The sequence below is a fragment of the Bacillus rossius genome, chromosome 12 (genome assembly GCF_032445375.1).
Source record: "Bacillus rossius redtenbacheri isolate Brsri chromosome 12, Brsri_v3, whole genome shotgun sequence".
Taxonomy (NCBI): domain Eukaryota; kingdom Metazoa; phylum Arthropoda; class Insecta; order Phasmatodea; family Bacillidae; genus Bacillus; species Bacillus rossius.
This window is the reverse complement of record NC_086339.1, coordinates 15,306,962-15,451,140: the sequence shown is the minus strand read 5'-3', so window position 1 is coordinate 15,451,140 and position 144,179 is coordinate 15,306,962. Positions and strand designations below refer to the sequence as shown.

At 40.0% G+C, this 144,179-nt stretch overlaps 1 protein-coding gene and 2 non-coding genes across 3 annotated transcripts; 1 reads left to right on the top strand and 2 right to left on the bottom strand.

Annotated features, from left to right (window-relative positions):
• The first annotated feature begins 17,511 nt into the window (after positions 1-17,511).
• On the top strand, positions 17,512-17,585 carry Trnan-guu (transfer RNA asparagine (anticodon GUU)). Its single transcript has one exon. It is a non-coding gene; the product is annotated as a tRNA-Asn (tRNA).
• A 6,796-nt stretch (positions 17,586-24,381) lies between these two features.
• Trnaw-cca (transfer RNA tryptophan (anticodon CCA)) lies at positions 24,382-24,453 on the bottom strand. Its single transcript has one exon. It is a non-coding gene; the product is annotated as a tRNA-Trp (tRNA).
• Positions 24,454-45,209: 20,756 nt separating this feature from the next.
• On the bottom strand, positions 45,210-116,958 carry LOC134537255 (zinc finger protein Gfi-1-like). Its single transcript, XM_063377525.1, has 4 exons — positions 116,861-116,958; positions 114,530-114,807; positions 110,727-110,908; positions 45,210-45,400 (listed from the first exon to the last, which is right to left on the bottom strand). Exons 1-4 carry the CDS (start codon positions 116,882-116,884, stop codon positions 45,210-45,212), a joined length of 675 nt encoding a protein of 224 aa, XP_063233595.1. The 5' UTR covers positions 116,885-116,958.
• Positions 116,959-144,179: the final 27,221 nt, after the last annotated feature.

Here is a 144,179-nt window from a genome sequence, read left to right as displayed (position 1 = left end):
TTGCAAAGAAACAGAAAACCAACCCATCAACTACAGATATCACAGTTAATTATAAATAAATATTTTTTTTTCTCAGATTGAATAATAATTTAGCCCTTATGACAACTCCCGTGTTTTCATCCCCTTTCCTTCTTAGTGAGAGATTAAATAAGAGCCACTGAAGCTGTTAACTTTTGTGTGCTGAATAATGTTTTCCCTGTTGCTGCCTCGTAGCTTGGTTTTTAGATGGTCCGGTGTGAGGGGGTAGGAAAGGGGGGGGGGAGCATTTGGAAGCACGCGCAGACAGCCGTTGGATAGACGCCCTAGAATATTCCCCACGCCACAACATTCTCAATTCCCAATTGCTACTAAATACGTGAGATGTGGCCGGGATGCGCGTCTTGCGAGAGTCGAACGCCTCGGGAAAAGAATGGCGTATAAGCCAGTTTCTCACGCGTCTCTTTCTCTCTCTTTCTCTGTCTCTCCCCCTCCCAATCACTCGACCATGGAGTTTTTTTTATACAATCGTTATACAATCGAGCACTTTTTTTTAATCAAACTACTAAAAACAACATTGCAAGCCCACAAATGCACATATTTAAGATGTTTACCTTATAGTTTCATGAACTGTATATGAAAAAAAAGCCTTGCTGGCGCAAAAAAAAGAAAGATTTTTCTCACTGTAGATCTCATAAAAATAAAAAGTGGTCGCAGGAAAATAAATTTGTAAATAACGTTTTGGCGGCCAAAACATTTTATATTGTGTGACAATGCTTGACAGTTTAGTTCCTAAACTAATATTATATTACATGTTGCTCCAAATATTCGTATTCTAAAGAAGAATTCGTTTATTTTTAAAGGAAAATTATTATTTTTTGATTACTGCTGAAGATCTTTTTAACTGAACATTTTTCTGATTTACTTAAAAAAAATGGTTAGACTAATTTCCTAAGTACATGTGCCTATTTCGTGAAACTACAAACTACACGTACAAATTAATGTATACCTACTGTTTACGTGTTCAATTTTTTTCAAACTTTTAATAAGAACAGTCATGAAATCACTTTTGTTAGATCGCTAGCAGAGGTAAGAATTGTTAATTTCTTTTCCAGTGAAGAGATTTGAACCATGTTCCTTTGAGGTTAACAAACGCACGCTCTGCCGCTGTGCTCCTATGCCCGTTGGGCAATTTGGAGAACATGTATTGTTACAGCGTGATGCCAGTTTCCATGCATTTTTTAAATTTGGTATTACTTTTTACTATGACTATTTTAGTTTACCAAATATATTCTAGGGTAGTTTCACTATCATAAAGATTCATTTGGCACACCAATACATACGTTTGGTATGTCCCCTTTTGTTTACGAAAGTGACTATGCACGAGTTTATTTGGTACACGTGGGTTCGCCATCTTGACGAATTCGGCACCGTGGTTACACATTTCCGTTCCATGCTACTTCCGTTCCATTCACGAAATTACTCCCACAAAATGCCGTATACCGAGGGCTAAGATGTTTACACATCAAAAACTTTTCTGTGTGATAGTCTGCAATTTACTATATCTTTTTCCTTCTTTTAGGAAAACTTTTCTTTCATGGCGTTGTTATTTCAGAGCCAACCACGTTCGTTCTGCCTGGCAGTACCCCTCATTGGCTGAGTCGAGTGTAGAATGATTTTTCGGGAAACCACGGGAAACCCTCGGAAACTGCGTGAAACCGTAGAAAACCGTGGGAAGCCATTGAAACCCGAGGGAAGTTGTGGTAAGCCGTGGGAAGCCACGGGAAACCGAAATATAAATAAATGGCCGGACTAGGGGTTAAAACCCGGGTGTCCTGGGGCGAGAGTCCAGGGTTTTTACACTGCTTCATCATCTCGCTCCATCAAGAAATTGTAACTGTTTACTTGCCACCAGTTTTCCCGGCGTAATCTTCCTCTTCTAGGTGAACTACATATATGTACCTACATGAAATCTTCCCCTCCTAGGTGAACTACATATATCTACCTACATGAAATATTTCTCTCCTAGGTGAACTACATCTATGAACCTACATGAAATATTCCCCTCCTAGGTGAACTACATATATGCACCTACATGAAATCTTTCTCTCCTAGGTGAACTACAAATATGTACCTAAATGAAATCTTCCTCTCCTATATGTGAACTACATATATGTACTTACATGAAATCTTTTTCTCCTAGGTGAACTACATATTGTACCTACATGAACTACATATATGTACCACACACGCCCAAAGCTAAATGTTTACAGTTTACTGGAGACAGACTGGGGGGTCCAATTTTTTGAAAGTCATGTCAAGGGAAATTTTTTATGAAATATTTTGTTGGAGTCATCATTGTTGGGACCGCGAGCAGGACAGACAGAAGAAACTCGGTCGGCGAGATCATCAGACCTGCGAGTTGGCCCGCTCTACCTCCGAGCTCCGAAGGGGGGAAAGGACATTAAACAACGTGTCGTGAGCCTCGTATCTCTCCCCCTTCCCCCCTACCTTCTCACTCCATCTGTCTCACGGTGGCTGTCGTGGGAGGCCCGAGTCGCATGATGGAGCAGTCCCGCCAACCTCAATATTGCATCCGCCGCGCAGTTAAACCACGCCACAAAACCTTCAGCCCCAATTTCCTATTGGGAATCAAGTTGGCAGCGGTGCGCTCTCTCTTCAAGTTGTGCTCGCACCAACTGTATAATAGAGCGTCGTGCTCACTTCCTTTCATTCTTCCCCTCCTCCCCCCCCCCTCCTCACCCACGACTCCTGATTTATCATTACTTAATGTCAACGAAACAGTTAAAAATTACGTCTTTATTCGATTCAATTAACCTCGTCGACACATTATAGCTTCTGTTTGATGGAATTACAAATGGTGTCTTGTGTAATGTTTCCTACTGTTTTTCCTTTTCCTTTTTTTTCGACGGCGAAGCTGCAAGAGTGAGCGGGCCTAACTTCGGGCTTATTACGTGGAGTCAATGGATAGTATTTTCCCCATTTTTTCTGACTCGGGGTTAGTGAAAAGTAGATTCCCAATTTTATTCGGGGATACAACTCGAGGTCAATGAATAGTGGTTTCACTGATTTTATTCGGGCCTCTGACTCGGGGTCTGTGAATAGTAGTTCCCCCCCCCCTTCCCCCCCTCTTTATACTCGGGCTTCTGACCCGAGGTCAATGAATGGTAGGTTTCTTTTTTTTATTCGGCCTTCTGACTTGGGGGTAAGTGGATAATAGGTTCCCCAATTTTGATTGGCCTCCTGACTCTGGGTCGGTGAGTAGTTGGGTTCTCCATTTCGTTCGGGCGCGGAGTGTATCGGCGGGGCAGTTCTCTGGCGGAGCCGATACAAGCGCCCCGCGGCCGATAAAATGCAGGTAATAAAGTGAAGTTGACGAACGCCGCGGGGGTCCGAGCCTTGGCGAAGTCAGGCGAGGAAAAGGGGGGGGGGGGGGGGCAGGGAAGAAGTTAGCGTGCGGCCGGAGAAGAGAGGCCATTAAAGCCACCCTCTCCCGCGGAAGCTTGCATTATTCGCGACGGCGGGCTTGTTTCCGCGGGGGGGGCGCTCGCCGCCTGCTCTCGTCCCGTTAATCTGTACGTCCGCGGCGCCGATGGGCGCTCGTAAAGGCATGGGGAGCGGCCGAAGCAACGGTCAAACATTCACAGGGGGGGATAAGAGACCGTTGTTTTATTAAGTTGGCAGACCTCACGTAGCCATGACTTTAGATCCGTCAGCATATCCAACACCACCACCACCACCACAACGTTCTGTAAATGATGCATTTTGATTTAATGAAGGTTTTTTTGGACATATACCCCATTGCAGTTTTGCACTGCATGTCTTGGTAAAAAAAATGAAGATAAATATTCACAGAAAACAAGACTGAATCAGCTTATGTCAGCTGATTCATTCTTTTTTCCTGTTAATATTTAACTTCATATTTTTTTTTAATTTTTCTATCTTTTTTCTTTAGAATTTTTCCATGCCAAACAGTGCAAAACTGCAGTTGCTAATGTCCATAAAACTGCATGAAAAAAATAAAACACCACAACTTATATGTTGTTAGATTAAGATGTTTCTAAAAACATATATTTCAAAAATTGGGATTACGTAAGTTTTTTTTTACCCATTTACCAAACGTGGAAAAACAGACAATTGGACGTGTATTGAGTGATAGTGACCCTGTGAATCAGGCTAAATTTTCAATTAATGATATTTACTGGGTGTTTCAAAATTATATCATAAAACACTATTTTAAACGACTTAAAAATGATCAATAATTGTAATATTATGGGCAAAACCCCAATATCATTAGATCAAAATAATTCAAGGTATACTGGTATACTGTTAAGTTATTCCACTAACACCATATTACATGGTCAATTATTATTTTAGTTTGCTTTTGAGAACGTCAGGCCGGTATCCATATTTGAAACTTGTGCAGTGTTCACTTCACCAGAAGTTCATTTCCAGTGACCCCGCAGCTGAGCATTGATTACTGATTTAATATATGTAATTACAGACCGGGAAAATTGGCGGGTTCATTTTGTGATATACTAAAAGTTTGAACAAGTTGTGACCTGTCAGTCGGCTTCCAGAGCCGAAAGAGTGAAGTCATGTTTACCGTGTCTGTCGCGCATAAATGTTTAGAGACCCGGAAATTTCGTAGATTCGTCCCGGCCTCAGGGTAGAATTCAAAGTCGTAGTTGTGTTCAATCCATGTTTGCTTTCCCATTGGTTGATTTATAACGAGAACATTTTTATTCTTGTTAATAGGCACTACCTGAGTCTCTTACTTATCTCTAGGGACCGGAAAAATTCGCGGGTTCAATGACCTGTAGGATGAACTCCGTAGTTATACGTACACTCTGTAAAAAGCCACCCACTCATTGGCTGCTGTCTTGTGAGGCGTCCCAACGTAGCAGCTTGTGATTCGATAAAGCTTTGGTCGGGTGTTTCTCATTGGATCAGAGTCACCCAGGTGAGTTGTGAGCCAATAGCAGAGGCAGCACTGAGGTATAACTATTTGTATTTTAGCCTATCGCGAAATGAATGCGCGAATTTTTCCGGTCTCTACTTATCTCATAGATGGGCATCGTTGGCACACGTTCGTAGAGGGGCGTGTCCAGATAACTGCGGTCCAATCATGAACACAGTGCCGAGAGTGTAAAGGTTTGCATTCTAACTTGCGACTAAATGAATGCTCGAAATTTCCGTATCGCTAATCATTAGAGACCTGCAAAATTCGCGGTTTCGATGGCCTTCAGGATAGACTGCACATACCCCTGTACACTAGAACAAATAACGCAAGTTCATTGGCTGCCGACTTGTAAGTCGTCTCAGCTGGTTTTGTCTGTGATTCGATCCTTCTTTGTTTGAGGGTTTTATAACCGGTTGAGATTCGTCCAGATGAACAGTAAGCCAATAGCAAAATTATCTGAGAGGTATATGTGTTTGAATTCTAGCCTATCTCCGAATGAATCCGCGAATTTTGCAGGTCTCTACTAATCATGAATTTCTAACAATGCGTTGACATGAAGTTTTGTTTGCGGGAACGGAGACCAGAAAAATGTGTCGTGTTGAAAGGAAGACGTTTTGACGCCATTCCCGACACTGGGAGAGCCGCGATGCTGAAGGAGCCTCCAGTCATGGACTCAGCATTGAGATGAGTGTGCATCGCTGGTCAAGGAGAGTATTTCGAAGAAGATAAGTTAAGATTTGATTTAAGCTCATTACTTTGACCATAATACAATTTTTCACCTTATTTTTTTGAACACACCTGGTAAATATTGCGTACAGTGACGTTTGCTTGTCTAATATTTGTGTTCTACCACCTAACGTATCATCCGCGAATTTTTTTAAACACACTGCATATGTATTCTTTTATCTTTCCATACAGAAATCTGTGTGGTTTAATATGTATGACTATGTGTAACTTATTAGAAATGTATTAGTATTTTTAGGATTGTTTATATCTGTGGTTAGTTCTATAAAATGTTTTTTTTACAAATTATGTTTTACTGTAGTTAAATTTATATATTAAGTAAAATTTTAAAACATAATTTTTTATGAATATAGTATATAATGTTTTTAATATATAATTAGCTACGTTAAATATATTTTTTTTAAATTTTATATGTTTTAATTTTTAATGTCTAGTAATTTTATATTTAGTTTGTATTGTATTTGTAAGTATGTTTTCATTTCCTTGGACATTGATTTTATTTAGGTTAACTATGTTATGTAAGTTTTGTTTAGTTGTCAATTAACCTGAACTTTGTAAAACTTCGCCACGTAAATTAAGTCAAAAAATAAAATAATACATCGTGTATTTGAGCACTAAGAAAATCCTGTTAAATATGATTGAATGCTGTGTAGTTGTGTTAAAAGTGGTATATATTTTATTTCTGGACTGATAAACAACACCAGAATTACTATTTTTTTTCTAAAGAAAAGCATGTCAAGTTCATTTGCGTTTTTTTTTTGCAAAGATTATTATGTCAGAGCAAAGTCATACGTAAATGTTAAATGGCGTTGATTCAGCAGGTAAAACAGGGCAGTTTGTTTTCTCAAGCCAAAGCTGTGACCTCATTTTTTTTTTACCTTCCTAACCAAAGTCTTTTTTTTTCTTCTTTTTTTTTCGTGCTTTGCTGTATTTACTCTCTTCATCGTCGACTTCCCTCCATTCTGTTGAACCAAAGCCTAGCCTTCGTTTATTGCGTTTATTTACGCAATCGGAGACGTGACTGCCGCGCGGCACAACGGCCTGGGAAATATATATATATATTGGTTCTTTTTTTTATGTTGCCTCCTTGCCTCTGTTTGAGCCGCGCCGTCAGCTTGTCGGGTTGGCAGGCCTGGAGCTGCGGGCGAACCACAGCCTCCCCTGGGAGACGTCAGCTCGGCCGCCCAGTCGCTGTCGCGAAGGAGAAGCCCAAGATGTACCTCAAGTTCTGTCCCTGCCCCGAACACGCCCGAATATTCACCTTCGGCCAACCTCGGGTCCATTAATATATATTTATATTTCTCTGTTTATTTTAATGTAGCTATACTAACCTAACTAACCGGCCATAGTGTTTTAAAGTGTTTTAATGTAGGTAGCTAACCTAACCGACCACTTTTAATATTTGAATTCATTTTTCCTGCTCAAAAATAAAACAAAAAACCGAGGTTGGCCGAAGGTAAATATTCGGGTGTGTTCGGGCAGGAACAGAACTTGATGTACACGTTAGGCTTCTCGTCGCGAGGGGCTGTCCCTCCCGCAGATCCTCAGATCCTCGGCGGAGAGACGCCATCTTGGACCCAGCAAGTCTCGCCGGCCGCAGGCAGGACCACGGAGGCTCGCTAGACTGCAGTGGCTTGTTGTTTCTTCCGTTGTGAAGCTGGAGACACGATGCCACGACGAGCGCGGCGCGAAAATTGCGACCAGGCGACGAACGGCGTTCCAGCACGACATAAGTTAATAGCTTAGGTTCGCAGCACCACGACAAAAATAAACACGACAAACTCTGATTATGGCCCGTCGGCAAGTCTTCGCAAGCCAAATGCGTCCTTGAAATGCAGTATAGAACGCAAAAAAAAAACAGCGTAGGGCCCATTTGTTTCCAGTTGGAAGTTGGAGTTCCTAACAATTTACCATTTAGTCGCCTACTGCGTAAAGTGTGTTTTAAGTTTATTTTAAATACAACGAAGCAAGCTATAGATATGTTACAAAAGTGACAGAAAATAATTCCGCCGTTAGCCTTGCTAAAAATACAAAAAAAGCAGTTGCAGGCTCGCTAAAAGTGTGAAAGTGTACCCGAACGCAAACAAAATTTCGCGTTTCAGCATAACGATTTACCAGGTGGGTAAATATTTTTGAAGTTTAGTTCTGCAAGGTTCCCGTTTTACTTTCCGTCGTGCGGCACGACACGACCAAATCTTAAATAGAACATGCTTCTTGCATGCCGTCGGAGCACGTATTTTGTCGTGTCGACGTCATGTAATACAGAGTTTTTATAATTCCAAGGTAGTAAAGATAGAGAATACAAATTTCCTAGAATAACGAAAAAGAATCAATGTGAAGTTTCATTTACAATAATACTGATGACATTGCTTTGGCTCATTGTAGAATAGACAAAAACATTAAAAAATATCAATTCTTTAGAAATGATGGTAGTGTGTGGTTTTGTAGGTAATCTGTAAACATTTACTTCAATTTTCTGTCTTGCATCCTCTGAAGTGTGATATAGTAGATTTTTTTTAAATTTTTTATTTACATAAAATCCTGAAATTGTATTTTATTATCCCTTAAAAAAATACATTTTGTGTGGTATAAACATGTGTGCAATTTTTTTAAAAATTTAATTTGAATTTTGATTTAGAAATTATAAAAAAACAAATATTTGTGATTTACATTTCGTATAACAGATTTGGTCAATGCAAAACTTCGTCGTTGCAGAGTGACCACAAATTGATGGTCCCTTCAGGATTGTGTTATTGATAGAGACCTGAAAAATACGCGGGTTCATTTCGTGTTATGCTAAAATTCAAATAATTATACCTTAGTGCTGCTTCTGCCATTGGTTCACTGTTAATCTGGAGGACTGAGGGCCAATTAGAGACCCTCACTCACAGAAGTGTCGAATCACAGACCACCCAGTGGAGACGACTCACAAGTCAGCAGCCAATGAACAGTTTGGCATTTTCCCCGAGTGTGTTAGAGGATGTCGGAGTCCATCCTGGAGGTCGTTGAACCAGCGAATTTTTTCCGGTCTCTAGTTATTAGGGACAGGAAAAATTCGCGGATTCAATGACCTCTAGGATAGCCTCCATTATCCTCTGCATTTCTCAAGTGAACACGCGTGTTCATTGGGTACTGAATTGTGAGGCGTCTCCACCGGGTAGCTTGTGATTCGACGCTTCTTTGGTCGATAGTCTCTCATTATTGGCCCAGAGAGCTCCAGTTAAACTGCGAGCCGATAGCAGAACCAGCAGAACATGTACACATGTTTGAATTTCAGCCAATCACGAAACGAATCCGCGGAATTTTTCCGGTCTCTACTAGTTATTGAGGTTCGACTGTAATGCGAAGTCGGAACCTCCTTGTATTTTTTTTTTTTGCCCGCGACAGTCCGTCGCCGCCTGTTCGATGCCCGGGGCATGGCAACTTCCCGGGGGGGGGCAGGGGGGAGGCATCCTTGACGTCACGACCCACTGGAGTACCCGACCCCGGGCTACCTTCGCCCCCCACCCCCATCTCCACCCAGGAGCGCCCGCCCACGACAGGAACAAACCGACTCGCGACAGCAGGACACGCCTTTATTTGCCCTGCCGGCCCGGCCGCTCCGCGGTGATGAAAAGCAAACACGGAAACCGAACGAAACAAAATAGGCGCGCGGGTGATATCCGTGAAGGCGAAGAGAGGGAGACGAGCACTCGTCGTTGGGAGGAGATAAAGACAAGCCAGCAGTGTGAAGAGGGGGAAGGGGGTAATTGGGCGAGGAAGTAAACCTGGAAGTGTCCGGATACACGACGAGGAAGACGCCGCGGTGAAAGAGAGGTTAGGAATTGTCAGGGGACGATGAACGTCGTTAACGACCCCGCCTACCCGGACACATACGAAGAGAAGAGCTTCAGTGAATAAAAAAAAAAGTGATTTGTAAACTGCTCAAAAAATATCCGAGTACCTACACTGTGTGTGTGTATATATATATACATATATTTTATTTTTTGTTTGTAAATGGAACAGAAATATTCAAGTAAAATTACACATATATGAGTAAATATTTATATACTATAAGGTTCGGATTCTTACCCTTGAATTTATGTATGCTTTGTGTTGTCCCAGTTCCTCCAATAGTTAGTCCGATCCCTAAATAGCTTTCTAGTATTAACTGCGCGCATATTTAAAAGTACAATATTAACTAAATGAAGCCTAAGTATTGAATATTCGATCATCTTTTCCATGGTCAAATAAAAAATAATCACAATATAATTTTTTTTTCAAACTACAGAATGGATTTTGATGCTGTTTCCAACATCGTTTTTACTGTTAGAAATTACAGAAAATTTACGTACCTCGCATAAACGAAGAACTGTTTTGTTAACATACAGGTGATTGAATCTTCGTAAAATTACGCTGAGTACCAAATTCCAAGTTTTGTGTTTTTTTTTTAAGTAAACATGGTAAAAACACACGTGGAAGACACATTTGCTGTATATTTGACAAGTTTTGGAATGTTTAGTTTGTATACCAAGCATATTCTTGTGAATTCATGTTCAAAGTATGTGCACGCATTACTCGTACATTTACGAAGATAGAAGTAAATTAACGAGTATCCTTGATAATTTGTAATCAATAAATTTAATATTTATATTTTTAACAGTTTAGAGAAATCATTCCTGAAGGTTTGTGTCTATATTACATTGATATTAAATTTAAACATAGAGAAATATCGATGTTTTGTTATCAAGTTCAAAATGATGCTTTTAGGGCGCTTGCATGGCTTATGCTGACTTATATATGATTGATACATTTAATTATTGTACAACAGAATTGTAGACCTTAAAAAAGAATATATTTGAGCGCTGAGTGCTTTTCACGTGGACAGCTTTATGTAGACTTGAAAATATGAAAAATGTTTTTAGTGTCAACATAAAAAAAACAAAACAAAGAACCTTATCCGTAACCCCAATGGCCAGCATGGTATCTGGTTTAAAAAAAAATACTTTACTCATTGTAGCAGTCGTAGTATAAGATCGCTTGAAAAATAAAATTGGTATTTCTTCTGCGTGTGCCAAAACTGCCTGAGTGTGGGCCTATGTCGATAAAGTTAAAATATACCTAATATATATAACGAAATAAGCTATCTTAGTTCGGCCTAAGCCAAGACTATTTTATACAACAGACGACTAGGTCCAATGCACATCACATACGAAGAGTTCAAAGACTCCATTACGGTATCTGCAGATACGAATGGATAGCAGCAAAATGAATTAATTTATCACCGTAAACCCAATTTGAGAAGAATTCTCTTGAAATAGTCTATATGTATATTTCCCCCCCCCCCCGGAGCTGGATTTTCTTGTTTTCGCGTGTTTTTTCCCATTCCCTTGCGACTTAGCAGCACTTTTCATTTATCCCGTCAGGAACGGCTTTCACGAACAGACGGTGGAATTGCTTTTTTTTTTTTTTAAATAATTTGAATTTTTTTCCTCCTTTTTGCAATAAGTGTCACGGCGCTACAGATCCAGGCTGCGCCACCGGTCCATTAAACTAACGCCCAGCTCAGCAGATACGTCCTTCGAATGGTGGGGCGGAAAAAAAACTAATAGTAAAAAAAAATAACGAGTCCTCGCTTACCCTCCAAAACGTACACATCACTTTCTCCTCCCCTTTACTGTTTTCCCCTGTGAAGGCTTCTCACTGTTTGTGGTTGAATCTTTTTAAAAGCCTCGTTACATCCTATCCGCTTCTCACACTTTGTGAAAACTCTCAAATATCACCTCATACCCCCTTTCCGCCGGCGTGTCATAGGAATTACCTCGTACCAAGTAAAAGATCAAACGCTTGCTTTCACGGATAGCGCGGAAGGGACAGGGCGGTAAAAATATATATAGGTATAGATGTATGTTCGAGGTAGCTGTTGTTTACCCTCGTCTGAGCTTCCACAGAGACGCCTCTAAAGCAAGCGCAAGTTGAGTCTGAGCTTGCAACGCGAGAGCGGTATTAGCAGTGGAGTGGCTTTGTTTGCAAATTTAAACAGCGCCCCCCCTTCCCATTTTTCCCCTCTCCTTACCCCCCTTCCCTATATTCTGGCTGAAAGCAATATCACTTACATAGCGACCCGCGCGAGTTGGGAATCTGCCCTTTTTTTTTTTTCTCGCTGGGTTAAACTTGCAGACTTAAGCTACGGCCGCGCAGGCCGCTGTGCTCGCTATGTTCGCGATGTTCGCTATGTTCGCGATGTTCGCTACGCGAGTAAAATATATAGCCATCTGCATCTCAGTTGCTGTGTTCGCTATGTTCGCTATGTGGGTGACGTCGCCAGGTGTTTAGTGTCTCGGCTATTTTTTTTTTCTCTAAAACGTACGCTGACTTCGCGCATGCGCAGACAAACAAGAACGTCGATTTTCGCGCGGCTGTACTTCTGCGTTTGCTTTTTATGAAGTTTAATTTCTCTCAGAATTGAGCTTTAAAACAGTAAGTTGACGGAAAAGTAAATTGAAAGATTACGAAAATATCCGTGTGTATGGAATAAATGGATATAAGAATATAGAAGGCAGGATCTGCAGGACATTGTCTGGGGATTTAATTTGAAAGGAATGCCCTCAAAATAAGTTTAATGTATACTGAAATAATCCATGAATTTGGTTTCGTCTTCACAAGCAACAGCTTCATGAAATGATAAAATTCATCAAACTCTTTTGTTTTAATATGAAACTAACGACCCTTAAAACGCTTTTAATTGTGAATGTTCAAAATCTAAAAAAAATCTAATTTTGTATTAATTTGTTTTGATAATATGTTGCCTAAACAACAACAACAACAGCAACAAAAGTTCTGTTAATCCGATCGCTACCAAACTTTACAGGATCACCCGCTGGGTAATCTGAAGATTGCCTGAAAATGTCTTTAAAATCGGTCTAGCCATTTATGAGTTCATAGGGAACATACATTAACACATAGAATTTTCTTATATATATATCTTAATATATATAAAACCAGTGTCCTGATGTTTGTTTCCAGTGAACTCTTCATCAAGTCAACCGATTTAGATGAAAATTGGCATTTATGTGTAATTTTTCCAACTTGAGAGATAGGATAGTTTTTATTTCGATTAATGGTCTTAATAATTTATAATAAATAATAAATAACCGATCGCCATGGGTAAAAAAAAAATCATAGATCATAAACATACAAACCGTGATTGTGTGACATTTCTCTATGTCCAACACACTGTCATATAGCGCTATCCTGTTTACTTTAACTCGCAGACGATAAAGCTCCATGTGTTTAACCCGGGCAACGCCGGGTACTGCAGCTAATATATATATATATAGAGAGAGAGAGAGAAAGAGAGAGATTCACGTACCCATTTATTTTTGCGTTCACATGGGTACTGTGAGAGACAGCAGAATATCATCATGTCGGAATCATCACTCGAATCCCACGGCATTGGTCTCTCCGACATCGCGAACTAGACTATCCTGTCCAGGGCCACCCAGGATCTGCTAACGGCACTGCGGTCCAATCACCAACGCGAAGTCTACTTTGGGATAACCGTGGCTCCGCGCATGCGTCATCGTTTAAACCAGCCGGTTTTTCGACAGACCCGCTGGAACGTCGTGAGCCAATGGCGGCCCGCACTCGTTGGAGATGAGAACCGGTCTGCATCATCGTCTGTCTGGGGTCTTAAGGGGATAGTGCCCTAGCTTAGTTAGCATCTATTATCTCGTGTTTCAGCCCGTTATTGAAATAAATTCATAATATAACCTTATTTAATTGTTTGTATTTTTTTTCTAATTAACAATTAATTATTTAATTGCCTTTATAAAATTAAAATTATTTTTTTCAGACCTAGCATGTACTGAAAGCACGAAATCATGTGGTATACAGTTTTGGAATAACATATAGTATGTAGCTTTTGATTTAAAACCCTTTGAATTTTTTGTATATCATTCATCAGTCAATACAAATTACTTCCCCCCCCCCCCCCGCCGCAAAAAAAAAACCCGTATAAACCTGAGTTTTTCAGTGTTTCGGGAAAGCTTAATATTTATTTATTTTATATGAATTATACATAAAAAAGAAACCGTTTCAAGACATAGCTCACATACAAACGGTTAATCCATAACTGCATATCACATGATCTCCACGCTTTTTAGTACACGTTAGCTCTGACATAAAAAATTGTAATTTTAAATTCATAAAAATCTATTAAGTTAGGACTTGTTTGGTAGAAAACAATTTTTATTTTACAAACATATTACATACGGTTTTAAAAACCGTGCGTAAAAAACAACGGAATGCTAGAAGAAAAGCAATAATTCTCGACGGCACCGCCTTGAGCGCGATCTACGACCACTCCAACAGTCCGGCTGCTGTTGCGAAGGAGGAGATGATAGTGGATGGTTGGGAGGGGGGAGAAAGGGGGGAGTTAACTTTGGCTGATTAGAAGACCCGAGCTGTCATCAGCCAGGGCAAACATTTACAGGGCAATCTTTCTTCCCGCTGTCAATATGGGCGGATGGGTATACCGGGAGTTCTCCTGAACCGGGGGACCCCATAATCCCCGCATTAAATTAGCCATGGAGATTTTTTTAGTTTTTTATTTTTATTTTTTCCACCCCCCCCCCCAATTCACCCCTAGAGGATCTAGGGGCGGGGGTATTTACGAGTATCGCATGTTACCGATATCGGCCGCCGTTCGTTACATGTGTAATGACTCGTGCCGAGAAGGAAACGTATAGGCGCTGTAGGCGCGGCGATGTTGCCAGACTAGGCGTGGCCGCCCCCTCGCTCATAGAGAGAGAGAGAGACAGAGGGTGAGGGAGGGGGGGAAGAAGACTCCTAATGCGACAGTCGTCAACATCATTACCATTACGGGTGGAGGGAGATGGACTTACCCCCCTCCCCGGGCCATCCAACCCAGGAGCAACTGACGTCACCGCAAGGACACGTTATACTTACGAGCACGACGGGAAAAAAAAAATCACGCACGGCAGTACGACACAGACCCTGGGAGAACTCTCGCCGTCGAGTTTTGAAAGAAAAGAAAATCGCAGATATGCCATTTCTAGACTGATGTTAAATTTTAAAAAGACGTCTTCAGATCCAGGATCATGAATTTTAAGGGTTAATGTATGCCCAGCAATGCTAATCTGTTTATCATTAACATTTATTATGTGCAAAAGTTATAAAAAATTTACATTTAGAATGAAACGATTAAAATTTTTTAAGCCACACTTTCGATATTCAAAATGACTTAATGTCGTAGATATTATTTTTATGTACTTTAATATATTTTGAGTATAATCTGTAAAATGTAAACGAATAAATTTGTTATCTGTGAAGTCAACAAAATAATTGAAGTTACCTATTGCAGTTTATTGAATTGTGAAATATAAAAAAAAAAATTAATAAACTTTTCAATAAGTCCAGCTATTATCAACCGTAACATGGATAGCTGTAATTATTATATAATAATTGACACCGTGAAAAGTTACTTAGTAACCGGTGTTCACATTTCCCACGTGAGAAAGAGAAGATCGTGCCCATGAAATGAAACGGGCCAAATTGCCGAACATCGATGCCAAACGTCAATATAACTCTCGTAATTATAATTTTTTTAAACAATAAGTAATAAGTGAAATAAAATCGTTTTTAAAATCCATACAAGGATGAACGGTACGTTTGGGTACATTCCGAATGTATCGAACACACGAAAGCAAGCGAGTACGTACATTCCGAATGTATCAGATGTATGAAACCAAACTTGTAGGTGACAATCCAGAATGTATCGGAGATAGAGGACGAAACGAGCAGGTACATTACGAATGTACAGGAGACACGGAACCAAGCGAGTAGATACATTCCGAATGTTATCAGGGATACTGAACAAAAAGAGTGGTTACGGTCCGGGATGTATCGGAGACACGCGACCAAACGAGTCGGTACATCCCGAAGTCAGCTACACAGCTGTTAGTGTTCCCTGGCAAAAAAGGAGTGGACAGTTGCACGATGGAACAGCACGTCATGGAACGTTCCAGCGGAGAAATACTGAACTGCTTCCCGATATTCAGATCTTCACTTCGCGCGGAGTTCCTCGCGTCACGGGAGCATCGACATCGGAAATCGCTCGCATCGCGGGTCCCGGATTATGCCGGCAGATGCGGCTCGGAGCAATTCCAGGAAACGAACTTAGTGTGAAGAACAAGAGGGTCGCGGCTCTCTCCTTCCTGGGGAGGGTGGATGGGGGGGGATGGGGGGAGTTGCGAACGTCTCGGGGAAAATTGCGTTAAGAAGTGGCGGATGCAGCCGGCACGATCTGCGGGTGGAGGGGGTGGGTGGCTCAGGGGTGGGGGGAGAGGGGATGACGGAAGCCGAGGGATAAAGTATGTAAGATCAATATTCATTGTCTGCACCTGTTTAGGTTAAACTGGGTTGGAAGGGATGCCGCGGGGACTTTCACGAGAAAATGTGGAACCGGGGTGGAGGGGGGTAGACGGTACGTGAGATGCGATTGTCCTCAGAGAAACTTGGCTCGACAGCGACTTGTTACTTCTTCACTCCGCCCGCCCCCCTCCTCTTTTTACCTTGACGACAAAACCCTCCCCCATGTTCTACTCTTCCACCCTCTCGGCCCCCCCCCCCCCCGCCCCTTCTGATTCCACCCTGTGGATCCATGGCAGTCTGAGCGGACTTTTGATACCGTTACGTTAACTTCCCGTCTCGCACCTTCGAGAGATGTCGTGCCTTTTTGCATATTCAGCAGGGGCACGACTTTCCGAAATGTCGCTTCCTTCCCCCCCCCCCCCCATCCTTCCCCTTTTCAAACCCCTAGAACCCTTCTCGGTGCGTTCCTTCTTCGTCGTACACCTCTTCCCTGAAGCGCTGTTCCCTTTGCGAGACATGGAGTCAATCCGAATTCGAAGCTCCTTCTAGATGAAGCGACAAGAATTGCGTCTACATTCGGCATACGCCGTCAAACCGGGTAAAACGAAAGAATTACAGGACAAAAAATAATAGGTTTAATTTTCTCGATGTTTTTTTCCGCGTGATAATTTCCCCCACGCAACGAAAAGCGTTCTTGGTGACAATAATCGTTGAGGCGCCACTCTAGTGTGGCAAGGGCCAAGGATTCGATCACAAAATCCATTATGTTCGATCCAAGCATACTATCATTCGATCCAAAAATTCTGGCGTTTGATTCTAATATCCATGCGTTCAATCACAACATCCTGGTTTTCGATCTAAACATCCTGGTGTTCGATCCCAACATCCATTCTTTCGATCACAAGTCCTGAAATTCGATCCCAACATCCTGGAATCAGTTCCCAACATAATGGTTTTCGAACCCGCCATACTAGCATTCGATCTCAACATCCTGGTGCTTGATCCAAACATCATAGGGTTCCAACATCCGGGTGTTCGATCCCAAATCCTGGCATTCAATCCCAACATCCTTGAATTCGATCCCAACATCCTAGTGTTTGATCCCAATATTCTGATGTTCGATCCCAACATCCTGACATTCGAGCTCATCATCCTGGCGTTGGATCACAACACACATGCGTTCGATCCCAAGAACCTGAGGTTCGATCTCAGCATTTGGCCTTCGATCCCAACACCCTGGCAATGCTCAATTGCAACGGTTTGTCTCAGGAAGACCACTGCGTGCGCCTGTCCCATAATTTTTGCGTTGTCTAGAATATATGTTCGTCTGTGCAATCGTCATTGTGTTGTCCAGACTATCTGTTTAGCGTCATCGCTGGGTTCACATATGCATCGCTATGCTATAATTGTAATAATTGTATCTTAATCCCATAGCCTCCGTGGCGCAATCGGCTAGCGCGTTCGGCTGTTACCCGAGAGGTTGGTGGTTCGAGCCCACCCGGGGGCGTGGTTACTTTTTATTGAGAGTTTAGGACTCGCATTTATCAGAAAAAAGGATGAAATGCAAAAAAAAAAAAAAAATGTACGATTTCCAATATGTGCATAAAATTACAAATTTTGTTGACAAATTAAATTTTTATGTATCATCGTTGTTTTCGTCTGTTTGTCGCCGTGCTGTCCAAGATTGTTGTTTTTCTGTACTTTATGTTCTTGTTACAACTATGTATCTAGTTATTGTCAGCGCGGTGTTATATTTTCTGACTAATTCCTTCCTAGAATTTATGAGGGCTGTCTATGTGTTTAAGATATTACATTAGCTAATTTTGCTTTTATTCCTGTGAGTTTGTTTAATCACTTTTATTGTTAATTTTTGTGGTTTCTCTGCGACATACAGCGAAAACCAGCAATGGCGCTGTACATAATTAAAAAAAAAAAAACATTTACTCAAATTTATGAGCACTTGGATTATGTATTTTTTGGCGAAAAAATTTCGAGACCATTCAGTTGTGTGTTAAGACACTGTAGCATCGTCTTTGTTCGGCCATTAGCTGAGTTTCCTTTCAGGCGCATGGCTGCTGTCAGCACAGCGATCACAGCCATCCAGTGCGGAAGCAAACACGTCCTGAATGGTCCGGCCAAATAAGGCATTGGTTTCTCTAGCAAACGGCTGCCAATTACAATCAAGATATCACTCGCGCGGATCTAATCAGCGATATATAAATACATATATACATTTATTTTTCGGAAAAAATACCTGCTTCTCACGAGCACTGTCAGTACTCGAATAGTTTGGAGACTACCATAAACTTGGAGGTACCATCGTGCCTTAAGTGTCCGTGGACAACTGATCAATTATAAACTAAGACAAATTGTTGTGACAAAAATAAAAGTATGAGAGAGTCTTTGAGTACTTGCCAGTGAAGTGTAACTATCTCTCTAAGCTCGGTAATGAGCAAATTCGTGCGTTCTAATGTTGCAAATTAGAACTTGCGTTACTTGCGTTTTTGCGTTTCGTGGGTAGTTTATGAACCCGGCCTTAGAAAAACTACATGACAATGCGTTGCGCTGTTCAATGCCAAATGTGGTAAATATTCGGCTTTCAATTACGTACCATCTCTACCCGCCTCTAGGAATTGCCGCCTGAATTGTAAACGTTGATTGCCACCATCACGGCGCAGATGGCGGCACGAAAGAGAAATAAAATTTAAATCGTATTAATGAAAAGACTCTGATTAAAACGAAAAATACTTGAAAAAATACTAAACCCAGAGTTGGAATCTGATTTTCGACAAGGTATTTTATAAAATAATCCACATTGTTTTAAAATTCATAAAACAGTTAATGCTATAAAGTATCCGCACACATTAAATGAATATAAATTATATCGAAGTATTAAAGGATAAATGTACTATTATAAAGTTTTATTTTTTAATACCTGAGCGAATTCATTCCTAATAAAAATAAATAAATACATTTTATTTAAGTACAAATAAAGTATATAGGCATGCTTAGTATGAAATAATCCAGCGAAATGAACTATGTATTTAATAATATTATAGCAAATCGATAAACAATTAAAATGTATTTGTGTGTATATATATATACGGAACAAATTACATAATTAAAAATTCTATTATTAATGAAAGTAATTATTTTTCCAGTGAGAGGTTTGAACTACGTCATAAATCATCTCCTGAGATTATCAACTTCGCGTTCTATCACTGCGCTATCTTTTTCTTTTTTTGAAAGCTGGTCTGGTGATATTCATCAAACAGTCAACCATTTACTTATTATATATTATATTTCAACTGTTTAGTGTGACAGTTTTATTGACGTTGACAACTCGATGACAAATTTAAACGTTTACAAATTTACACCCATGCCTTACCCGGGACTCGAATCCAGAACCCCTCGCACCATAAGTCAGTGTGCACCCGACTACGCTACGAAGGTCGGCATATCGGGACAATTGGGATTAGGGAAGGAAGCTATATATTATCAGTAGCGTAATGCCAGTTTTCTTTAGGTATTTTAAAACTTGGGATTACTTTTTGCTATGACTATTTTAGCGCTCTCACAATAAAACTACAGGCATATTCGTGTGAAAACTCCACAAGAGGCCGTATGGTTGCAAAGCACACGTGGATGAAAAGTCCCTGCCGACAAAGTGGCGTAGCTTCTCGCTGGGAATTGTCTGGGTGAGGGACGGGGTTAGGAGAGAAGAGATAGAGATAGAGAGAGATAGAGATAGAGAGAGATAGTGACAGAGGCACAATTCCTCGACGACAGTAACGGTGTAGTTCTTTGTAGGGTCTTGGTGAGGGCCTGGGAGAGAAGGATGGAGGGGGGGGGGCGAGGTAGGGGGAGAAGTCGAAGGGGATGGATGCTCCCTATCCCCCTCCTGGAGAGTCGAAACAATTTCCGACAATTTGCAGTACAATTTACCCTGGATGCTCAACTTGAATAGCGAATAACCTGTGCAGTTTTCCTTCTTGCGGGACGCACGCTCTCTCTCTCTCTCTCTTTTCCCAAACTCCCCCTCCCCCCTACTCTCCCGTGCCACTTTTCTATTCCTCTCCTAATAGACTTACGAGAATACAAAAAAAAAGTAGTGCCCAGAATCGATTTACGCACTATAAAGCGTGGAAAAAAGTTCGAAAAGTCGTCGGGTTTTCTGATCGGTGCCACGACAAAAGAAATGTTTCACAAATTTTTTTTTGGGTACTTCTTTGGCAGAATTATTCTATGACAAACTTTTAGAGAACGTCTGACACTTTTAAGTTATCCTGTGATTAAATTTTAGTTTTTTTTTTAATTTTTTTTATTTTATTTAGGTAAGCGTATGTAACTGATTCGCGTAACTGATCTCGATCTTAGCACATTCGTACGACTTCATAGAAAAATAATTTTACGATATGATTAAATAATTAATTTACTCACGGTTGAATTCAGCTCTTGGTTTTTTTACAATATGAACTTAAAATAACAAAAAAAAAATTGGCCATGAATACAATAACATACCATTCCAATACAATTAAAAAACAAAACAATTATTTTATGAAAATATAATTCAGTACGGAAATTTAACATTTATTAACTATACTGGTTTTTGCTGTAGGAAGTAAATATATATTTTCCCTACATGAGCCCAAGGACATATGAATTAGCTCTCCCGGGTACGTCATTTCATAGTTTACATGCCATGTAGGTGAAAGAGTGTCTGTAATCTGATGTACGAATTTTGGGCTGACAACCTTAAACGAGTTCTTATTTTTGATGTTATGATGAACGGAATTTAAGCTGACAAGCTTCTTTTTTTGATTGATATTGTGGAGTATTTTTGTCTGATACTCCTTCCAACTAAGTCGTAAAATGGAATAGCATTATATTTTTCATGTTCATCCAATGGATTTAACCAACCATTATTGTGGCGCGAATTTAATCAATCTTAAGTTTACAACACTTGTGGCTAACAATACAATCATGATGGACCTAGTTTTTTTTTTCCTTTAAAGTTTTCAAAACTTTCAAATGCAGTCATAAGCAGAAACTAATAAATAATTTTCCCTTGAAACTAAATGGTCAAAAAAAAACTCTTTTTTTGTACACCTTTTTTAATTGGTCAAAGAAACATGAAGCAGATCAAGTTTTTTTTTTTTCCACGCAAATTCAAACTTCGCAGCCTGCGAAACGTCCGACCCAGCGCGCATTTCGTGTTCCGTGGTGTAAATGCAGGCGTCGAAGACGGGAGGCGAGAGACAGCGGCCTTTTTTTTTTTTGGATCCTGTTTGCACGCGGTTTGTTTAAACTGCCGCTTGGAGCGCTGCTCGCCGAGGTGGGCGTGGCATCCTCCTTGTTATCTCCCCCTCCTCTCTTCACCATCACTTGCCCCGATGCAATCCAGTGTTGTGCGGGATGTAGATTGTTCAGGGGCAAGACAGTTGGTTGGATTTGGGTTGGTGAAGGGGGGAAGGGTGGCTGTGTTAAACGCCAAAGGAAAAGATGCGGCGGCACACATGGCCCTGTTATTAACAATTTGTGGACTTATCTCTTTTTCCGGGGAAGAAGAGATAGTGTGCGGGGGCTGGAAAGTTGTGGTAAAAGGGACGCGCAGACAATGGGGAAGGGGTAGGAAATCCACCGCCACAGTTGGCAGCGCCAATTCTTTAAGGTAATGCGGTCGCGGGCTGCCGTGCCGGTTCAAAAGGAAGAGGACAATGTGTTTTAGGAAAAAGGATGGGGTTGTTAGTGCGGGAGAGGGGGAAGGTAGATTTTTTGGTTTCGTCATCCCTTTGAGCACCCGATGACGCAGAGAGGGCGTGCCATGATACCCCCCCCCCTCCCCCATCGGTAAAGGGGGAGATGTGACGGGAAGAAAATTTGCGTGGACGGCCGCGGAACTGCCGCGCGGACGCGTGATTGCGAACGACGCCGCAATTTTCGCGTCCATTACACGTCTCTGACGAGGGGCGATCCCTGCTACGCTACGCTGATTCGTCCAGCTCGCCGGTCTGGCTGGACGCCGTTAGTCACCCGGTTTGTCACAGTTTGTGATGTCTTTCAAGAACCAAGCGAGCTGGCTGCCTATCTCCGAGGCGCCGGCGGGTTGCTGCTTTCGAGTCCCGTGTAGGACAACGGTGCGAGTTTGTGGTTCAAAAATAACTCACAAATCTAAAGAAACAGATGGTGAAATTGTCAATGAAAACATACCTCGTCAAAATTAATCATATGAATGGTACCTATAACACACACACACACACACACACACACATATATATATATATATATATATATATATATATATATATACTAAATCTGGCACAACGGTAAAACGGTGTATTCGCATTATAGAGGATCTGGTTTCAAATCCCGGTCATACATCCCGATTTCGGATTTTCCATGGCTGATTTATTTGGCCATGGTTGATTTCCTAGGCCATGGCTGATTATCTAGGCATCACTGATTATCTATGCATTGCTGACTACCTAGGCCATGGCTGATTTTCTACAGCATGGGTGATTTTCTAGGTCAAGTTTGATTTCCTAGGCATTGCTAGTTTTCTATGCCATTGTTTATTTCCTAAGCCAATGCTGATTTCCTAGTGTATGGATGATTTTCTAGGCCATAGCTTGTTTCCTAGGCTATAGCTTATACGCTAGGCCATGGTTGATTTTCTAGGTCATGGCTGATGATTTTATAGTTAATGGCTGATTTCCTAGGTCATGTCCTATTTCCTAGTAATACATAGTTGACTCCTTTTTCCAAATTCTTTAACTTGTGTTTGTGTGGTAGAGTCCTTTCTTAACACTCTCATTTCAGAAAATCAGCTATGACTCGAATAAATTTTTTTCCTCAAATTTGATGTGATTCAGCATAAAAACACAAAATATTCGTTTTAAGTAAAAAATAATTTTCAAAACATAAAATTTTTAATTTTGAAATTAAATAAAATAAGAGTCAATTTTCTGTACAGAATTTAAACAATTGCCATTTATTTGTCAAAAAATGTTCCCAGAATTGCTATAAAAAAATCACTGTTTCAAAAAATTTTCTCTCAAATGTTTTGATTTGCTCATCCCTGTACATAAAAGAATGAAAGCTGTTGCAAGAATGCATCTGGGCAGGTGATACCCACGGACGCCGTACATCACATGTGCGTCGAAAATGAACTCTCTAACTGCTGCCCCCTTCCCCCCCCCCCTTTTTTTTCCACGGGCTTTAATCCCCGGAGATTCGGGCGAGGAATAACAGGGCGCGAAATGGCACTCGCTGAGACATAACGGATTACCAACCAAACCGGAAAGACTAGCTGCAGGGTCGGGGGTTGCTCGGCCGCACTTGTGATGTAAATGCGGCGAATTGTCGTTGGGGTGGAAGGGTGGGGGTCACAGGGGTGGGGGTGAGGGTAAAGTGCGTGCCCTGAGGGGATGAACTGAGCTTCTGGGGGGGTTTCGAAACAGCGGCAGTTAAAGGGGGTCGCATCCCTACAGGGACGTGACTGTTCTATTTACATGTTTACTAAGCGGGTCACGGTGACCCCGTACAAGGGCGAGGCGTGTGGGGGTGAGTTCTGCCCGGAAATAAAATAAAAGAAAATGGGGGGGGGGGGGGAGGAAGACTGCTAAAGAGAACTCTGGGGAGCACGTTGATGGAAATCGAATGAAAATATTCGGGTACTTTTTTCTCTTTTTTCTAAGGTGGACGTTGGGGGAATGTACGGAATTTTTTTTTCGGTATGAAATAAAACTCTTTCACGATTTCCGACCAGTTGCGTGAATTTTTTTTTTTTAATTTCCGGAGAACCTTGGTCTATCATAAAACACTCTAGCGCCTCAAACTTGCATACATATGTACTGGTGAAAATTGCCAGACTATTTTTTTTTTAATGTTATATATAGTGCATCGTAAGTCTGAAAAATTTATAAATCCATCAGTTATTTAGGTTAATTGTACATACGTTCCTCTATTAACCTTTAAAATAGCTATTTAAAATTCCTAATGGTTTCTGAGAAATTATAATTTATAGGTTACGGAAGGTGGCCTGTGCAGTGACTCTATCGCCACCATTATGCTTCAGCGTAGCCGATACTGTTTCCCACAATAGTTTATTGCCCGGATTGTGGTCGCCACCCTTCTGTTTACATTATACTAAATTCAACTTGATCCTGTGGTTCTACAGTGATAGTATCTGTGATTTAGTTCCATGACTACATATTGATAACTGAAAAATTTATTTTTGTGTCGGTACTAGACTGCATACAAAAAACCCAGTGTTCTTATTTTAAATAAATAAAAATGAACAGTGACCCCGATGTGATTTGAACACGCAACCTTCTGATCTGGAGTCAGACGCGCTACCGTTGCGCCACGGAGTCATATAATCATCGATTTTAGTTACCAAGCTTTTACAATTTGAAATCATCGGATAGATATGTTTGACGGTACTCTATGTGGGTTTAAAAGTACGTTCGTAACTAACCATTTAGCATAGTAGTACCCTGTTTTTTCAAATACATTCTTAAATAACCCTTCAGCCTGAAAGATCGTTTTAAAGTGCATCATAAATTGTATCGGGAATCTTCGTTTACGTTCCGCATAGTTGCAAGTACCCTCACAGGACACGTAGCTCACGTCCTTAGATGCATCCTTGTAGCCTATGACCGGTTGTGGCACTGCCGGTAACTGGATCAGCCACGCCATTAAAAAAAAATCACCCTGAATTTACGAATCACGCTGGTTACAAATTATCCAGGGATCGTCATTACAGTTATCTACGAAAGTTTACGAGTGTTGAGATTTCTTAATTTAGACATGAATCAACAGCAATAATCTTATCATCAGGGCCGGATTTAGAGGTCTAGAGGCCTCGGGGCAACAGAGGGCCGGAGGCCCCTGGCCCCAAATTATTTTCCAAATAAAATGAACAATTTTTTTCAGTCGAGTTTTACAATAAATAATTTATTGTGAAATCAAGTAGATTCTCTTAGTATTTAAAAAAACACACATAAATATAAACGGAAACAAGAATTATATGAAATTAAATTTTAGTGTTAATGAATATTTCTGTTAATATTTTACAAAAGATGTTTACTAGTGTTTACTTGTCGGAATTTGAAAGATATTTTTCCGAAGTCTCTATTGTGGGGGCCCTCCGTTTGTGGAGGCCCCGGGGCTTTCGCCCCTGTTGCCCTCCCCTAAATCCGGCCCTCTTATCATAATAAGAAAACATTAAAAACTTTTCGAGTCTATATCCAAAACTTTATCTCCCCCCCCCCCCCCCCCCCCGCTTCCACGTGAGTGTTTGCCTTGTTAAGCAACGAAACACGTTACTAGGAAGTTGGAGATTGACGTAGTTTCTACGAAGCTCCAGTTATTTGATATTACGAAGAACTTTTCGTTTTTTTTTTAAATCTTTGTTAAAAAGTCTGTAAATTTACTGTAATTTCTAACAGTCGGTTGCTATCCATATTAATTATGTGTATTTATTATTGTCTATTGATGAATTTTGAACGAGTGAAAAACTAAAAATTGTTTTAAAAAGTATCACGAAGAATCTGTAAACACAAACAATTTACCGCCGAAAATATATTACTTTTTTTTTCTTCATACACCAGGTATATTGTAAGCGTTGAAAGAGTACGGATATTCCTTTAACGAATAGCTTATAAAAATTTTCAATCTTCAGTTTGCATAAGTAAACGATACATCCTTACTATTCGGAACAGCCTAAATAACCTTATATTTAGAGTTAATAATTTTTTTTACTTCAATACGTAGCAAGTAAATTACGTCTGTTTAAAAATTATCATCACGTTTTATAAAAGTCATCATAAAATATGTTCTTATCCAATGGGAAAAATCTAATTAAGGCGCCCGCCTACCTAGCAAGTGTACAACATTGCAGAGTGTTTGAAATACACATTTTTACAGAAAGCTATGGAAAATTTTCGAAATTGGTTTCCGTACGAAAAGAACACACACTTCAGGTATAGGCTTAATTTTTATTAGAAATTAATTATTCATATAAAAAACATATTTTAGAATCCCTCAACATGGCCAAAAACGGGGTTTTCAGGCTGCAGTATCTTACAAACTATTCACGGGATCTATGTGGCACTAATATAGAGACATGCAATGGACCTTGATACAAAATATACACCAATAAAATTATAGGGTCACCGCATTGAATTCCGAGAGGCACGTGTGTTACTGCGGCATGTTTTGCACTTGTTGGCAGTCCATCACGTGGCGCGCTCTCAGCCGTAGAACAGCAATCGGCTCGTTTCCGCGGGGGGAGGTGAAAGATGAGTCAGGTTGGCGCGCCTGATCCCCCCTCCACTCTCGACACAGGGCGTGCAGTAAGCAAGCGCAGTTGCGGGGTGGAGTCGCTGGACGTGGCCGGATTGTTTTTATTTTACATCATTATGTTCAGCTGTTTCCTTTGAATATATATGTTATATTTGTTTTAAAATGAAAGCTGTCGACGACGAACGAAGAAAGGGAAAGAAATCAAGGTTGAGATTACACGCCACTCGGAAGAAACGAATCTGGAAAAAAGGAAAAGTTAGATATTTCGACGGCACAAGGTATAATTTTACATTATTACTATTGTGTTTACTAATTTATTTTTAATTTTTATATTATAACTTCATTTTTGTGTTCACAGACGGTCTCTGATAGCGTAGTCGGTTATGGCGCGGGAGCAATAGGCTCTGAGTTCGAATAGAGGCGTGCAAGTAGCAGTAAGTTAAGGTTTAGTAAATAATATAATCCTCTCGCTAGTTTAACCGGCGTAATGTAGGAAGTTAAATAAAACAAAATTACGAGTGATGTTAAATGCGTCACGTTTGATGGATGTATATGTTTCGTTAACTGTGTAAGAGAAGATGCCAGTAGTAAAAATTTTCCTTTTTAAACCTGTACTGTATATATATTAGGTCAATACAACTCACAATGTAGATACAAGAGCGTGAAAGCTAAAAACGAGATAAAATGGTACGAAACCAAATGATCGCGTAGTTGCGACGGTAAATATTCACCACGATACAAACAAACAACTGAAACCAATTTACAGTGCAATTTTTCGTAGCTATTACATGCTATTTACCAGTTAGAAGGTCGATGATAAAAGTTTTTATGCATCAGTAAATAAATGGAACGCATTCTTTAACTCGTACGTGTAAATTCATTATCGTTAGTAAGTTATAACCAGGAAACCTTTGCTCATAAATGGTAACGGCATGAATTGGATATTGAACATTATAGGTATTTAAAATATTTATTACATAAACATAAACAAGGCGTGAATTTTAAACTCCATTTCCTTCAATCTAAAAATAATTTTGATATTTTAAATATATATTATGTACTATTTTAATGCTTCAAGGTAAAAACTGACATGTTTTGCGAACGGACTAACTTTGGCTAAATTTTCTCATGTTCTCAGTACTGCGTGGACAGAATTTAATTTCTGCCACATAGCTTTTATGCTTGGATAATAAAATATCTTAAAATTATTTCTTAGATTAGAGACGTCCACTGTTGGTAATCGATGTAGCTATTTATTTTTTTTCCGTCAGAGCAGAATGTCTGCAGAATTTCGTAAAGAAGGATAGAGATAGAGTTTATTACATAACTTTATGTTGTATTAAGCTGGAGTCACAATACCACGACGAGGCCGACACGACAGGCCCGACAAACCTTCGTTCAGCGTTCCAGCACGACAGATTTAAAAGCGTAGGGTCACAATACCACGACAAAAATAACCCGACGATTTTAAATTTGGCCTTCGGCAAATGGTAATATGTGGATTACAAATAATTTAAAAAGTACAATTTTTTTTTAAATAACCAAGCCAAAAACTCGAAGCAACTGCATTCAGAACTGATAAATATTTAGTTAACTTACCGTCAACTTCTCCCGAAAAACTATATGTTATCTCAGCCCAGCAAGGTTTTTTTTTTTTTGGCTGGTTTCTGTAGTCCTTCACACCAATATCATACAAAATAGCATAAGCTTGGACTTTACTAATTAGAAGTTCTTCGTTGAACTCGTCCATTCTTAAATCCAATCTTCACGATTCTAAAATAACGTCTTTAACCGCAAACAGACGAAGGGAAGCTACCAATTTTTAAATTCATCAACACGTAAAACGAAATTTAACTTTCCAGCAAAAATATTCACCAAGTAGGTAAATATTTTTGAAATTTAGTTCTGTACTGGTTCTTTTCCGTTGGCGTTTTCTTATCTGTCGGGCAGTACGACACGACGGAATTAGAAATATAATCTATTCCTTGCTGGCCCTCGGGGTGCGTATTTTGCCGGGGTGACGTCACGGCGAGCTTGTATTTCATTGACTATTGAACTTTTCGGGCCTGTCGTGTCGGGGCCGTCGGGGCACTGTGATTCCAGCTTTCCATGTTAGCTGAGTTACTAAGCCAGCTGAGCTGATAAATCAAATAAACCTTTATGACATGACATACGTCTAGGGAGTTTTGTTTTTGTCGGCGGAAAAAATCTGTTTCAAAATATCGGGTCTAGTTTCAAGTAGGAATGAAGTTCATTATATGATTTTTTGATGTTAGTCTTGGTAATCAAAATGGCTTTCAGTACTGCGACACTTAACTGTGTTTTGTCAATTGTTCATATTTTGTTCATTAGGTATGTTGAATTATCATTTTGTTTGCGAAAGCGGGGAATTTTTGCCCCCGCTGGGGACAGCGGGACAGACAGCCTGAAAGCGTGACTGTCCCGCCCTAAGTAGGACGTATGGTCACGTTACCTATACTACATATTATAATAAATCTGTCCGAAAGTACAGGAAAACTTACAATTTGAATATTCATTTAAATTTTTGTGGTAAACTTACCTAAACTTTTATTTGGCGCAGAACAAAATTAATAAAGCCAGAAGATCTCAAGAAAATTAAGAACTGTGATGGAGCAAAAACAGCAGTTTTGGCAAATCCGTGTATCCCTTGCACTGACGATCTGCAAGGTGACTCCTGTGGCAACAGTTATGCGAAGACGCGTGATGGGTAAGTAAACAGATTTGTATTTCTTGGAGATGAGAGATCTTGACGCTGAATTTGTTACGATGTGTGAGGGTAAAAATTAGCAGGGGGGTTTTCACGAGTCAAAGTAAGGGGCAGAACAGATGAAGATTTTAAAAAGTCTATGAATTTATTAAAACAATTTGAAGGAAAACAAATGAAACATTTACTTAGAAAACAAAATTGATGATTTTTTTAAATATGATATAACATATTTTAACACAATTAAGTAGATATATAATATTTTAGGTCCACACACGAACGCTTACTTGAGTTTTAAATACTTATGTCGTATACGAGCTGGAATTGTAAGATTGGTAGTGCTTAAACTACAGCTATAATTTGGAATGTACTCAGATGCTGCGGTTTCTTCTCACCTTTTTAATTAATTATTATAATGCCGTCATTTAATTTAAAATGATTATAAAATATTTTGTATGATAAGGAATGATATGTCTGCCTATCACGCAGGTCACGCAGACAACATTAACCTTTCATTATACGCACCTTACACTTTAATTAAACTTCATCTTTCCAAGCTTAATTAATTTGAATTTAATTTATTTTACATTAATTCTCTAAATAGCCCATTGCGTCGTGAAGTCCATTAAAGGAGATCTTTCTGTGCTTCGTACTCAAATAACAATGTAGATTTGACACTGCTGTACAACTGCTGTAATATGTTATCAAACATTTTGTTTCAGATCACCCATCCAACTAACCACACTGACAACATTTTCTTTGGAAAACACTCAACCAGGTTGCTCTCATTGGCCTGATGTGTCATTTGAAGTGACAACCCCTACAAAGAGCAGTAACGTGCACAGTGACCTGTCCACTACAAGTCAAGTAAATCACACTGCCATACCTGACCATTATTGGGATGAATCAGATGTTAGTGTTCTACCGTTATCACCAGCAAGTGAAGTCAATAGCAATGGCCCGTCAGAGTATCCCGCCTCTACAGAAATAAGTGGAAAAAATGCAACTGTATTAGTTCCTGAAACATCTACCACACTAGTACGAGCAATCATTCAGGGGCGTCGTATTTTTTATAAAAATCGCCTGTTTTCAGAAGTAGCAAGAATAAGTAGGCACAGTAAAAATTTTGACTGTAGCTTTGATAATATGGTGTTAAGCAACATGCAGAACAAACAAAGATCTGCAGAAAAAAGGAGAAAGCGGCTCCAAGAAAAACCGAAAAAAATTAAACGTAGGCGATTAGTAATGACTGGGCCAGATTGTCACTTTGGCAATGTGAATGCAGAACCTGAAATGACTAAAGAAGAATTCCAAAGACAAAAGCAAAACTTTTTGGTAAAACTTAGCCTTGATGAATGTGAAAGAAATTCTCTTCAGGCTAACACGACAGCTCAAATTAACTCTCAGCTTTGGTTGGCAGAACGTTATAAACGATTAACAGCATCTTCTTTCGGCCGTATTTGTAAATTGAAATCATCAACACCAAGATCAAAAACTCTTATATCTTTAATTTAAAGCAGATTTCAAGGATCGTTCGCTACAAAATACGGATTGGCCAAAGAACCTATAGCCCTAGAACAGCTAGAAAAAACTCTCGGCAAAACGATTACAGCATCAGGATTGTTTGTTGACCAAGAGATGCCTTGGTTAGCAGCTACCCCGGATGGTCTAATTGGCGAAGATTCAGTTGTCGAGGTGAAGTGCCCTTTTTCAGAATCACGCCTTACTCCAGAAGAGGGTATACAACAAAATAAAATAAAATTCTGTCGTCTTGAAAATGGGGAACTACGCCTGAAAGAAGACGACAGGTATATGTATCAAGTACAGGGAAAAATGCATATTGCTCAAAGACAGACGTGTTATTTCGTAGTGTGGACTCCCTTGGGCATGCTTGTCCAAAAAATTGAGCGAAGTAAATCATTTTGGGAAGGAAAAATGGTAAAAAAGTTAAACGACTTTTACATAGAATTTATGCTCCCTGAACTTGTGGATCCGCAATAGCCGAAAGGATTACCTGTGCATGACATAAAAAAATAATGTACACAGTTTTGAAACAAAAGTTTCTTGACAAATTGTATTTTGTTGAAGTATGGAATTTTATTTTCAAGACATAGTCACATATGATTTATTTCTAACTAAACATTTGCATATATTACATTTCTGTACTTATTGTTTAATTCCGTTACATTTGTTTCAACTGAGTAATGAACTTGGTGTGTTCGCTCTTTACCCTGTGTGATTATTTGTTGTGGACATGTTTTATACATATTGTTATTTCATGTATTTGTTATAAATAATTTAATTTTTTATAAATACTAATGTCTTAACTTATACAAAAGCATTTTATATTTTGTTTGAACTAAGGTTACTTTTAAGTAAACTTCTCATAAATTACAGCATAAAAATACAAATATGTTCTAGGCAGTCTCAAATAGGTATGTTTCTTAGAAATTTAACATTGTATAGCTGATGAATTTTTTAAAAAAAATCTACACAACATTTTATTTCCATTCGAACTTTCAATGTAAATATATAAAATTTAAAAAAAATGGCAAATTTATTAATGCCGCCGTAATGATTGAAAACGATTCACTATTAGCTGCGAGTTTGTGATAGCCCATTTCACGCGGGTAAGCGGACTTCGTTTGATGCAGTGCGAGTCTCAGGAATATGCATTTTCGCTCGCAATACAAAGATAATACGTGATCAAAATTGTTTATCCATAAATTTTAATTTAAAACGATTCTTTAATAAAATACTCGATGATACACGTCAGAAAATAAGATATTGTCAGTAACTTAATTTACACCAGTCCTGAACTGAAACTGATGTTTAATAATTTGAGTGCGATCATTGTGTGTGTGTGTGTGTGTAGGTGTGTGTGGGTGTGTCATGATATTTTGTCCACTTAAATTTTTTTGTTTGTTATAACTAGTTCTCGTAGTTAATTTTATATTGATTCGACTGTCTTTTACACTTGAAAGGCAATCATAAATAATTTTTGTTAGAGCGTAGGCCTATTGTCAATCTTAGCAAACTTGTTCAACTAGGTAATAGTAAAAAGCCGAGACACCTATATTACAATTCATAAAAAATATATATAGATTAAACTAATATTTACTTAAATTTAAAAACTAGTTGATACAACTAGGAAAATTTAAGCTAATATCCAGATTGAATTATAAAATCTAGAGCCGCGCAAGTGCTGTTGCTGTAGTTAGATACTTTGGGCCCTTTTTTTGTCAAACGATTTTTTTTTATATTTTATTAATCCATATTTAATTTAAAACTTTTGTGTTAAAAGTTATAGTTTTACCTTTATCTATGTTGTTTATATTGTCGCCTAAATTTTTATTATGATAACTTGTAATAAAATTACAATATTGAAGGGCTTTCGTTGAATTTAGTACACATAGTACCTTTTGTTTGTATTAACAAAGCAACGGTATTTGTCTTATATAGGATAAATGACACATGAATACACTTATAAATGTTTTCAATTACTCACAAGATTACACTGTGTTAAAAATAAATGAAATGTATTAAATGATTACAATATCATTTTTCAAAACATTCATGGATATGTAAAATAACTGTACTTACAACTATTAGGTTCTGAATAATGTTAATTTGTATTTTTTTCTATTGTATATTACGCAAATCGACGCAATGAATAATATTTTACTATGAAAGAGTTCATTATTATAACTAACTACTAGATATTTTGTACGAAATATATCGCTCGACGTGAACATAACCTACTATTGATGATAATAAACAAAAATTAAATGATTATTCTAATATGAGTAACTCATCTACGAAGGAAACCACAATTTATTTAACTTGCTTCCACTTACACAGAATTTGTCCTTCCTATTGCATGTTTTCACCAATTTACTACACATATCATTATTCTTTGGAAAGGAGAAATGTATATTTTATTAAATAATATTTATTATGTTTGGAGAAACTGTGACGTCCGTACGCTTCATAATCTAGCATCTTGACTACATGTAGCTCATACGATTATACATCAACAATCAGAAAGGTCCTCGCGAGACGTAAATGAAATGGATAGCCTTGGAATAAGAGCTCCGTCTGCAACCAAGGAGCGGTGGTGTGGGAGCTGGAAGGGGGAGAGGGTGGAGAGAGGAGCATGCACGCGGTATCATCTGTCTTTCTTTCCGCCGTGAGAGCAGAAGTACTGGTAGTTTGGAAACACCCTACTACGGTGGTGACTCTCCTTTGGAGGGGGGAAATGGATAGCACTCCCGCTGTGCGAACACTGCTGCAGCCGCCTAGTTCCAGTACCGACCACTGTCGCCCGGCAAGGTCGCTCAGCCAGCGAGTGAAATTTCGGGATGTGCTCCCAGGTAGGCGGGCGCCTTAACTGTGATATCAACGTAATAATTTTTAACTAAAGAGTAAAATTCCCCAAATTGCTAAAACTCATAATTGCATACAAGATATGAGAATCGAATCACCCCTTCTACTTCGTTCTTAATTTATCCAATTTTTTAAACATCAAAACCTTAAAATTATTCAAGTTTTGCCGTTCACAAATATATACTAATTTTTTCTGCCTGAATAGCGTGTTTTCATGAAATATTATTGTAGCTAATTACGTGAAACCTTTCTGAAAATTACTCGCAATGTTACGCTACTAAATATAATAAATAAATAGTACACGCCACTACTATGAGCCATTTGAAGGCAAACTGACATTTGTTCTTAAATAAGATTCGGATTAATAAAAACAGTTTTTTTATTATTACTATTAATAATGGAACCACAGTTACAACTTATTGTACCTATATTTTTATAAAGTATATCTAGTAAAATGAAATTAACATATGGCAAATGTTAAATGCCAACACATTATACATGAAAGATGAAATGAAACAAACGTTAAAAAGAATAAAAATGAAACATGCCATTGTAATATACATTTTCCCCACTTTAATAGCGATTACGATAGTAAAAAATACCTAAATGCATTAGTGGTGGGAGGTCAGTCTGCAGTGGTTTCCATGGAGGAAATATCTATAGCCATTTTTAATAGAATGACCTCGCCGAGTTTAAACCTAGTTTTTTTTATAAATTATATTTTCATAATTAAATTAAATTAATTTTTTATAAATTTAAAATTTTTTACCAAATTTCTAGCGTAAAATTTACAAAATTTCAAGATGGCAGCCGTAATTAAAAGTGCAACAGTGACGTCATACACATCCAGATGGTGGCTGTAATTAAAATTGCAACGTTTGGGGGATTGTGGCGCTCAATTCCAAGATAACGAAATTCAAGAAGGCGACTGGGGTCAAAGGTGAAGGTTAAGGTCATCCAAGATGGCCGCCGTGATGTTACAACCCAAGATTGCGTCAGCGAAACGTGCAACGGTGATGTCATAATCCAAGCTGGCCGCCGTCACAATCCGATATGGTGATCGACAATCAACAATCCGGACCATGAACCGTGCGCCCGGAGCCCCCAATATATACTACTTCCAAATATTAATTTTGCGTTTGTTACATAAATGTATCAAGATTTTATGGTATTTTATTTGGAGTGTTAAAAAAATTACCAACAAAACAGTTTCCTAATAATAAATATGCAAATTGTAAAAAAAATACAGTTTATAAAAACAACTAAAATTTATTAAATATTTTATTTCATTGTCTTACTAACTTAAATACGCTAACCAATAAAACCCTTGAACTCTCCTAATCTCTATTATAATACATATTGTATTTTGTTCTAAAAAAATTATTCTACAATAGGGCTTCAAAATAAGGGTTAAAATAATAATAAGCTGCACTCATAATTACTTGAATACGGAAATATTTAGTTTCCGAGATCAATAGTTATTATTTTAAAAATATTCTTTCTGATGATAATATCAATTGTATTTTTTAAATTTTTGATGCAAAACATTTTTTAAATTTTAAACGTCTGAATATTAATTTTCATCAATTATTTGCAAATGAATCTTGGTCTTGATACAATTAATTTAAGTCTGGTATGTCTATCACTGAAAAAAAAGTGACTGCCAAAAACATGTAAACAATAGGGAAATATTAATAATTATGTAGTCTCAAATAAACAATTTATTTCCGTAAACGAAATGTTGTGGTCGAAATAAGCCACGTTTTGAACACCACGTGATTTGGAAGTGAAACTTCACACCTAAATAATCCACATGAACGATGAATTTTTATCTCAATAATTTAATTGTTCTTTAATTGATTTTGGCAATGGGGAAGATTGATTTAAAACAAAATGTTGGACATATGTTATTGCTAGTTTATACTGTGAGTCGTAGAGACTTCAGGCTTTACCTGTGACACACAGTGTAAATTAGCGGTGATGTATGTAAAAAATAATTTTTAAATTAATTTAATGATTTACATGAACGATTAAACTAAACAGTAAGTTATACGCAATAACGTACTGAATGCCGCCATTTTTACGAAGTGTGTAGATGGGAGAAGGCCTGAGAGTTTCCAGCGGGCTATTTTCACGAGAAGCGGCTGTTAGCAGGAAAAGTGTGTCGGCAGCGTAACGAAAAATGCAACACTGCAGTGAGGCTTCACAAATGCTTTGCTCGAGAGTGAAAGAGAACACTATCCTCCTATCCACCATCGATGGCCCCACTCCTGAATGTTACACTTTCCGATGCTCTCTGTAGGTCATCGCCCCTTACTTACCTCTCTCGCTGCAAAGAAGTTACACTTAAAAAAAAGTTTGCTGTCGATAGAAAATATTTGGTGGTGTTCTATATTGACTGCAATATTTTGTAGCGCGGTCAGGAATTATTTTTTGAAAACGTATACCTTTCTTCCATGGCTGCGAAGTAGGGGGGGGGGGATATATGTAAGAACTACTCTCTCCCCCCTCTGGGGTGGAGTGTTCTTCGAATCCATCCCGTGGGGATTCTCTTGAATCCTTCCTCCCCTCTTATCCCTCCCCCTCCCTTTCACACTCTCCCCCTCTCGTGCGATACCACCCTTAGTAGCACACGCCTCCCTCCCCCTCCTCCTCGATACTTAATTCAATTACCGGCACGTTAATGCCGTTCCCATCGAAACGTTTATTCCCTTGTGCTACCCCAGGACATCAGTGCTCTACTCGGTAGGAATTGGATCTTCGAGACTCTTCGCAGGTCTACGCCTGGTCATTTATTTACGCGCGTTAACATGTATTTATTATTGTGTCGCTTTATTTTAGAGTCAGTTCAGGCTTGCGTGAAGCAAGCCGATTGCTAAGAGCTGAACAGTCATAACGAAGGAGGTTCGAATTTATACAGAGCACACCACTCTTAGCTTTACAGTGTGGAAGTAAAGAGGCGATTTCTCTCTCTTTCTAACAATGCACCGACTGTTAAAAGCGCTGTCCTTGTTTCCACGCGCGTTGTTGCCAAATATATCACTTGTATCTTAAATTGAAGTAATGTGATATTATTAATTTTTTTATCAAGTGAACATTACAATCTTCGTACGCGTGATAGTATAAAACATTAAAAATTACTATATGGATTCTTATCATGCTTCTAGTGCGCTCTTGAATTCCAAATTCCTGAATATCTTCGTGGTGTGTTAAGAGATCTGGCAACAGCGCGCGCCATGAACCGTGTGCTGCAAGCCGAGCGCGAGATGGTCTCTTAACATCGCTAGGACGTTCAGGTAATATGAGGCTGCGGTGGCTTCCCGCAGCGTTCCGCGTCAAGGTGTCGAAAGGGGTGTGCTGGATCCGGGAACGGAATTTCCCACCGGAGAAAAATATTTCTCTGATGTAGGCGGGAATTTAACCTGCAACACGTGTCTCACCTGTGGCTTGCTGAGCATATGTCATTACCAACATGCCAACCATTTGTTTACCCGCTGCCTTGTTATTGACTTATTTTGGACGATGTGATTATTTTTTTGACACATTATCTCGACTGCTAATCTATTTCAGACGATATAAGTTTTCACACATGACTAACCCGGGACTCGAACCCACACCCTTTCGCACCGAAAGCCGGCGAGCATCCGACTGCGTTACAGATCACGTGCCGAACTTTACGTATGAACATACAAACATACATTAAATTCGTAATTAGAGCTTTGTCTAAAATATCAACTATCCATTTAAAAACGCTTGTATTTAGTTTACTGAGTCAAAACATAGTACACACATTTTTTTAATGCCTTGAATGGTGTTTTATAACAAATCAAGAACCAATATACCTTAAGACATAAAATACTAATTTAAGCGTGATTACGTAATAATTACAAGTAATCTGAAATATATATATTTTTTACCTTAGACACTGCTTATTTTAAATAAATTATTATTTCTGCCAACAAGCGCATTCGTTATTATTGGGTATTAAAACTTAATAAAAGTGAGTAAATGTTATTACAGAATTGAATCATGTTACAAATGTAAATGATTTATGTTGACTTTAGCATCAATATTCTTGTTAGGTATCTAATCAAGTAATATATTTTTTTAATCCAGTAAAATAATTGATTAGAATTAATTTTTTTAATCCAGTAAAATAATTGATTGGAATCAATTTGGCAGTTTTGAACAATATAGCTTAAGTTAAACGAACGGGTTGAGATAAAGTATTAATTTCTTGAAGGTATTAAGGTATCATAAAAAAGTGTATTTAATTATATAGCTGCAAATCGGCTTTGTAAAAAAATAACAAATTTATTAAAACGTACTACAACTACCATATTTGCCACTAGTATTCAGTTTGAGATGTGTTTAAGTTAAGTTATTGAAAGAAATGTCTGTCATAGGTAGGCCTATTCTTGCACTATTTTTTTGTTTTTTGTTTTTGGTAACTACCAACAGGATCATTCATTCATAAATGAAACACAGTGTTATTTTATATTTTTTCATAAAATCTTAAACATTACATTACAATTGAGAACTTTACATTGTACAATCTTTGGTTTGTTTACACAGACAAGAATAACAAACAACTTCTATTTTTAATACCAGAGAAAATTAATTTTGTAAAAATTGCTAGGAGCCAAATATTGCACACAGTTGAGGAAGGAATTTGTATTTTTTTTTATTTTTTTACATACACAGTAAAAATGGAAACATTTTAACAGTAACACCAACTCTGAATGATTTAAAAATAATACTGATACAAGAAAATAACGAGTAAAACATTTTCGTATAAATTATTTTACTCTGACAATGTGAGAGTATGAAAAGTCGTTATAAAACAGTTCCATACACTTGAATAAAGAAGAAAATACCTGGAAAAAATGCCCGCCAAGAACTAATTTCGACAGGAAACCAGTTTAATGAATTCGTTAAATCGAAATTTGTCCTTTTATTACATGAAAATTTTATTTTTAAAAGTTAGTTTGTATAATTTGGTCATAACTCGCGTATGAACGTTCCTGGTGGAGTCGATATTAGCACAATCGATATTTTAAGAGGCTGACGCCTAGTGTATCGTCTATATAAAAGATCATCTGACGTTCTTGGCTTTTGGAATGAATAACTTTGAACGTATGAGCGGGCATGGAAAGAAGGAAAATATGAAAAAATAGAGATTCAAAATAAAAGAAAAACTCATTATTCATATGAAAATACCCTATTGCAATGGCGAACTCTGTGGGAACTTTAAATAAACCTAACTAAACTCCAACCCACCCTATCCTTATGGCTCTGGTCGCACATGATAGTGGCGATCCAATTATTGAATATTTGATTATCTTTTCTATGGTTTAAAGAAATTATGCTTGAATTAAAAGCCAATTAAAATATGAAATAATGCCCCAATCGTAAGGAATTCTTAGTATTATCTCGAAAAAAAGTATTTGATGTAAGCAAAAATAACCTTAGCCATATGTTGTACAAAGTCACATTAGCGTTCTTTTAGAATTACAAACTATTTCTTGGCAACTGGTTTTTGAAGGAATCTATTGTAAAAGTACAGAAAATTATTTCCTGCGCAGGGGGGCGGTACGGGTGAGACGGAACAGAGACAGAGCGCATTCGGCGCGGGGATGTGGGAGCACCCCGATGAAACCCGCCAGATCACGGCAACGTCCGCCTAGTTTCAATGCCGGGTTCGACCCGGCGGGAAATGCAACCCGGGTCTCGTCTCGGCGGAGTGCGCGCGTACCCAACATCCGGCACATGCGCAGTTATTGTTCGGAGTGTCGTAAACATTGGTTTGCAGGAATGAAAAAATGGTGAGGGGGGAGGGGGTGACTAGAAGTGTTGCATTCTCAAGAGCGAGGCGTGATCTGATATGATGCGCACTTTTACTATAAACTACAATGTTAAGAATTTTCACCCCAAACCAACGAATAAGGCTGGTTACAAATTATACAGGGATATTCGTAATGTTTTCTCCTTTTTTTTTTCTCCCCGTAAATCTACGGGTTCTAAGTTCACTTATTGTGAACACGAACCCACAAGAATAATCTAGGTTACATGTTAAACATTAAAATATTAGTTAAGAAGACACGTGTGTGTTTACAATGTTGATACCGAAAAAAAAAATCAAAGTGAAAATAGATGGAGTTTCTAAGAAGATTCAACGAATAACTTTTTGTTTGAGGTAAAAGTCCGTAATTTACTGAATTTTCGAACAGTTTCGCTGTGACCACGACTGCTTTCGCTTGGACAGAACAATTAACACAGGTGTATTTTAGATAGAATACATGGACAGTTATACGTTTATCATCACGAACGCTTAAACTGAAATTAAACTTAGATCTACCACACAAAATAAAATTTTTGAATTTACGTTCAGGAGCAAGTACGAGCAATTTCGTGAATTTTACGGAACTCCATTTTCTGTACACAAATAATTAACATCATATCCTAAGAACCGGTTGAGATATCTCAAAAAAATTAAAAACCAAAAATACACTGAGTTGATTAATAAAACATTGTTTGAATTTCAAGTTAAAAAAAATTAGTTGGTTTTGAGTTAAAACATTTCGTACAGACAGAAAGATTTTTTTTTTAAATATTGGTTTAGGGATAGGTATTTTGCTAACAAGAATGAAAAGTTAAAATTATAATGGATGTATGATTAAAAGGAAATTACAGATAGATAGGGACACCTGTATTTCGCGATTTCATTTCATGTCAAGGTATTTCACAAAACACTGTAGCTTTTTCTAAGAGTCATGGCAGATTGTGAGGGTGCAGCAGTACGGTGACCACATTCTCATTGGCCCCGTCAAGAGCGGGACGACACCTCTCGCCGACCTCAGCCAATAACCACAGGAGAAAAGCTACAGTATTTTGTGAAATACCTTGACACGAAATGTATTCGCGAAATACAGGTGTCCCTACGAGATAGATATTCGATTGTGTATATTTGTGTTGATACGTGTTGTCCCGGGGTAAGACGGAACGACGTAAGGCAGACAGCAACCTTGGGCACGAACTATACTTGGCGGGAGGTAGTGTTTCACTCCCCTTCCGGAGCACTCCGGCGCCAAGATTCGCGCGGAATACTTAGCAGCGGGGATCAGGTGACCGGGCAAAGATATCACTCCGCCGTCACTCCCGACACTCGTGGAGGCGTGGAGGGGGAAATGGCGTGGGGAGGGGGTTGAGGCTGCTCCCAGTGTAAGAACGGCTTTCGGGACTCGCATTCCCTGCTCGATAAACATTAATGCGCGTGCCTAAGGAGCTGGAAGACGCCATATTGATTTCTACATACTACATGCCATACGGGCGTATATCCCGTTACAGGTCATTATTTTACACCTACGTTTATCACGGTCAAACTTGGAAAATTTTTTTGAGCGGCCAAACTTACACAAAATGAATATATATGCACTATATATATATAGTGCCTAATTTTTGCACGATTACCTGTAAATGTTGAATTTTTAGAATTTTTGTGCAGTATGGATAAGTAAAAACAAATTAAATAAATAACAGAAAATATTAGGTTTTAAAGGCAATGCTGATGGTTACTGTGGGGTATAGTTTTAAATTCCTTCAGAAAAAAATCTGTTAAATTTTATGTAGACTTTTAAAATCATAAAATTAATTATGATTTGAAAAGCACTGGTAAAATTAGATAATTTTTTTTCTGAAAAAAAAATTCAAACCATGTACAACATAGCGGTCAGTGAAACAGACTTTATACCTAAAACGTTCCAGTATTTTATTCCATACTGCACACAAATGTTAGAGATGCAACTAGGTCAGCTATTTATGCATTAATTATGCTACATGTGAAAGTTCAACCACTCAAAAAGTCGGCAGGTTTAACACTGTGGAACGTAACTATAAAATAATGACATGTAACGGGAAACACACCTATAACATTCTTTTGTGTCTTTTAAAAGACTATAACGTAGACACTATTGACAGAATTATTGAAATTGTTGTCAGCCCCAAAAATTAATTTAATACTAAACACCAATGAATCCACGGGAGAAACTATTTATAGTAGTAATTTACTATAAACTGTAAGCATTCCACAACATTATAATCTAGGCTATAACGAAAAAAATTTGAACATTGATAGAAAGTATTTATGATCTAAATACGGTTGAAACCAGTGTGGTATCTTTCAATTCCTCACCACCTCCTTATGATGTTGGATTATCATGATTGATTAATTTAGGAAAAGGATTACGGATGTTTCACTGTATAGGGGCTTCATTGTGTGTTTTGTGGCAAATACTTTTATGGTCTTGTATGCACCCCGTGTTACCTGTATTTTGTGAAATTGCCGGGAAAGATAATTTATTAATTTTTTTTCGCATGAGACTAATTGCAAAGTATTCACTCACTAGAAGTGTAATTTTCTTAGTTCCCGAAGTTGCGTTAGCGCATATATTTAACAAAATGTAACATCGTTTCTAAAGTATTTCTTCATATAAATCACGAATTTGCAAAGGCTAAAAAAAAAAAAAAAAAAAAACCGCAGGAGATGAAACATCGGCTTAGACCACAATACTGTATTGGATTTTCGGATATATGCTGATTTAATAGTTTTTTTACGAATAATTATTTTACAGTAAACATTAAACAAAAATGTAGATCGTTATTGATTGCTTGCATTTTTACACGTAGAAAAAAGGCGTGTAGCAAGTAGGTCTATCCGCCCATTAAATTTGTAGCGAAGCTTATCATCAATGCTATTATAAAGAAAAAAACACCCAATATCCTATCATGGTCTGTAGGCCTTAGAAAAGGCGGCGTCACTAAGGAGTAGCCTTTGTAATGGGCGAAAATGAGTGAGCTAAGTTTTTATGGCTGTATAAAAAAACTTTGCAAGTATCATATTCCACACAGTACTGACATTTTAGAAATATTTCCGTAAAATTGCTGTAACGTTACATTAAAAACCTTTTTGTCTGAAGTATTGTGTGATGGTAAAGTTACTCAATTAAAATTTATTAAATTTTTACATACTTTAATTAAAATGACACACTTGTGAGTAGCAAAGTTTATTTCCTTTTAAATGAATCTTGTGAATGTTTCCGAATGCATACATATTGCCTGTATGACATTTTTAAATCAACAAATCGTATATTTTTACTAAATACATGAAGAGTAAAACATTTTTTTAATCCTTGTTTTTTTTCTTTCATTAAATAGATATTTAAAAAAACAATTTCTGAATAAAAACATTTAGTATTCACCAACAAAAAAAAAAGAAACCTCACTTCTAATGCTCCCATTGTCAGAGTAAACTAACTTTAAAATAAATAAAAATAAGAGGAAAATTATTTTGGATTTATGATAGAAGTGTCACATAAAATAAACAAAAAACTTTTCTCTTTTTTGGCATGACATAGTATGTAAATAAGCAATAATAAGAAGCTATAGTAATTTATCATTGGTAGTCTGTGTTCCATGTGCGAAGTACGTCAGGCAGTAAGCAAGTACGTAATTTAAATAAAGTATTAACTTTTGCATTATTAATTTTTTTAGGAAATTCTTGAACCTTTTAAAAATATATACTGTGATATTAATTTATATGCCTATGTTGTTTATCTTCAAATGTGCCATCGTCAACCAAATATCATTACGTACTTAATTAAGAACTGTCAGATTAGCATGTTTTAAAGTAAGATTCAAGTTTGTTATTTAATTAGTGCTCATCATAAAATAATAGAGATCCAGACAAACATTTTCTTCAACATAATTTTTGGAACACAGTCTACACAAATTCAAAGTAAATCTTACAAATTTTTCAGATTCATAATTTAAAAGCGTAATTTTCAAGCAGAAATTCATATACATACAGAAAAATAAATATAAACTACAAAGATATTTACAAAGCGTTACAATGTACTTACGACACATTGTCAACGATTAATCACAGTTCTTTGGTTCAACAAATTTTTGGTACGCTCATTTCACAGTCAGTTTCGGTGTGAACTGAAACATACGCTTAGTTTGTGTTTCACAGTTCAAACGTACCGTAAAGAGATCATGCGATTCACGTCTTAATATTGCAACGATATAATTGGTAACCATTAATAATCCAAAATTTTGTACTTGTTTTTAATTTTTTTAGTCAGCCAGTAAACCTGTGTTTTTTGCATTAAAACATGATTTTATTTCTTTATAAGCAAATTAATTCTGCGCTAAGTAATTAAATGCATTCATCTGGTACAAATCAAAGAAAAAAAATAGTAAATATTTTTGTTTAGTAAACTACAGATCAATTCAGATCAGTATCAGATTACTAGCTTCTTGCATACAAAAATTAAAAACATACAACAATTAAAAAAAAAGTTTCTTTCATTACTTCTAATACTCAGAGACTAAACAATCCTAGAAGCGAATAAAAAAAAATCTGAAGTTATTCAAGGGCATTAGGGTATTTATATCACTTAAACAAATCTCAAAATACATTAAAACAAATATATATAGCTGGGATGGAGGAGGGTGAAAAGTTAATTTTTTACCTACTAATATTAACTTTTTTCTCTGAAAAAGCGCTGCTTAGTTCTACTGTGGGCGAATTGAGTACTGCCCTTGCTGCTTAACGCCATGTGGCAAGCAAGAAACGGTTCCTCGCTTGGCTGAATAACAGTTACCGAATTTATCACAATGTCAACCGGCCGCATTTTTTTTTCTCGCGTTGCCCGACAGATGCAGTACGCGCTGAGCATTAAGGAACGATGTATTTTTAACCCGACATCCATCGCCCGTAAAGGGTGGCCGGGTCCTCCAGTGTACTGACGGCGCGTGCCGCCCTGCGACATGCGCGGGCGTGTCCGCGATGGAGCGACCTCCGTCTGTACTGGCGGCGCGTGCGGTCCTGTCTTATACAGGAAAAAAAAGCCCGCGTATACTAGACTTTAAAATACTCAAATATAAACGTTTACTGCTCCTGTAATGTACTGTCGGCGCGGCCGGTACTGCCACCTGCACCCTAAAGCTTTTGTCCGCGTTGCTTGTCAATCTCGAACCCACGCGAAGCCGGTCCCAACAGCGACCTCCTCCCAGAGCCAGATGACATCTCAATTAACAACGATCTCGTGCTTAAGAAGTGGGCGTTTTGATAAGCCGCCTGTTGTGGCAAGCCTCGCTTTGGGTGATTCGCAGAGTCGTTAGTGGTGTTAACTGCTACTCTACCGCCGGCGTGCGTCGTCCTGCGACACGCTTTGCCGTCTGCTTGGTCTACAGGCGCGTTAGCGATGCTGTACTGACGGCGCGTGTTGTCCTGCGACCCGCCGCGCCCCGTCAAGGGTCGGCAGGGATCTCGACTGTACTGCCGGCGCGTGCCACCCTGCGCCGTGCACTGACGGCGCGTGTTGTACTGCGACCCGCCGCGCCCCGTCAAGGGTCGGCAGGGTTCTCGACTGTACTGCCGGCGCGTGCCACCCTGCGCCGTGCACTGGCGGCGCGTGTTGTACTGCGACCCGCCGCGCCCCGTCAAGGGTCGGCAGGGTTCTCGACTGTACCGCCGGCGCGTGTCACCCTGCGCGGGGCGTGTCCACGGCGAAGCGGCCTCCGCGCGTACCGCCGGCGCGCGCCGCCCTGCGCCCCGCGCGCCTACGTGGCCGGCCGCGCCTGGGCGGTCCACAGGGGCGCCAAGCTGGGCTCACGCGCCGCCGGGAGCGCGTGGCCCGGCGGCAAGCCCTAGGTGACGGGGCGCAGCTCCGTGTGCTGCGTCTCCTTGTGGCGCCGCAGGTCGACCTTGCGCTGGAACGCGCGCCCGCACAGGTCGCACGCGAACGGCTTGAAGCCCGTGTGCTTGCGGCTGTGCGTGATCAGGTTGGACGACTGGCTGAACGCCTTGCCGCACACCTGGCACTTGTGCGGCTTCTCGCCTGCAAACAGAACAACAACGTTCGAGCCGTTAGTTCCCTCAACGGCAACCGTGTCATCACAGGTAAAAGCACACAACGACCCAGAACAGCGAATACGCCAATGGCCTACAACATGGGCGTTGATCCTCGGCGGAAGGAGGGGGCAGGGGGGCACGGTCCCCCTGGAATTAAGAAGCCCCTCACTGAGGGGTACCGCTCGCGCTTAGAAAATCGTGTCTGTTTTTTTATGGAAAACTTTCTGTATATATTTTTAATTTTTTTTTTACTTATTACATGCATATAAGCTAAAATATGGGCAGTGTACAACATACAAGCACCGTATCCAGAGGTGATCCAGATAACTCTCTGCTCCCCCCCCCCCTCCGTTCCTGAAACCAACATATTTGCGCTCCTGGTTTAAGGTAAGGCGTGAGTTCGGGTGACCATGGTAACGACAGAGGTCAAGAAGGCCGGAACGGTATTCGAATGCAAGTTCCTTGGAATGCGATTCTAGCGTCTAACAGCTACGCCACATCGCTGCGTAGATATAACAGCGTAATACTTGACGGTTAATTCTTGGCAAAAAAATTTCCAAACATTTTTGCTTTTGCCTTGTTTCTGGGACCTGCTTACCATTCAAAATTTACACCCAAATTAACATTATCAACCAGCTGATGTAATTATAAGAAGTAATTTTTTTATGGAGTTACCCATTTGAGAGAGATATAACACTCAACGAAGATTTGGCTTCTCAGTTAGCACCGTAGTTGTAAACGCAATAGCATATGCAGGGGAATAAGGCAGTGACGGAATGCATTACATCAAAAATAATGCGTATACAAAAGGAAGTTTAATTACAATGTATAATGTACAGTTAATCGTACGCATGTCGCAGGAAATTATTTTATTATGTCAAAATATTAAAAATAATAATTGCTTGGTAGAATATTTGAATCGTTCTTCGTAATAAAATAACTGGTTTTATTTCAACCTAATTTGTTTTTCAGCCAATCGAGGACACTCGTATTTGTTAAAAAGCAAATTTACTTATTCGAACAATATATGCATTATACGCTAAACATAAACACAATAGTATAAATAATTACCATAGACACTTTATTTTTTGCCTGAAGTTTGAAACAGAGTTGTATTAAAGAGCCAAATGACCACGGGTGAAATATGTAAAGAAGTGGACGTTGCAAAATCAACGTCACTTAACGAACACGGCACACGAACATATATTATAATAATAGTTACCACAGGTTTCTTGGCTTGTAAGTTTTTGCCATGTCAAAAGCGGAGATTTACCTCAGTTTCAGCCAATCAGGAATCAATCACGTCTCAGACAAAAGCATTTAAAGGAAAGACTAATGTCAAAACGCTTTCAATGCGAGACTGAAAACTTGACGATATCGACTACAATGTTCTTGGGGAACACACGAACAAGCCGAGACTTTTTCGCGATAACGTTCGCTTTTCCTATTGGTAGTTTCACCACAGTATTTTGACGTAAATACGTCTTTAAAATTGCTTCCGAAGTGGGAGGCAATTCAAAAAACGAATTATGACAAAATCGGGGGATAAGGTTTGGTGTTGCAGCTACATATCTATCATCTCCATACAAAAATTTTGATTACACCACTGGATAGCTAAAGGAACAAAGAATTCGTTACGCCAAGTGAGGACTGCGACGAATCGCGCGCGGTGGAGGGGGATGCGCCGCCATTTTGAAGTCATTTAGCTGCGTTTAGAGATTTACATTTAGTATAACTTTTGACTCGGAGAAGCTACGAAGTTCGTTCGGGTTTCGATCGTCAGGTCTCGTCAAAATCTATCGATTGCACATGTAAAACACTTGTGCAAAATAGTTACAGTGAATATATATGGTGTCCAAAAAATATATATAATGTCGGCTTATACGCGACTTCTTAGTGTTCAAACATGATTATAACATACTTAAAATAGCGTATGTTATATTTTGAATAGGAAATATTACCTGTTACGCACACGTATTCACGTACAACACACGGACGTGTCCATGAAACAGCCACATCACAATTGTTTGTTATTTTCCCCGCAGCAGGGGTGCCACCGTGAAACTGGAGGAAGCGCGGCGGAGTGGTCGCGGCGCTCCGCGTCTCCCGCCGTGATTGCCGCGAGGAAGCGGGCGTAAGTGGGACTAATGGCCGGGGCACACGCGAAGGTCGCGCTCATGAGCCACCCTCGCCCACCCTCGCCCACCCTCGCCCACCGCCGCCCACTCGCCCACTCGTCCTCTCGCCATCTCGCCTCGCGACCGCACACCATGTTGGGCGCGACGACATGTGTTGCTGTCTGTCGGGTGGGCTCGTCGCTAAGGGGGAAAATAATCAACATCCCTGCACGGAGGTTCAAATACAATTTTTGTCCTTCAGATCGACATTATTTATTCACATATAATATAATAATAAATTTACATAACAAGTGAAAATGCGCGTCCCAGCCGTAAATCGCTCTTCCACGTACACATATTTCTATACTATACAAACATCGTTAAGATATTTGACTTAAAGTGAATGAAACCTTCAGCTTTAATATACACAGCAGAGAACTATTTACACGATGACAAAACATATAATTCCGACATCCCGAATATTAGAAAAAAAGAACTGAAACTTGATGCCTAGTTTGGAAATCCTGTATTTTTTTCTTCTTCTTTAAATCCAAAGTTTTAGCTTAATAGTGATAATTTCATTACTTGACGACTAATTGTTTAGTATAACAGATTTAAACTATTTTGTAATAAAAATGGATATTCTTTATAAGTGAGCAGGATATGCGGTATTCCTGGTATGTCACGCCACACAATAAGTTGCAGTCAAAATAATTGAATTAATTTTCACTTTTTTTTTGGTCTGATAATAGCAGATTCATTACTTTCCACGATCAGTGTAGCCATGTTAGTAATATATAATGAAAGCTACTATCTAGCGTGTGGGTCCAAAAATTACTTCAAAACCTATGTCTCATTCTCGGCAGTTCGAGTATCCCCCCCCCCCCCCCCTAAACAATGGTTGAAGCAAGCCGAGAAAACGCCTGCCCGTTCCGCCAAACGCAACACGCATTACATAGCTGGAAGACGGGAGAGTCTAACACGCAATACACATTAATCTGTATGCACGGACACTATTTCCTTACGAATTGATCACAATGGTCTACCGTTGAGAAAGTGTGAAATCAACATATAACCTTGAGACTGGAGAAATGTATTAGTTAGAGTATCCTTTAGGTAAAGGTCTTGTTAGTTAAATCGTGTTCTGTGAAAAGAATATAAAATGAAAATACGAAATAAACACCTACAACGCAATGAGATCGAAAATTAATTCTTTTTTCAGTTTCTTTATCATATACCAAAATTTGAAAAATTTCCACGAAACAATCGTTAGTTTAAAGGTTACAATTCATGTATTTACTGCACCAAAATTGTCAGCGGTGTTATAGGTAATATGTTTTGGTCAATTATAAGGAACGCTAAATAATAAATTTTTCACTTATATGATTTCCTTGCATGTAATTCATGGAAACGTAAAACCACGTGACATATTTAAGCTAATTCGTTCAAGGCGTCCGCCTGGCAGGGCGTCAAGGGCGACACTGACTCCTACTTCACACGCCTCTTCGCCTCTACGTACCAGGCACAGAACTGGCATGCAGTCTTCGGGTTGGTAACACGCCTGTATGAGGCTCTTAGAGGGGATGTCATCATTTATACTGGAATATTAATGACGAAGGCTTCCTGAGATCGCATACACTACTTTCACGTTTTCAATCCAATATATCCATGCATTTTATAGCTTTTCAATGTAAAAAATTATACATTAAAAACGGAAATAAAAAATTACACTTGTATATGCTGATGTAAATGCTCTTACATGATGTTCGTAAAACAATATCCTAAAAAAAGAGTGGTATGTAAATGGCGGTGACCTAGCTAGGTCTTTTACCGTTTAGGATATTGTAGTCCTTTTCATAATTTTTCTTTTCAGATAAAATATATTAATTGATATTTATTAATTCCCGCGTGGGAATGCTAAATATGAGAACAGTCAAAATGTTATTTGTGTTCTAATAAGACAGGTAAAAAAAAAAATAACTGGTCTTCCAGTACTCGCCAGAGATGTGTAACATCTAACCTCGGTAAAGAGCCAATTCATATGTTCTCACGTTGCAAATATATTTATAATACAAAAATTGGATACGATATTCAACGTAGAATTCCTTAAAATAATGCCAAGCATGATAAATATACCCAAATTGTGTTTTCAGCCACATTTCTTGACCAGAATCACACGTAGTTTGCTCACCCACCGCTGGAATTCGCTGCCAGTGCAGCTATATCGATTATCGAATCATTCTATTTGCAGATATAAAGGTTAAAATTTATTTAATGAAACAACTCAGATAAAAGCGAAAATGACTTGAAGAAAAAAATTACCAAACCCCGGCTTCAAACCTGATTTTCGATAAGGAATTACATGAAATACTAATGAAGTTTACCTTTGGCTTTGTGAACTTTGAGTTCGCGCCATCCGCCACAGACGGCAGCACCGTGGTTACACATTTCCGTTCCATTCCACGAAATCACTCTCCCGCCACAGACGCCGCACACTGAGATCTCGCAATCAAAAGAGACTGATACCACCCAAGTTTTCTCAGCGACGGGGATTTTTTTTTTTTTTTTTTTTGGTTTCCTTCCTGCGACGAACGTGCGAGTTGTAACACGCCTGCCTCAACTCGAGGGGTCGAGGGACGATAGTGGTCCGAGGACTCCCTGGTGGTTGCCATGGCGACCACCGCCGCAAGTAGGACTCGCCCGGGTGGGAGGGGGGCGTGGCTTAGTCGATACGTTCCCCTCCCTCGCCCCCCTCTTCGGAGACCCCCTGCTCCGCCACCCCTCCCCCTTCCTTCCCCGTGAACCCTCGCGGACCCAATCACAGACTTTCACTCCCCTGCGACGTGGCGAGATGAAGTCCCCCATTTTGTTGCGCGTTCCAACAAGCGGAAGGTTTAACTGATGCGCTACAGGAAAAAAATAATGAATCAATCCATCTTCAAAAAAAAAAAATCTGGAAACCTCATGTTAATACCGCTAAAAGAACCTGTGGTTAACCATTTCAAATTAAATATACAATGAAAGGTTTGTTTACATACCGACACAACACCACTCTCAATGCATATCGTTTTGAAGAAACTAACAAAAAAAGTAAATTATTTATTTTAACAATAACGCCAATCGAGCAATATATCAGACTGAAACATACAGATTGAGAATAAAATATGTAGTCATTTTTTTTCCTGGTAGGTAATAATACTCCCTTAAGATACAAACTGAAGCAACTTTATTGTATATGATAATATAAAATTTGTGAAAAATAAACTTTTATTTTCAACTAGCTGACCCGGCAGACTTCGTACTGCCTAATTAAATTGCAATAAAGTCCTGTCAAAATGATTTGTAATGTGACATTTTTTTGTTCCTACATATTTTATAGTCTGGGCAAAAAATTCTCCTGAACAGAACTGTCACCCTGGTGATAGGGTGTTGTGAATAAGAAATATAATTAAATAAAACATATAAATAAAAAGATAAATAAAAAAATAAGTAATCTCTTTATTGTTAATCATGTGAAACATAAAAAATTTTATTTTCATTGTAGTGCATGATTAGATCGGTAATTAGCTTGGTTTGTAGCATTTCGGGTTCTTCTACCTAAATTGATTCGTCTAATAGGAGGCATATCTATATTATAGATTATTTTGTCACATGCAATAATTAGCGATCATAGGTAAATAAACACTGCACAAAACACTATATAGGTAAGAATTTGTTTCGTGTATAAGTTGACAAAAGCAAACTCATTAGGGTAGGTAACCTAAAATCCAAGGAAAAAAAAAACACTGACATTGACAGTTTGTTGTTGTTTCAACTTTTTTTAAATTTGATATGACTTGGAGTCAAATCCTTCAAACCGTATTTAAAATAGGGAAAAGAAATAATAAAAACTTAAAATTATGAAATACTTTTGGTAACGCTGTTTTTGTTTGACTGATGTAATGACTTGAAAACTGATGCATTTTAAAGTAAAACAAATGAAATAATATCGCGAAGCCGACCAAATTGAACTATTCGATTTAGGTTTTTTATTTTTATTTATCTGTGCTCCAACGCACACTGTTTTGATAGATATGATTGAACGTTGTACAGAGGTAATAAAGTGCAAATTGACTCTTTGAAGTTAGGAACATACCTACATTGTTTAAACAACAATGAGTGCTCGTTTTAGTTAGAAAAAGTTTGTATGGGAAAAAGAAAAGGGCTGGTTTTAGGGGTTTTCCAGAAATTATTCGAATTTTTCTCGCCGTAAAAACCATCTTTGAACTTCAACGAACATTTAAAAAAAAAAAAATGGCCAAATTGGTCCAGGCGTTGTTGAGTTATGCGCTTACCAACCCATTTTGCGATTCATTTTTATATTATAGAAGATAATGTTGAGATATATAACAGGGCCTGCATGTAATATCGAATCTAGAGTTTATGCTTTAACGTACAAACATAGGTAATTTCGCAGCATTTGCCGTGAGAAAGAACTAGTACTATAAAAGTTAACTCTAAGTAACTATTTCTTGGTAAAAAAAAATCACTTTCAATTTTTGCCTAAAACTAAACAAACTTTTTTTAAAATTATTTTATTATTTAAAATTTATGGACATAGTGAAAATCAGGCTCAAAATCTACACCAATCGTTTCGATAAAAAAACAGATTTTTTGCAAAACAGACTTTTTTCTGAAAAAAGCGGAAATGTTTTAATAATCCTGAATGGGAAAAAACCGTAAGAAAACAATACTTAAATTATATAACATTTCATGTAACTATATTTTTGAATAGTTCCTTTGGGGAAAAAATGCTATTTACTTCTTGGTATGTGTTTTTAAACTAATTTGTCCAGCATGTAAATGTTTTTCACTCATATTTTCAGTTTAAGGGCCATTAAAAAATATGTTAATTGAAATTTTATACTGAGCAACAATATTTAACTGTGTATCATTTACTTGTCTTTAACAAATAAGGCTTCATTAAATATTCTGAAACTTACAAGAGGATATTAATTTCATCTGTAGTGCATAGTATTCATTTTTTACGCGTGTGGGGTTTTATTTACTAGACATGTTTATGCGATTTTTAGATATTTTCTGCACATACTGGGCAATGTTGGAAATAATTAATTTATGTGTAAAACGTACATTAAAAATTAATAAACAGCGTAAAATTGTTATAATATATATCCGTTGCTTATAAACTCGATTGATATTTACTTAAAAGATTCCGCAAAGTATTAAAAAGGATAAAAACATATTCTACGTGGTGGTTGTTACAAAAAACTGGCCCAGCAGTTCGACAAACTTTTCTTTTGAAACTAAGTCCTAATTCGGTACTCGTAGAAACAACACCGTATTTCGACTTCCGAGATCTGTTTTTTGCCCCATACAAACAGGGCAAACACAAAACGTAGAAGTGAATTTTTGTTTATTTTGTGCTTGTCCTGATTAGCGTTTTGCTTGTATACTAAGAATATTATTGTGGATTCATTTTCAAAGTAAGTGAACTTAGTATCCGTAAAGCTACGAACATAACAATAGTTTACGAAGATCCCTGGATAATATGTAATCAGCGTTCTTCGTAAATTTAAGTTGAAATTTTTAACAGTGCGCGTGATGAAAGTCCCGATCTTGCTCGCCAATGTTCAACTGCCGTTTTCACGATGCTGTGGCAAGGTCGAATTGACAATGATTGAAGCTGAAAATCGTAACTAACACGTGATTAAATAGCAACCTGTTGACTTTTAAGAAGTTTAAAGGCGGTAATAATGTAAAAGGTATTGTATTTTTTGTTTTTATAAAAAAAGGTTCGCTTACATTATTAAATATCTTAAATCATCCCCACTTCGCACTTGAGTTAGCAAACGACAGTGCTTGAGACGAAGATTGGGTAGAGATCTAAAGAATGGGTGGGGAGAAACGAAAGTACTCCGACAAAGGCCATATTTTCGGAAACGTCCGCCACATTTTCCCATTTGCAAAAAAAATAATAATTTGGGTATGAATTTGCCGGTTATTAAGTCGATACATCCATTGGGGTTGTTTTTAATGAAACAGTCAAAGCAAAAAAAAGAAAATGGTGGCATTTTCTACTCAGCTCAGTGAATGCTTGTTAAAAAGAAAACTTATTCCTTGTTAAAGAGTTTATCTCGAGGTGTTTACATAAGTTAAGCCCCGCCGCAAACCAACACTCTTGGTGGCAATTGTAAAGTTGGCTACATCTCTCTCTCTCTCTCTTTCTCCGTTTCACGAGCTCCTTCCCCTCTTGGTAGTATTCCTTTCAAGACTTTCCTTCCCCCTTCCTCAACCCCTATTTTCCTCCTCTCCTAGAGCTCCCCCCTGCCCCCCAACTCTCCCCCCCAAACCAAGGGCGTTCTTTTCTCGTTCCTCGTCTCCAGGGTCGGAGATTGAGATGGTGTAGCATTCAGCCCGTCGCGTCGGCTGCAGTTATATATGATGATGCAGGTACAAGCACGGTCGCGAAAAAAATGGAACCTTCTTAACTTGTCGCCGAAGCCGCTATTTGAGAAAAAGTGTCCTCCGATCGTTACTTTGGATATTCGCATTTTTATGTCAATATTTTTCTTTTAGGACAATTTCTGCTTATATTTCTCTGTAAAAGCATTACACGCAATGCTTTGTTTCAAAATTTGTCGTCAAATATTAAGATACGAACTATATTCAGCATTTTGACTAATTCTTAGTTCATCTTAATTTAACAGAGTACAAAAAATAATTATAAATTATGAACACTATTGCATAAAGAAATAAGACATAATACAAACATAATGTAAATAATATTTTACTATATAAAACACTTTTATGTACACACATGACTATACAGTACGTGTTCATCTGAGATTCGTGGAAAGTAAGAAATTTTAGTTTTTTTTTCTTGGTATACGGCATTTGGTAGGAGTAAATTCGTGAATGGAACGGGAGTAGCATGAAACGGAAATGTGTAACCACGGTGCTGTCATCTGTGGCCGATGGTGCGAACCATAGTTCACAAATGTAAACTTTAAAGTATTAATTTTTTAAAGAATTTTAACAATTTGGACAGTATTTTGTAAATATTATTTGTCTAAAATAAGGTACAACGCCGGGATTTTTCGCTTTAATCAGAGCCTTTTCAAGATATAGATTAACCCTTCGCTCTGCAATTCAAATGAGTCGATAGTCGACGTAGCTGCTCCGGCTACGTGTGATTCGCGTCAGGAAGTGATAGCTGAAAACACGAGTTTTGTATACTTATGACGCTCGGTATTATTTTAAAGAATTAAACACAGTAAATTTTTTTTTGTACTTTTTACAAATAAAATCCTTGGAAACCCTGTTGCCGACGATATCACTCGTATATCACTTGCCTTGCAATTTTACAAGTGATATCGTTGGCAACAGGGTTTCCAAGGACTATCCTTGTGAGAGTACAAATCATTTTTAGAGTGTACGTTAAATTTCGTGCCAGATGCCCGAGTTTCGCATTACAAGTGTTGTTTTTTTTTGCACCGTGGGAACACGTGAATTCGCTGGTCACCGAAGTCAGATGAACACACATCATTGGCGAGTACTGAAAGACTGAAAGACGTATAATTTTTTGTGGTGTGATAAGACTGCTTCGTGCCTAACTCGCCAGACTGTGCTCCTGCAGTTTCACGAATGCGCGCAAATCGCCCCCCTCCCTTCATCGTGGTCCTGTTCGGACTGAGAGGCTCTGAGGCATGCTGAGCTCCTCAGAAGACACGTCGTCTCAGTGCCTGCCTCCGTAGCTCGTAGCTCGGTTGTAAGTACGCCGGCTCTCGGTGCGAGGGAAGTCCTGGCTTCGATCCCATCGGAAAAAAAATTATTAGGCTTGTACTTGTATCGTTAAATGTATTTGCAAAAAAAAAAATAAAGCAAACGCATCTATCCTATCGAAGAAAAAAAAAAGTCAAATATGCCAATAAAAAAAGTTAATGCAGAACGGATGACAAGTCAAGCATTAAGGGCCCCGCCTGTCTGGACAAACACACGGTGTGGCAGAGCTTCAGAGAAGAAAAAAAGATCATTATGAAAACTGCTCCACATAGGCTATCCGCCTGAAGTCTTGTTTACGAAAAGCATTTAAGTATGCGGTGAGGGCGGACGAGCAGTTCTGTTTTCGTATTTCATTTTCAAACTCTTTTTTGGCGTGACAACGTCTAATAAATCGATGAACGCCGGCTGCACGCACGAAAAAGTGTCCCGTTACGTACATTGTCCCGTTTCGCTGTGTTCCGTAATGCTCATTGTACGCTTGCGCCGCATCTCTCTTCCACTCGATTGGAACAACCATCGATTTGAATTTTTCGAGGCACATTAAACATGAAACACTACCATTCGTTTCCTACTTTTCCTATCATCGTCCTATCCTTAATAGAATAACGCAGATTGTAAGAAGTTAAATAGTAAACAAGTATAAAAGTTATAGTTAAAATAATCTCTTTTCTTCGTTAAAGTAATAAACATATTTTAATTAAAGAGTGCAAATAAAAGTAAATTTATCAATTAAATTGTAGATTTCATTTCACTCCTTTGTATCCATACAAAATAGTGATAATTCAATAAAATGATTCAATTTTATTCATAAAAGTATGCAATCATTTCATCAATGTTTTGTTATGACGTTGTACGTTACACTATCGTCCGTAAATTGACTTTACAAACAACCAATATGTTTTTTTTTTTTTTAGGAGAGCGAAATTGGCTAAATGCACTCAAGGGACTTGCAATGGACTTTTAACCTTTATTACCCCGCCAGATAATGTCATGGTTACCGATCAAATGTTATTGTTGCCCTATGCACGACGAGAAGGCTGTGCGCGCCACTTCAGGGCCTTGCGCTTAGAGGCGATGTCGCGCTAGGTGCACCGGCAAGAGTCGCACTTATCACCCCGCCTCACTTACATGACTAAGCAGGGCTCTTCAGCAAAAATCAAGGCGAGAACTTCTGGCCTGGTGAGAGGATTTTTAGCTACTGAAAATTTTTCAACCGGTTCCCAATCGTGTTGTTACTTCACCTCCGTCCTGCGAAAGATAACTCGAAACCACTGCAGTACCACCTCGCCTATAGTAGGCCCCAGTCAAGCTATTTATTTTTTATTCATTTAATTATTTTATAATTTTTAATGTGTTTTCCGCACGCGTCGCTAGAATTCGCTGCCGGAGAAGCTGAGTCGACTATCGATTCATTCCTTTTCAGAACAAAATTTTATATTAGGCCTATATAATGAAACGGCTCCAATAAAAAGCGATAAAGGCTTGAAAAAGTACTAAATCCGACTTTAGACTTGATTTTCGACCAGGAATTTCTTTAAAATACTGCCCATCTTGTTATAGTTCATTAAATAGTTAATACTATTAAGTTTACCTTTATCTTTGTGAACTTTGGTTCACGCCATCCACTATAGATGGCAGCACCGTAGTTTATAAAAATTTATGTTCTATTACTTCCTTCGCATTCTCGAAACTACACCATCCTAAGACCTTATATCGAGAGCTAAGATGTTACATATCAAAAATATATATTCGTTAATTTACAAAAAAAATTGGTTCTCTGTAAACTCTGTTTACGGACGATAGTTTAACGTGACAACGTCATAACAAAACAATAATGAAATGATTGCATACTTATATGAATAAAATTGAATAATTTTTATTGAATTATCATTATTTTTATGGATACAAAGGAGTGAAATGAAATCTACAATTTAATTGATAAATTTACTTTTATTTGTACTCATTAATTCAAATACATTTTTTTTAATACTTAAACGAACAGATTATTTTAACTATAACTTTTATACATGTTGTATATTTAACCTCTTCCAATCTGTGATATTCTGTTAAGGATAGAACGATGATAGGAAAAGTAGGAAACGAATGGGAGTATTTCAAGTTTAATGTGCCACGAAAAAGTCAAATCGATGGTGGTTCCAATCGAGTGAAAGAGAGATAGATGCGGCGCAAGCGTACAATGAGTGTAACGGGACAAAGCGTAACGGGACAAAGCGTAAAGGGACAAAGCGTAACGGGACAATGTGCGTAACGGGAACCATCCTTTTTTGAGCTTGCAGCCGGCGTTCATCGATTTATTTGACGTCACGTCAAAAAAATGTTATACCGAAGGATGACCGATGGTCAATAGTCTGACAAATGACGGGAAGGATGAATGACAGATGAAGGAATGACTGACGATGATAATGTGGGAGGAGGGAAAAGTTACAAGTCTGACTCCTTATGAGACCAGATATTTACTATAACAGGCTACTTACGTTTCAGATTAAAATTTTCCAACGGTGATTTTTTTTTATTAGTCTACCATTATTTCTCTGACCATTTTCAGATTCCCAAATTTTCAAAATTTTTTTCCAGGAATTTGAAATTCCTGAAATCCCCCCCCCCCCCCCCTTGTGGGCTGTTTTCTCGAAGCACAGGACAGACGTTCCCTTGCACAATTTATAAATTATTTTTTCCCGGCGCGCGACTGTACGGCCGACCCCCCTGGCGTAATCTCTGCCCGACGCCGGGCTCTCATAACCTCTGCTCGCAGCGGAAACACCTCTCCCGAGAGGCAAATAAAATTTACGGCTGATTTGACAGTTCGGAGGCGCCGCCGAGGGACGGAGGAGAAGGGGGTATCGGTATTCCAGGCGGCGCGCGAGTCAGTTAAGGGAATTTCGGGGCAGTGGGAAAAAAAAAGTGTGGGAAAAAAATGGGGGGGGGGGGGAGAGGCAAGGGTGTTCAACCCCTTTGCCCCCCTTCGCCAGCAACCTCCTGGTGGCCATGACCGGTGTGATATCCGGGCCGCTATAAACACCCCCACCCCCTCCACCCCAACCCTCATCACGCGGTGAAACTACCCTCTTCTCTTCAGGGGGGTGGGTGGGTCGGTGTCTGAGGTACCTCCCCTCCCTTCCCCATCCTTCTTCAGCGCAGAGATTACATCCAGCTCCAGATATTCCACAAAGGAAAAAAAAAAAATTCTGCACTTTTTTTTTTTTACAAAAGATTACGTTGGAAACCGGTTGGCCGAGAATTAGTTTTTACAGGAGAAGGAAGGGGGGGGGGGAGATTAGGCCTTGCAACCTAGCAGTTTCAAGTATTGTGATACCGCTTGTAAAACGCATTACGTGCTTGATGTCTTGGCTCGACATCGCATCAGCCTTGGGCACTGGTTGAAGTCAACACCTGAGAACTGGTGTGGTTGTCAGTACAGTAGTAGTCGCCTCGCGGCGCTTACAGACTATTAGCTAATTAGACTATTAGTCAATGTGTGGTTTAAAAAATGTATAGGAGATCTGGGAACTATAATTTATGCCTTAACATACCTAAAATTGGGATTAATAGTTTAAAAAAAAATTAGAATTATAGCAAAAAAATGGAAAAATCAAATATGTGTGTATATATATGTGTGTATAGGTGTGTGTGTATGTGTGTTTATATATCTATTTAGTAAATTCGTACAACACATGGCTATAATTATTTTTGCATACATGAAATACGTTTTATGAGATAATACTGAATATTTATCAAGAAAATTGGCGCATAATTTTATATTTTAATCGATGTTTCTTTCGAGCATAATATATTTAAAAAAATGGAAAATATAATCGAATATCTTGTTTTACCATGCTTATAAATATAGATGCTCAGCCATTACTGGAAAGCTATTCAGGTAACGGTTTATAAATAACTTTAACTATTGGAGGTACTGGGACAACACAAAGCACTAATACCCGGGTGAATCCGAATCCAGTGTTACTGCGAACACTTTTTTTTTGCAGTGATAGGTACATAATGTTTTCATGTAAATGCACAAAGTAACAAATATCTGTGATTTTACATGAATATTTCTGTATTATTTACAAAAAAAAATACAGCACACTTAGCAGCATATGCATGTGTGTGGGATGGTATGAAGGTGGAGTGTTACAGCCTATATGCAAGGTGACTGTTCTCAAAAGAATAGCTGGTGGTATACGCATATCCTTCTGTTATTCTGTCAAAAGTTTTTCAGTCAGTGTGTGTAAACCACTTTGCGTGGTGAGCCAGTGGTCGTGAACCATAATTACGCCATGCTTTGCGAGCGAAAATTTTTGGAAATAGCATCACTGGTACTATTTTCGAGAAATGTAAAATTTTGGGACAAGTTACGCTACAGCAGACTAATCGGGAAAATTTCGGAACGTATTTTAAAATAGCCTTTGAAAGTGAAAGCAAAAGTATGTTGGTACATTGGAGGCCTACTTAAAGATATTACACCGTCAGGCAAAAATTTATTTGAAGAACTTCAATTTTGCCAAAATTTTGAATTTCCGCAGTGCTATATACATAATAAACCTTCCGACTGTGTATTTACAAAACTTCTAAAGGGGCTTGAGTATTTTTGACGTGACAATGTCTAATAAATCGATGAACGCCGACTGCACGCACGAAAAAGTGTCCCATTACGCATATTGTTCCGTTACGCTGTGTCCCGTTACGCTGTGTTCCGTTACGCTGTCGGCGAGTGCAGTAATAATAGGTTATGTTACAATTGACTAAAACATTATGGTGATTCATATAATTGATGATAGATATTTGATTAGAGTTTATTTATATAAAAACTTGATTATAATTATATTTAAACTTTATAGCTGAACGCCAGTTTTTAAAATTAATTACAAGTCATCTACCCGTGAACTGTTTCGTCGACTGTTTATAAAGTGAAGTGAAAAGTTAATGTGGTTTTCATTGCTTATTACAACAACAATTTCGGCAATAAAGGTTAATTATTTTTGCATTTTAAAAATCTGATTACTAGAATAATTTCAAGTATTTATTCTTTTATTATTAAAATAAAAATGATTCAATTTTATTCATAAAAGTATGCAATCATTTCATCAATGTTTTGTTATGACGTTGTCACGTTAAACTATCGTCCGTAAACCGACAACCAATTTTTTTTTACTCTTCAAAGACAAAATATAAGAATACAGCACGGATGCTAACACTGCACTCCTGGCAAATGCCTTGTTGAGTAAGCAAGCGGATTGTCGTGCAAATATCTCCGGCAGGGTTTTGACTTTGGTGTCGTTTGCGATCTTTTGAGTTTCCTTCCGGTGTCAGGTCGGAACCCATCTTGCGTGTGGGTGCCCACGGGTGTGGGACGATGCGTTTATTTTTGAAGTGAAAACTACTTTAGCCGCGTTGAGCAATTTTTTGGTAGCGGCAAAACTTATGGGTTCGCGTCACCGACATGCTAGTGACGTGTTGCGCCAGACTGGCTACGCGCAGCGTCCTGTGTACATGTATACGAACGTATTCACTAATACATTGTATATACTCGACTGTATCATGTGCGTGTTGGACTCTTTTTTCGGATGGGAAAAATCTTGTGAGTTCGCATCACCAACATGCTGTAGTAGCAGTAAGTGAAGTTAATTTGACCACGTGAATACATGACCTAGGTCTGACATCACTGGTAAGTCACAGCTAGGTAATGAATTTTTACGTAATTTTTATAAACCACTGACATCTGTTTCTAACATCGTACTGATATAATACCAAAATCATTTTCTTACGTACGTTTGACGTAGAAATGCTGTCATACTACACATTTAAAAACAAAGTTTTAAGTTTTCACTTCTGTTGACAGTCCTCATGACTGGCTATTTTTTTTTCTTTCTAGTTTCCCGGTCGTCTACGTCAACACGCGTGACTCCAGATTCGTCGTCGCGTTTCCCTTCCGCGACGGCAAAGCAAAGCGCGAGTTTGAAAAGCGCGTGCGCGTGTGCGTGCGAGAAGAGTCTAGCGACAGCAATGCTACCTTCCTGCAACTGGCAACTGGCAACTGGCTCGTTCCGGGGCCGGCTGCCACACCGCTCACACTCGTTCCGGGGCCGGCGGCACGAACATATCTGTCATCTGAAACTTCTATTTGTCAAATGTGGCCTTGTGGCTGAGCGCAGTCCGCCCCGTGCTCGCGTGGTGAGCGGACGTGTGCGACGCGACGTGTCTCGTGCGCTGTTACTCTCCTGGTTTAGTGCGAGAGCGAGTTAAGTGTCGTGCGGCTTACACGTAACGTATTCTAAAGGCTTCTTACTGACTTTCGCAGGACCATCATGGCGACTTGCCAACCGACCCCACGAGTGGATACCCTTCGCGTGAAGTGTCAAACCAAACCGCTCGCGTTGGACTTACTCCGATGGCTCGACGAGACCCTTGGGCTGCAGGATGACGAAGTGATTGCTGTACAGGTCGACGGACGCCAACGGTGCATCTTTGTGAAGTTGACATCACTACTACACTGCGAGAGGATCATCCGAGAGACCGGCGGAACGTCTCAGATACACGCAGCGAGCGGTGAGTCACTACAAGTAGACATAGAACTGGCGCTAGACAACCTGAAAACCGTCAGGGTCGTAAACATTCCCGTGGAAGTACCAAATGAACGGATTGTTTACTCGCTCACTCCGTACGGAAAGATACACACGTGCGTGGACGAAATGTGGGGGGTGTATCGCAAGTTCAAAGCCAAGACAGGGGTACGAATAGTGAAAATGGAACTCAATCAAAATATTCCCTCACAGCTGGTAGTCGATGGGCATCACGGGTTCGTAGTGTATGACGGACAACTCCAGACCTGCAGTCACTGCTCGCAGGCGGGACACCACCGCGCGGCCTGCCCCACTCTTCCGCGCGAGCGGTCGGGCGCGCCGCGCACGTGGGCGCAGACACTGCAGAGTGGCGCGCAGAGCAGTCGCTCGACAGAACCGCACGAAGTGCGGGACCGGCCCACCACCTCTGGGGCGAGCTTACATCCGCCGGCACAAACTCTGACGTCAGAAGACAGGGAGGAGAGGCCTTATGAGGCGGTCCCACTCAAAACTCTGCTGTCCACCATTACCGCATCACCTCTTGCTCCGACTCAACAGGACATGCCCGCCCCGGATATACGACTCGATACGCCCATTGACATGGAGGATGACGGAATGTCCGAATGCTCACAGGAGGCGCACTCCACCAACCCCCGCTCAGGCAAAAAGTCCGGTGGGCGTGAACGGCCCCCGAGCGGGCGCAAGGACAAAAAGGCCCGTCATGCGAGTCGCAGTCCAAGTCGCGACACCGCCCTACCGGACAGCCCGCGTTCACAACGTAAATATTCACTCCGCATTGCCCAGCATGCGATCGAGCAAATCAAGGGGGGCGCGATCAGCATAACGGAACAGAGTGGGGGAGGGAATGACGTAGCTAGTAGCAAAGACGTAGCGGATGACTAGAGTTTTAACAATTGCCACTGTCAACATTTGTGCAATTGAAGCTCCTTTCAAATTTCATGCTTTACACAGCATTGTACGTGCGCACGCTATCGACGTACTATTTTTACAAGAGTGTGCGCTAGAGCGGCTACCATATTTTGACCAATATAATGTGTACCCCAACATCGGCCCTCAAGGGAGAGGAACCATTGTTGTCACAAAGAACCATCTTGAACTCACGCACATCAGAGCGCACGCATCTGGGAGAATAATCTCTGGCACACTCATAGCGCTCAATCCCTCCAGCGCTACTGGCAGGAGCATTATCGGACAATGTGTGAATGTCTATGCCCCCTCTGGCTCTCAGCGTCGAACAGAATGCCAGGAATTTTTTCGCCAGGAAATCCTTCCATTTATAAGGAATGATGGCACGGGTCTTATTCTAGGTGGAGATTTCAATTGTATAATTACACCCAGTGATCACGTTGGTGGACACTACCCCATTAACACGGCACTGCATGAGCTCGTTACTGCCATTGATGTGGAGGACATGGTCGACATTCTTCAAGTACCCACACCACATTACACCTTTCATGCCTATTCATCTAGTTCGCGCCTAGACAGGTTTTATATGTCCCGCACGCATCGACACAACGCGCGATCATATGATGTGGTGCCAGTGGCTGTCACAGATCATTACATGGTCGTTTGTACTGTGGCTGCTCCGGAGGTTTCACCCACACCTGGGCGTAACTACTGGAGACTACAAACACGCTTGTTGGGTCAAACTGAAGTGGACAATGATTTTCATCGGCGCTGGTCTCATTGGTTGCGATGTAAACAGAGGTACGCGGACACAGCGGATTGGTGGGATGGCTGCGTCAAACCAGGTCTGGCCAAATTATTTAAGCACCATGGCGGGCGTTGTAGACGGGAGCAGGACTCCCTTCTCTATTTGCACGAGAGGGCCCTGCGGGAATTAAGTACGCATCCAACCGCAGTTACCAATCCGAGGGATCAAGCCCGTCGCCTTAAGGAACGGATCATCGCCATACACCGAGCGAACATGGAAAGTCGCATTGTATTCAATAACACCAAGAGTGCGCTACAGCACGAAAGGCTTAGCATTCACTCCCTCATGCGAGATCGGAAGAGGCGTACACGAAGGCACATCAGCTCGGTTGTGGACGCGAATGGCACGGTCGTAAGGGATTCCACAACCATCCTCGCAGCATTTACAAGTAGTTACGAGGAACTCTATGCGGACCACGACATTGACTATGATGAAGGGACGTCATTCCTCGATGTGTATGACAGCAGCCTTGACGACATAGCACAGCACCATCTGGAGGCCGACCCAACTGACGAAGAGATCACACACATCGTTCGGAGGGCCCCAAAAACCAAATCCCCTGGTGTGGACGGTATCCCCTACGAATTCTACCAGCACTATTGGCCAACGATTCGAGAGGAATTTTGCGAAATGGCGCGCACGGTCATTCGACGAGGGCGTCTGTGCAGCACGCAAACAGAGGGAATCATTGTGCTCATACCCAAGGTACCACAGCCACGTGAAGTAGCCCACTATAGGCCTATCACGCTTCTGTGTGCTGACTACAAAATCATCGCACGGGTGTATGCCAATCGTATTAAATCAGCGCTGTCTGATGTCATCGGGCCGGACCAACATTGTATTGTGCAGGGGACGTCCATCACACATGGCACTTCTGCGCTCCGCGATGTGCAGCTCCTGGCGCGCACAACGCCGGGCGCTGTCGCCCTCCTGAACATTGATCTTGAGAAGGCCTTTGACCGGGTGCAATGGAGCTTCCTCGACAGGGTGCTCGAGCACCTTTGCTTCCCTCCGACAGTTCGAGCTGTCCTACGCACGTTCCGTGAGAACCTAACCTCGAAGATGTCCATCAATGTTTGTTTTGGTGACAAATTTCCGATTCGCTCCTCTGTCCGACAAGGGTGCCCGCTCTCGATGGTACTTTTCGTCCTTTATATTGAGCCCCTTATAAGGAAATTTAACTCTACTCTCTCAGGACTGAGTATTCAAGGGAATCCTTTAACGTGCATTGGGTATGCAGATGATGTTACGGTCATTGTGCGTAGTGACCATGAACTCACGGCCGCTCATGCTATTCTTGAGGCCTTCCACAAGGCAACGCATGCAAAATGCAACTTCGCGAAAACCAAAGTGTTGAATCTGAAAGCAGCGCCAGATGTGATTGTGCCACAGCATTCATTCGTGTCTACGGATGCGATCAGGACACTTGGAATGCTTTTCACGGGTGACATCGGTCATACCATTCAAGAGAACTGGGACGGAGTGGTGCGGAATGTTCGTGGTAGCCTGCTTGAGTCACACCTTAGAAACCTCAACATCATCCAACGTGTATATATCGTTAACATGTACTCCCTTTCACAACTCTGGTACATGGCACAGGTGTTCCCCATGCCAGCTGCGATTGCAGCTCAAATCAGGCAATACATTGGATGGTTTATCTGGAAAGGATTCCTCTTCAAGGTCAGCCGCGATCAGCTGACGATGCCTGTCAGTAAAGGTGGTCTCGGACTCATTGAGCATGAGCAAAAAGCACGAGCCTTGTTCCAGAAATGCGTCATACAACGTGTCTTACAGGGTGGTCGCTCCTCGGCTTTGTACACAGCCGCATGGGGCGCCAGGGAGCGCCTACCCCGACACTACAAGTCCGCCGCCGATCACCTTCGCACGACGATTTCCGAACTTCCCGAAGGTACGCATGTCTCCACAAGACAACTGTATGGTTTCCAGCGACGAGCAACACCCTCTGTGCCGAATATTCAGAATAAGATCCTTTCTTTGCGTTGGCTGAACATATGGAAAAACGTTTCTGATCCTGAATTACCTACTCATCTCCGTGCCGAAGCTTTCACATTTGTCAACGACCTGACACCCACCCTTTATCGCAAGAAACGCATTGCGTTATCCCAGGATGACCACTGCGAACTCTGTGGCTACCGTGACACCGCCCTCCATCGCATATGTGCTTGCTCATTCTCGCGCCCCTTGTGGGAGTGGTGTAAAACCAAACTTTCCAGACTGCTCTGCCTACCTCCACGGGACGTGTGCGCGGACCGCATGTGCTACCTCGACATCACGGCCTTCCCTACCGTGAAGAGGCGGGCGGCTGTGTGGCTGATGGCGAATTTGATAGCTTTTGTGCTCAAAACTCAAGTGCCATACTTCTTGCGGGACTTCATATCCCAGCTACGACGTGACAGATGGTCTATGGTAAAAAACAATACGTTAAGAAGGAGGTTTGGACATTACCTTTTCATGTTTTGAAATTTGTACAGATGGTGTGGGACTGTGTTAATCCGCAGGGGCGAGGTATCAGTATCGTGTAACCCATTTGTGCTGACTGTAATCTGATGTGAGCTGTAATGTTATGTACATGCACATGATATCACAATAAACTAATAAACTAAAAAAAAAAAAAAAAAAAAAAAAAAAAAAGCGCTTAGCGGCGCTATCATTTAACCGTAAGGTGGCCGGTTCGAATCCCGGCAGGTGCGAATTTTTTTTGTACTTGTAAAAATAAATACGAGCACGTATAATTTCAAAAGTAATAAATATATTTGAATAATGAATGCAAATAAAAGTAAATTTATTAATTAAATTGTATTTTTCAGATAAGGACATGATAACTAATGGTCAATTAGGTTAGGTTAGCTACATTATAAATACTTTAAAACTTTGTGGACGGTTGATTTGGTTAGGATAGTTACATTAAAGATACTGTGAAATCAAACATCCAGGGGGTAGGCGCTCCCGATCGGCCAACTTCGGCGAGGATCGGCATTTGCTGCCAGTTGCAGGACGGTAGCATTGCTGTCGCTAGACTCTTGTGTGCGTGTGTACACTACAGCAACCCCCCCCCCTCCCATTTTTTTCCCTCCAACCAGCATCCAGCACAGTCGGCCACTTGCAGCCCGTGGCCACAACACTTATGAATCATTACTCCGCGACTAAGTGGATTATGCGCAGGAGGAAAACTTGAGGGTAGTTGCGGCCGGGAGAGGGGAGGAGGGGGGAGGTAGTATAGAAGGGGAGGGGTTTTATGAATGTTTAATGGAGTAAGTAGATTACACACACGCGTGACCGGCCATGCGCGCAGAAGGGGGGAATAAAAAAAAAGAGGGGGGAGGGATTATGACAACAGGCGACCGGCTTCTGTTTGCACAGTGGCTGGATCGACTTACTTCTGGAGGGGTGGGGGGTGGGAGCATTTAGGTTTTTCTTTTTTTTTCGAACTGGCTGTCCTCTTTCCGTAGGGTAGCAGGTCATCTACGTCGTCCGACCCGCTATAGTCTGACTCGCGTAACTTTTCTCAAATTTGACGTGTTCTCAAAAAAAAATTGTACGTGTATTTTATGTCTTGCCAAAGTAGTTTGTGAACGATCTCGTGTGGTGGTTCTCTGTGCTCGTGAACGAACAACACGTGTTGCTTTGCAAGCGGCATTTTCTTTTTGGAACGGGTACCTACAGCTGGTACCTAACCATCAAATTTGAGACAAGTTATGTAACACATACTAAACAATATTTCTCTCGTCCCTTCTACAATCTGTTACGGATCATTTTCGAATATTTTGTTTTAGAAGCTGCTTCAAAAGAACGTTAGGTCTTCAACAGCTGAATCCCTTCTAATATTATTGATACGAAAGTGTGGTTATCTCTCCGTCCTTCTTTCACGCAGCAACGGAGCTAGGGATCGACAAGTTTTTTTGACGTGACAACGTCTAATAAATCGATGAACGCCGGCTGCACGCACGAAAAAGTGTCCCGTTACGCACATTGTTCCGTTAAGCTGTGTCCCGTTACGCTCATTGTTCCGTTACGCTGTGTTCCGTTACGCTGTCGGCGAGTGCAGTAATAATAGGTTATGTTACAATTGACTAAAAAATTATGGTGATTCATATAACTGATGATAGATATTTGATTACAGTTGATTTATATGAAAACTTGTTCATAATTGTATTTAAACTTTATAGCTAAACGCCAGTTTTAAAAATTAATTACAAGTCATCTACACGTGAACTGTTTCGTCGACTGTTTATAAAGTGAAGTGAAAAGTTTCATTGCTTATTACAACAACAATTTCGGCAATAAAGGTTAATTATTCTTGCATTTTAAAAATCTGATTACTAGTATAATTTCAAGTATTTATTCTTTTATTATTAAAATAAAAATGATTCAATTTTATTCATTAAAGTATGCAATCATTCCATCAATGTTTTGCTATGACTTTGTCACGTTAACTATCGTCCGTAAACCGACTTTACAGACAACCATTTTTTTTTGCATGCAGAAAGTTTATGGGCCGGATAGTGACTTAGACTACATATAATAATGAAATTACATTCCTGAAGGAGTGAAAAAAAGGCGTAAAATCAGGTTTATAATGGAAAATCATAGGATGTAGGTTATAGATACATAGTGAGTTTGTGTAATTTCTCTGTTTGCCACACGGTCATATGGTAAGGTCTAGCAATTTCCTATCCTTCTCCTTGGCGAAACCCATCTGCTTGGTGAATCTGCGGCTGCTAGCAAACTAAAGGCGCTCATAAACAGTTTAGTTTCGAACTTCGTCAATAGATGGCGTTGCCTTGAATTTGTAACGCGCTATGATTTGGTGCATCCGTCACGTCTTGCCTGGATGTGTCCAGCCTTACAACTAAATGAAGCCAGGTTTTGCTGACGCGTAGCCTCGATGCACCGACATTGTCCAATCTATGAGACTTTAAAATCAAAATTTCCCATTTTTTAAGTGTATGTCCTACAGATTTGAGATCCGGTAGTGGTTTCCCTTAATTATGATGTGTTTAGCCCGGGCAATACCGGGTACTTCAGCTAGTATTCTGTGTCTCTCTGTTAATCACATCACTGAAAGTTCACTTAAATGCCTGTAAAAAAATTCTCACTTTATCTTGAACAGAGTGTACGCAAAATGCGTGCGTTTCTAAAGCTTCGCTGGCTCAAATGGTTGAGGATTAAAGGGCAAGGAATATAATCCGATATGCGCCATATTGAATTTAAAATTCTTACACCATCATTAAAAACGGAACTTCTTTAAGACACGCGGCACAACTTGAGAGCCTGACATTAATACTGATTGGTTCGGTCAAATATTTTACTCCTAACCACCCTTCTCGGTGGAAACATTAGGAGTCAGTTTTGAGTTAATTTTATTAGTAATTTATTTAATGTGGGGTGTTACTGTGACTTGTCACGCTTTCGTAGTTGGGGAAAATAAAATAAGAAAGCAAATATTTTTAATAATTTTACTTAAAAAAAAACGCAATAACTTACAAATTGATGAACTCGAGGTTTTTTTAACTCTTACCACTGAGGTCCCCGCCTGCCTGGGCACTCATTATTACGATGTGCAATAATTTAAGGGGGAGGGGGGGGGAAACACGTGATTTGAAAATACTCAAGATATCCGAGTATTGAATGTTTTACTAAAAAAAAAAAAACATTTAAGAATACTCTGGAGGCGGATGAATAATTCTGTTTCCGTATTTCGTTTCTAAACAGTATTTTTGGAAGCGTGAAAATGACTAATGCGTGTCTTTTCATAATTACGTTTAGGCATGAAACATCCGGTAGAGAATCTTGAAAGCACTCAAGGGACTTGTATTATACATTTTATTTTTCAATTTCTCCGCAATATAATGTTACGGTTACCACTCATATCTCATAGTTGCCCCATGCACGACGAGAATACTGCGCGCCAGTTCAGAGCCTTGCTTTAGAAGCACCAGCGAGCGTAGCACTTATCATCCTTGACTAGGCGGGAGCCCTTGAAGAGGTGAACAGAATGAAATGGTCCTCGGTGACTGGGCGATCTCTAACGGGTCGCGCTCATGTTGCTTTGCTAGGGTCGTGGGTTCGACCCCAACACACCGGCTCATGACTCATATTGATGAGCACCCGACTCCGCGTCAAGTGATTCGGAGACTACCACTATCTCGGAGGTACCTACCGCGCGACATTCTGAAACGCGTGACAAAATCGAATACTAAAATAATTTTTTTTTTTTTCGGTGTGAGGACTGTACTTATTTACCATCGCTCCGTGTGTCATCGCCAGGCTAAGACAGGGAGCTGGGGCTAGTATATCGGACGCCGCTAAATATTTTATTTTCAGGCCTAGCCCTTGATGAAGGGCCCCCCGCTTCGCCCCAACCCTTAACGCCCCCTTCTTTTCCTGTCACGTCGAATGTGTCACGAGGTATTTCGCGTAATCTGAGACGCGGCCGGCATCTTGGTAGTACCCCTGAAGGCTTCATCCCCCCCCCCACCCCTACAATACACCCTCCTCCTCCTCCCCCCCCCCGCCCCCATGCAACACCCCTGGGCCGGTCGATCGATAGCGGAACCCCCCGCGCAAGAGTTTCCGTAAGCCGTCACCGATACCGGGCTGCTCCCTCAGAGTCGGCGTCGAGCCTGGTTCACACGTGCGCGAGAAGGCGCGCAGCCAATGGTGGGAGGGGGGGTGGGGGGCACAGGCTCAGGCTGGCGACGCATCTCAGCTCTCGGAGTACGGCATTCGGCGGGAGTGATAGCTAGGGACCGGAAAAATTCGCGGGTTCAATGGCCTGCAGGATGAACTCCATAGTTCTACGTACACTCGGTCAAATGTCACACCCACTCATTGGCTGCTGTCTTGCGAGACGTCCCAACGTAGCAGCCTGTGAGATTCGATAAAGCTTTGGTCGGGTGTTTCTCATTGACCCAGAGTCATCCAGGTGAGTTGTGAGCCAATAGCAGAGGCAGAACTGAGGTATAACTACTAATTTGTATTTTAGCCTATCGCGATATTAATTCGCGAATTTTTCCGGTCTCTAGTAATAACGTGAATGCGTGGCAGGAAATGGGGAGCGACGGCGCTGCCATCTGCGGCGGATGGCGCAAACCAAAGTTTGCAAAGTCAAAGGGAAACTTTATAATAATATTTTTGTAAATTAATTTCACCAATATGGGCAGTTTTTAAATATAATTCCTTGTCAAAAACCAGGTCCAAAGACAGGGTTCAAATTTTTCTCTCTCAATTTTTTTCACCTTTAACCAGAGCTGTTTCGTATTTTTTTTTTTTTTTAAATTTCCGTTCGTTAATCGAGTGGTTCGATATTCGAGGTAGCCACTTTTAAAAATTCCGGCAGCGAATTCTAGCGGCGGGTGCGGAACGTCCGCGTGATTCGCGTCCAGAAATGTAGTCGCGTCAGTTTATCACACTCGGAAATATTTTAAAGAATGCTATGTTTTGTGTGAACCCAAGTTTCGTGTTATAAGTGTATATCTAATTTTACTGTCACCGCTCGCATTACTTATGTAGTTTAACTATGAATGAAGATAAGACTGCGCGCCAGTTCACAGCCTTGCGCCTAGAGGCGATACCAGCGAGCATCGCTTATCATTCCGCCTCACCGACACACATACCTACTAGGCGGGGACCTTTAAGGGGCGAGACGATAAGAGTGACGCTCGCTGGTGCCTCGGGCGCCGTATCGCCTCTAAGCGCCAAGGCTCTGAACTAGCGCGCAGTCTTCTCGTCATGCATAGGACAACTGTGAGATCTGAGCGGTGACCGTAACATTATATGGCACAGAAATTAAGATAAAAGGTGTAATGCAAGTCCCTTAAGTGCTCTCGAGAAACTGTACCGGTTGTTTTTACGCCTAAAAATTACTCCGAAAACACGCGTTTTAAGCCCTTTTAACGCTCCTAAAATACAGTATCCAAAAATCAAAAGTACTTTTCGGCCCTCAGCGAATTCTTAAATATCTCTTCGCAAGCAGACCAAAAATCGGATATCTTGAGAAGTTTTGAAATCGCGTTGTTTTTCCTGAAGCACTGCGCCCCGTGTGTGTGTGTGTCCGGGCAGACGGGGGCCTTAAAGAAGATTTAATTCATTCGTTCCAAGTTGCATTCACCTCGACGCGACAGCCGCAAAAAAAAAAAAAAAAACCGCAGTATAAGCCGCTGAGGAAACTCGGAACCGCGGCTAATTCTTTTTTGACGTGACAACGTCTAATAAATCGATGAACGCCGGCTGCACGCGCGAAAAAGTGCCCCATTACGCACATTGTTCCGTTACGCTGTGTCACGTTACGCTCATTGTACGCTTGCGCCGCATCTATCTCTATCTTCCACTCGACTGTTTACAAAGTGAAGTGAAAAGTTAATGTGGTTTTCATTGCTTATTACAACAACAATTTCGGCAATAAAGGTTAATTATTTTTTGCATTTTAAAAAGTCTGATTGCTAGTATAATTTCAAGTATTTATTCTTTTATTATTAAAATGAAAATGATTCAATTTTATTCATAAAATAGGTATGCAATCATTTCATCAATGTTTTTGTTACGACGTTGTCACGTTAAACTATCGTCCGTAAACCGACTTTATACGGACAACCAATATATATATATATATATATATATATATATATATATATATATATATATATATATATACATATATATTTTAAATCCTCCTCCAATCCTTTTGTCATCCTCGGGGGGTCGAGATTGTCACGAGATTGTCCGACCTCGCGCCCTCAGCACGGACACACGGACAGCCGGAGCCAGGGATGCCAACTTGGGGGTTTCCCCCCCAAATTTAGGGGGAACAAAGCCGTGATGGTTTTTTTTTAGGGGGTAAATTTATTTAGAGGGATTTTTTTAGTGGGTACATTATTTAAGAAAATTTTTGAGGGCGTGAATTTAAAGTGTACCTATATCTTGAAAACAAAGTGAAGGAAAAACAGCAACACAAGTGGCGAAAATAATTTTATCTCTCAAATGGGTGTACAATTACAACTTTAGGGGTTTTTATTAGAAATCTAGGGGGATTTGAAGTTGATCCTAGGGGGAACACTCTGTAGGAGTTGGCATCACTGGCCGGAGCTTGTAACCGAGTTAGGGCGTGTCCCGACCTCTTCGGCGCCGTCTGCGGGTCCGAGGCCTCCGCGCCGCGGGCAGCCTACCTCCCCCTCGTCAGCCACGCGCCCTGAAGTGTGGCTGTGTCATGTTGTACGTGAACACGTGTACGTGACAGGTAGTATTTTCTATACAAAATTAAAAAAAAAAAAATCCTGTTTTTTTTTTTATTTTAACACCATCTATATTCACTGTAACTATTTTTACACTAATGTTTCAAACGTGCAATCGATAGATTTTTTGATGACAGCTGACGATTGAAACTCAAACAACAGGCAGCGGGGTTGAGAATGGGACGCACTTTATGCGTGAAGGTGCAGATAGGGGAAGATAAAACAGAGCTACTGTTGGATTAAGGGGGTCGAGTGGGTGCTTCATTGTACAGCGCTCCGCTAGCCAGTTAAGTCAGATCGCGCCCCCGAGCTTAAAAAAAATAAATTAAGCACGGAGCAAAGTTGCGAAGTGCGAATGGCCGACGGGAAAATGCATAAGGTAACCATGCACATCCGAGTCAATAGTTATACTAAATGTAAATCTCGAAACGCAGCCAAAATGACCTCAAAATGGCGGCGCTTCCCCCCCTCCACCGCGCGCGATGCGTCACAGTCCTCACTTAGCGTAAACGAATTCTTTGATCCTTTAGCTATCCAGTGGCGTGATTAAATGTTTGGATGGAGATGATAGATATGTAGCTGCAACACCAGACTGTATTTCTCCCCCCCCCCCGATTTTTTTTACATTCGTTTTTTGAATTTGATTGGAAGCAATTTTAAAGAATTATTCACGTCAAAAAAAATTCTTTCACAGAAAATTCCTTCGGAAACCACCTACCAATAAATACAAGAAATATATTTTAGTTTCGCGGCTATGGTTATTTTTGCATATGTGAAATACTTTTTTCGAGATCAATTTTTTTTTCAAGCAGTGGAATAGATGATCCAGTAATCAAACAATGTGACTTAATTTTGTCGTTTCGTGCTTATTAATGCGCGCAGTTAATACTCGAAAGCTTTTCAGGGAACATTGTTTGTAACTATTGGAGGCACTGGGACAAAAATAAAGCATAAATGCTAGGGTAAGAATCTGAACTCTGTATTACTGCGAACACGTTTTTTTTTTGTAGTGTTACCATTGTTTTCGTGTAAATCTCTTTGATTTTGACGTGGATATCTCTAATCCATTTACAAAATTTAAAAAAAATTACAGTGAACGAATGTTGTCGGATACCGTTCCCTCGGGAAAACCGGGATATATCGTGGGTTATATTCCCAACCACTCGGCATGTATCCAGATCAAGAAAGCCAAAGTGATCGGAGTCCGATGGATATAGTCCTGCAGCCTACATGGGCAGACATACGGCGCGCAGAGCTTCAGGAAAATAAAACCACGCCATTAGAAAACTTATCAAGATATCTAAATGGGGGGGGGGGGGTGTCTGTTTACAGAAAAATCATTTTAAGAATACGCTAGAGCATTAAAAAAATGTATTTTAAGTTTCTTCAAACACAGCATTACACCTGCATCTTCATTTCTCCACCACATACTTTAATGATTACTACTGAAATCTCATAGTACCCTACTCTGTAATTTTTTTTTTTTAAACTTTTACAAGAAAAATGTTTGGAAACTCAGTTGCCAACGACATCACTTTTTAAAACTGCAAGATAGGGCTGTGTAAAATTACAAATGGTACAAAGCTCTGCCTTGCAGTTTTACAAGTGGTATCGTTAAGGGGGGGGGGGAAGGAGGAGAATGAAGGCCGATGTTTTCAGCACGCCCCATACCACCCACTACTACAAAAAAAAAATACGGCCGAGTAGCCTTACTACAAAGAAGTGACATCTTTATTGACTGCGCTCGCCCCCTGCAAGACGGGAATCACGCCCACCAACAATGGGGGGCTCATCTAACTAAGTCACGGCCGTGTCAGGTTTCAATGAGAACCAAAAGCTCTCAGTTCATCCCCTCTATGCTGCTTTCCCCTTCCCCTTCGCTCGCACTAAACATTATCCCGCGCCGATGTGAATCATATTAGTTTTTAATCATCGTGATGCGGCCGCCGAGGGCGCCAGTGCGCGCCGCCCCCCATCCCCCCCCCCCGTCCTCCAGCGAGGCGTCACCGGGGTCGCATCCACGGCCCAACCTCCGCATCGTGGCGACCCGACACCGCCGCGACGGCAGTTGCAGCTCCGGGTTGCGTGGGGCGAGCTGTAGGCGCGAGGCGACGCCCGCTGGTGCTGCTTCTAGCGCGGCGTCCGCCTCTAAACCGGCGCGCGGTCTTCTCGTCGTGATATCCGCGCGGTGACCATGAAGATAAAGGTGCAACGCAAGTCGCTTGCGTGTTTTCAAGAATCCCTACGGCATGTCTCATGCCTAAAATACATTTTTCTGAAAAGAAAAAAAATTGGTTGTCTGTAAAGTCGGTTTACGGACGATAGGTTAACGTGACGTCATAAAAAAACATTGATGAAATTATTGCATACTTTTATGAATAAAATTGAATCATTTTTATTGAATTATCACTATTTTGTATGGATACAAAGAAGGAGTAAAATGAAATCTACAATTTAATTGATAAATTTACTTTTATTTGCACTCATTAATTCTAATATGTTTATTACTTTAACGAAGAGATTATTCTAACTATAACTTTTACACATGTTTGCTATTTAACTTCTTCCAATCTGGACGATGTTAGGAAAAGTAGGAAACGAATGGGAGTGTTTCAAGTTTAATGTGCCTCGAAAAAGTCAATTCGATGGTTGTTCCAAACGAGTGGAAGAGAGATAGATGCGGCGCAAGCGTACAATGAGCGTAACGAGACACAGCGTAACGGGAAAAGGTGCGTAATGGGACACTTTTTCGTGCGTGCAGCCGGCGTTCATCGATTTATGAGACCTTGTCACGTCAAAAACGCGTTTTGGCCATTTTCTCTCTTTGAAAAAAAAAAAAACATACTGTTTAAAAATGAAATCCGGAAACATGACTACGCATCCGCCCTCAACGTATTTTTAAGTGTTTTTTTTTTTTCCGTAGACAGACCCTATTGTGACATACTGAGCAGTTTTTGGATCCCGTTTTTTTTTGTGAATCTCTGCGCACCGTATGTGTGCCTGGGTAGGCGGGGCTCTTACCGCTCATTTTTACTTTGGGCGGGCTTTTAGGGTTCGCCAGCGAATTTTCTGTGAAAACTAAAAAAAAAAATACGTAGATAATTTTTTTTATTAGCTGGAGTCCGTACGAGTGACGTCGCTGCACTCAGTATTTCCCGCTAACGTCCGGCGATTATATATATATATATATAAAGTGATTGAAATGCTCGTTACAATAAATTAACGGTTTTATAAAGCTTTTTTTATTTCATTTAAATTACTTTCCCTACTAAATACATACGTTTTTCCAGCAAAACCTTTTCATATTTAAGACAAGTTCGTTTTTCAATAAAATTCTATGTTCTACTGTGTGTTAGCAGTCGTTATTAGAAAATCGCCAGATATGGGGCAGCTATCTCCTTGGCAACCGCATCAAAAACTGTTTGCTCGCTGCATCGCAATCGATCGTTGCGACTTTTGTACCGTTCCAGCCCATACCAAATAGAAACGCACCTAAACATTTCTTCAACACTGTTTGCCGTAGACTGAAAGGTGCGTTGTGAACTTCGGTTCGTTCGAGCGGAGATCCTTTTAGTCCCATCATGCGTTGGCGCAACGTTTAGAGGAGAAAAAAATAGCATGTCATGGGGACTGTCGACAGGAGTGAAAACTTAAATTTTGTTTTTAAATGTGTAATATGATTTTGGTATTATATCACTAGAATGTCGGCGACGCGATACCCACAAGTTTTGCCCCTACCAATAATAACTTTAAAACTAGAAGAAATGAAGTTTTTTCATTGAAAGAATAAAAAATTATTTGCGTAAATCTACAAATAATCAACATTATCTCTAATAAATCAACAACCTGACATTTGAAGAAATTCACACCGTAAATAAATAAACAAAAAAACATAGCCTAAAATTAACTACCCATTAAAAAAATATCCAATACTCGCAATATACACCACCCAATACGGTTAAAAATTTGGAGGATAAAGATAAAATTAAAAACCTTGTATCTTTAAAAATAGAATAAATTAAGTTTCATCCTTGAAATATAAAAAAAAAATAACACGTCACGTGACCATGTCGATGAAGAAATTTACTCCCTATCCAAACCTTCCCATAGAAGTTTTCACTTCAAAAAAAAGTGATGCAATGATCTGCATCGGGGGCTGAGATGATTGGATCGCGGATCGAAGAGCAGAAAGGTTAAAACACGTTATTCGAACGTGTAAAACAATCGATCTGTGGGAAAGAGCACCGAGCAGAAACCGGCGAACCGCTCCGGTTCGACCGCAGAGCGCGACCGGAGCCGAGCCGCGAACCGCCTCAGAGAAGGAACAGTCGGAGCGCGGAAGAGGATGGAAAATCAGCAGCCGCAGCAGGAGATCAATGTAAATTGTTCGGGGAATTAGGGGCTTGGGTTTGGAGGCGGCCATTGGTAGAGGGGGGGGGGGAAGGGGGAGGGGGGTCGTGGCAGAGCTCCCGAAGGAAAGGAAACGCCACATGTTCCGATGTCGAGTTTTTACGACGTCAAGTTCTGCAGCCACCGCCGCGCTCGGGCAGGGTGTTAATAAAGAGGGGTTGGCGGGTGGCAAGTGGCGGGTCTGTGGGGGGTGGGAGAAGTAGGGGCGGCTATTCCCAGAGGACACCCTCCGCTAAAGAGCGAGCGAGGGGGGGTTTCGGAAAATAGCGTGGCAGGGGGGAAAGGGGGGAAAGGGGGGAAAGTCCCGCTGGTCGGGCAGAAACCCAATCGTGTTAATTGGCACAAGGATTTTTGTCTGCCGTCGGGGAGGGGTCGCGGAGTTCAATTAGCCTCTTGCCGCCGCCAGCCCTGTGTGTGTGTCCGCTCGCGTGTGTGCGTGCGTGCGTGCGTGGCGAAGGTGACGAAGGTACAGTCTGTTCGGCGGAACCGTCGACACTGGGAGCCCCGGACCGGCAGTTCAGATCAGTTCAAAAGTCTTTATTTATGCTTTTTTTTTTTACATGGGATTGTACAGTAATATTTTGTACTCCAGCACCCAGTGCTCGTTTACCAAGAGGGAAGACATATTTAGTAAACGTAACTATTCACACATATACATACATTTACCTTTACATTATTTACAAGTTTTCCGGTATTACCTTGAAGGAAAAGTTTAAAAAACATTCTGCAATTTTTGGAGCCCGGGGCTCAATGTTTTTTGTTCTTTTGGGCACTAATTGTAGGACGCAATGTATACAAGTGTGTTTGGCATTACATGTATTATAATAACAAAAACAAAGCACTATATAAACTATGTACATTAGTTACAGTCGTCGTTGAGAGAATGGTTGCACGGCACTACGGTGGGCGTCCGTGGCAGGAAAAACACGCAAATACAGGAGTTTTAAATTCGATTCGCCGGTTCTTTCGGTGCTTTCGGGACTCCACATCGACAGCCTAAATTTTTCGTTTTCTATTGCGCGCTAAAGTTTCTTTCACGTGATGCTCTTTTATGGCCAGGCGAAGGGAGTGAGTCTGCCGTTTTCGGACTGCTGTGTGTGACTGTGGTTGTTGCGCCAGTATTCTTTAAATAGCGAAAAAAAAATTTTCCTCCTTTAAGTTTGTTACAAAAAGAAGAAACGTTATTTTTAGTTAATAATTCTGTGATTTTGCACGAATTAAAAGATTATTTGTTCAAATGTTTTCTTTTTCTTTCGAAAGTTAAAGATTGAGAGTAGGACTAAGAATAAAGTGATTTTTTCACATCAGTAGATGCTTTTTGCAACTAAAAAAAATCGTAATACAAATGTATATCTTTTTACTTTTGGACACTAAACTGTGTTTAATCTTTCAAAACTATTACTATTTCAGTCACCGACTGCTGCAATATTAATAAAGAAAAACTAGGTACATAATACCGAAAGTACCGGGAATTCTCGGTTCCGTTTGAGACTCGTGCCGAAATTCTCGGTTCGGAAAATCGCTTACGGTTCCGAATACCATAGTCAACATCTTTCTCGGTGGAAAAGCGTAACATAGGTAAGGCTCCAGAAATTTCGCGGATATATTCTGGCCTCAGGGTAGAATTAAAAGTCATAGGTGTGCTGAACTCATGTTTGCTTTCCCATTTCGTTTTCTTCTTAGCGAGAACATTTTTATCCTTGTTAATCGATACTACCTGATTCACTTATTTCTCTACTAGCTTAGCATCGTTGGCTCACGGTCGTACATGAGAGTGTTCAAATAACTGCTGTACAATCATGAACACAGTGCGAGAGTGTGTAGGTTTGCATTCTAACTTGCGACGAAATGAACGAACGAAATTTACGTACCTCTAGATAGAGGTTAAGTCTCAGTATTTCACCACGGGAATATTTTTCTAACACCTCGCCGGCATTTGGCCCGATCCTTAACGGCACGGAAATGGAGACGGATCACACGGAATGGCAAAGTCCAGTTCTTTCGCTTAAGTTAATCCGTGCGACCAATGTAAGCCCTATCTAGTATTTCTACTCTGTTGGTAGCCATGCTTGTTTTTAAGTTTTAAATATATTAAAAAATATAATCGTGTCAAGTGTTAGAATATCTTGTGTTATACCATTTGCCACTTTTGTGGTATCATCGTTAAGTTCGTCTGTCGTTGTCAGCCCACTGTGTTCCTTCCACGAATTCTCTGTGTGGTCTATGCATTGGCTTTAATCATTGGCTGATTTTGGCTTGTTTTTGTCCGTTGTTGTAGTTTCTCTATGAAATAGTTTATTTATTTATTTAATTAAATCTCTCTGTTGACACCTATACATGTATGTAATACAATTGGGGTATAGAGAACGTCAATAATTGCACATATAAATTATAACAAAGATTACAAATTGATAAAAACAAATACGACATATTAACAAATCATAATCACGACACAAACATGATACAAAAAAGACAACATACCACACCATATTGAATAACAACTACCTATATATAGTCTAACTAGGAACGGCGTTTGCAAAAAAACAATCAATCTTTACCAATGCAAGAATCAATTTAAAACAACACAATGATGATATTATTTTTCCGAAGACGGTTGGTCGAAACGTTCAACTTCAGTGCAAAGGACTCTGGGCTCGAATTCCTTAAAATGCATGGATGTTTACGGTGTTTTTTTAAACGTAAAATCTCAGTACGTAGCTTAGATTTTAAGCTTCCCCGATGTTACAAATAGCGTGTCGAAATGAAACTGGGAACGTGCATGCAAAATAACATTATGTTAGTATTCTCCCTGGCAAAATTTTTATTGTGGCGTGATTGAAATAATTATTTTACAGTCACTAACAACATTTATATAAATATTATACTTTCGCTACAAAGAAGAATATTTTTTTTTTGCTAGGTGAATATTTACAATAAATTTTCCGTGGTGGGCACAAAACTGTATTTTCATTTTTCCCCTCGGGCACAGAACACCTCTTACAGATGCCGCGCCAATGTTCAAACTATTGTCTGACTGCCTGGAAGAGGGGGAGCGTCTAGATGATTATTATATCTTCTAATAGCCCGCCTCTCTCTTCCCCCTTTTCACAAATGCGTGAGGGGGCGTTGGGGTGAAGGGAGGTTGTGAGGGGTGGGACGGTGTCTTGTTGCAGCGCCGGACCATAAACCAGTATTTATAGAGGGTGGCGCGCGCGAGCCACAGGGGGTGGCCGCTGCTGAATGGCCGTTACGACAGACAGGCCAGCCGTGGTTGCGGGGGGGGGGGGACGAAGTGAGGGGAGGGAGAGGCGTGAAGGGGGTTGGGAGATGAGCCAGCCCGCCGCGCGGATCTCTAGAGCGAGCGATCTCGGGTGAAGTGGACCCCGCCAGCTGATGAAATATTCACCGCCTTCCCCCTTCCCCCCCTCCCCCCCCAATTCACTCTCAAAAACCCGAACCTTTTCAAACCTAGCTTGTTCGTGTAGACCGGGCCGGGGGGAAAAAAAATATCAGTCAATAACACTGGCTGTGATATCCAGGCTTCACATGGGTGTGTGTGTGTGTGTCTTTAAATATATATAAACATAGTTCAATTGTCTTTTAAGAATCACTATACAAAATTGATATCTAAATTACTGTTGGTTAGGTACCAAATACCTTTTTCTCCCCTTTCATGGCCTCTAAATTCAAATTTATTGTACCTATACCGTGTCTACATGATAATGAAGATAATTGCAGAAAGGCTGGATTAAGATCCGAAAATTGTGTTCAGTAGCGAGATTTATCATGTATAACGAGGCATTAACGACATGGGTATTATGTCATGTGTGTAACGGTTTAGTCGGCGTAAGCCAAGGAAGGGGTCAATTAGGTCGTTTGTCTCCAGTTTGAGATACACGTATTGACACATCTTACGGAACCAAATTCAATATAACACAGCCTATGTCAATCTGGAATAATGTAGCTTTATAACAGAGGAAGAATTATTATTTTTTAACAGGTGAAGGATTTTTAGAGTTTGCTTCTTACAAACAAACTCATACTTCATCTTTATAACATTATTAGACTACTATCTGAAGTATTTGACGCTGCCCAGGTCTTACACATCATTACACATCAGGTCAAGTCTGCAGTGCATTACATGGAAGACTGGAAATTTTTCTCTTTAACACCTGCGCAAACCCCCTTGGGATACGATTTTCGTAAAATTCGTTCTTAGAGGATGTATATGTAGCAAAAGGAATATAGGTACGTATCAAATTTCAAGTCTGTGGGTATTATAGTTCCGGAGAATTCGTGATGAGTGACTCAGTGAGTGACACACATTTTCACCCCTTTAGAGGTGGAATTTCAAAAATCCTTCCTCAGTGCATCCCTAGGCAACTCAAGGAATATTTATTTAAATTTAAAATTTATAGGTCCACTGGTTGTCTGTCAATCATTCAGTGTTAGAGTTTTATTAAGAATATAGATTGGACTCGCGCCATGCAAGTAAAAATCTATTTTTTTGTACTCTTAAAAAAACAGTTCTTTGCATTGTTGTATTTGCTTCACTACAAATGGTGTGCATTTTAACAAAACTTCGCTGTGAACTATGTATGGAATTCATGATTTCCTCTGAGCAAGCAAATATTGTTGTTTAAACTAAACACCGAGATACGGCATTTATTTAGAAACGAAACTTGTATAACCTTAGCAAAACAAATTAATGTTTGGCCTCCACGCACATCATCAGTGAAACTTCATACTTCAGTGAACAATAAAAAAGTACACGTTTTATTTAAATTACAAAATCCAAAATTAATTTAATTAATCCTTGCGATGGGGAAGATTGAATTAGAGTGGTGGACGCATGGAGGGATAATAATAAAAATGTAAAGTCAGCATGTTACTGTGTGAGAGGCCAGGCGACCTACTGTAGACCCGTATGTCAGAGTGTTAGTTTCAATAATAATGTAAGTTTTTTTTAAATACACGTGTACAACCTTTTTTTCTTCAAAATTCCCAGCTTCCTGAAAAAAAATATCACGTCCCCGCCACTGTTGAATCAAAAATTTATTTTGGACATACTCAATTGCTGGTATATACCGACTTTAATAAAAAAAACCATTAAGGACGCACAAAAAAAAGATAACACACGAGAACGCACACGGAAAACAATCCAAAATCAGCCAACGTCAGACTTCAGACTTCTGAAGCAAAACAGCAATGGTGCACGTTAAAGAAGATGGAAAATTTGTTTGAAATCGTAACTCAACACGGGGTTGCTTCGTTAGCGCCGACAAACACTTTGGTGTGACGTGCGGATGCACTTTGATTCCTTCTGGACGAGAGGCAATGGGGGTTGAGGCGGGGAAGAATACAGGAGTTGCGAGCGAGCAATTCCGTTCCAGATTGCGCGGAAGTATCGATATGGATTGGGATCGGAGTGGCAGAAATCGGTGGTGGAAATGGATGGAAAAAAAAAAAACAAGTACAGTGAGGGGGAGGGGGGAAGAGAGAACCTTGTGGATGTCATAAAGAGCACAGGACTTGGAGGGGTGGGGGGGGGGGGAGGAGGCCGCGTTTTGCGGAAATGTTTTTCGGGGTGTGCGGCAAAGAGGGAGGAGGTAGAAGAGCAGTGATCTACCGCGCAATCTTCGGTAATGGCGGGCCGGGAGTAGATGTTGGCGAGGGGAAGGGGAGGGGGGGTAGGTGCAGGGTGCCAGGCCTGCCTTTTCCGACGGGCCAATAATCGTAAATTCTATTAAAAACACCACCATGAGGAGGGGTGGGGGGTTGGAGCCGCACTCTCACTGGAGCCCGCGGAAATCTGCCATAACTGCCAGGTGGCCCGGGGGAGGTGAGGGAGGGGGGGAGTGCGGAGAGAGAGGGGGGTAGGGGATGGTATCTGGTCCTAACAGCGCGGGGCCGGAGTGCTGGCGGAAGATTTGGCTGCTGAATAATTAACTGCGAGGCTGCGCGCGCCCGTGTTGAGTTCTCCCGGCGACTGGAGGGTCCCACCCTGGAGACAGCGCTAGTCCGGGAACCGACAGACCTCCTCTGCGGAATATCCTCTCGTGTTTGTCAATCCATCGAGCGGCGAGCGTCGAATGTTAAGTCACGCGTTTAAATCACTATACACGTCTGCGGCATATTTTTTAAACTAATTTCCCCCGAATTTCTTTAATTCCTGCTAATGAACACATGGTGCTGTACACCTGTTGGAACTTAATAAGCAATATTTGAAATCACAGAGAGAGAAACTTCGGTTAGGAAGCTGTGTATAGCGTACATACCCAATGGTTACTAAGATGTAACGTTTACATGTTATTTTCTCGGTTCAACAGATTTACGAAAACCCGTTCGTCCGCGATGCAGTCAACAAACAAGCACCCTTTCACGCCCGCCTTACATTTTTTTTTTTAAATTAGTGAAACATAAATATTCATGAAAAATTGTACATTTACACATGAAAACAAACCAATCACTACAAAATTGTGTTGGCAGTAGTACTGGGTTCGGATTATTACCCGGGCATTTATGGTTTTGTTATTCCAGTGCCTCCAATAGTTAAAGTTATTTGTAAACCGTCCTCTGAACAGCTTGCCAGTGTTAACTGCGCACATTAACTAGCGTAACAAAACAAAATTAATTTCAATCATTGAATATTCGATTATTTTTATACGTTCAAAAATTTATGCTCAAATGAAAAATCATTTAAAATATAAAATTACGCGCCAACGTTCGTAGGTACTCTGTATTATCTCGAAAAACGTGTTTCATACATGCAAATATAACCATAGCCTGGTTGTAGTTTTACAAAATATTTATTCACAACTGGTTTCTAGAGGAATTATTTTTTTCTTTTGTAAACCACTCGTCTAAGTTAAGAAAAAAAATACTCTTCGCATTAATGTTCGATTTCACAAGCCATTCTGATTTTTTTCTTCATATTTTCGTCATTATTCTCATATAAGGACCATTTCTAAGATTTCAACACGATACCTCCTTGCATTTGTTGTTCTTTAACAAAAACACTAAGAATGATATATAGGTACTAGGTGTGAAAATCGCGCAAATGATTAGACACGAATTTATTTTTGCCAGTCTGAATTTCACTTCCCAGTGTATTATCTTTCTACGTAAGTTTTTTCTTAATGGCTGATATACCTTACATTGGGAATTTATACTTCGTTTAAGAGGATCGACGTGATTGGGCCACTTCGCTGCTAGCTGGCAGCTGACTGGCGCACAACCACTTCAAAAACTTGAAGTGACGATCAGCGAGGACGTTAATTTTGCTTGTCCCCGTTATTAATCGATAACAGAGATAAAAACTTATATTTAAATTTGCTTGTATCCTATGTCAAATTGATTGCAAAGATTATTGTAAACTGATAAATGTATGCTGGCGAAGAAAGGAGAACATTATGTGGGTTCCCCGACTGTTACTCTGGCTGTGTGGTTGCATCATCAGCCTTATTGATAGTAAAAATATAAAGTAATTTTCGGAATTTATGTTTTGCTGATTCTGGTGTTTGCTACTGCCTTTGGGACACCTTCCCGCACACACACGTCCTCTTGCATCCTCCCCTACCGAAAGGGGACCCATTCGTCCGCAGGTTGTGTGGTGGGGCGGCTTCCAATCAGCACGCCGCTAAAAACTAGGCATGGTCGGCTGCGCTGAGGGTTCCTGTCGCGTCAGAAGCACATCGAAGGCGAGAGACCGACTCACTGAGAGGTGTGATGGGAAGGCTGTTGGTTAAAACGATGGCACCGCGTAGCACTCTCCAGGGTTAACCCATTTGCATCTACAAGCGTACTAGTACGCAGCTGTTTTTCTGGCCGATAACACCAAAGGCGTACTGGTACGCAAAATGGCTAATCTGCCCGAAAAAACTTGAAAAAATCCCTTAAGAATGAAAATAACCCCTCAGAGTAGCTAGTCTTGTTATAACAAAGGTATATTATCGTGAAACTTAAAATATTTTTCAAATTTTATTTAAAAAATAAAAATATAATGAAAATACAAAATAACTTTAATAATAGTAATATATAAAAAAGTTTATGGATTCCAAGGTATGTCTAACATTAAAGTGAGTGGATGCAAATGGGTTAACAGTTAACAACGACCGTGTGGGTCGCGTCCCTACTCCCGTGCACGGAGCTACACCGACACCCCATATTCATGGCTCTCCGCTCCAGTTCAGGAACTACCAGCTGTTCGGTCGTCGGTCAACGCCCGCAAGCCACTGTCTCCGCCAGAGTCCAAACAGTCTCTCCCCTGCATACGTCACACTCCCGTGACATCATCCACCTCCCTCCGCTAATTACCCCTCTTTCACACGTGGACAAGTCCATTCAACAGAGGTAAATGGCCGCACGGAAAACCAAAGTCTTTGAATAACTTTAACTGATACTTTTGAAGACGTAAATAAAAATAAATATGAAAGCATTAACTAAAAAAATTACGTTAGCATTAAAATTAAACATAATTAAGCATTAAACATAATAACATGAGAAACCAGAAGTGTCTCAGTACCTCGCTAAAAATATGTTGATAAGGCATTAACTTGACCGGGTGGTGATAAACAGGTGCAAATTTACTTACAATACGATTTTTTTCGGACACAAAATTTAACGTAGAAGTATTTAAAAATAATCCCGAGCGTGATAAATAAAAAAAGTCGCTTTTCAAATACCCAAAATTTCCGGATCCAATTCACACACATAATTTCAGCGCCCACCGCTAGAATTCGCTGCATGAAACATAAACGTTGGTTGCTACCATCAAACGCAGATGGCAATTAGCAGCACAAAAAGAGCAGGGAATTTTAAACTGTTAGAAACGGCTCCGATAAAACTCCAGCGTTTGACATGATTTTCGACAAGGAGTTCTATGAAAATAATCTTGTTAAAATTCACTATACAGGTAATGCTATAAAGTTTACGCACACGTTAGAACCAATATGCTTCTATGGAATTATTTAAATATTAACTTGAAACTTTTTAAAAAAACATATTTAACACTAAGTATGTGCTTATATATTTGTTTTTTGCTTAAACGACTGAAATTAATCTGTAAATACTTCTTACAAACAAACCTTAACCTTATTGAGTTGATTTAGCATTATTATCTATTTAAAAATTTTTGAGGAAAATCTTTGTACATTGTTTTAAATGATGAAAAAACTATTTGAAATAGCTATTTACATTATTTAGAACTCAAAAATATACTTTTTTTTAATGTTTATATCTTTTTTCTATTTGTTCGAGCATTAATCGAAAAAATACATGTGGATTTTGATGAACCTTTTTTTTGTTAGAAAGTTCTTTCGTTAATTTAAAAACTAGGCTATGTCTATATAGATAATTCCACCCCTAATAGATTGAAAAAGAGGTGAATATTTTTTTACGATAGTTAGTTATATTTCTTGAACCATTGAATCTTAAGTAAAGATTTTGGGTACTAATAATTATCATAAGAAAACTACCCACCACATTTTTTTGCCAAATTCAAGCCCTAAGGGATGAAAAGGGTTAAGTATGTTTTGAAATCTCCGAATTTAATTTAGCGCAATGAATAGAGACCTGTAATATTCGCGGATTCATTTCGCGATAGGATAGAGTCCAAATACTTTTTTACATTAGTTTGCTTCAGTGATTGGGCCACAGTTTATCTGAAGGACTCTGGGCCAATGAAAAATCTTTAACAGAAGAATTAGAGAATCACGATAATTCCGGTCATCAGGTGTTCCACGAGTCGGTAACCATTCAGCAGATGTAATTTGCACGAGTGCATAGAGGACCATGGAGTCTATCCTTTAGGGATTTGAAATTGCGCATTTTACAGGTCTCTAGCAATGAATGATTTTTAGGTAGGTGATAATTTTCTTCAGGGGTAGGAAGTTTCACTACCACACCGCAGAGAGTTCCCGAGTGCCTCGCGGAGTGCGAACCCGCGCACCCGAAGAAGACGCGAGTGGTATAAGGGGAGAATGGGGAGTGGGGTTGGTTGAAAGGACACCGGTCGACGAAGGACAAGTCCGAAATGAACTGAAAGGGGAGAACCCTCTGGGGGGAAAAGGCGGGAGGGAAAATCACGTTTGCCAAGTTCTTCCAGAGGAAACCCTGGGAGATGATTTTCTGTCCCCCTCACCCCCCCCTACCCGTCTTCAACGGGCTGAGGAGCGAGACGGAGAGATGCAAGACATCGAGGAACTCGACATCTCCTCCAGTGAGAGAGAGAGAGAGAGAGAGAGAGAGAGAGAGAGAGAGAGAGAGAGAGAGAGAGAGAAAGGGTTTAGCTCCAGGCTCCCGAGTCGCCGGGGTCTCTCCAATATCCTTGTCCAGGCTTGGAGCGCATTCCAGGCGCTCCATTCCTGCTGGAGGAATATACCGTCGTCTCCCGGCCGGGCTACTGATTTCTCCCGGCCGGAAAGGTCACCGAGGGGGGAAGAGGAGGAGAGAGAAGAAGGGCGACGGCGCTGTTCGCGAGGATCGAAGCGGAAGATACTCGACCCCTAACCCCCCACCACGCACCAACCCTTAAGCTGCGGCCACACAAGGGCGCTGCGCTCGCCATGTTCGAGATGTTCAGCCACACGAGTCAGGGGTCACTGGCCACACAGAGCTTTGTTCGCTATGTAGGCGACGCGACGTCGCCGGGTGTTTGGTTCTCGGCTATTTTTGACGTGACAACGCCTAATAAATCGATGAACGCCGGCTGCACGCACGAAAAAGTGTCCCGTTACGCAAATTGTTCCGTTACGATCATTGTACGCTTGCGCCGCATCTATCTCTCTTACACTCGATTGGAAAAACCATCGATTTGACTTTTTCGAGCCACATTAAACTTGAAACACCCCCATTCGTTTCCTACTTTTCCGATCATCGTCCTATCCTTAACAGAATAACACAGATTGGAAGAAGTTAAATAGCAAACATGTATAAAAGTTATAGTTAAAATAATCTCTTCGTTAAAGTAATAAACATATTTGAATTAATGCGTGCAAATAAAAGTAAATTTATCAATTAAATTGTAGATTTCATTTCACTCCTTCTTTTTATCCATACGAAATAGTGATAATTCAATAAAAATGATTTAATTTTATTCATAAAAGTATGCAATCATTTCATCAATGTTTTGTTATGACGTTGTCACGTTAAACTATCGTCCGTAAACCGACTTTACAGACAACCAATTTTTTCTACATCGCCGCTGACTTCGCGAATGCGTAGATAAAAACATAGAACATTTTTTTTTGTTTACGTGGCTGCATTGGTATCTGTTAAATTGCTTTTGAGTTATTTTAAAATAATACTAAGCAAGAACTGCAGTTTTTATAAGACAAATTATTTACAATTAAAAAATAAAAAAAATTTAAAATATTAAATCGACACGCAGCATATGTGGCTTCAAGCCTCAGCGACTGGAGGTCGCGCTGAGATCTCCCAAGAACGTCATTTTTCTAACGAAGCCCCCGGAATGAAAACTTGTTAATATTCGCGGCGGCTGGAGATACGGTGGAAGAGAGACGGAGAGAGAGAATGAGGAAGGGGAGGGGAGGGAGGACACCTCTTCATCTCTCGCGCCCGCTAGTTACCGTCTCTTCCGCCAGGGCGCTCCACTCAGTCAATATCCTTTTGGTGGTGGCGCCGGGTAAAGTGAAGGAGTTGGGGAGAAGGAAGGGTGGGGGGATGGGTGGACTTTCTCCCCTCCCCTCTTCGCTGGTTCCGTTCTCTACCCCCGCCAACCAGTGATTTGGAGTGTCGGCCCGACACCCCTACTCCCCGCCCACCGCGACCCCCCACCCCTGCACCACTGGGCGCGCAGAGCACACACACTCCCCCTCCCCGCCTCCGAGCCGGAGAGAGGGCGCGCGCTGTTATTGGGAGGGACGGGCCGAGGATGAGAGCTTTCAAATTTCATCACGAGATTCCACAGGAGAGCGCGGGGCGACCGGCGCCATCCTGCGGCCGCTGCGCGCAACAAGGGCGTCGGTCCCGGGCGGCGCGGGGCCCCGCCGCAAGTTCAAGGCCGGTGTTCCAGCACACACACAAAATAACGGTTCTTCAGGTACTGAATATGCCACACCTGTACCCCTAGGACATACCCCCATTACAGCTCTGCACTGTTTGGCATGGGAAAAAAATTCATAAAAGCAAAAAAAAAAAAAATTTGAAAAAGAAAAAAAAACAATTAACTCATAGTTAGAGACCTGCAAAATTCGCGGATTCGTTCGGTGATAGGCTAGAATTCAAACACATGTACCTCTTAGATAATTTTTTCTACTGGCTTACTGTTCATCTGGGCGAATCTCAACCAGTTATAAACCCTCAACCAAAGAAGGATCGAATCACAGACAAACCAGCTGAGACGACTTGCAAGTCGGCAGCCAATGAACTTGCGTTATTTGTTCTAGTGTAAAAAAGGGTATGTGCAGTCTATCCTGAAGGCCATCGAAACCGCGAATTTTGCAGGTCTCTACTCATAGTAAACAGTCCTAAATCAGCTGATGTCAAACAGATATAATAGACACAACGATGAACCTGAGAAGGTATTATGGACAACACAACGACGACAGCGCAAATGATTTAGGCTTGTTTACTGTGTTTTTTTATTTCTCATATTTATTTATTATTTTGCATTAACGAATTCTTCCCGTGACAAACAGTGCAAAACTTGCAATCGAAATTGAAATTACCCATGACATGGATAATTTGAAGAACGTAGTACCTGTACCCTGACCGTATTCCTCGCGCACGATGGGACAGGGCCAGACACCTTATTTTTAGGGAACGGATTTGGATGTCCTATCCGTAGGGACTGGAAAAATTCCCGGTTTCAATGACCACTAGGATATACTCCACGATTATCTATGTACTCGGGCAACTATCACCTGGCCATTGGCTACCGACTCGGGACACCTGTTTACTGCGATTCTAATGATTCGATACTTCTCTTGTTGAGTGTTTGCCATTGGCTCAGAGTCCTTCAGGTAAATTGCGGTCCAATCACCGACGCAGCATAAAGCTAAACGAGTTTGGATTCCAGCCCTTTCTCGAAAGGAATCCGCGAATTTTTCCGGTCTCTACCTATCCGTGATATATCTGTTGCCCAAATTACGCGCATGCGCAGAGCACACTATTTTGTTGATATCGTCCCAATGGCGGGCCCGCGTCCGGTGGCACTAATTCGCATATGTATAGTCATTTTTGTGATCATCGGGGTAAGTACCAAGCGTGTTGGTGTGTCAAATGAAAATGTATGATAGCGAAACTATCCTGGAATACATTCTGTTCACTTTAACGGTCATGGAAAGAAATAAAAGCAACTTTAAAAGTAGGTACTTGAGAAAATAACCGTTGTTCTATTTTCGTGCGATGGTGCTGTTATCTCTTGTATTTTTGCCGTATCTCTAAGTTTCTCTGAATTGTTATTTGTTTACGCGACCTTCTTAAAAAATATGATTTTTTAAATAGGCCTACCGTTTCTTTGCAAGATGTAATTAATTTATAAAATACCGTCCATTATTTCAAACACCTTAAATAAAGACAACTTTTTTACTGCAGTAAAAAGATTCTATAACTATGAAATTTTGATTTGTTTAAAAAAAATAATTACGAACATTATGTGATATATTAGTTATTGATAACATTTAATTAGAGAATTTAATAGTTATTAAAATTAATAAGTATTTTTATCATAATTTTACAACCAAAAAATTATCATCTTAAATCCACTGACGATCTTAAACTTTTGGTTGGACCTGTATTTTGTAATGTGTATTTTTAACATGATAATATAACAAAAAAATTACAACATGGTGAAACGCACGCGTGGTGAATGTACTGAAAACAAGTCTTAGGGATAAGATTACATAGGCTATATAGTGAATTGCGACAAAACCGAAATACACCAACAAGAATTTAAATACACCGTATTACACCAAAATTCAAGTTAATACACTACAAAGCACCGAAATTCAATTGAAATAATGAAACTACCAAGCATTTTCAATCAAAACTTAACTTTAATGAAAAATACGTAATCATTTAAAAAAATAAATTTAATGAACGTAATTTATTTAGCATGAAGTACCTATGTACCACAATTTATGTAAAAAAAAAAGATTGGAAACATTCAATATTTTTTTAATATTTCATCTGTAACTCTGTTTTTAAAATTACGATAATAATACATTTTTCAACACAGAAACAATTAAAAAATAATTTTTGTTTGTTCCGATATATATAACAAATTACTATGTCGTAAAGTTCATCATGTATCAGTCAAAATGACACTGGTTTTGAAAAAATTATGATCTTGGAACATTAAAGTGACATATTTGTTCAGTAAAAAGCCGACTTTTTGATAAAATGATTTCATAAAAAAAAAACACCGAAAGTATCTGTTTTAGAAACGTAACTGTCCTGAAAATGAAAGCACAGAATGTTGTCCGTGGCAACGCCGGAGCCGGGAACGTACATGCGCCGCTTCTGCGGTGAAGCGTGCACAGGTCTGACGAACCATCCGGTCGCCGCCTCTACATGAGACCCTTCCGGAGAGGACGAAGGAAAGAAAAATATTTTGCCACGGGGGCCAATCTAAATTTGCGAGGCGGAACGAGTTGCGAAGACCGGCAGGGGGGGTGGAAGGAGGAGAGGAAACAGCAGGAGGAAAGGAAGGATAAAAAGAACAACGGTAGGAGGCAAGAGGAGAAGGGCGGCAGGGGATTGAAGGCGAGAATGCCAAGTTACGTGCGGAGTGTTTGTGTAATACGGATTCGACGATTGGAAGTTCTGGTTGCCGAGAGAAGCCTGCCCACAGGGTGGGTGCCAGGGCTAGTACCCTGAGCCACAGGGTGGGTGCACAGAAAAAAAAACTTTTTTATATTTTAACAAAAAGATTCTTTTGGAAAACAGTTGCCAACAAATAGTTTGGAATACTACAATAAATATATTGTAAATTTCTGTAACACTTGGCTGTAGATTTTTTTACATACCTATATGAAATACGTTTTTCGAGACAACAATCAGAATTATTTTTACAAAAATTGACGTATAATTTTATATTTTAATTGGTATTTTATTCAAACATTATTTTTTCAAACCCTGGAAATTATAATAGAATATTTAATAATTTGACTTTATTTTGTTTTACCGTCCTTATTAATACACTCAGTTAATACTAGAAAACTATTCAAATAACTTTAAATATTGAAGGCATTGGTACATACAAAGCATAAATGCCCGTATAAGAATCCTAACCCAGTATTACTAGGAACACTATTTTTTAGTGGTACATATGTTTTCATGCAAATGTACAAATTTAGAAATATTTGTAATCTGACATGAATATTTCTGTTCCATTAAAATATATATATATATATATATATATATATATATATATATATATAGTGTGGGAGGTTTCGTTTCGATTTGATCAAGGGTGAGAATCCAAAACTGTTCAACGCACTGTCAAAACTATTCCATACCAATCTACCCCCCCCCCCCCCCGCAGGAAATCAACGGAAAGTACATGTTACAAAACTGTATAGGGATGTTCGTGGATTTGGAGGTTATTTTCGTGAATGTGCTGTCACAAAGTTTAATCAATTTAAACATTGGTAAGTAAACGAAACACTCAAAAACAGCCGGTTAAGTCAACAGCTAAACTCACTGTTCTTCATCTCACGCGTATGTTCTTCATGTTGAAAACTGAACACTGAACCAAGATGTCGAGATCTGACGTAGTTACCACGAAGTAATCTTCATTTATTCGAGGCACATTATTCGTTGAAAAGTCCGTGCACGAATTTACTGCAATTTAGCTGCTCTTAAATAAAGGGAAGTAGAAACGTGCGGATCATTGCCACAGATTGCTGAAGTGATTTTACGTTGAGTAAATTAAAAAAAAAAAAAAAAAAAACCTTCCAACTAACAAATAATGTCACATATGTTAATTATGATAGCAAATGCACAAAACTCAAGAAGTGCTTTTAAAGCAGTGAACATGGACTTTAATGTATTGATCAAAAAATTAAATACTCAACTGACTTGGTTATAGGTCGATTTGTGAGTGATAACAAAGATATTAAGTCTATCTTTCTTAACATAAAAAAATAAAATAATATAAAATAATAAAAAAAATTAATATAAGAGAATCATCTCAGTTTGAACTAGGAGTTTCCTCATATTTTATCTCCCGGAATGAACATATCTAATGTATTTTATGCCCTTTTGAACACGAATTTTTGTTGTGTGTGCAAGTGAAACACAAAATTGTCTTTAGTGTTATTGGTTTAGAGGCTGTGGCGCTAGATATATAATCGTCCTAAAGGTAAATTTATAACAGCTAGAACTCTACAAGTGTTGATTTTTAGTTACATATTATTTTAAATTATATTTTATTAATAAAATAATAATTTTTATATTAAAATACAATCTTTTCCAATCATACATTATTTTTTTGAAATGGTGAACATTTTTCTTAACGCTTTTGAATAGGTTATTTCAGGTTGAACGCCAAATAAAACTTTCAAATCAGCTCACGATTTCATACACACTTTCGGTTTCATTTCTCTATGAAATGTTGGTAACAGTTGTACTCACCGATATTTTCCCAAGGAAAAATAATTTTGAAAATGTATTATTATTATTGCATTTTTTTTCTTTCGGAAAATGTAAATTCTCTCGAGGCTTTGGATTCCCACTCTGCAAAAACCTTCAAGCTGCTGCAATTTAAATTTTTTCGCTGATTGTAAAATCCTCGCTTCTATATTTTTTTCGTCGGAATGATACACGTTATGCTTAGCAAAAAAAAAAAAGGAGGAAAAAAAACACATATTTAAACTCAGAGGACCGAGTATTTTTATTCCAGTTTCCTTCTGAATCGTATTCATTCCATCGCGGTATTATAATTCGGCAACTTTTTTCATTCGGTCTGGTTTTACCTGCTATCTAGTGAAAAAAAAAAAGGCTGAAATATTTCTCTCGTACACTTAAAAAAAAGAAGTAAAAACCGATTTCTATCATGTTTTATTATTATTTTTATTTTTATAGCTTTCTGTATATGATTGATGTCCACGTTAGTAAAAGTACCGATAAATATTCTTTCCTCCCGTTTTACCATAGAGTTGAATCACCCGCACGCCAGCGAACGAACAACAAACATTTGCATTTTGGTTCCCCCCCTCCCTTTTTCCGCATCAAACCCGAGAGATATCGATATATATCGAGACCCAAGTCCGCGACAGACATCGCGATGCTTTGGAATCACTGGCCCGTATACGTGGATCCAATGAGCTCGCCTGCTACACGTACATACCCACGTATACTACAAGCACGTTGCGAACATGATTTATGAGATACGTCTTCAACGTCCGCTAACACGGGTTGATCTCTCTCGGATCTGCCGATCTGTCGCGCGTTCTCGTGTGTGGCGTGACAAATATTTTTTTTTTCCTCCTCCCCCCCCCCCCCCCTTTTCCGACTCCATCCAGCCCGACGCGACACGTCCGCCTGGCGTCGGGGCATTGAATCACGGCGTCTGCGCGCGAATCTGCAAAACCCTCTCCGCATTAGCGTCACTGGGACAGCGGCGCCCGGAGGCGTTTTGATTGATGATGATGGCGATCGCAACCCCGATGGGGAGAGGACGACGCGTTCCATTTCCCAAAGTGATCGGGTTATTCAACCCCCCCTCCCCCTCCCCCCAAATAAACCCCCCACACCCTCGTCATCAACTTGTCGCTATTCTATTCGGTTACATATTTCCGAGTTTCGTTTTTTTTTTTTTTTTTTTTTTTTTTTTTACGTCGCGCCGCGCGCTTCGAACGCGGAATGCGCTACGCCGTGCTTTTCAACTCTGGACGTAAATCTTTGCAATTGTTCGGAGATTTGCGATGCGAAACATTGTTCTTTTTTGTTCACCCGTATAACGAATACCTTGACAATCATTGAATGAATGAATGAATGAATAATAACCCCAGAACTCATAAATAACAAAGCCTTAAATAGTGCATGAGTTAATAAATGAAAAAATAGAACCAAAAATATAAAATAGATATTATTAAACCCAATTGTCATTAATGTTGATTAAGCAATAATCCTCTTTAAATCATATTCAAAATTAGCACAAATATCAAATATAAATACAGTAATTAGTGAAATAATTATTAATATAAATGATAATGATCTATCAATATACATTGAATATACAAACGATCGGTGCAATTAAAAAGAAATATTTCGAACTCGGCGATTTCTAGAGCTGTTGGCGGAGATTAAATGAAAAGTTCAGCGGTGCACTTAGAAATAAATAAATAAAACTTTCAAATTGAAATAACTCAACATTTGATAACTGACACTGAAGTTTTCAATTAAAACAAGTAGCTTTTCTTTTAAGTATCAATACATTAAAATTTGAAACGTTCAACATCAAATACTACACGGACTACAATAACCTTTTGAAAGGTGCCTACTTAAAAAAATATATATAAATCCTGAAACTTATTATAGCTTGTTAAATATTAAGTGGTTTTCAAAATTGTATAATTTTTTATTATTATTTAATGAATGGGATCGGCTTATTACAGTAAAGGAGTGAGTGCGGATTGTTTCTAGAGTTGTATTTAGCGTTAACTTAAATAGAGTTTGTATTTCGCGTGTTTTTTTTACTGCACGAATGTGATTACTCATGTATGTGCGTTGGCAGTTGGCAGCACTGTCTCATGTTTTAATTTAGCAGACGTTACTCAAAACATACTGCATTAACTCAAGACGGGCACCTTAAAGTATAATCGGTATACGTGTGTGTATATATATACACACACACACACACCATTGAGGATTCTGTCTGCCACATGTGGTCACAAGCAAATGCCTTGTGTTGCAAATTTTGCTTGAATATACACTCTTTGCGTTATCTGCAATTCGTAAAATTCTGGCGTGTAATTATTATTAATTGGAAATTTGACATTTTTACTAATTATGTCATGCTGAGTCACTCTATGTTCAATTTATTTTTCCAGCAGAGTAATACATGTAACATAAGGGAGAAGGATAGAACCTCAAATATGTAATCTTGGATTCAATACTTGTAATCATTTGCTTTTTTTCTCTTAATTTAAAAATATATATATATTCCTTGTTCAAGGTAGAAAGCGCACACTAATAGGTTTCCAAGCTTGTAACAGACTGGGAATTGTTTACGTTTTATGTTGTTCTTAAAAACAATTAATTCGATATTGAATGGAAATAATTTCACTAGGATACATTTTTACGCAGCCAATCCTTGCCAGAATCAAGCATTCATTTCAGTTATTCCCTGTACTTTAACAAAAATAAATATTCAAAAATAAATACCCAAAATATTTTTAAAAATGCTGAATCCGATATGTTGTATTCAGGTTTATATCTCTGTAACGACTATCTAATGTTTTAGTACAAATGTTTGAACAAATTCCTTTAAATAAATCGGGGGTTAGGAAAAAAAATCATGCAGAGCATTAAGTTTGTCACAGGAGCAGAGAACAGGTTGAGTTAGGTATGTTAGAATGTTTTTTTAAAGTGTTTAAGGGAGTTGGGCGGAAAAAGGGGAGCGGGGTTGGTACCGTAGCTCCCTCAGATTGTGTCCTCTGTGTTTGTACTCGCCCGGGTTTAGCAGTCAATATTTATGTTGCGGGGTCCCTGGGTTCGACACCCCTCCCCCCCCCCCCAAAGCCATCACTCCACAACCCGCCGCGCGCACGCACACTCCAGTAGCCCGAACCTCCCGTCCCTTCCTCGACTTCCCCCACCCTTGTCCGTGCTTCCCCCCCTCCTCCCTCCTCATGGACGCGCGCACGCACACTCCAGTTGTCCGACTCTCCCCTCCCCTCCTAGACTTCTCCCCCCACCCTTGCCACACCCTACTCCCTCCACGGTGCCGCGCCGTGCAGATACGGCGGGGATCCTGTTTGCTGTGCAAGCACTCGGGCGCCGCAGCGCTGCGGGTGGCAGATGCGCGCAACTACCGCGCTCGCGCCTCGTGTCGTACAACTTGCCTCGAATTCGACAGTTCTCGAAATTTCACTTGCAGAAGCAACACAAGATGTGTGTTCACCAACACTGAAAATTACATGGATTTGTTTTTGCAAGCGCCATTGACGAAAGTAAAATAGTGGCGGAAGGATACGTATACCACTGGTATTACTTTCGAGATCTGTCAATTTTGAGACAAGTTGCTTGAGACCGACTATACCAGGGAGACGGGTTCTTTAAATGGGCGTCTTAGAGCAAAGTAGTTCTGCGCGCTCCCGCAGCGAGCGCTGTGGGCGCTGGTGACGTAGGGTTTTTTTCGATGTGAAACATCTTTACAGCCGGCGGGCAATGACGTCACAGGAGCGTGATGAAAGTGTCACGGTCAGATGGAAACTAAAAGTGTAAAGATCAGGAATGTCACGCACTATAGCGAAGAAGTGGAGTTGCTCAAGAGTGGGGCGTTTGATGGCACTTGCATATTTGCGCACTTGCATACTTTTATAATTTCTAACTTGAATATTTACGCGCTTGTGTACTTGCACACTGTGCTATACATTCTTATACCTCTATCTGTGAAGTTTTATATCGAGCACACGTGTGTTTTGATGCGGAATTTTTTTTTAACATATTTCAATTTTACGAATTTCCCTTTACGGTTATATTTTTTTTTAGAGTTGGAGTTGGACTAGGGCAGGTTTTACCACCTCCTGTTAAATCTGGAATATGGCCAACCTTCAGTTAAGATAAACTTCGGTTATAGAACGAGAGATTGTAGGTATTACAGCTCATATTCAGCCAATGGTTTGCTTGACGAATCCTGAAGAAGCGTGTGGTGTAATATTGGATGTGTTGGTGATAAACAGAATTATAATTTGGTAACATTTGTTTTTGAATGTTGCAAGACATCTTTCTCCCTCTCTAGTAAGCTCTGATAGTAAGCGGTTGGTTTGAATTTTGAGTGTAATATTGTGAAGTTACCGTATCTATGATGGCTGCAACAAAAAAAAGTCGTAAAACTTTATATGTCAACAGAATTACTTAAAAAAATACCATGACATCTAACTGTCTTTGCATTAAAAAATTATAATATAATTAAGATGCTTAACCACGTCAGTTTTTCTGTTTGCAACGATACTCTAGTATTTAAGCCCGATCTCTGTTAGGTTATGCGAGGAAATTTAATACAAAGCAAACGAAAATAAGTCTTTACACAAAAATATCATAAAGATAGATTGAAAAGAGATTTACAATAGAGAATAACTATAATTTTCTGTTATATTGTTTAATAATCCATCCACGTAGACCCTGCCTCACACGGGAAACTATTTGTCGATTTTCATTTTCCTTTCACTGGTGTGGGTTTTATCGGTGTGTCCGCATGGCATACGTGTTTATGTATATATATATACATACTACAAGTTCTGATTCAATGAAAAATATAAAACCTTTTGTGTATATTCTGCGTGAAAAAATAATGTGATTGTACAGAAATAACATACTAGTACTAAAAATAATCACAACAATTAATTTACTAATATAAGTATCAGTATCATATACAAAAATCGGCTGATGTTTAACACATAATTCCAACGATGAACCTAAACAGGTATTATGTACAACACAACACGACCGCATAGACGAACACATCCAAACTTAAATATCTGACAGTTTAAGTTATTTCGTGGAAGAAATTAAGTCGTGGAAAAAATAATAACAGCACAGACGGACACAGAGAGCCAACAACGATAAGACAGTTTAAACATTAACACTAAATGCAGTTAAACGACAAAACCTGGACGACTTAGCGAATACACGAACACAACGATGCAGATAGATTTTATGGGGAACGCATCGATGAAAACACTGACGAACGTAGTAGGTTTTCTATGACAAAACAGTTGCGACGTTTGAATGCGTTCTTCTGTGCTGTCTTCGTTGTGCTGTCCTTAATACCTGATTAAGTTCATCGTTTAATATGTTTGACATCAGATGATTCAGACTTTAATTCTGTGGGTTTATGTTTTAATTTTTTTATTTTTTATTTTGCGTTGATGAATTTTCCCATTCCATTGGAAAAAAGCAATGGCGTATGTCCAAGAAATTGTATTAAATCAGTTAAAGGTAGGTTAAGTTACGTGTGTTACAAAATTACGAAATTAAAATAACTTTGTTCTTTACAATAGATTCTAAGGGGGAGGGGAGGTTTCGTAAGTCTATCAGAGCGTAGATAAATTAAAATTCTGGATAATTCAGTTAAGTATATAATATGTACACGATATCGTTGTTAAAGTACGAATTCTCTCAAAAAATTCGAGTGAGCTAAGGCATGGGCATAAATATAGTTTATATTTAAACATAATGATTACATTTTGATTTTTATCTCTTGAAACTAATTTTTAACGTTAGAATGAAGTGTGTGAAGTTATTCATTTATATTCTGCTGGAATTGTTAAGAAAATCTACAACCGCTCGCTTTTTTTTGGTCTTTGAAAGCGTAACCACTCCGCGAGACTTCTAATTGAATCCAACCTTAATCGTTAATCGCAGCCGTTTTCCTCCTTGCCTCCTCTCCAACCTCCCTTCTTCACGTTTTAGTGCGATCTCCTTGCTTCTGTTCCCCGCCTTCCCCTCCCCACAAGTTCCCTCCACCACTCTTCTGTGTCGCCGGCACTAGGAACCATTTCCTTCCACTGCTTTGCTTACGCAATCCCATCTTCCGCCTTCCTCCGCGATTTATCAAGCATTCAACTCTACTCGCTGCTTCCCCGCGAGTCTTTTTACTGCGCCTTGGCCGGCTTTAAAAAGGATTGGATTAAAATCTTGTTAAAAAACATTTATTATTTTTACGTTTCGCGGAACAAGCGATGTTAAGATCTTCCAGACGTATACTGAGAACTGTGTTGTATTTTTTTTCCCCCTCCGTGGGACACTGGTAAATGTAGCGTACGCATTAACTTCGCCCGCATGAAATTAGTAAATACTCTACGTTAAATAAATAATTTCAATGTTTACGAACTGCGTTTGAAAAAAAAAGTGCCAGCCAGTGTTATAATGACTGTACGGTTTATAAATAAATTTAACTATTTGAGGTATCTACTGGGACAACACAAAGCATAAATGCCCGGGTAAGAATTTGAATCCAGTATTACTACAAACACTTTTTTTTATCATACAGTTGTTTGCGTGTAAATGTAAACATTTACAAATATCTGTTAATTTCAATATGAATATTTCTGTCCAATTACAAAAAAAAATCAGCTTAAATAGTTCTGGTATAAAAATAGCCACGCGGGCAATTGTGCAAAAACAGCCACGGGCGAGTCTTACAGCCTGGCCAGTAATTATTCATGCGCGCGCGTTTGCATGCAATCCAAATTGATTGCTCGCGCATAGCTGGGCGTGATACCGCATTACGAAATGATGTAGCGGTCCGGGTGCGGTGCGAGGCGGAATCATGCAGCTAAATACAATTCAGTTTGGATTGATTTCCCCCGTTGTATCTGGACAACCACTAAACAATGATATTCTGTTTCCGTTACCAGCACAATCGCGTGTGGGAGAAAAAAAAATGCGTGTACTTACGAACACACATTGAAATTTGTGCTTATTTTTGTTGTTGTTTAAACGTATCTATTGGATCACAACTTTTAGTTTGAATAGTAAATAAAAGTAAGAATCGCGTTCATAATATTATAGAGAACAAAAAAGTTAAATATATATTTAGGCCATGTTTGTTCCAACACAATTTTTCTTGGTTAATAAATTATAGGCACAATAAAGTTGCGATTATGTCTTTTTATGACTATTCAAGTATGCGAAGTATGTTCCAGGCCAGTTTCCCTATCATAAAGTTTCAGTGGCACCACACCAATACGCTTAGTTCATCCCCCGATGTTCACGAAAGTGAATATATAAGGTTGCATGCTATATCACGCGGGTTCTGCCATCTTGGCAACTCCAGATCGTGGCTACATCAGAAACCTGTTAAATTTACGTTGTAATGGTGCGTTCCAATGTCATTGCATTTCTGTTGCAAACTTAAATTTCACCCTAATCGCGCTTAAAGAAGTATAAAATATTTTTTTTTTTCACGGCATAATAATAGCCACAAACCCCCGTGGGTTTACTTCTCCTTGTATCCGACTGTAATTAAGGCGATTTGACACTCTCCAAGTCAGTGGTCTTCCACACGGCACGGATGGTAAAAACCAATTTTTTTCGTCAGGTAAAGCGTTACGGGCCACACCCTTACATTACAATACTAACTCCCCCCCCCCCCCCTTCCCAAGAGGTTCTGTTCGATGTTATTCTGCAAGATGGCAAAATAAACTAAAATAAAATTACTGGTATTAAAAAATTAAAAAAATATATTATTTATTCAATATATACCAACCAATGTTTCAAAATATTTTAGAAATACATTTTTTTTAAATTAAATATCTGTGGTTAAAAGTTATAGTAAAAATATAACAGAAAAATTACATAAAATTACCGTAGAAACTAGTGGCAAGATAAAAACATTAAAAAATGCCTCGGTTATCTTTATTTATACTGTAAAATTGTTTTGTACCATTCCAAGAATAGTCCTAGGAATCTCAGCTGCCAACGATATCACTTGTAGAACTGCAAGGCACAGCTTTGTACAACTGCAAGGCAAAGCTTTGTACAACTGCAAATGGTACAAGTAATATCGTTGGGAACTGAGTTTTCGAGGATTTCCCTTGTAAAAAGTACAAACAATTTTTTACAATGTATTTTTTCCCTGTTTGCGTTCGTTGTATTAATTATCAAGTGCCTTCCTCTCAAAGTCTTTGACTGTTGGCAGGCTCTCAAATTCCTAATAAATAAATAAAATGATAATAAGAGGGTGGACGGGGTTGAAGGGGTGGTATTCGGCATGTCAGCTCGTTGGCTCGCTGACCTTGAGAGACGTGCTTGCCGGGGGTAAGGTGGGAGGGAGAGGGAGGGTTCTTCCTGCCGTGACCCGAAGAGCACAGAGATAATCAGGTATTTTTCGTTAATATCTTGTTTTTAACGTAAAAGGAGTGAGATCGTGAATGTTTGTTTGGCGGGCGACTTTCTTGTTGGTCGTCGCGTCTCGGCTTGCTTCAGGAGTCGTCACGTGTCTTAACGACTTGATGAAAGCTTTTGGACATACGCCATTGCTAAGCACATGTATGTCTGTAGAAGAAAACTAAAAAAAAAAAACACAAAAGACAAAAACACACAATAAGCAAAAAAATTTGCTGTTGTCAACAGGATATAAACACCACATAATATTCCATAACAGGAATATGGTCAACAAACAAAGAAAAACAAAGAAAAATGGACTAACAGAACGAAAATAAATAAATATATATTATGTGGTGTTTATATCCTGTTGACAACAACAATTTTTTGCTTATCGTGTGTTTTTGTATTTTGTGTGTTTTTTTTAGTTTTCTTCTACAGACATACATGTGCTTAGCAATGGCGTATGTCCTAAAGCTTTCATCAAGTCATGCACTCCCATTGCACAAATCTTTCAAAGATAATACGTGTCCTAACGTAAAGCTTGCTCGCGCAATGTTAATATATATTTTACTCTCACTCGTAAAATGAGCGCGTGTAAGCACATGTATCGCGTCGCGAATGACATTTGGGAAATGGGCACCATCTAGTGCCACTTTCGAAAAATGTCAAATTTGAGACCAGTCGCATTACGCGAACTACAGGATGTCCACAAAATAAATGTCCCCGTTTCAATGGTAAATGATAAAAGTTTGATTTAGACTATTTACAACAAATAATTAGAGACCCGAAAAATTCGCGAATTTATTTCGCGATAGGCTAAAATACAAATAGTTATACCTCAGCGCTGCCTTTGTTATTGGCTCACAACTCGCCTGGATGACTCTGGGCCAATGAGAAACGCCCGACCAAAGATTTATCGAATCACAGGCTGCTACGTTGGGACGTCTCACAAGACAGCAGCCAATGAGTGGGTGACATTTGACCGAGTGTACGTAGAACTATGGAGTTCATACTGCAGGTCATTGAACCCGAGAATTTTTCCGGTCCCTTCAAATAATACATCAAATGGTTTTTTTTACAAATATTAAATATATACACCTTAAGTTATACGGCACACATTCAACCTAAATTCCAATTCTTCGTACACTTTGGTTAACACATCCGGAGTAATGTAAACAATAGCCTCTTCAATTCTGTGTCTCAACTCTGGCAGAACGTAGACACAAACTCTTATAAAGCTCCGAAGGAAAACAAAAATTCACATGACGTTATGTAAGGTTTACGTGGAGGCCATCGAAAAAAAAGCTCTGTCGTCTCGACCATTACGACCAGTCCAACGTTCAGGGACTTCGACGTACAACCACTCTCGTTAAAAAGAGATTCCAATTGGGGGGAGGGGGGATCATTCTTTCTGTTGCCAAATAAAGCTTACAGGTTCACCCTCTGCTAATTGGGGTAAGAGCCATTCTTTCTTTCGCGCTGCAAGCGAGAAAACAACAAAGCAGTGCTCGCGCATGCGGTTATCTGAAACGGTTTGAGTTACTCTTTGTGACCTTGAACCAAAACTCTACAATGCTTACAGTTGCTACAATTAAATTTTATTACTGGGACATAATTTTATATGCATTCTGTATAACGAGGTCGCTCTGCAACCCCGGACACAGGATCCTCCAAAGAGCGAGACTGAAGAAGTGGATTGGTGGAAGATGTCTGCGGGGAGGGGAGGAGGTGAGGTGGTGAATGCGAAACAAAGAGCAATAGGCTTGTAGGGTAATTGGGATGGGTAGAGGGAGGGGGGGGGGCACCCAGCCACGCCCTGCAGCACGCACGTGTCGAGAAAGTAATTAGGCGATAAAAATCCGTGAAGATACCAGCAGAGGAGGGAGCGGACGAAACGGACACGAATAATTGGGATTTTGTCACGGGGAGAAACGTTAGCGGACGGAAGCTTATGCGTGGAGCGTGCTTGGTGTATCCGGCAGGGAAAGGATTATTCTCTCTCTATCTTTCTCTCTCTCTCTTTTCCTTTCCAGTTTTATTTTCTTTCAAGGAGAGTATACGAGACGTTTCCGAGCAGCACGAAAGAAAAAAAAATGCTTCAGGGTGTGCTATTCGGGAACGAGGGAGAATTTGCAATCAAGCGTACAATAGCAGTTTAAAGAGATAATAAGAAAATCCGGTGCATTCCGAACGAAATTAAAATCCTCAAGTCCGGCACGTAAATGTTTCGCCTGTGTTTTCTGTCAAAGCACCGCTATTGCCGACATTGATATTTTTTAAAATGTTATTTGAATGTTATCTCAATTTTGAGGGAATTAATTTTTAGCTCATTTTATTTCGTGAAGTGAATTTACTAGTGTCAAAAATTACAGCAATGAATTATTTATTTGGAAACAAGCATGAATGAAAAATGTGTTGACTATATGTTTCTAAATGTAATTTTTGTTTTTGACAAGTTTTTAAAAACATTTTTTTCAAGTTTTCTGGAAGGGATTTAAGTTAATTATTTAAGTACACAAAAGTTAAAAAAAAACATTTAATTGCATTTTGTAAGTTAGGTACTTAGTTAGCATGAAAATGTCTACATGTATACAATAACTTTTATTACAGGATTCAGTATCTGAATAAATACAACCTATTGAATTATTCGACAATAAGGAACAAACAGCATGTTGCGATGTTTCATTGAATATGAATAAGGAACTATTTTAAATCCTCAGCACGTTTTTTTTCAGTGATACCCTGATAAAGCCTTTTTTAAACTTCAGATATAATACGTAAAACTAACAGAAAAATATAATTTATATGAAGCTATGAAATAAGTAATGATCTCTTTTACTTTAAGTAGTGTTTTGAAACGTGATATTCTCAGGGATGACGAAATAATATATGGGAACTTAAAAATATTACCATAGACCACTCTTCGCTCCTGAATTGGTGGCGTTGAAAGTAATTTTGCCTTGGATACTAAATTTTTGAAACAGAATTTTTAGAACCTGATGTACTTAATCTTATGGAACTCAGTTGTTTATTGTAATTAAAATTCATGATATTTGAAAATGCATTCGCACTCTCACGTGGCCGCAACCTAATTATGCTCGCCTGTGCGCTAGCATATTGATTTTTTTTCAGAGATAGCGTGAGTTTACGTGTCTAAAATGCAGACTCGAAAACTACTGGACCGACGTCAAAAAATCCTTTCGCGGTCCTAAATGGAATGATAGAAATATTCGTAAAGTAAAAAAAAAAAAACATTTGTAACAAAAATGTAAAAAAAAAAAAAATGGGAGAGATTATTGATCTGAATGACAAGTGCTTCAGATAGTTAATTATATTTCTAATATTACTGGTTTAACTTAATTTAATGATTATATAATCTCTACGACAAAGTGTAACAATTTTGTTGTTCTTCTTGTGACGTTGAGCAGACGCGCCGGAGTACAATGCCATCAGTAGGGGCAGGCATTTATCGCGAAAAGATTCGAACGCCTATTATACTGCAAAAATGTATATCCGCACCAGCGGATCCTTCCTTGTGATTGGCAGCTGACTGCGACAGAAGTCGTTGACTTTTTTCCACCGAACCGCTCAGGACGCGTTCGCTTCCGCACTGAATTACTGTGATTGGTGTGTTGACAGTGTGCATATACCTGAAAGAAACTCCACCAATCACGAAAAGCAGACTGTGCTACAGTGTTTTTTTAACTTTCAGCCAATATCGTAATCTTTTCGCGAAAAATTCATGCCCCTAGCCATCAGGAAACAAAGAGAGAGAGACAGAGAGAGAGAGAGAAAGAGAGCAGCTGGACACACGACGGCGAAGCACGCGATGGCGCAGACGGAAATTGCAGTTTCTTAAGAGAGCGCGCGCCCGGCGTGCGGCTCGCTCTCTGCGCAGCGCGCGGCCTAACCGGCAAGGGGAGTCCGAGCCGGAGCGGAAGGGAGGGGGTAACGGCGGGGCGGAGAGAGGGGGTTAGCCGTCCTCCCGGCCGAGGCCCCGCCCATATTTTGCCCGGAGACAAGACCTCCTCCCCTCCACCTTCCCGGCCAGCCAAAAGTGTTTACGAGGAGCCGCTCCAAAGCTCTCCTAACGCTCATAAGAAATGCATGGGGACGCGCACAACAATATATATCGGCCGCCCGCAAGGACAGATTGCCGGCAACCACGCTAGCTTCCTGTCCCTTCCCCCCTCCCCCTTTTTCTCCATCCCCTCTCTTACCCAACGTCTCTCTCAGGTTCTCGTGCGCCGCGTATCGGTCCCTGCAGACTCTTAGGGGCCGCGGCGCACTTTCAAAACCCGGTGGATGGGGTAGTGGGTGGGTGGGGGGGTTGGAGTGCCCCAAGTGGGAAGAATGGGGGAGGGGGGTAAGGCCCGGAGGCGCTCCTCCAGGGACTCCAGGGACTCCAGGGACCCGAGGGCGGCCCCTCACAAGGGCCGATGGCTGGAGGTCACGTGATGCGGCCGAGCCGGGATCCTGGCCGCGGCTTCCCTCGCATTCAGATTTCGTGCGGCCGAGGAGAACAGCCGAGACAACAATTCCAAAGAGAAGGTAGGGGGGGAGGGTTTGGCCTTAAGACCTCTCCATCTTGCAGTTTCAAAAAAAAATATTTGATTCGGCTTGCAATAAAGCCTTAGTTATTAGTTATTTTTTTTGCCTGACATGGCGTTGGACTTAGCTTTTGTCTACTTGCTGAAGTCAACACTTGTGATCTGATAGTTGTATTTGCCCGCGTGAAATAATAAGTTGTTTCTTTGCGGCGCTTACTGTCTAGGAGCATGTTACTTAATATTGTGGTTGAAGCAATATATAGAAGGTCTGGTAAAATAGTTATGCTTTGACATGCCAACAATTAGGATAAATAGTTCAGAATTATAATTTTTGTAAAAAAAAGATGGATAAACCCGAAGATGGCGGGGCCCAATTCCCTTTAATATTCGGCAGTGTTCAACGTTCAATTATAGAAATATTAACTTAGAAACACGCAGGATCACATCGTCTACGTCATTCCTGTTCTAAGTAATGTGGTTCTAGTTTGAGACAGTTCTACGTTGTGTAGTTTGGAATTGTGTGTTTCTAAGTTATGACAATTCTAAGCTTTGTGTTTCTAAGTTATGTGTTTTTATATTATAAAAGTTCTAATTTGTGTTCTAAGTTGCGACGTTTCTAAGGTAGATCTACCTACACCTATAGGCTGTGCCGAAAGGGATTTTATAATAATGGACTAATAGCCAAAATAAAAATCCTGACTTCTGCAGCTAATTAAAACGCAAACTACGTGATTTATGATAGTGTTATGTGGTGAAAATGATGTGAATAACCGACCATATGAAATGACCAGAAACATCCGCAAGTATAAATATTTTGTCTATTAGTACCTGTATCATTAAAAATAGTTCGAAAATACAGTTGCGACTATATTGATGGGGTGGAATTTATTGTTTCTACACTGTAAAAAGGACCGGAACATTTAAAAACGTGCTTTAATAAAACCTTTACTATAAAAACTTAAAAATAACACACAATATGTTATACTTCACGACACACACATATATATTTTTTTTGAAAATTCAAAACTGCTGCTATATCGCCGTGCACAATTTTCATTAGATTTGTTTATAAAGCTGTGTGTTACAGTGAAATTCATTGTAAAAGTTCGACTACTTTTCTTGAAGTGTTACAGAAAAAAAAATAGTTTTGGAAAACAGATTTATGACAGTGCAAAGAAAAAAAAATATGTTGTGGAAAAAAATTTATGAACATTTGAAATATCTCAACAGTATTTTTGCTGCAGGTATTATGGGTGACTTGGTTTTGATTTTGCAAACTTCTGTTATATTACTTTTATTTTTGCCATGACAGGGAAAGTGTTTTTGGAGGAACGGTGCTTGAGTATGGTTGTGGGGGGGGGGGGGAGTTGAGGGAGGCAGGGGGGCTGCTGTTAATACCCGCCACAGCCGCTGGACCGTCTTCGCTACGTTATTAATTGTCGGTTCCTCTTCCCCCCTGCAGCGCCCACGGCGGGTGAATTATGCACTAATTACCGGCTCTGCTAGCGGGAATCACACCGTTCCCGGAGGGACAAGTTTGGCGAGGGGTGGAGGGGGAATCCAGCCCCTCGCAAGGCTGCCCCATACTCCTTCCACAACCTCCCCCTCTCCCACACCCCAGCAGAGCCGCGATATTAAGCCGGCTGGAATCTCGCCGATATTAAACGTGGTGGAAACCCTCTCCTCCCCTCCTTCACCACTATACCGTATCACCAGAACCCACCTTCCCGTGGAAACGGCACCAGACAACCCCTGCGAGCCGGCAACCCGCGCGGCAGGGGAAATCCTCATGAAAGACACCGACTCGGGACTCAGGGCGTGAGATGGACTCAAGTCGCCAGGCACGGACGTGTTCGGGACTAAGTACACGTCAAGATCTTTAAAGGGCCACGGTTGTGTTGCAGGATTATCGAACGCCAATGTAGTGTTAACGGGAATACCAAATAAAAAAATTAAAAAATATATTGGTTTCTCTAAAGTCGGTTTACGGACGATAGTTTAACGTGACAACGTCATAAACAAAACATTGATGAAATGATTGCATACTTTATGAATAAAATTGAATCATTTTTATTTTAATAATAAAAGAATAAAAATACTTGAAATTATACTAGTAATCAGATTTTTAAAATGCAAAAAATAATTAACCTTTATTGCCGAAATTGTTGTTGTAATAAGCAAGGAAAACCACATTAACTTTTTTCACTTCACTTTATAAACAGTCGAGTGGAAGAGAGATAGATGCGTCGCAAGCGTACAATGAGCGTAACGGGACACAGCGTAACGGGACAATGTGCGTAACGGGACACTTTTTTCGTGCGTGCATCCGGCGTTCGTCGATTTATTAGACGTTGTCACGTCAAAAATTTTTTATATACATTATAATGGTGTTCCGATTGCAGCAGGAAGATCACAGGACTTGAATGGGATCATTAAAAAAAAAAAACCAACGAGATGGTACGGACACGCAGCTGTAGCTGCTCCGGTAGCGAATTTCAGCGGCGGGTGAAGAAGAGTAGTTTAAAACACAAATTGCGTAAGTTTATCACGCTCGGCATTATTTAAAAAAAAAAAAAGGGGGTTGTCTGTAAAGTCGGTTTACGAACGATAATTTTACGTGATAACGTCATAAAGAAAACACTGATGATAAATTGCATACTTTTTTATTTAAAATTATTATTTACAGTTTTTTCAAATTTAATTTGAATGATTTGTTTGAATATAATCACAGACAATTAGTTATAAAGACCGCCTTAACCTGTTTGATATTATAGAAGATTTCTCGCACGGCGGTTGGCCGGTTCTTGCACGCTCGGGTCAGGTGGAAGAGTCATGCTTTTTCGTGCGTGCAGCCGGCGTTCATCTATTTATGAGACGTTATCACGTCAAAAAAAAATCTACGTTAAATTTGGAATTATTAGCAACATGATAACACAAGAATTTGATCGTTGCCGAGGTTAGGTATATGTTACGATGGAAGACTAGCTCACAAAATTATTATTTTTTGACGTGACAACGTATGATACTAAATCGATGAACGCCGGCTGCACGCACGAATAAAGTGTCCCGTTACGCACATTGTCCCGTTACGCTGTGTCCCGTTACGCTCATTGTACGCTTGCGCCGCATCTATCTCTCTTCCACTCGACTGTTTATAAAGTGAAGTGAAAAAAGTTAATGTGGTTTTCCTTGCTTATTACAACAACAATTTCGGCAATAAAGGTTAATTATTTTTTGCATTTTAAAAATCTGATTACTAGTATAATTTCAAGTATTTTTATTCTTTTATTATTAAAATAAAAATGATTCAATTTTATTCATAAAAGTATGCAATCGTTTCATCAATGTTTTGATATGAATCTTGTCACGTTAAACTATCGTCCGTAAACCGACTTTACAGACAACCAATTTTTTTACAAATATTTAAATACGGTTTTAAAAACCGTGCGTAAAAAACAACGGAATGCTAGAAGAAAAGCAATAATTCTCGACGGCACCGCCTTGAGCGCGATCTACGACCACTCCAACAGTCCGGCTGCTGTTGCGAAGGAGGAGATGATAGCGCCGGGGGGGGGGAAGGGGGGGGGCTGTCATCAGCCCGGGCAAACATTTACAGGGGCAATCTTTCTTCCCGCTGTCATTTCATCAATGTTTTGTTATGACGTTGTCACGTTAAACTATCGTCCGTAAACCGACTTTTACGGACAACCAATTTTTTTTTTGGTCGTCCCTCCAGTACGACCCGCCTCAGCCGCGTGTGACCTCGACGGCAGACGTCGGGAGAGGCCGTGTGCTCGGACGACCCGCCAGCGAGGCGTAGGTCTGGCCGTCAGCTCTCGTCGCTCTCGCCGCTGCAGACTCACCCGTGTGTATGTAGGTGTGCTTCTTCATGTCGGACTTCTGGTGGAACCTCTTGCCGCAGAACTGGCAGGGGTAGGGCCGCGTGTCCGAGTGGATCAGCAGGTGCGTGGACAGCGTGGACGACCGCTTGAACGACTTCCCGCACTGCTTGCACTCGAACACTTTCTCCACGTTGTGGACGGCCCTGCGCCAAACAACGACCACCGCCGCCATTTTTCCAACGGTCCTCGGCGGTCACGCTTACTTAATCAATAGATAGGGACACCTGTATTTCGCGATTTCATTTCACGTCAAGGTATTTCACAAAACACTGTAGCTTATTCTAAGGGTCACGGCAAATTGTGAGGTTGCAGCAGTACGGTGACCACATTCTCATTGGCCCCGTCAAGAGCGGGACGACACCTCTCACCGACCTCAGCCAATAACCACAGGAGAAAAGCTACAGTATTTTGTGAAATACCTTGACACGAAATGTATTCGCGAAATACAGGTGTCCCTATCAATAGATAGAGACCGGAAAAATTCGCGGATTCATTCGGAAATAGGCTAAAATTCAAGTACATATACCTTTCAGATGATTTTGCTATTGGCTTACTGTTCATCTGGACGAATTTCAACCAATTATAAACCCTCAACCACAGAAAGATCGAATCACAGTCTAAAACCAGCTGAGAAGACTCACAAGTCAGCAGCCAATGAACTGGTGTTACCTATTTGTCCGAGTGTACAGGGGAATGTGCAATCTATCCTGAAGGCCGTCGAAACCGCGAATTTTTCCGGTCCCTATCAATAGATAGAGACCTGACAAATTCGCGGATTCATTTCGTGTTATGCTAAAATTCAAATAATTATACCCGAGAGCTACTTCTACCACTGGTTCACTGTTAATCTGGAGGACTGAGGGCCAATTAGAGACCCTCACTTATTGAAGTGTCGAATCACAGACACTCAGTCGAGACGACTCACAAGTCAGCAGCCAATGAACAGTTGGGATTTGCCCGAGTATGCAGAGGATTGTGGAGTCTTTTCCTGAAGGTCGTCGAACCCGCGAATTTATTTCGGTCTCTATCAATAGAGACTGGAAAAATTCGCGAGTTCAATGACCTCTAGGATAAACTCCGTGATCATCTGCCTACTTGGACAAACGACGCCTGTTCATTGGGTGCTGAATTTTGAGGCGTCTCAAGTGGGTAACTTGTTATTGGATACTTTTTTTTATTGATTGTCTCTAATTGGCCAAGAGTCCTACATATTAACAGTGAACCAATAGCAGTAGCAGCACAACGGTATAAATATTTGAATCTTAGCATATCACGAAATGAACCCGCGAATTTTTCCGGTCTCTATTAATCAAATATTTGTTTGCCCTTTGTGAACGACGAACGATCAGGGGCATGCATTCCTGGCGGAAATGATCACGAGAACTAGCTGAAAGTAAAAACACTGTAGTGTCGTCTGTTTTTTTTTTTTCCGTGATTGGGTGAGTTTCTTTTCAGGTACACGTTCACTGTCGACACACCAATCACAGTATCTCAGTGCAAAAGCTAACGCGTCATTAGCGTCTCGGTAAAAAAAAAAAGGGGGGGCAACGAATTTTCTCGCAGTCGTTGGTGCGAGTATATCTTTTTGCGGTGTAATAGGCGTTCAAATTTTTTTTCGCGAAAAATGCCTGCCCCTACAAATGACCTTTAACCCTACACTTAATCCTCTCCTGGACCAAACCATTAAGATACTGTGGCTACAGAAATTTTGACACACAACTCTATACGTTAAAAAAAAAATCGTTGCACGACTCGTGTGGCAAAATTTTTTTAATCGGGTAACTTTAACATATTTATGTGTACTGTAAAAATATAAATAAATAAACAATGCTAAATAAACAAGTAAAGTTACATTTAAAATATGGCTCATTTAAGCAAGACTTAAAAATGGTACAATACTCGATCGGTACATTAATTTTTTTGCATAAATGTCATAATGTCAAGTTAATTTTCTTATTACGATAATATATACAAACCTAGTATTTGAACGCTGAAAGGTCGAATTCAGTAAGTCTGTGAGATACAGACAGTGGTGATAACAGGTCAGTAAATTTAATGAAATAGTTTCAATAAATGCTTAGTTTCATTTCAAATTTTAGTATCTTTCGTACTAAAACTCACGCCAAATTGCTTCACTGTCTGTCTCACACACAGTCAAATTGATTTAGAGCTTTTAATAGTATTAATTTAGTGCCCATTACTAGAAACACGATTATTACACGGTTCCATTGGGTAGCAAAGTAGACTTAAAACACATATGCTTCAGCTTAGCATTGGTGATCGAACTACATGAGACAGTTGTGAACAACAAAAAGGGGTGATATCACGCGTAACCTGCCATTGGATGTGGTCTTGTTCTCGACCAATGAACAATTGAAAAAAATGTTTACCTAGTGTTATATAAGCAGATTTAAAACAGTTTTATGGACATATGCCATTGTTGGTTTTGTATCTACGTAATTAATAAATTACGAGACCTTTCACGGTGTTCTCTGTGCTGGATTTGATGTATTTATTACTTGAAATCAGGTGATTATGAATTTTGATATCCATTTAATTTTATCACTTATCACATTCAATTTACAAGTTCAAAGTAAGGGAGTAAATATTTTTAAGTATAAAGGTGAGATATAAAAAAAATCAAATTGAATTAAAAACTTTATTATAAAAATTATAACTTCTAATCAAGTGGACCGAAGTTCGCCAATTGTACAGCAAATGCAAAAAAAAAAAACCGTTGTTTGCTGCCAAATCGCAAACACAAGAACATTTAAAACGCCCGAAATTCACCCTTCACTTACAATCAGTCATTATTAGGAAGTTTTTTTTTAAGGATGCATAGAGAATTAAGGAAAATTTAAGGGCGATTATTCAATTAAAGACAGATCGAGGACTTTTTATTTTTAAAGGATTTTACGAACCCTATATTTTCAGGGAGATAGGTCGAATTTGATGTAAGCTTGTTATTTTGTTCGTAATGAAATTATTCGCCGCACGGAGGTTGCTTGGCTTCTGCGGCTGCAGCCCAGAAGCCAGGCAGTCCCAGACGGCGGCCTCGAAAGCCTGCTGGTGTCTACTATTCGTCGTCTCGTCTTGACCACGCCTCGCGAGTGTGCGGGTGGGCAGGGTGCTGTCACAACTTGGATGCTCACAACTTAGAAACACACAATATATAATCTTCTAAGTCATACGTGTTCTAAGTTGTTTGTTTCTAAGTTATGATGATTATAAGTTATGTGGTTCGGCGTCGTGTGTTCCTAAGTTACGTGTTTCTGAGTCATAACAGTTCTAAGTTGTGATAGTTCTAAGTTATAATTTTGTACGTTACGTTTCTTAGTTGAGTGATTCCTCGTTGCGTGTTTCTAAGTTACGTGTTTCTAAGTTATAACAGTTCTAAGTTGTGTGTTTCTAAGTTGTGATAGTTCTAAGTTATGATTTTGTAAGTTACGAAGATTCTTAGTTGTGTGATTCTGCGTTGCGTGTTTCTAAGTTACGAGTTTCTAAGTCATGACAGTTCTTAGTTGTGATGGTTCTAAGAGTTATGATTTTGTACGTTACTACGTTTCTTAGTTGTGTGATTCTGCGTTGCGTGTTTCTAAGTTATGTGTTTCTAAGTAATGACAGTTCTAAGTTGTGATAGTTCTAAGTTATTTTGTACGTTACGACGTTTCTTAGTGGCGTGTTTCTAAGTTACGTGTTTCTAAGTTATGACAGTTCTAAGTCTGGCACGGGAACGGGAGGGGACGGGGGGAGCGGCCGCCCACCTGTGCTGGCTCAGGCTGATCTCGTGGCCGAACGTCTTGTTGCACAGCTCGCAGGCGAAGGGCCGCTTGCCGTTGTGCGAGCGCCGTGCGTGCACCTCCAGTCCGTGCGGCGTCGAGAACATCTTCTCGCACTTGACGCACGAGTAGACGTCCCCCAGGGGCACCACGCCGGGCGCGCCGCCGCGCATCAACAGGTGGTGGTGGTGGTGGTGGTGGTGGTGCGGGTGGTGGTGGTGCGAGCCGTCGCCGACCCCCAGGTGCTGCTGCTGCTGCTGCGCCTGCGCCGCGAACAACGAGCCCGCTGCGTTTCCGGACGCGAACCACACCTAGTTCCCCAATCCACCGCTAGGGTTTCGAATTTTTTTTAAAACGATTTACCCTAAAGAAACGGCTCCGGTAATAAAGAAAAAAATTACTTAAATTACTGCCCGACTTGATAAAATTCATTAAATAATTACTACTATAATGATTCCCCCTTTTGACGTAACAACGTCTAATAAATCGATGAACGCCGGCTGCACGCACGAAAAAGTGTCCCGTTACGCAAATTTATCCGTTACTCTGTGTCCCGTTACGCTCATTGTACGCTTGCGACGCATCTATATCTCTTCCACTCGATTGGCCTATGCGTCCGAGGAGAAGAAAGACAGCGGCAGCACACAACTTACATCTACACGTGAACTGTTTCGTCGACTGGTTATAAGGTGAAGTGAAAAGTTAATGTGGTTTTCAATGCTTATTGCAAAAACTATTTCGGCAATAAAGGTTAATTATTCTTGAATTTTAAAAATCTGATTACTAGTATAATTTCAAGTATTTATTCTTTTATTATTAAAATAAAAATGATTCAATTTTATTCATAAAAGTATGCAATCATTTCAACAATGTTTTGTTATGACGTTGTCACGTTAAACTATCGTCAGTTAACCGACTTTATCGACAACCAATTTTTTTTTGTCAACTTTGGTTCGCGCCATCCGCCACAGATGGCAGCACCGTGGTTACATATTTCCGTTCCACCCAACTTCTGCCGCAAATGCCGTAGGTATACCGAAAGCTCAATATTTTATTTGGAAACCAGTTACCAAAGATTTATTTTTGTAAAAGTAAAAAAAAAATACCATAAATTCTACAGTATATTATTGTTGACAAATCAAAAAAAAAAATTAAAATATACTGCCTTGCTCCAAGTTCACCGTGGCGATGTGTTCCATAAATCTTTACTTTTGTTCGGTTCACAAAAATTAAGAAAATTGTAATAACATGAATCGGGGAGCATATTACATGACTCGGTAAACACACTTTCCGTGTCTAGAAAGCAAACATCAAGTTACACGCCGGGTTCGGCTGGCGACCAGCACAACAAATTGCAATAAAATCGTCCGGTTCGCATTTAACTTTAAATGCCATTTTGTTCGGCAGTGGGCACAGCTTTCCGAGTTCATTGTCAATGGTATAACCACTTGCTTAAATTCTTTTTTTTTTAATACTTCTGTTACTGTTCTTGAAATTGTACGGAGGATACTGTTAATTTTTGATGTGAAACTTCTTTGCTGAGGGGGCTACAATTTTCTAGAGTTACGAAAATTCCGATCGCATGAGGGGAATAGTTAGGTACGTGGTGGGGTTGAACTTGTAGAGGAGGAGAGTGCGTCAGCGGCGACGCCAGCTGTCGAATGGGAAGACGGCAAGGAGGGAAGGTATAGGTACGTAGCGTAGCATGCTATTATGCTAGTTGTAAAAGGCCGGTAGGGGAGACGGCAGGGGAGAGGTATAAATGACGCAGCGGCGACGCTACTGAATTCTCGTAGCACTGCTTGTGTTTGTCTACTCCCCAGTTTTCGTAAAGGCCAACGATCGACTCTATCATGTTTATTTCATTTTAATTTCAAGTATCATTCGTCATTTATTGGCGTGGAAATGAGTTATTATTTGTGCAGTTAACTTCGTATCCATGCCTAACCAACAAGAGGTATCACTTCTGTCGTGCGTGGACTCCACGGGGGACGCACCACAACGCCGAAATACCACAACGCCGAAATACACTAACACCGAAAAAATGTCATTGCAGGACTGCCACAAAGGTTAGGTTAGGTTAGACTAGGTTAGGTTAGACTAGGTTAGGTTAGGTTTGATTGTGGTATTTCGGCGTTAAGGTACATTTAAGAAACACACACGAATTCATTCAGTTGTTATTTCGGCGTTGTGGTACACAGCAGATTTTCTAGCTGTCGGGCGTTGTGATCAATTTTGACGTTCGGCGTTATGGTATTTCGGCGTCGTGGTAACACACTTCATTTGTACTTTCAGAAGAAGGCAGTGTCGGCTCACCGTGTGGGCGCCCGCGGCCGCCATGAAGTGGTGCCGGAGGCGGAACAGCTCCTCCGCCGCCGGGGACGGCAGCTCGGGCGAGGGGTAGCCTCCGGGGGACCCGGGGGAGCCCGCGGACGACGAGCCGCCGGCCATGGCGGCGCGCGCGGCCGCCTGCAGGCTGAAGTAGAGCGAGGGCGACGCCAGGAAGTTGCGGTTGCCGTCCACCAGGTGCTCGGCGGGCTTGCCGGCGGCCGGAGGGGGCTGGTGGTACAGCCCCGGCGGGAAGGCGAACCCGCCGCCGCCGCCGGCGGGGAACAACTGCCTGGGAGCGAAGGGGTAGCCGTCGAGCGGCTCGGGCGCCTTCAGCAGCAGGTCGGCGAACGGCAGACCCGGGTACAGGAAGGAGCGCGTCACGGAGATGGTCTCCGAGTACGCGGGAGGGCGCGGGTTGTCGGGCCGCAGCAGCGCGCTCACGCTGAACGCCTCCGACTTCTTGGAGGCGGGAGCAGGCGCCGGGGGCGGCGGCGGAGGCGGCGGCGGCGGGGGGCTGTCCACCTCCAGCTCCGGGGACGTGGAGCGGGACCGCGAGGACCTCCGGCCCGGCGAGAGGCTGTCCTCGCGGCGCGACGACGTCATCGTCGTCACGTCGGCGCAGCTCTTGCGCAGGGCCTCGCAGTCCACGTCCTTGTTGTTGTTGTTGTTGTTGTTGTTGTTGTTGTTGTTGTTGTTGGGGCAGTCATCGACGTCCTCGGGTTCCAACTTGTGCACGAGCCTGCTTACGCCGAAGTTGATCGCCTCTGCAAAAAAAAACGACATCCTTTCTTTGGAACCATCTCATCATCCTGCACTTAAATTAGACTGTACACATGTGCCACGCAATTTTTTTAAAATTGTATATTCATTCTTAACTCTCATTTTTGTTTTGTTTTTGGGTTTGAACACCGGGTAATGTACTTTTAAGCTCATTAAGCTGCGATGACGTTGCCTATGCCCGCGTTATAGCGATCGTTTCCTTGCGATTGGAGGCCGTCTGCAAGAGAAGCCGTCGGCCTATTTGGAAGGTTCATTCAAGTCGCGTTTGCTTCCGCACTGGATGACTGCGAGTGGTGTGCTGGCGGTAGAAATGCGCCTGAAAGAATGAAACCCATCCAACCACGAAACACAGACAATGATACAAAAGTTTTAACACGTACGTGGCCTGAAATTTTTTTTTATTCGCATAAAATACATGGCGCTGGGTAAGTCAATGGGTGGCCTTTTAAAAAGTAAGATCATAGGTTAAGTTCCGTTCGTAAGCCTTCCGATTGGCCTAACGGCACAAAAGCTGGGGCGATAATAAAGTCCCAATGAAATAAAACCATGACACTAATGGTTTATGAAGACTACTTAGTAGTCTACCCGCAAAATATAATAAGACAGATGCACGAACTTTTAAAGTTTTATAAAAATTCACTAAATTCGCCATTTAAATTTTTTTTTTGAAAATCATTTATAAAACTACTAGCACTCAAAATATTGACTCTATAGAGATAATTATTTTTTTTTCGTAATATACGCGTGACAAAAAACATTTTGAGATATTCTATTATAAACATATCTAGCGATACTATAACTTATTTGACCACCAGGCTAGATTTCTCACTCCTACTCATAATATTCAATAAATAGAGACACGATTTTATGGTTTTATGAGGATAATTTCGTTTTTAAGAGAGAAGATTTTGGTGTTTTTGTTTTTATTTTTTGTTGAATCTATTTACTCATTAATATAACACTTTTTTTTAACAAATACCACACTAAATGTTAAATGACACTTACTTCATCAAAACCATTTCATGTTTACTTTTTACATGAAGCACTTTTAGAACATAATAATTTGTAACAAACATGTATAACTACTGGGAACAATAAAAATAAATCAGCAAGTAAATATGTAATTGAAAAATGCACCAATGTCGTAACAAAAAAATAATTATTAGTAACAGTTGCCCCATTGTAAAGAGCAAAAACATTTCCTGTCAATTCAGTACATAGATTTTTGTACAAACTCCATGCTATATAATTTACATTTATTGAATGTAATATATTGAAATATTACGTCTTTATAACTTCAATTGAGTTTTTTTAATACACTGATTGATTTCATGATTTTTGGTTGCATTTAGGTGCTGTATTGCTGTGCTTTTCTGAGTTATTTCGGTTTCATCGCAATCCAACATATAGTCTTGATCCGATCGATAAATAGTTCACATATTTATTGCATGCCACCAGCCTGAACGTCATCTTCGCCTTTGCCTCGAACTACTCCGAACATGAGTTCACCTTAGAATCAAAATTTTTATCGCTGGCTCGAAGTTTGCTAGGACGTATCTTGCCAACGATGAGAGAAAAATGAAAATATGTTAAAAGGGCAGCCTGTTGTATGATATCACGCAAAACTAAAGGATCTACAAAAGTTTCATGTTAATAAGCAGAAGTGAATAATTCACGGTATTTTCTGGAACAGAATCAACTCTACACTCTTGTACAAAAGAAGTCGATTTAAGTTGTCTATTAGCTGCTGCAGCATTCTTACCTCAAGCCGGATTGGGTTCACAGAAAAAAATATCAGTAATTTTACAAAAGTTCCTTCGGAAACCAGTTGTCGAGAAATAGTTTGTAATACTTCAAGATAGATATTATGAATTTTTACAACTCATGACTATGAAATTTTGCATATAAAAATACGTTTTTCGAGATAATACTGAGTATTTCTTATCAAAATTAGCACATGATATTATAATTTAATTGATGTTTCATTCAAGCATAAGGGAGTCAAAAAAGGATAACTTCAGTTTTATAAGATACAATCATAGGCGGTAGGTCATAGACACACAAACAGTGGGTTTGTGTAATTTCTCTATGTCCGCCACACTGTCATACAGTATGGTATGGCAACTTCCTATCTATCTCCTTAGCGAAACCCATCCGCTTAGTGAAGCCCGCGGCTGCTAGCAAATTAAAGGCGATGATAACATTTTAGTTTAGAACTTCGTCAATAGATGGCGTTGCCTTGAATTTGTAACGCGCTATCGTTTGGTGCGTCCGTCACGTCTTGCCTTCCCACAAAATGAATCTGAAGTTCGGCGTCCCGGTTCACGCACCAAGAATGTGCAACCAACGGGACATTAAAATCAAATTTTTTCCCCCGTTTTTTTTTCCAAGTATATGTCCTCCAGATTTTAACCTCGGTGGTGATGTTCCTTATAATATATGTTCAGCTCGGGCAAAGTCGGGTACCTCAGCTAGTAGGCTTGTACATTACATGGCGGAGTAATGAATTTGAATTTGTAATGATGAATGTCCCACGAGTTCTTAAAAAATATCTGTTCTGTGTGTATTATGCATAAGAATTTTTTAAAAAAAATTAGTTGTCTGTAAAGTCGGTTTACGGACGATAGTTTAACGTGACAACGTCATAACAAAACATTGATGAAATGATTGCATACTTTTATGAATAAAATTGAATTATTTTTATTGAATTATCACTATTTTGTATGGATACAAAGAAGGAGTGAAATGACATCTACAATCTAAGTGATAAATGTACTTTTATTTGCACTCATTAATTCAAATATGTTTATTACTTTAACGAAGAGATTATTTTAACTATAACTTTCATACATGTTTGCTATTTAACTTCTTCCAATCTGTGTTATTCTGTTAAGGATAGGACGGTGATAGGAAAAGTAGGAAAGGAATGGGAGTGTTTCAAGTTTAATGTGCCTAGAAAAAGTCAAAACGATGGTTGTTCCAATCGAGTGGAAGAGAGATAGATGCGGCGCAAGCGTACAATGAGCGTAACGGGAAACAGCGTAACGGGACAATGTGCGTAACAGGAAACTTTTTAGTGCTTGCAGTCGGCGTTCATCTATTTATTAGACGTTGTCACGTCAATAAAAAAAAATAAAATTACTGTTTGAATGGTTTTAGTAAATAAACTCCACAGTGATATGCAGAGCAGTTTCCAGATCGCGTGCTATTTTATTTCGGATGCCCCGCACACCACGTGTGGACGAGAGCCTTAACGAGTAGTTGGCAAAGGGGAGGGGACACAAGGCGCTGGCACGGCCAGGAGCCCTGCAGCATTCAGGCTCCGAGGTTTGAACAAATCTCTAGGCCGCCGACACTCGCGCGAGGAGTGGTTAATGTTTCACGGGGCGACGACGCGCCCGCGATCTCCGCTGTCGGCGCCGCCTGAATTATTCCCTTCCTCCCTCCTCCTCCTCCCCTCACCGTAAAACTACAAACCTCTAAGGCCCTCGGGCACACGGGTTGCGGGTCGTGAAACGGGCGTGACTGCGATCAGAGACACACACACTCTCTCTCTCTTTCTCGGCAAGACAATAAATAAGGATAACAAACCCTTGCTTCCACTGTGCGTGGGCGGATCTCGGGAGCAGAACCACCCCCGCTCCCGGCCGTGGGGTGGTTTACTCGGGGTGCTCTCGTTTCTTCTACCCCAGCTCTTGCGTTCCTCCGGGTGTCCGTCATTATCTTTTTCCCATCGTCCTCCGTGCAGGTACGGTGGTCATGTAATTACATTGGAGGAAAGAGATATGGGGGAATTTCATAGAATTTTATTTGGAAGTTTTAAATACATGCAAAACACGAAATTTTAACCCCCCTCCCCCCCAAATCCAAACCGTCTTCTTTCCGGCGACTCCGAGAACCCTGATGTCTTCATTCCATTTCCCTCCTGCCTCGCTGACCACGGAAGGTCCCTTGCAAGTTTTTTGCACATCCGCACGAAAAACAGCTGCGTCACCACGAAATAGGTAGTGATCGCGGTAATAATGTGGGTTCGTATTCTTACCCCGCGCATATTTACGCCTTGTGTCGAGCCAGTACCTCCTATTAGTAAAAACATCATTTTAAACCGTTCCCCGAATAACTTTCCAACACTAAATATTTTACTGTTTTTTTTCCGTGGTTTTAAAAAAAAGGTATGCTGAATTAAATAATAATTAAATGTAAAATTATGCGCCAATTTTCGTAAGAAATATTTAGTTTTATCTCGGAAAAAACATAGTTTATATACGGAAAAATAAGATTAGCCACGTATTGTACAAATTGATATCATCTTTCTTGTATTTTTTGGCAACTGTTTCCTAAGGAATCTTTTGTAAAAGTACACTTTTTTCTCTCTCCGTGTGCTCACTACGCAGTCTACGCCCTAAAAAAAAAAGAAAATAATTGTAACAGCACAGTGGATGGTTGGTTGTGAAACGTTTAACACTTTTAGCTTTGGGTGATTAGCGCATTGTTGGCGGTTTAGTTGCTATTCACCATTACAGGCAAGACAAACAGCAACACGTTTGCAGAGATGGCCGATATGCCCATGGTGTACGGGCATGTGAGAGACACTTTTACAACGACCTTCTTACGTCTTAAGGAGCACGTCGAGTCGCCGGCGTGTCTTGTGTTAGCGAGACGGGATGATAGGTGCGACGCTCGCCGGCGCTTCTAACGCTGTATCGCCTCTAAGCGCATGCCTTTTGAACTGGCGCGCGGTCTTTTAGGGCAGCTAAGAGATTTGAGTGGCAAACCGTACCAAACTTACGGCGTATGCAAGTACCTTGGGTGCTTAAATCTGCCTAAATATAATAATCTGAAAACAAAAAAGGTTTTTGCCATTTTACTTCCTCTAAAAACACAGTTTGAAAACTAAATACTGAAACAAAACCTCGCATCCGCCCTCAATTAATTATCAGAGACCTGTAAAATTCGCGATTTCAAATCCCTAAAGGATAGACTCCATGATCCTCTATGCACTCGTGCAAATTACATCTGCTGATTGGTTACCGACTCGTAACACCTGTTGACTGGAATGATCGTGATTCGCTCATTCTTCTGTTAAAGATTTTTCATTGGCCCAGAGTCCTTCAGATAAACTGTGGCCCAATCACTGAATAAAAATGTCAAAAGTATTTGAACTCTATCCTAACGCGAAATGAATCCGCGAATTTTACAGGTCTCTATTAATAATTATTTGCTTGTCGTAAAAAGACCCCAGAGTTTTTAAATCCCTGTTTTTTTTTCCTGTGGCTCTCTGTACACATAATGTGTGCACAGAAACTGCATTAAACCTGAGACTTGTACCACAATTTGTACAAAGAAGGGAGATTAACGCCGAACTGCGTGAGGCTAACTATGGACGTCTGCGCCACAATCGTCCCTTGCTTCCCGTGGGGCATCCGAACGTCACAGCGCTACGATCGCCCTCAGCCAGTGGATGTAGTGCTTGGGTGCGCTAGAAATAATATATATATGTATATATATATACACATAAATATACACATGTATATACATAAAATTCCGTTTGCACCTGTAAATTTGCAGGGTTGCGTTTCCAACCATACTGTCCTTAACAAAAATTTCTTTTTTTTTTAATATATTTCTCGTGATACCCATTCAATTTATGCTCAGTAATTTTCGAACATCGTCATATCTTTTTTTTTTAGCATAAAGTTTTTTAGATTTACAGTAGAAACATTTTTGAGGCGTAGAAATAATTATAATTAAATGGACAGCAAAAATTGAACTGTTTAGGTTAAAAAAATTCTTTCAGAAGAATTTATTAAATTTTACCGAGCCATTAAAATTACTCAATTTTGTAAGGATTTTCACAGCCAATTAAAATGAAATGTATGTTAGTGAAATAAATTCGAACAATATCTTGAAGTAGCCAAAAGCGCGCCGTTCTAACTGCAACAGAAGGAAGAAAGGCTGTGAAAGTTGAAATGCCATAACTAGGGGCAGGCATTTTTCGTGAATAAATTTGAACGCCTATTAGACTGCAACAAGGTATACCCGCACCTGCGGTTTCTTCCTTGTGACTGGCGGCCGTCTGCGAGAGAAGTCGTTGCCCTGTTTGACCGAGCCACTCAGGACGCGTTTGCTTCCGCACTAGATTACTGTGATTGGTGTTGTAACAACCGACGTGTACCTGAAAGAAACTCACCCAATTACGAAACACAGACTTTCAGCTAGTCTCGGAATCTTTTCGCGAAATATGGATGGCTCTAGCCATAACTAATGCTTCCTAAATAATTATTACAATCAGATTTCTTATTCGTATATGCAAAATACAAAACTGACGTGTGGTCTGGATGAACAAAATAAAAATAAATAAAACTGCTTGTATTTGACTTTTCCCGTGAATTAAAATGATGGAATTACTGTGTTTGTGTTGGAAACTCTTGCCCGTTGTTGTTCCTGAAACGCTGTGAATAAATAAAGTGTGCCAAAAGTGTACTTCAGCGGCAAGAGAACCACAATTACGTGAATGCGCGAGCATTCGTCCATTATTTTCGACCGTCGAAAATTTTAATTTGTGTGTTTGTGTACGAACAACACTCGTCCGAAATGTTTTTCCCAACAATATTTTACCAGCCATGGCGTTCGGTTATTTCAATAGGCGCGGAACACGGAACGACCAAATAAAAGAACAAATAAATAAATGAACGGGGAGGGAAACACTTTTGTTTTTGCAAACAAGCCAGCCATATATTTGCCCCACTTTTCCATCCGCGAGTGAACTTTTCATTTGCGCAATTTGTTAGCGAGCTCAGCATTGCCGTTTGATCATAGCTTCGACACATTTCCGCGAGATTTTTTTTCGCCCCCTCCCCCCTCCCTCCCATCACCCTCGTTTCGCCAATGGAGAACCGTTAACTGCTGCAATGTTTATTTTAAATGGGATGCCGATTCGCAAAAACACGCGAATGATACCGGATTTTCCGTGAGTGAATTTCAGCCGATACTCTTCTCCCCCCCCTCCTACATCCTTCCCACCCTTTTTTTTCTACACACCATGCGGCTACCCGGACTGTCATCAAAATGGAAATTCGTTTATTAAGCAATCAAAACACGGCGGCAAAGTGTTTACGCCCACAAAACCGCGCTCGAATTTGCGTGCAAATTTCTTTGTGCTTTTCGAAAATTTGATTCCCCTTTGTTTTCGAACGATCGTGTCTTTTTTCCCTCCCTCCCTCCCTCCCTCCCTCCCTCCCTCTCTCTCTCTCTCTCTCTCTCTCTCTCTCTCTCTCTTCCCTATACAAAACAACTGCCATGACGATAAATGTGATTCTTTGAAACAATGCTACCACATAATCCACGACGGGGAAAAAAAATTAGTCTAGCGCATTCGTGTTAAGTGCGAAACTTCAATTAAAGCCGCACGTACATACACACAGAAAAATTTTAAAACCATTGCAACTGGGGACCCCAAAAACTGTAGATAAAGTTGCCCCAACGCTATGTTAAATTATGTGTGAAAATGGCGCGAAAAATCGGTGAAAAAACTTTAAAGCGATGGAAAAAAATCAATGTAAATACGTTAACATATTTTTAAACTAAGTAACCAATGTTCATTTTTTATTTATTTTTATTTTTTCCATACCATACGTATCAGTACGTAGCATTTATTTTTTACTTTTGTTTACTTTGTTCGGACATCGTACACCCGTAAATTCTACAATCTGTCTTTGCCAGATCTCGTACCATTCGGTTCTCCGATTGATTTCTTCCATATTCTCTTCTTATTTCAGTCATCTGCTTCAATACCAGCGACAGGTTGCGCCGCGAATTCTGCTGCCATCGCAACAGTTGTCTTGGGATCGTGCAAGTCTGCATTTAAACGCACGTACGTCTAACCGTTATGTTGAACTTGGTGACTCCTCGTAAGCTTCGAATAGACTATATCGTGTTACCGCGACCCCTCCGAGCGCTCGAAACTTTGAGTCCGCCTTACGATTACTTCATCTTACCCCTCCTCAACCTCCTTAAACCCCGCCCAAACGCAACAAACAACCATGTCTTCTAGTCTATTGCGATAGGGAAGCCTGATGTAGGTACATCAAGTTCTGTCCCTGCCTGAACACGCCCGGATATTCACCTTCGGCCAACCTCGGGTTTATTTATATATATATTTATATTTCTCTGTTTATTTTAATGTAGCTATACTAACCTAACAAACCGTCCATAGTGTTTTAAAGTGTTTTAATGTAGCTAACCTAACCGACCACTTTAAATATTTGAATTCATTTTTCCTGCGCAAAAATAAAACAAATCCCGAGGTTGGCCGAAAGGTGAATATTCGGGCGTGTTCGGGCAGGGACAGAACTTGATGTACATCTTAGGCTTCTCTATTGCGATACATCTGGTGGCAAACTGCACACGCGGAGCCGACCTTTACACCTTCCTCGCGGTGGTCTTTTTGAAAAGGGGAAGAGGGGAAGGTATTCCCATTACCCCCATCCTCTTCGCCAGCCCACCCCTCTCCCCACGTTTCCTTCGCGTATCCCCTCCTCCTCCGACGAAGATGAATTATTCAGCGGCCGCGGGTCGCAGAGACATCTGTCGGCTCGCCCGGCGGTTAATGGCCTCGGAGCAGCGGACCTTAAGGTGGGCCGCCTCTTCGGGCGCACGAGGGCGCTAAGGGCGACATTAGCCCGCGCATCGCACGCCTCACAGCCTCTACGCGCCGGGGCAACTGAAATTCTGCCCCTTGGAAGGGCAGCCCTTCAGGATTTTTCTGGCAATGGTTCGTTTGTACAGCGACTGGAAGGGCAGCCCATCCAATTTCTGAAAACATGTTTCTTTAAGTGTTTAAATAATCTTGCAAACTTGCCCCTTGGAAGGGCAGCCCATCAGGATTTTTCTGACAGTAGTGTTTTTGAAAGGTTGTCTGAATTGTTGCCCCTTGGATGGGCAGCCCTTCAGGATTTTTCTGACAGTGGTTAGTTTGTAAAGCGACTGGAAGGGCAGCCCTTTCAGTATCTTAAAATGTGTCTATTTTCGTAATTTTATAACCCTGAATTGTAGCCCCTTGGAAGGGCAGCCCTTCAGGATTTTTCTGACAGTGGTGTTTTTGAAAGGTTGTCTGAATTGTTGCCCCTTGGATGGGCAGCCCTTCAGGATTTTTCTGACAGTGGTTAGTTTGTAAAGTGACCTAACCTAACCTAACATAACCTAACCAAACCTAAACTAACCGTCAGAAAAATCCTGAAGGGCTGCCCTTCCAAGGGGCAACAATTCATCTCCCCCTACACGCCAGGCACAGAACTGGCCTGCAGTCTCGGCATCGGTAACGCGCCTCTGAGGGACCCTAACATTTTATGGTGGAATATCAAAGATGAAGGCTCGTCTCTGTACCGCTTAAAATATTGTGTGTTGAATTTTCCATGCTTGAATTGTCCGTGAAAACACCCGTTCTTTAGCCGTTATCACTGTCCGACAAATACATGCCGTAAACGAAACTATGGAACGAAACTTGTATGGAAACATGGAATGGTTCTCAAATGTTATTCGTAATCTGACACTTTTAATGAATCGCGAGCGGTTTGATAATGTCGCGTTAATGCCCGGAGTTTAGTACCTATAGCTAGACAGCTACGCTTACGGTGGAAATTTCCTAAATTATATTATTAATTTTTTTGTGATTTAAATAGAATCAATAATGTAACTATAGTTCATAGTTTATTATTCGTTTTATCAATTCAATAAGTGGTTCTTATTTGTTTTAATAAAATTAAAAGACAAATATATAATTAATTCCTGGCATGAATTGACACAATATAATCTTTTTTTTTATAATTGTTTTGAAAAATACATATCCGTATGTAGTGATTGTTTTTTAAACAACTTGTTTGTTATATATCATTTATAAAGAAATGAAATCCAGCTTTTCTCTAATAATTGAAGAGCTCAGTTTTTCTAGGATTTTTCAAAATACGGAATTTTTATTGATAAACGGCGTGGGCTCTACGAAGAATCAGTTATTTCAGATTACGAAGAACAACTTGGTTTATTTCAAGTAAATTCTTCGTTGGAAATTCCGTAAATTTACTGTAATTTCTAGAGACCTGCCAAATTCGCGGATTCACTTCGTGATATGCTACAATTCAAATAATTATACCTAAGCGCTGCGTCTACCACTGGTTCACTGTTAATCTGGAGTAATGAGAGCCAATTAGAGACCCTCGCTCAAAGAAGTGTCGAATCACAGACACTCAGTCGAGACGACTCACAAGTCAGCAGCCAATGAACAGGCAGGCATTTGCCCGAGTGTGTAGAGTGTAGTAGAGTCTATCCTGGAGGTCACTGAATCCGCGAATTTTGCAGGTCTCTAGTAATTTGTAGAGATACGGAAATTTCGCGCATTCATTTAGTCGCAAGTTAGAATGCGAACCTTCACACTCTCGCTGTGTGTTCATGATTGGACCGCAGTTATCTGGACACGCCCCTCTACGACCGTGAGCCAACGATGCCCAGCTAGGAGAGAAGTAAGCGAATCAGCTAGTGCCAATTAACAAGTAAAAAACTGTTCTCACTAAGAAATCAACCAATGGATAAGCAAACATCAGTTTAACACACCTATGACTTTGAATTCTAACCTGAGGCCAGACGAATTCGCGAAATTTCCGGGTCTCTAGTAATTTGTAACGGTTGCACTCGGGCAGATACTCCGAGATACGTCTCTGCAGCAGCGCCGAAGCCACCGGAGAGCTGTGTACCTGCGTGCATAACTGCAAACCAACATGCGGAGTGTGTGTGTTCCGTTACAACTCGCTAGACTTTATGCGCCACTGCACGAACCAACCACGCCAAAGGGACAAAGCAACAGCCGAGTAGTTAACGTGTTTGTTGAACTAATATTTTTTTTTGTGATACATTACCATTACGTCTGTATTGGTCATAATTTTGTGTTTTCAAATTTTTTTTAATTTTATTTTTATTTTTGGCTGAGCTCCGTTATTATTCAAATAAAATTATGCAGTAGAAAATTTTGTGTCGTCAACATTGCTAAACACATGCATTGCAATAGCAAGCATGGAACGCTATATTAAAAAAAAAAATTATATCCTTCCAGGCTCGTGACCGAGGTTTTTTTATTATCATGTCGTTGCTTGCGCCATTTTATTTGGACGTCCAAAACAGTGACACAAGTGTAGTATTTGCATTGTGGAAATTTTTTTAATTTGATTAGTCTGGATTTCCAACACACCCAAATACGTTAAAATAAAAATAAAAAGTGCCACTAAAAATTTCTCACTATCCCGTGACGATCATAGTTAAATTACGTTGCTAAACATTTTATTTTCCTCCACTTTTAAGTGGAACATAACGTGAAAAATCTTACAGTCAGAAAAACGCGCGCGTTCACAATCAGAGTTACATGTGTGCGGATACCGTCGCGACGTCATCAGTATTCGGAGATTCCGCAGGAAAAACAAAAAAATAAATAAATAAATCGTGCTCGTGTGCTCAGTTTAATATTTTTCTGCGGTGATCTCCACTACCCTCGTTGTTTACCGTTGTCGTTTAACGCACATGTGTGTGTGTACGTTCGCATAATCAGCCCGCCGCGGCGGGGTGTATTGTGTACGTATTCACGCATGTACGTCACGTCCACATCTGAAAAGAGGGGGAGGGGGGAGGGGGTATACATTGACCCCGCAGGAGCTTGCTCTAGAAGAGGTGCCCGGCTTATGTTGGGCCGGGGGGGGGGGGGGTGGGGAGGGGGCGGGGGAGGAAAACAGAAGCCGTGCGAAATTGGCCGCCCACGTAGCAGCGCGCGAAGACAAACATTCACCCACGGAGATGTAAACCAATTCACCCGGCGTTTGTCGCCTGGCGCTGCTCTGTCCCCGAGACTAATCACGATAGGGGAGGCATTATTCCGAGGCGAGGAAATTGGCTAGGCGTGTCGACCTTATCTACGACCGTGAGGAGTTGGGGGGGGGGGGGGGATCGGGGAGCTAGATGGCCAAGCAGGGGTCGAGGGGTTGCTCTGCTCCACTCGCCCATTCAAAAAAAATACCCCCCGAAGGGGCGAATGTGTGTACGGAGGAAGACAGGGTCCACATGCCCTGCCGACGAAGGGGTGTTGTTCCTTTTCCCCCTTTCCCCGTAACCCTATTTCCCTCCAGCGGCCGCTACAATCATCACCTCTTATTTTCAATTACCCGGGCTCACATCTCATTTGTCATCCCCCCCCCCCCTTAACGTGCAACCCCCTCCACCCCTTTTCCGCTCCTTTTTTCCATGCAATTGGCTCGGCATCTGTCGCGAAGTTTTTCGTCGAACGTCGCTAACCCGATTCGGACCGACACGGCGTACCCGTTACCACACATTCGTATGACGTCTCTCACCCCCCCCCCCCCTTCCGTAGGATTTACCGTTCGCAGAAAGACTTCGTAACAACCAGTTGGGTGGGGGGGGGAAGGGGGGTGACCTCTGCGACCTCACGCGAATAATATGTCACACCTCATGTATTACCTACATCCACGGTGCCAACTATGTAACATTTGTTAGATAAATAAAACATGTGGATGCAATCGTTTAGTTGTTAGGAGAAATTTCTTCTCTCTCTCTTTTTCGCGCACACACACACACAGAAACAGAACATTTTGCTGTAAAAAATTTACGTTACAAATGCTAGAATGAAAATTCGATAAAAAATATACGATTAATTATGTGCCAATTTTCGTCAGAAATACTCAGAATCATCTCGAGAAAAAAAAAGTATTTGAGGTATGCAAAAGTAACCATAGCCACGAGTTGTAAAAAAACTATATATATATAGTATATATCCTAGCTACTGGTTTCCCAAGGAGATTTTTTTCTGTGCACATAAAAACAAAAATGGGAATATCACGCTACACCGTCCACGGAACATAACCAAGTGTTTCCGTACATTCCGCCAGTTCGCTTCGTTGCAGACGTGCGACCTCCTCGACGCTGGTCGCCGCTTCTGCTGAGCAGCGGGAGCTCCCATTAATAAAGTGACGTACGGCCTGTCCACAAGGCGTCTCCTCCGAGTCGCAGAAAAAGGAGGAAACTCTCCCGACGCAGTGACGTACGAGCATTCCGCGCAGATGGCGCGCGCGGGGGAAAAGGGGTCGCAGGTTTAATGACGAGCGCATTTTGAGACAAGTCACTTGTTTGCCACTTAACACTGATAAATTTGCGCTTCGCGGTTCATTCGCCGTACGTAACCGGTCTTGTAATAACCACTTGCCAGCTGGTTATATTTTACAAAAAAAAAATTGGTTGTCTGTAAAGTCGGTTTACGGACGATAGTTTAACGTGACAACGTCATAACAAAACATTGATGAAATGATTGCACACTTTTATGAATAAAATTGAATCATTTTTATTTTAATAATAAAAGAATAAATACTTGACATTATACTAGTAATCAGATTTTTAAAATGCAAGAATAATTAACATTTATTGCCGAAATTGTTGTTGTAATAAGCAATGAAAACCATATTAACTTTTCACTTCACTTTATAAACAGTCGACGAAACAGTTCACGTGTAGATGTAAGTTGTGTGCTGCCGCTGTCTTTCTTCTCCTCGGACGCATAGGCCAATCGAGTGGAAGAGAGATAGATGCGGCGCAAGCGTACAATGAGCGTAACGGGACACAGCGTAACGGAACAATGTGCGTAACGGGACACTTTTTCGTGCGTGCAGCCGGCGTTCATCGATTTATTAGACGTTGTCACGTCAAAAACATTCCCCTTTTCCCTCCTCCTACAAATTAATATCTGCAACTACATGCAGTGAAGAGTTTGTTATGCGTTTAAAACATGAACAAAAAACGAGAAAAATATTTTTAATGTTCATTCTTTATTTAAAACTATTAGGAATATGCATTGCCATTCATAGATTCTTTGAATGATTCTTGCAATCGGAAAGATTGATTTTAATATTTTTTTTTATGGAGCGTGTCAATAAAAATTTATTTAAAGTATTAACTTTCTTTTCAACGCAATGGAAGTTGGCTGAAATTTCATTTAACATTAGTTAATATTTTTTTTCCCTTTGCATTTCAATGATATGATTCTAGGTGATTGATGAAATGGCTTTAGAATTTTCACCACGCATGCGGTGATGAATCATTAATGCGTTAAAAGTAAAAAAAAATAAAAAAATAAACGTTGGTTGAAGAGTTAGTAAGCATTGATTCGAGGGTTCCTGGTTCGAATCACGATTGAAAATCGAAGTGAGTGTATTGTTTTTTATTAATTGTAAACCCAGCCACCATAAAATGGAGTTGATTTGGTAACCCTACATTTGGTTTTCCTATTAGCTAATTATTTTATGGTTTCAATTTTGGAAACATTTTTATTCGTAAGGTGGGTAGCACGGCCAACAGATAGAAAATTTACATTACACGGAATTAGAGATGGCAACGATATATCGATATATCGGAAATATCAATATTTCAGATTCAAAATATCGATAATTTGGTAACGATATTTTAGTGTCGATGATTTTTTGATATCGCTATTTTGTACCGATAGAATATAATTTGAATAAAATTGTATATTTAATTAAAAAATTGTATTAAAGTTATCTGAAAATAAATAATGGAATATCAAATAATAAAATATTGAACCCCAAGCTTTGGAAAGAGAAAATTTTTATTATTTAAAATTATCATTAAAATATATTATTTTATTAATTATATGTACTATATATACATTATTATATTTCCTGCATGTTTAACATCTTCAGAAGTCTATTAACAAAAATTCCTTAAAACTGATTTTAAAAATGGTAAAAATAACTCTCAAAACATAAAGAGAAGATATTATTTGATAGAAAAATATTGAACAAAACAAATGAGTTGTATTCACTTCAGCTAGAAAGAGATACATTGTACTAGGTAATTAATTTATATTAGCTGAGATGTATCAAGAACTCAATATAATAAATACTAAAATAATTTTATAATAAGTAAAGCATCGGTAAAAGTTTGTATATTATAATATACCGATATATCGAAAAAAAAATCGATATTTTGAGCTCTATATTTAATCGGCAGAGACCGGAAAAATTCGCGGATTCATTTCGCGATACGCTAAAATTCAAATACATAAACCTTAAAGCTGCTTTTGTTATTGGTTCACTGTTCATCTGGACGACTCTGGGCCAATGGGGAATGCTCAACCAAAGAAGTATCGTATCACAAGCAAACTAGTTGAGACGACTCATCACAAGTCAGCCAATGAACAGGCGTTATTTTCCCGAGTATACTGAGGACTGTGTAGTCTATCGTGAAGGTCATCGAAACCGCGAATTTTTCCAGTCCCTATTAATTGGTATCAATATAATACAAGCCATATATATCGAACTATCGATATATCGACGTGTTGAATCGTTTTGCCATCCGTGCACGTAGTCTGGATGTGGATGCGTAACACTCGTAATGAGCTTTCGGGGCCGTTTAGCGGGAACCGTCACTGACAAGTACAAATCCCGTGTAGCTAGGCGTTACCCCCTTGGGAGTTGCTGACACAGGGGGGTTGGGGGGGAGAGGTTAGTATAGGGTGACACATAAGTAACTATCCCTCTCCCTCCACCCCTCACCGCCCGAGGAGCCGGAGAGACGTGATGAATTGAGTCACACGAGGGAGCGACCTGGGAATAATACGTGCAGTTACGATACAACAACCGTTACACTATGTTAGCAGAACGTTTTTGTATTCGCAGTTGTGCCGAATATACGCTTTTTTTGCCTGGCCCTGTAGTAAAACCACTTTGGAACCTTTTTCTCCTCTTAAGAGGCCGTGTCAGTAAATTTTTATTTCCAATATTCTGGTCTAGAAGTTCTCTCTTTTAACAGTGAGATTTAGTGGCTTATTCAACCGAAGTAACTGTAACCGCAGCGCGTGATAAAACTACTATACCGCCAGATTACTCGACGAAAAATGTATCTGGTTCCTCGACAATCTGAGAGGATGACAATCTGACCGGCGGCTCACTAGGAAATTGCGGATGCAGGGATTCAGAATCAAGAAACCTCACATTTACAACTGTAGTATGAGTCGTATCTAAAAATTTTAATACTTTAAATGTATCGGAATACAATTAATCTTCAAACATGTGGTAATTATTCTTTATCTGGATGTAATATTCCGTGAAAAATAATGGTAGTTGACATTAAAAAGTATACGAAATTCATAGTGTAACGTTTTAAAAGGATAATAACATAAATTCTTATGCTTAGATATTGCATATGCATTACACACAATCTAAATACAATCTCACTTAAGTCAGACTACCTAATTTTTTTACAATGCACCATCATACAGTTTAACAGAGGTAGGAGAACCTCTTATCGATGTTGTTTCAAAGAATCTAAATTTACAAATATTACTATTTATCTTATTATGATATGTATCTTTATGAATAAGAATTTACAAAAAAAAATGAATTGATTACATTACACTTTAACATTACAAAAGACTAAAACACTAACAAAACTTAGTTTTATATATTGCTGTAGCATATTAGAAGACGAAATAACTCACTAGACTAACATTAAGAGGGCTGTATCACAAATTTACTTTACAGAGGAGAAAATATCTTTTAAAGATATTTAATTACCTCATTGATTACATAATACTGCCGTTGATGTGATCGTAGATATAAAGTATTGAAAAATTAGATTTCATTATGTTTATGTAAATATTTAGAAAACGTTATTGCTTATAGATGCTCATTATTTAAATAATAAAGAATCTTTTACTTTTATGTACTGGACAAACAAAATACTTATAAGTTAATAAGCTTAGTTGAATAACATCTTCAATTTGTATTGAATTCAATGTACAAATTGAAAATCATGTACAATGAATGCAACTGATTGAATTCAATAAATATTTGATCTTGTGAAACGGCCATAATGGTGATGTAGATAATTATAGATACTCACATGCATTTTGAGAGTCCTTATAAAGCCTATTACAATTCTATAAGTATACATTAAAATGATTTTAAAATAGACATGTGTAATATAATTAAAACTTGTTTAAATAAGATCATAACAAAAAAAAATGAAAATCCTTCAACAGTAAGTTATGTTTTATAAGATTTTAACAAAACACACATACCATAAGAGAATATTAATCATGCCACATAATTCAACACAAAATATTCATTCCAATAGGCGCTACGTAAAAATAACTTCTATTTTTATGCTGATAACTTTGCATTGTTTTATATATATCATTATTTCTAACTTTTAATATTCTCCACACATTAACTGAAATTAAGTATTTTCAGAGCCTTAGCAAGTGTTGGTCTGTACCACATACAGTTCGTACGATATCTCTACGTGAAACACATACAGTTCATTATTTGTAATTTTAATTATATTTCCATGAACATAATGAAATTAGTATAGGGCCTAGGTTGTTCACTGTTGAGTACTTCTGAAGTATTTTCATTGTGAGTTAACATACATACCAAATGCCATTCTTCCAGTAAAGTTACAAAGAAGACAACAAGATAATATATGTATAATATATATAATATGTATAATATATATAATATATATAATATGTATGTAGTACCATATTTTAAACCCCTATTAAATGAATAATAACTCAATCTCTTTTCTGGACTATTAAGTAATAGTTTTTGATTACTGTTATTTGTAACTTAAATAAAATGACAACTAACAAATTAGTAAAATATATAATTACGTGCGATATAGTGACAGTTTTACTTGGACGGCAAACGAATATAATAAAATGTCTATGACAATGTTAACTTTACTCATTATTATGGAAAGAAACAAAATGGGCAGATAAGCATATTCTACGCTGACATTTAAAAATGCTCAATTCAAAATGAACATTTCTTCCCGATGACAAACAAAAAAGTTGTATGGTCGCGAATAATACATTCGTATGGCGTCACATCAGCGGAATATTCCCTTGGCATAAATGTGTGAAGTCTGTGACACAAAAACAAATGAACGAACAGCTTTTTTTTTATCGGATGTGCAATCGGAGACCCTTGGGGTGGTTGAAGAGTGTCAGGTCGGTCGCCAGACCAGATAGTGAAAGCTCAGGGGCTTAGGATAGAAAAGGCCTATCTCCAAATTATTAAGTATAAATGTTGTCATGAAATAGTTAAAGACTTGATTACAACCAGGTTTTTAAACCCATCATGATCATGAAGACACTGATCGGAAGGTAATGTACAATACATTTCAATGGCCTTTTCAGTTTTTGCTAAATAATTATAAATATAAGCAAAATTCCACTGTATCTGGACAAATCAAAATATTGATTATATTTTTTTCATCACAGAAATAATATATGATATGATAACTAAATTTGAAAAAAGCGGTTATGTTAAATGTATTGTATACTTTCAGTAGGCAAAATTTCTGGCCCCTACCTCTTATAGACTTTGAGAAAAACTGCCTTTTAAAATAACATTGATATAGATAGGAGCGCAAATTTGTGACACGGCCTCTTAACCTCCTGACAAAAAGTTAGGAAAGTTTTTTAAACTCGTAAGTCTAATTTTGTTATCATTGGTTTTTTTTTCAATTGCCTCAGACTATGGAAGCAATTTTAAAAACGTATTCACGCCAAAAAGAAATTTTTTTTTTTTTTTTCGAAAAGTTAACGGCTTGTAGGTTTTTTTTTAGGTTTCCGTTGACTACTGCGCAGTTCGCTGACTTCCAAAGAAAATAAGAGCGTTAGTTATAGTTAGAGACCCGTGAATTTCGCGGATTCATTTCGTGTTATGCTAAAATTCAAATAATTATACCTTAGTTCCGCTTCTGTCATTGGTTCTCTGTTAATCTGGAGGACTTATTAGAGACCCTCACTCATAGAAATGTCGAAATCACAGGCCACCCAGTCGAGACGACTCACAAGTCGGCAGCCAATGAACAGTTGGTTGGCATTTGCCCGAGTGTGTAGAGGATATTGGAGCCTATCCTGGAGGTCATTGAACCCGCGAAATTCACGGGTCTCTAGTTACAGTATCGAGTTGTGACTGTTTACCCTAAGCTCCCGGACTCGGAGCGCGGGCGAGGAAGTGCGGGCGGCAAATGAAGAGCCGGGGGGGATGAGCCGCGCTCTGATTGGTATTCCTGGCAGCCGGGCGCCCTCCGAATCACGTCTCTCCCGGCGTAGCGCGGGACTCGCTCACGCACGCACCGCGGTCCGCGAACGGATTCGCGATGCCGCGCGAATACCCGAGCGTCCGTGCTCGCCAGTGTTGCAAACGAGCGAAATTCGCGTGTTCTCGTTTTCGCACAACAAACTCGTAAAATAAGAAACTCGGACACGAAAATTTAACGTAGAAACTTTTTTTGACGTGACAACGTCTGATAAATCGATGAATGCCGGCTGCGCGCACGAAAAAGTGTCCCGTTACGCACATTGTCCCGTTACGCTCATTGTACGCTTGCGCCGCATCTATCTCTCTTCCACTCGATTGGAACAACCATCGATTTGACTTTTTCGAGGCACATTAAACTTGAAACACTCCCATTCGTTTCCTTCTTTTCCTATCATCGTCCTATCCTTAACAGAATAACAGATATTGGAAGAAGTTAAATAGAAAACATGTATAAAAGTTATAGTTAAAATAATCTCTTCGTTAAAGTAATAAACATATTTGAATTAATGAGTGCAAATAAAAGTAAATTAAATTGTAGATTTCATTTCACTCCTTCTTTGTATCCAAACAAAACAGTGATAATTCAATAAAAATGATTCAATTTTATTCATAAAAGTATGGAATAATTTCATCAATGTTTTGTTATGACGTTGTCACGTTAAACTATCGTCCGTAAACAGACTTTACAGACAACCAATATTTTTTCAATAACGCCGAGCATCATGAAAATACGCAAATCGTGTTTTTAACTGCATTTCTTAACGCGAATCACACGTAGTTTACGCACCCGCCGCTATAATTCGTTACCGGAGCAGCTACGTCGAATATTGACTCATTTCATTAACTGACCGGAATTCTAAAATATAAACGGCTACGATAAAAACGCAACAAAAAAAACTTTTAAAAAACCAAACTCCGGGCCTGATTTTCAACACGGAATGTTGTTATAAAGCTGCCCATATGGTTAAAATACTTTTAGAGTTAATACTACAAATGTTCCCTTTGGCTTTGTGAACTTTAGTTCGCGCCATCTGCCACAGATGGCAGCAACGTGGTCACGCACTTCCGTTCCACTCACGAAGTTACTGCTACCAAATGCCGTATACCGAGAACTAAAATGTTTAACACAAAATAAAAAATTAAAATGACACGTAGTTATTTTTTGCCAGAGTCAGAGTCTGCATGGATGGAATCAGGGCTGACACCGATTGTACGATAAAAAAAGTGCGGGAAAGTAGTCGAGATCGTCTTTCAGAGACTTTAGTGACGGAGAAATAAGTGAATTGTCAAGCTACATTTATAATACGTTAAAATAGTGAGGCTAGTTGGTTAGGTTAGGTCAGCTGCGATAAAAATAATGCAAAATCGTGTGCATGATTGGTGGGTTCTTTACAAATAATATAAAACGATAAGGCAATATTTAACTTAAAGTAAGATTAATTTAATATAGTAATTCCTAACCAAACATTAATTTTTTAAATTTTTTTTAAATTCAGCTAACCTAACCTAACCAAACATCCACTTTTTAAAAAGTATTTTTAATGTCGCTAACATGACCTACCGACAATTCTCACGATATCACAAATTTGTAATTTTTATGTGCGTAACCTAACCACTTGTTAAAATGGTAAATTAATAACATTTTGGACTTTTAATTTTTTTATTTTTTTTAGAAAAGTGGCTTTCCTGTAGTGTTTTTAAACCAGTTGACTTAAAATTTCTAACCAAATACAGACTGTACGCTATAAATTAATTCAAAATTTAAATCCTGGACTTGTTAAGTTTAGGTAAACAGAGAGATAAAAAAGCACCCAAGGAAGACAAAATATCGAACATGCAAGAACGTGGCCTTGTAAATGGACAGGTGTGAATCTTAGTTTTCCCTGAGTCACTCTTGTGTCTGCTCTTGGCTTGTTGGGAAGCGAGTGATCCAACCACTAAACCACCGTTCACTTAGTTTCACTGTTAAAAAATACAAACTATTTTGACCAATAGTTATATATAACTAGCTGCGCCCGGCGGTTTCACCCGCGGTTTAACAGTTATATTCAACTAGAAAATATCAGTCAAGTATTTGCATCGCACATAATATGTTATAACTTTTAATTATTTTTTAGGTCTATAGTAATCAACACTTTGCCACTCATACCTAGTATGCTCAGAACATCTACATGACATGCTATGTTTTTTTTTTACCACGAGCTCAATTCTCCGCTGTTCTGCACGAATCAACGTTTCTTGCTGTCAGGCAAAATTCCGTTAGTCATTTATTCTTCTGGGAGGGTAGGTTTTCGCACGTTTAAATATAAATTAAAATTATTTTTTTTTTTTTAGGTTGTGTCATTTACATATAGGCCTGTGATACTTGAATAGTAGGTACTAAAATTCTCGCTATTATTTGTTCTTCTTTTTTTTACTAGGTAGGTCGGTTAGGTTGGAACAAGGAAATTTAAAAATACCCAAAAAAATCGCGAAAAGGTTTAAAAATTTTATTTTTATTTATTTTTATTTTTTTAAGTTCCGACGCGAAATTGCATTAGCAAGCGGTGAACTTGGGACATGTTCGGGATTCGGCCCAGAGCGGGATAGCGGTGATGGGGGAAGGGGTTGGTGCAGACCCACACCATGAAAGGTATTTTTGTTTGATAGCCCAGCCCTTAGCCATTAGGCCTTACCGGCCTGGGGCCCCCACGGGTGTGGGTACGGATACGCCGTACACGCAAACCGGAAAGGTGTTAGAGGTCCAGCTATGTCCAGGGGCTGAGGCTACCCATTCCAGCATATACACCACCCGCAACCCCCCCTGCCTCACTCAGCTGACCAGACAAGTGGCTGCATCCATAAGCTCAAAAACGCAGTTTTGCTGGCGCCTACCCAGTTCTCCCACATCTCACTGGGACCGCTCAATCACCCAGTGAACCCGTGGTCCGGTTGGAGGCCTTCGGTGCAGACCCGCAGGAGGGAAGTCTCTGGCTGTTTGAAACAGTTGGCGGTGGCCTATCGACCACGCGCGCGCGCGCTGGCTGCCGGTGTCGTGCGCTGCGCGGCAGCACGAGCCCACTGTTTGCCCTCGGGGGTCGGTATTTGCCCGCCATCGACCTGTCTCTCCCCCCTCCCTCTTCCCCCCCGCGCGGCCGCGGGGTTGAGTCACGTCCGACAACATAGCCCGGCGGGAGGAAGGAAGGGGGTCAGCGCTCCGCCAAGGTCGCCGCCGCGTGTCAAACGAGCGCATGCTCTCTTACCGCGTGGAGGGGGGTGAAGGGGGGGGGAGAGGTCACGTGTTCGCGCCGGCGCAACAGCCCCTTCCGGCCGCCGACTTCCGGTCGCGCGACCCTTTCCGGAAGATTGAAACCCACGAGCCGCTTAATGGCGCGTGCCAAACTTCCCTCGCCCTAAACATATATAAATATGTATTTTTGTTTTACTTCACCCCCCACACACCCCCTCCCCCACAGCCTGTTAGCTGTAGATGGCCGAGATTAAACACCCTCGCCTGGCATATTTACAAGGTATATAACGTGATGAATTATATTATCCCGAGACGCGCGCCGTATGGTGAACTTACTCACTACTGCTGCTGTTGTTGATTGATGGTGGCTCGGTCGTGTTAAATGCTTCCCGGAGCGTCAAAATTAATTTCAAGCTCGCTTTTCCGTCAACTGGAAAGCTTGCTTGTTTTTTTAGCTATAGGTACTAATGTCGTTGGAGTGACGTAAACGTTTAGGCCTAGGCCCGGCCAATTTATTGATGTAAAATAATGGATAACTTAATGTGAGTTTTTGAACATACGCCATTGCTAAGAACTTTTTCTGTTGAAGAAAACTAAAAACTAAAAATAAATAAATAAATAAAATACCCAAAAGACAAAAAACACAAATTAAGCAAAAAATTGCTTTTCTCAACAGGATATAAACACCACAAAATATTCCGTAACAGGAAGGAATATGGTCAACAAACTAAGAAAAACAAAGAAAAATGTACTAAGAGAACGAAAAAAAAAAAACCCCACAAATGATGAGGACACAAAATATTGAACCCAAAAAAATTCAGGACAACAGTTGAAACAAGACAAAAACACGACAAAACGAAAAGACGAAACAAACACAATAGTTTTCCAAAACGGAATCGAACGATAAAAAACCCCACAAATGATGACAGCACAGAAAAAGTTCTTAGCGATGGCGTATGTCCAAAAACTCACATCAAGTCATGCACTCCCATTGCACAAATCTTTCAAAGATAATAAAATAATGGATAGTTTCGGTATTAATTTCTAGAAATATTTTATCCTCCTAACCCATCCTGTAACATCCTTAATCTAAATAGTTTAATTGCTCATAATTTGAAATATTGTATCGGAATCAATAGCATTTACGAAAATGTAGAAATTTAAATAGTTAATAAAAAATTTTGATTTATTTTAGGATTACTGAATGCACACACAACCTTGCTTTTGTGAGTTCTAAACCTGATTTACATAGTGCAATTGTGAGAATACATAAAAAGTGAAACAATAATAATAACAACTTGTATTTTCTTAAAAGTCTTACGTATCATTTTACCACTGCTGTTCTGTCAACAAGTGTTATTAAATAACTTCAGGCGGTTGTCAGTGTTGGTATAAAAAAAAATTACTATATATTTATATATTTTTTTGTAAATGTAACAGAAACATTCACGTAAAATTACAGATACTTTTAAAGTTGTACATTTACATATAAACAGCTGTATAACTACATAATAGTGTTCGCAGCAATACTGGGTTCAGATTCTTACTCGGGGGTTAATGCTTTGTGTTGTCCCAGTACCTCCAATAGTTAATGTTATGCGTGAACCTTTCCCTGGATATATTTCCAGTATTAACTCCACACTTTAATAAGCAACGAAACTAAATTAAAGTCTAATTATTCAATTATCAATTATCTTTTTCACGGTTTTAAATAATTACGCTTGACTGAAACATCAATTATAATATAAAATTTATTCCCCAATTTACGTAAGAAATACTACTATGTATTCTCTCGAGAAAAAAAAAAGTATTTCAAATACACGTGGCTTGTACAATATTACAATATCTTTCTTGAAGTAGGCCTATTATAAACTATATCTTGGCATCTGGTTTCTGAAGGAATCTTTTGCAAACGTACATAATTTTTTTTTCTGTTGACTCTTATTTTTGGCAGTGCCACCTCAAGTTATTTGCGCAAATTCATGCGTCCTTAAATCATGTTATTATTTTCGTCTTTTTAATTTCATTGCAGAGGACCTTGTTATAGCCCGAAAGAGGTAGCTTTGCAGTCCCACGAAACGCATTTGGTTTAGTAAGAGAGTTAAATACTTTACTCACGAACATTTGGACACTTAATGCACATGTTGAGAATTTTTTTTCGTTAGTTCGAATAGGCCTAGCCACATGTTATTTATACTTAACAGAAAACAAGATCTGGGCAACATTCAAGCAATTTATTGGAGGACATACAAATGCATGTAAGTATTCATAGGTAGGTAACACAAAAACACTAAAAAGAACTGGATTTTGTTCACACTTAACACTGGCTGTATCTTAAAATGAATGCGTAACTAGAAATAGCAATCCAATATATATATATATCATTTAAATTTCCCCACAGTCCTGCCTGTCGAATAGTAACAGATTTTGGATTGGTCTGGATTTCTCACTTAAGTTATTTTCCGTTGCTACTTGTTACATAAAATACACATCAAATTAATTACGTGCTGGGACAGGAAGAAATCCGCGCGGACTAAGATAAATTTGATTTACGAGCTCAAGGAATGATCTACTTCAAAACGTTTATCTGTGTCGGGGTGTTTGTTTCTTCTGTGTACAGCGTAGGAGGTGTGTAATCTTATCTTGTTCTTGAGATTCCGATTTAATCCGACGCGCGCAAGGGAGTCGAGTTAATTGGAGATTTTCATTGCGTTGAGGAACACGGAAACCTTTTTGTGGTTTGAAACAAGTTCAAAAATTAGAGGGCTTAACTGATAGAAAATACAATTTTTTTAAAAGGCAATTCAAACAAGTAGATAATTCAAGTAGTTCAGATAATTATAGTGAAGTTCATTAAAAACTTTTGATTTGTACATTTCTGCGTGTTTTGTCTTATACTGACTTCTTTTTTTTATGAGAGTGCACATGTAAAGTGTTTCAACCCTAAAGTTTGCCTTTAAATCAAGCACCCTTAAATTATCAACGATTACAGGTATCGTTTTAACTGCAATGTTTACGTTTAATGGCTAGCATTTTTTTTTTCCACTTCCATCACAGCACATAATAAAATATTAATAGGAAACCAAACTATTCTTCTTGGAGATAGACTGAGTGATAAATGTCAGTCGACCCTTGCGACGTTGCAATGTTGTTCTGCAGTGAGATATTGAAGCACCTGGGTCCCTAAGGGGAGTGATTGCTGTAGCCGGCTCTAGTAACTGAGTGATGCTGTCATCGGAATGCGAACATACAGCCTCTCCTTCGTTCATTTGAGATGCACTCTTCGTTAAAAATATCCGTGAATATCGAGTAATTTTTTTAACAGTGTTGAGCTGGCGGACTACAGGGAAAAGGGGGGGGGGGTTTACAAGCAGAGCTACTAGTGGCGTTTTCTGCGGTCACTGCCCGCTCCGTGGCTTCAAACGAGCTCATGAAATATCAATAGTTTATACCTAGGGGCATGCTGATTTCGCGAAAAGATTTCGGGACTAGATGAAAGTCAAAACACTGTAGCATCGTCTGTGTTTCGTGATTGGGTGAGTTTCTTCCAGGTACATATCGATTGTAAAAACACCAATCACAGTAATTCAGTGCGGAAGTAAACGCGTCCTAAGTGGCTCGGTCAGATAAGACAACGACTTCTCTCGCAGACGGTCGCCAATCACAAGGAAGAAACCACATTTGCGGGTATACCTTGTTGCAGTCTAATAAGTGTTCAGATCTTTTCGTGAAATCTGCATGCCCCTATTTATACCAAACAAGTATATAATGCAAGTAGTTCAGATAATTACAGTGAAATTAATTAAAAAACGTTTGGTTTGTATATTTCTGCGTGTCTTGTCTTGTACTGACTTGGTGACCACCCAGCTTTGTTAACACTAAAATATTTCAAGTGGCTTGGCTTCTGGGTCGTAGCTGCGTCCAGTCCGAGGCGAGTATATCAGCGACGTTTCGGGTCGACGTTGCAGTTGCCATCATCGGGGTAGAGTTACCTTCCGTGGTTATTGCCTGGAAATACTCTTGCCCACAGTTCCGAGTTGATGGGGAAGCCATCAGTTCGCCAGACCATCGGTTCCGGTACTGATGGGTCCCGAGCTGACAGTTTGGGACCGAACGTGTG

Bases quoted from the DNA above. Each gene is read 5' to 3' on its own strand.
- LOC134537255 (XM_063377525.1), bottom strand. From the start codon at position 116,884: ATGGCGGCCGCGGGCGCCCACACG. The intron at 114,808-116,860 runs GTGAGCCGACAC...TTCGCGGCGCAG, and splicing joins CGGCCGCGGGCGCCCACACG to GCGCAGCAGCAGCAGCAGCA. The intron at 45,401-110,726 runs GTGAGTCTGCAG...TTCTGTTTGCAG, and splicing joins GCACACCTACATACACACGG to GCGAGAAGCCGCACAAGTGC.